Consider the following 101,300-nt stretch of genomic DNA (forward strand, 5'->3'; position numbering starts at 1 on the left):
GATAGATCTACGAGGAGCAAACAACCTCATACGCATCAAGGACGTTGATGAATGGAAGACCGCATTCAATACCCATTCAGGCCACTATGAGTACCTGGTCATGCCCTTTGGTCTATGCAATGCACCTGCTGTTTTCCAGGATCTAATTAACAATGTTCTATGAGAGTTTTTGGGGCGCTTTGTCGTAGTGTACCTGGATGATATACTGATATATTCTTCATCCATGGACCAGCATCGTCTTCATGTGAAACAGGTCCTTTCTAAACTTCGGCAACATTAGCTCTTTGCCAAGCTAGAAAAATGTGAATTCGAGGTCTAAAAAGTGTCATTTTTAGGATATATTATCTCCCCGGAGGGTTTCTTCATGGACCCCAGCAAGGTTCATGCAGTCTTGAATTGGGTACACCCAACCAATCTGAAGGCCCTACAAAGATTCTTGGGCTTTGCAAATTATTACCGCAGATTTATTCATTCCTTCTCTGATATTGTGGCTCCTCTTACAGCCCTAACTCAGAAAGGGGCTGATGCAACCAATTGGTCCCCGAATGCTATTGCCTCTTTTGAAGCCCTGAAGTCTGCCTTTGCCTCCGCTCCAGTCCTAAGACATCCCAATCCTGAATTGCCGTTTGTCGTCGAAGTTGATGCCTTTGATAGAGGTGCTGGTGCTGTCTTGTCCCAGAAGGATCCCAGGCATCATAAACTGCACCCGTGTGCTTATTTCTTACGAAAATTTCGGCTGCTGAAAGAAATTATAATATAGGTAACAGAGAACTTTTGGCTATTAAATGGGCATTTGAGGAATGGCGACAGTGGCTGGAGGGTGCTGTTCATGTTATCTCTATGCTCACAGACCACAAAAATTTGTTGTTTATTGAATCGGCCAAACGTCTTAACTCCAGACAGGCACGTTGGGCTTTGTTCTTTACATGTTCTTTAAATTTTACTATTTCGTACTGACCAGGTTCAAAAAATGTTAAAGCAGATGCACTCTCCCGCAGCTTTGTGTCCTCTCATGTCCTTCCATTATGCCACTTCCTATTGTGCCCTCATCATCTATTCATTCGGGATTGACCCAGAATTTGGGTGCTGTTCTTCAAAATTTCAAAAAAATCGCTCCTCCTGAGACTCCGTCAGGTAAATTGTTTGTACCAGTCCATCTCAGGAAGGCTGTCCTGTCTGAGGCTCATGACAACAAGATTGCGGGACATCCTGGAACATTCAAGACTACTGAAAGCCTGCTACACACAGTTTGGTGGCCCTCCTTAACCACTGATGTTAAAGAATTTGTTCTCTCATGTGAAGATTGTGCTAGTACCAAGACTACCAGAAATTCTCCGTTGGGTAAACTCATGCCGTTACCTATTCCAAGTAAACCTTGGTCGCATCTATCAATGGTTTTTATTGTAGCTTTACCCTGGTCATCCGGTCACAATACAATCTGGGTGGTGGTTGATCGTTTTAGCAAAATGGCTCACTTTATCGCTTTGGTAGGGGTACCCAACACCAAAACTCTCGCATCAATATTTATCCACCATATCTTCCGTCTCCACGGTTTGCCCGAAGATATTGTTTCTGATCGTGGCTCTCAATTCATCGCTCAGTTCTGGAGATCTTTCTGCACTCACCTTGGCATCAATGTCAGTCTATCCTCTGCTTACCACCCGCAGTCAAATGGACAAACAGAAAGAGTCAACCAGTCATTGGAACAATTTCTACGATTCTACATTTCCAAATTCCAAAACAATTGGTCGTCTTTACTCCCCTGGGCCGAATTCGCCTACAATAACTCCATTTTTCCACCCGCACATCTCCTTTCTTTTGCAACTACGGCCTTCATCCCAGGTCTAACTCTCTTGCTGCAATCAACCCTTCTGGTTCTCCTGGGGTACGCCAAACAGCTTCCCGTCTCAGAATCATCTGGAAAAAAGCCCATGCCGTCTTGCTTCAGGCCTCTGCTCGGTCAAAATTTTTTGCAGATCGTCATAGCAGGAACTGTTCTCTTAAAGTGGGAGACAAAGTCTGGCTGTCCACCCGGAATATAAGGCTTAAACAACCCTGCAAAAAATTAGGACCGAGGTTCATTGGACCCTTTTCTATTATTAAGAAAGTCAATCCTGTTACCTTCAGGCTGAAAATTCCATCTTCTTTGAGAATGCCTAATACGTTCCACTGTTCTCTCCTGAAACCCGTGGTCTTGTCCGCTAAGTTTGAGACTCCGGAAAAACCCAAACCTCGACCAGTTAAATTGCATGGTTCCAAGGAATTTATTGTAGAGAAAATTCTCAACTCCAAGCAGTCCATTTTCTAGTACATTGGCAGGGCTACGGCCCAGAAGAACGTTCTTGGGTCCCCCGAAAAACGCCTACATGCCAACAAATTTCTCAAGGAGTTCTTTAAACGGTTCCCTGGAAAACCTGGATGTCGGGGTTCCTTGACCCCTCCTCAAGGGGGGGTACTGTTACGAGCCGCGGCGGTGCCAAGCCGCCGCAACGCTCTCTTCCGCGTCCCGGCCGTCGCTATGATGACCGGGACGTCACTTCCGGGTCACATCCCAGCCATTGCCTAGGCAACGGTCGGGACGCTGTAGGACATAGCGCCGCGTCCTGGCATTAGGTGCAGCCGGTCCTGCGCGCTAATTAGCAGGAGGGGGGCCAATAGGACAGTCTCTAGGGCTGATCACTCCCCTTACCCCATTGGCCAGTGTTCGTTTATAAGGCGGGGAGGGCTTAGCCTCCCTGCCGGTTATAGTTCTGTCTTTCATGGTATAGCCTGCTCCTGAGCCATTGTTCCTGAATACCTTTTGATTGTATTTCCTGTGTATGACCTATTGCCTGTCGCTGGATACTGAACCTTTGCCTGTGACCTTGACCTATCGCCTGTCCTTGGATACTGAACCTTTGCCTATGACCCCGACCCTGCTGGTACCTGACATCCGTTCTAGTGCTCCGTCCAGTCTGCAAGATCGCTGGCCTGCCTCTGTTCCGTGTACCGGTGCGCAGCTGTGTGAGTATAAACTTATACTACTTAGAGTTTAAGATATGGGGGCATCTGAGTACCTGTGAGCATAACCAGTCTCTACAGGAAAGGCGGCTATTAAAGGTGAAGACCTCGTCACCTGTTCTATAAGTTTATGCCACACTGCTTGCTCTAACACAGGCTGGAGTGAATAAAATCCATTAACCACACCATTTTCAAATACAAGATGATGGGTATCCATCATCCGGTACCCTTAAAATTCCCTCCCAGCTCTTGCATATCAATTGCAGGGTCCCCGTACCCTCCAGCCATACAACTGAAATGGGGATAAATCAGTAGATTCCTGCATGACCTCGCAGTAGACAAACAGCAGCTGCTACAGGGACTTCTCCTGGTCTCCCTTCAATAGTTTGAGGGTACCATTGAACTTCTCACAGAGCCCGTTGATCTATGGATGGTATGGGGTGGTGCACAGACATCTGGCTCATATTTTTTCCCACAGAGTCTGCGGCAGCTCACTTGGGAATTTGGACCCTTTGTCACTGATCACCTCCTGCAGGAATCCTATTTGGCTAAAATGTCCATCAGCGTCTCTGCTACATGCTCAGTAACTATGGATGACAGAGCTACGGCATCGGGGTATTCAGTGACATAGTATACTAGGGGCAGGATATATCTCTTACTCGTCCAACTGGGCATGAGTAAGGGACACACAATATCAATGGTCACTCATTGGAATGGCTCACCTATAATCGGCATGGGCTAGATGTGAACTTAGCAGGTGGGTCTTCCAAGACATTGGCAAATACTGCAAGAGGCTTACTAAATTTTCACATCTTCAGTGACCCCTGACCAGAAGAAGCTATACTGCAGCCTGACATTGCTTTACAGAACCCTAAATGGCCAGCTACTCCATGATATCATGGACTGAAACTAATAACTGCGCACTGTATTTACTAAGGACGACTGACTGGTTGGTGTCCATCCATGGCTCATACAGAGCCTTCATGTCAGCCACCCTGTATAGTAGTTCATTCCCCAATGTGATCCAGTCCCCAATGGTGGTACCATCTAGTTGGTCGGCGACACAGCAGAGACTAGAATGTATTGATCCCTTCTAAACTATGTTCTGTCTACCTCCCTAAAGTCAACCCTGTGGTCAGTCATGTGAGATGGGCTTGATAACTGTTTCCCTAAATCATTTCCAAGGATGACTTCAATGGGTGGTCCCTCCAATACCCCTACTTCTATCTGTAGTCACAATCATGTTGTCTGGCTCGAAGGGCCGCTGGACTCAGGAAGCTCAGAACCGCCAACTGGTATTAGCGCCACTGAACTAGTAGGTGCAGAGTCTAACGTAGAATAGAAAGGAGAATAGTCTGCAAGCCGGGGTCACAATGGAGGCAGGGACACAAACCAGGAGAGTAGTCAGAGGAAGCAGGGTCAAAACCAATATAAATGAAGAAACAGGAACAATGCTGGAGATGGGAGACCTGATACTCTGGCACCCTAATGGTGTCAGAGCAGAATTTAAATAGAGGCTGTTGCCGAGGGATTGGAGGCAAGCAGGGGTGGTTTTAAATCGGACGAGAAAGATTGCAGTGGCTCGACGGCAGGAGACGGACGGAGACGCTGCGTGGCTGTTGATCTCGTTGACGAATTCTTCAGGAAGCTCAGAACCACCAACTGGTATTAGCGACATTGAACTAGGAGGTGCGAAGTCTAACGTACCCCTTGTGTTCACCAGGGACCCTCACAAGGAGGTTTGGGCAAGACTGCAAGAGGTACGCAAGTCACAAGAAATCCAGGAGAATAGTCAGCAAGCCGGGGACACAACGGAGGCAGGGACACAAACAAGGAGAGTAGTCCGGGTCAAAACCAATATAAATGAAGAAACAGGAACAATGCTGGAGACGGGAGACCTGATACGCTGGCACCCTAATGGTGTCAGAACAGGATTTAAATAGAGGCTGCTGCTGGGGGATTTTAGGAAAGCAGGGACGGTCAGACACGCTGACCACCCGCACAGAAGAGCGCATGCACCCGACAGCGCAGAGACAGCAGGGGACGCTGCATGCCTGTTGCCTAGCAACAGGACGCCCCCGGCCGGATCCTTCAGGTGACTGTCCACGCTTCGTGGAGGAACAGCGGGGACGGCGCCTGGCACATGTCCTCACTAGAGGTGGGTTTTTTCCATGGGTATGTTCATTAGCTGTAGCCCAACCGTAGCATTTCAAACCATCAATTACTGTAATACTTGTGACCTCACTACCAAGTCATGCTGCACAAGAGTGATGGAGGCACCAGCCCCCACAAGTAGCAAATGGCCCCGTACTTGGCTGAGGTAGCTCTTCATATCCTGGCTTCAAGCTTAGTTTGATAGACCACCTCTGCCTCTGGTACATCTTTTCCTGGAATAGATTAAGGGTCCTTGGGCAGTAAGCCACTGTACCCAGGAAATACTCTCTGCTTTGGAGACAGGTTTGCTGCATGTGTCCAGGATGGTTGTAGCATTGAAGGGTCTTGCAAAGCATCGTATTCATCTCTTTAGTAGTGCATTTTGTGCCACTGGGTTATGCTGGGTGTAGACATTGGAGGCATTTCCCAAGGGTGGCATCTCAGGATCTCAGATGAATTGTTGGGTTGATCCAATGTCATGCCTGGTGAATCGTCACCACCTAGATCAGCTTGCTATATTCTCATCAGCCAACTGCTTTAGCAACAGCTGCTCCAACATTATCAGGTCCTGTACACCCTCCCAGGTGATTGCTTGCTTCCATTTCAGCCACTGGAAACAAGCCGGGCCTGATTCATTAAAGCACACATCTCTGTTTTTTGTGCGTATTGAACGCAAATCCCATCTGTGCATGCTCACAACAGGGACATCCGACCTTAGCAAATGCAAGTCCTTAATGTATGTACATGCAACGGGTAATTAACATGGGCTACGATTTTGGGGTGTGAACAGGGAGATTAAGAGAAGTGGTGCCATAGTCAATGCACAGTTAGGGTGCTTCCGTGCAATAACGTTCAAGTCAGGGTCGGGCAATTGTAGGTAACAGTGAGGTTTACAACGTAAAGTATGCACCTGCCAGGGATCTAGTTTAACTCCCTGTGGTCAACCGCCAACATGCACAACAGTACACCGGTTCGGCATGTGCATTGTTCAGAGTGACCTGGAGTCAAGGCCATATGAAACTGATGTAGTGGTGTGTTTTTTGACCCAATGATGGAATATGCGTGATCTTTGATATTTCACATTACTATTATCTGCATGTCTCTGTGTATGTCTCAGACAAAAAAATGATATAAAAAAAAATTACCAGGTCATATGAGGAGGAGGCCACATGACTAGTTGGTCCGGGAGGAGTAGGAGGTTGTTCAGGAGGAGGATGCAGCATAGGCCCTTGAAGAATGCCCCTCAGGAGCCAACCAGGACCCAGTGAGCAGCCATAGGTGCTGGTTGAAGAAAGCAAGTACCGGGTTATTGTTGTCAAAGTCGTATAATTGGATGAACGAAAGTATATTGGTTAATATTGTTTTATTGGTCGATTGCACTCAGTATGCCATGCTACACGTGGCATACGGCGATCACACTGTAAAATACGCACGTACACACTCGCATTACAACATTTAGTTATTTATATAATTCATATTCATATTGGTTCCGTTACACAGTAATTTATGAGCAGATAGTATTTAGTTTATTATTAGTTTATATATTATGATTATATGTACACTTCAGTGTTATTTAAGGTTCAGGTTATAGGAAATGTGTCATGTCTGATATCATTCTAATCTTCTATTCATCAGCAGCTGTCCGGTTCCATTGCTAAAGAGATCGCATATTGCATACTCTAGTTATTGATGTTAGGCAATATCTTGTCAGATTGATATCAGACTGTAAAATGCTACTGGACTAGTTGTAACTGGTTTCTGGGAGGGAGAATCCTCTGGAATGTTGACCTCAGCCTTTGAGGGGGTTGTTTGAACTAATCTATGACCTGTTTACCCTGGACCCACCCGAAGTCTGGACCTATAGAAGCAAGCCACGTCATCTGCATTGTTCACTCTGTAACACTGAATGTATATATATCATAGCGGCACTCCCACTAGTTTCAGTCTACTCTGACCACAGTGTTCAAGGATGAACTACTGTTCACTGGTGCCCGTGGTAGTGCAGCGGTATGTATGTATCTTTTGGTATTGGCTGTACTGTACTGTATTATATAATAATAATGTATTGAACTGTTAACTTTTTGCATCTGCTAAAATAAATCACTTTGTGCATTGGAAACACAATACAATCGCCTATGCAATGCTTATTTGAAAACGATAGAATTACTTTATTAATTTGGGGGCTCTGAGTTTGGAGGTTACGTTATCGGCAGGTATGCAACGCTTTTGGTTTTCGGTTCCTCAACAAAGGGTGGATTGACGGATGCGTCTCATATGGGAAAGGACGCAATGTGTTCAAGACCTGTGGTTCACTCTGTGTTGCGAAACCGAATGTGCGTTGTTGCATAGTCTGAAAGAATGCTAATTTGAATCTAGGGACAAGAAAGAAAAATGTTTCTTTTTATTGTCAGTTTACGTTTTAAAGGGTATTGCATTGCATAGGGTATGTGTACTTCCTGCATTGAGTATGTGTACTTCCGGTATTGTTGCCACGTGTGTAAACAGTCATGATCATAGTCTGTTATATATGCATAGTTTAATCACTTGGTAAAATCTCTGAAAAGATAGTGCCATTGTTTGGGAAATTTATTTTCTGTACAGAAAACAAAAGGTTATGTGTGGGTATGTGAATATAAGTACATAAAGACAAAAGTATACTGGAAACGGAATATAGGTTTTTGCACGTGCGCTCAATACTAATCACGACGTTTACTGATAAATAGTAAGTTTACATCCTGTCCGCACAACAGCAGTTCTCAATGGGTAGGCGGACAGAGATGGTATAGTTATCTTTGAGCGGTACGATTTGACAGCATGGTAAGGTCGTGATTTAGTATTGGGAGAGCAGCGTGTAAGTGTTGGAAAGAGAGAGCGCTATAGTTCAGGTGTGTCTGACGGGGCACGGTAAAAAGGTGACCTGACAACAAAGGTTCTGTTCTAAGGGTGAGCAGGATATAAAGAGACCTTTGTGTGAGTGGTGTTCTGTTCTAACAAAGAGCAGATGATAAAGAGACACCACAGAGTATGCATGGCAGGTATACTCGAAGCGAAAATAACAGGTTTCGGCGGCATTCCCAATAGTAATTGTAAAGCTTACTGATAGTTAGTATCTGTAAGCGGTGCGATCGGACCGCATGGTTGATTATGTGCAGCCGTGATTGTGACTTGGGAGATGTGGGAGGAAATACGCTGCAACCACTGATATTCTTGATTGATATCGGTTGCTAACAGTGGTAAAGTACTCAAATTAGGAAAAGCAGGGTATTGCAAAGTTGGTACTTGTCTGATCCTAGTTGTGTTAGAAGGTGGGTTGCGTAGCCTGATTAAATCGTCCACGGTTGATCTCTAGTAGGTTCTGTTTGAAAGGAGAACAGGTAAAAAGGCCCTGTTTGTGTAGCGTTGAAAAATAGGTTGTTTTCACAATGGAATGCGAAGCAAACGCTAGAGACAGTTGATGTTGTGGTGCCTAATGAATGGCCGGTTGGTTCAGCAAAGTATGTTATGCATAATAAATACGGTGCGTATGCAACGGCATACTGCGATAAATGGGTCAAGATGACCCGGGAGTGTATGAAACCTTTCCCAAACATAGGTAGTTTTGACTCAGAGGTGTTAAATAATGTTAGAGATAAAGTGCGGTTGATTAAATCAACAAAAACGAGAATTGAACATGATGACTGTTTAAAATTGTGGCAACAAGAAGGGTACACGAGGCAAGGGAGCGCGTGTTCAGCGGAAGTAGGCGTGGCACAAATTGCGCGCACAACGGAAGTGAGCGTTGCAAAGCATGGAGAACTGAGCGCAAGCACGCCCCGACAAATTCGGTCGTGGCGGAAAGTACAGCCAATACCAAAAATATAAAAACTGTAACTAGTAACTTGTATGTTGTTTTAAAGTAATGTTAAAAGTAATGTTTCAGGACAAAGAAAAGGAACGATCCCACCAGCAGGGGCAGCGGCTGAAAGTGGTGAGAATAATGTAAAGGTTAACACAGTAACACAGGGGGAGACTTCCATTGTACTGTAACAGCAATTCCAACAACTAGTTCAGAATGTAGTGATTTGGTAGGTTTACATCCTGTTCGCACAACAGCAGTTCCCAATGGGAAAGTGGACAAAGATGGTGAAGTTCCCTTAAAACATGATCCATGGACTAGGTCTAAAATGTTTTCAATTATGTCTGATTTCCCTGATCCTAGAAAAGATGTGGCCAAGAGTCAGAAATGTATTAGACATTTAGGTAACGTACATGAACCTACTAATAAAGATTGGCGAATGGTGCTTAGAGCCTGTCTGCCTCTCGATATTGATATACAAAAGTTCATTAAGGATTGTATGTTGAAGGAGGATAAATCCTTAACCGTGGATGATAATCAGGACAATACTAGACGTATAATCACACATTTGGCTATATATTTTCCAGTGATAGTGGACTGGAGTAAAATTTTTACTATCAAACAAAAGGACAGTGAAAATGCAGCAGACTATTTTTGCAGGGCTCTAATAGCGAAGGCCAAATATACTGGGGTATCAGACATAAAGGATAATGTACACTACAGGGAGGTTGCTGTTACAGTTCTAATGGATGGCCTAAGGAAAAATTTGAAAAGAAGGGTGCAAACTTCATTACCAAACTGGAAAGGAATCACTGTAAGTGCCCTCAGGGAGTCAGCTATAGGACATGATAGAAGTATAAATAAACAGAAAGAGACACTAAGTGATAGGGTAATGATGGTAAGTAGCCCCGCACTAGAGGGACTGCACACACGACCACCAGCATACAACCCACATAACAAGAAACATAAAATAATCAAGTGTTTCAACTGTCACGAAGAAGAACATTTCATGAGAGATTGTAAAAAGGAAAGACACAATACACATAGGGGTGGGTCACGTAGATATCCTCCAAGGAGGAATTCACATAGACTAGAAGACTCACACCTGCCCGCGCATGTTATAGCAGCAAATGCTGCACGGGAAAGCAATATTCAACGCTAGGAGTCAGGTCACACCTATAGTCCTACAACCAGACGTGGTAAATGTTAAACTGAGGTAAGTATTAGTGTGCAGGTTACTGATTTAAAAGGTATACTTTGTTGATATTGCTTGTTTGTTTTATGTTGTCACATGCCTGCTTTCCTAATCGCTGGCCGATGGTAAAGAATGAAAATATTTGTTTTGTTTGTTGTTAAGGATAACTATCTTGTTTTTTCTTCTCACAGATAAGGGTACACAGAAGAAATATAGACTTTGGGCTAGATTTACTAAGCTGCGGGTTTGAAAAAGTGGGGATGTTGCCTATAGCAACCAATCAGATTCTAGCTGTCATTTTGTAGAAGGTACTAAATAAATGAAAGCTAGAATCTGATTGGTTGCTATAGGCAACATCCCCACTTTTTCAAACCCGCAGCTTAGTAAATCTGGCCCTTAGTGTTTAAAGGGGTGGGATAGAGAAATAGAAAGATTACTCTTGAAAGACTAATTAACAATGGATCATTGGAACACTCTTTGTTTTAGGCTGCAGTGACTCATGATAATTTGTTTGGCTGAGAATCATTATCCAAAAATGAAGTATGTACATACTTTGCTCCAAAATATCGTTTTTTGTATCTCAGGTGAGTCATCAAGAGTTAATTTTTACATTTCTCTGTCATAAGTCAGAAAGTCTGTCGCAAAGGTATGTAGTATGTAGTATGTAGTCAATGTGATACCGAGTTCTTAATGAACAAATGACGGACGACACTGGATTGCACGGTTGATGTAAGACCCCCTAGTCAAGTATGGGGAGGGGTCATAGTTTAGCAAATAGCTAAGGGGATTAGTGAAATGAATACAGCCATTTTCCCATAGAATCCAATCCAGCTGTCATTTTTGCTGTAAAAATCTCCCTTTCTGCATGTATGTTTGTTTTCAAACCCTTGTATTCAAATCGTTGTATTCCTATTATTCATTGCTTTCTTATTTCTCATTCTTTACATCTATGCTAGTATCTCTCTATCTTTTTTCCTCTCTCTTCTCTTGTATAGAGATACGAAAAGACATAGACACAGTCTCATTAATGGGGCTAAAATATTTTTTTACATAAGACAAACTCAGGGATATACACACTAGATTGACATGAGTTACAGAAACAGTCAGGGGTTTGGTGTTATGTGTATAGAAGCTGCTAATGTTAAGCAGAATTTTTTGTGTGGAAATACGATTCATGTTTTAGAGATTGCATATCTGTTTTGTTTTTTTTGTGTTTCGTGCCTCCTGTACAAAAATGTGCCTTTATATGCATGCACAAAGGGTGGGGAGGACAGGAGATTGCTAGAAGTTAGGCATACAGATATGCATCTCTGTGTAGAACATTGGAGTAGGATTTTTGCCACAAGATACGACATAATGTGAAACCCTAGAAAATGTAGAATTTTCGTGTTTTATATTTTTTTACTGTTAGACAGACTGGGTACTGTTATATTTGAAGAAAGTGTTATAGAAATAGACCCCTTTGTCTTTCTCACTTAGTCAAGTAGCTGAATGTGTGGTACTGAGAATGGCATGTGAGTTGGCAGAGGGAAAATCGATTGATATACATTGGTCTTCAGCATTTTTCTACTCTAAGAGGCGACGTTGAGTTGACAAAAAAAATAAAAATCTTTTTATAGTAATACCAGCACATGAGTAGGACACTACATAGAGGACTTTATACAGTGACACAGTTACCAACTGAAGTAGCTGCTAGTAAAGACCACACTCACACACACGACCATACATGGCTATCACACCAGGGCGAAAATAGACAGCAGAGTTTTATGTGACAGATGACAAATCTATGTTTTGTTTTGTTTTTCGTTGTATTGTTTTTGTTTTAAAATGTGAACACACACACACATGCACGCATACACATATTGGTTAATATATGAGGATTTGTGTTACCTGAAGAGTTAGGTATCTGGAAGGTGAAGAGATGTGGTGGGGAGTCTGGTGGACTCTGGAGAGATGGACAAGGTAGACCAGTGGCTCCCGGAGTGTATCTTCCAGACCTAGCGGAGGCAGCACATGGTTTGGCTCAGGTGGGTACAGAAGGTATGCGCAAGCTGGCAAAAGCATATTGGGGTGCACTAGACATTTCTTCTCAAGCTAGTAGGACGGCAACATCTTATCTTGATTAAGAGAATGTCAGGAAAATTATACTAATAGAGCCATCCCATATCCCTCCTGCAGATGGGTTTTTTTCTCCAGATAAAACAAATCCACGTCATCCAATTACCACCATGCAGGATCCTCAAGTATACACTGGTGTACCAATGAAATATGTCTGGGTAAAGGTTTATTGAAATGTGTCTAATGTATTGCTGTATCATACTCAAAGCTTTCGTTATTCAATGTGATAGCCCTAGAATTATAATAGGTGATAGGGGTATTCATGTTATTGATAATAAATGTATAATGTATGAGTAGTGGTAACGAATTACATACTTTTTGATTAGCCACAAACCAGTGTGAACATAAAGTAACTGTACTAGGTAGATCGAATTGAATAGAATGAGGGTTGAAACTTGATTGAAGGGACTGATAGCTTTGGCGACTAGTCCTTCCCCACTATCAAGATCACTCCTGGGCTGCCTCTTAACCTGTTGACTTTTGAAATGTTCTTGACCCCTCTTGGGATGAGAGACTAGTTTAGACCTTGAGAGGGAGGTAAATGGTGAGACAGCAACCGAGAACGTCCAAAACACTGTTTCCTGAAAAGTCACACTAACTGTCAGGATGTTGGACCGGGAGAGTAAGTAGTGGAACAATAATTTCCTGGGCTCAGGTTATTTGACAGACAGGTACCAGGTGTAGGCTACCAGCATCACGACTTCAAAGGTAGCAGAGACACACTGGTGCCCATTTCACCCACTGCAGAGGGGCCAACACTCAGAGAAGGGTCCAAGGGCACTCATGAATCTGTTCTGGAAGGCCTCGAATGCAGTTAGTAGCACCTGAGCCAAAGGCTAAGACAGTTGTCCATCATGAAGTTGTAGTTCTTCCTGTTTTGTGTTTCTCATTTCATTCTCTTCTCAGGACGGTCAATTCTTTTAATTATTGGCAGGTGACAGAGGCTGGTTCAGGTAATGATATTGAGGAATTGGGGATGAAGGAGAAGTTAGTAACATAATCGGTCCAGCCAATTACTCTATTCAATTCAGGGGTAAAGGAAAATTTGGACACCTTGGAGCTTGGAGAAAGTGCGAGGGGCTATTGTCTGAATAGCATTACGTCCATAAGTACGTTGAGCACATAGTTAAAAAAAAAAAAAAAGAGGTACACCCAGTGATGCCAGTCCAATAATATTCGGACTTGAGCAGGCATCCTTGAGAATGATTATCATTTTTGGGTGGGTAAGGTTTTAGACCAAAAATAGTGCTGGGCGTGCTCTCACGTGCCTCAGTGATTATATCAAGTAGGATTAGTTCTCTTTCCACTAAATATTCTTGAGATACCTGCATTATGGGTGGGAGGTCACTAAGGGAAAAGTACAACACCTAGGTCCCTTAGTCTGGAGTCTCCCAATAGTTTGCAAGCCGATCACTAATTCATGTACAAAGAAATCTGAGTATTGGGAGACTGGGAAGAACGAACAGACAATAGCCCGCCCACAAGTGTTGATGAAAAGAACTGATGACATTATTAGAAGTGTGTATATTAACGCAAGCTGAAGGAGATTGTATATGGCATTATTGATAGACATAGGATGATGCTATTGATGAACATGAAGTGTTTAAATGTATTCTGAGCTTAAAGACATGTGTTGGACAGATGAACCTGTTAAACTTGAAGAACTGTAGTAGAGTATTCTGTATAATTGATACATGTTCTATTGTACTCTGTACCTTTCCAAATAATGTATTACGTGTTTTATTGCACCCTTGAAGGGCATACAAAAGGTTATTTCCAAGCTCCAGAAGTATAGGGTCTATAGTAAAAGAGGATTAAGACTCTCTCTTATGATAACTTGTTAAGATCTACAAACAGCATGGTCATACACCAAGGGGGACTTGCATTACATAATAATGAAATGTGGTAGTGAGATCCTGCATATAACATCTTTAAGGTGATAGTTTATTATACTATCAAAGGGTGGAACTGTTAAAGTCGTATAATTGGATGAACGAAAGTATATTGGTTCTGTAACACTGAATGTATATATATCATAGCGGCACTCCCACTAGATTCAGTCTACTCTGACCACAGTGTTCAAGGGTGAACTACTGTGCACTGGTGCCCGTGGTAGCGTAGCGCAGCGGTATGTATGTATCTTTTGGTATTGGCTGTACTGTATTATATAATAATAATAATGTATTGAACTGTTAACTTTTTGCATCTGCTAAAATAAATCACTTTGTGCGTTGGAAACACAATGCAATCGCCTATGCAATGCTTATTTGAAAACGATAGAATTACTTTAATATTGTAATGTAGTGGAGATTTGGCAATCTTTTTTTCAAGCAGAAAGATGTTGACACGAGAAACAGTTTACCCTTCCCCTGGTCACACTGTTCAATACCAGAGGGCATCCTAAGTACCCCCAAATGGGGAATCTGCTCCCTCCCACTTTTTGTCTTGTGTGCAGCTGACTGGTAACGTAGTGGCTACCTTGAAAATTGTCGCTTGGAAGATGAGACTCTGCTTAACTGCCTATTGGTAACATTTACAAAGATAAAAAGGGAAAAAAATGCTGCCAAACTAAATAATCACACACAATTATACTATATACTTCTGGTTACTACTGTGTTTAGCATAATACAAAACTTTGGCCTATTTTTTACTTAACATACCATTTGTGCACTACCGAGCTTGCAAAATGTATAAAAGTACACCCATAGCTTAGCATTTCACCATATCAATGTATTAATTGTTTTATTTCTTCTTTTGCAGCTGACAAGTTGATGTCACCTAGACGTCGGCCAACACAAATGATATTAAATCAAATTAAAAAAGAAGTAAACAAATAAAAAAATATTTTAAAAAAAGCAACAACAAAAATTATGTACTTAGAGATATTTCTGAAAATTTTTTACTATATTATGTTGTTTTGAAAATAAAGTTGTTTATTTAGTTTGAAAAGCTTGTGTGTGTGTTTAATTTATGTCTTAAAAATGGGTATTAAGATTTTTTAAATAAAGCAGTGTGTCCAGGAGTGATGGAGGAACAGACCGGGCGCAGTTTCTCAATCATAAGGGTGAACCTCCTATTAGTCCCAGGCCTAGTGGCAAAGTTTGCCAATTGTAGTAACAAAAAGCACCTATTTATGGCTGCCAGGGCAATGGGCATGCTGTCACTTTGGGATTCACAAGTGCCAACATGTTCTAAGACACAGAGACAACTGGTGCCTTATAGGTGAACAAAGTAGCATTACAAAAAGGGGGACACATATTTTAATGTACATTACAACCACCATTACACAACCAGCACTGTTATTTGGTCAATAACAAACAAGGGTATTCAGGAATACACAAAGGAACTCTTGAGAACTGCATGACAATGTTTCTATGCCACTCAAATGCATAGCGTTTGCTGCTGCACATAGAGCAGGAAAGTACCTAGTGGACTAATATTGTACTCATACAGGCGGACGTGCACCACACGGCAGTGTGCATGCAACGTAACATCTGTTACTCCTGAAGTCATTAAACAACGTATGTGAGGATCCGTGTCTTGTTGACTTTGGGAGTATGCAGCGAACAGGTCCGTGCGGTTTCACCAAAACGCACACTGCACTCAGTATGCGTGCCTTAATGACTTAGGCCCACTATCTTTAACTAGCCAGCAGATTCTAAATGGGAACTACTCTCGCTGTTTGTCAGCTTCCAGAATTTGGCCATGCTCAACGCATGATAGGCTTACAACACGCTACCCATTAGACTGAGACCCTCTTCGATTACATGTACACTATCTTCATTGCCTTGAACACCTGCAAGTGGGTAACAATATCGCCACTCTGTTAAAACTGGCGTCGAAGTCAGCAAATTGGATAAAGTCATTTCAATTAAAGTCTAGCGAACTTGGTTGTCTTTATCTGAATAGATGCGTACGGTACGCTACGACGTACCAGGGCATGCTGCGGCGTGAAAGGGAGTACGCATCCACTACACATGGCAGCAAAAATAAGTCTTTTACCATACATTCGCACAAACACGCATACTTATAAAATAGTACACATTAATGATAGTTGCAACACATAGTCAGTTATGTCGAAATATAGTAGTATTTATATGTTATATCAGAGTTACATGCATATTAGTGAAATACACGGAACGGGTTGAAGGAATAACATCATGAGTGGTATCATAATGAACCTTGTTACATATCCTACTGTTTGGTTCACTCTGTGAGGGAATCGTAGAGTGCATACGCAAGTTATGAATGATAGGGAATTATGAACTACTTAAGACTAAGGAATCTTGGCGGGAAGAGCAGAGCATACCCCCTGCAGAGATGACCCCCTCCTTTGGATTCCTTAGGATGAACCAGCCAATGATTGACAACCCCTTGGACATTCTAGAGACCTGGACCAATAGATGCAAGCTATACCATCTTCATTGTATTACTGTATTTGATTGTGTATATAAGCAGCAGCTTGTGATCCAGTGTGCAGACATCTTGTCCCCAGACTTCAGGATTGAATGACTGCACTGGATCCAGAGTGCCTGCGATAAGTAACGGCTGTATTTACTATTACTTCGCTTGAGCATATTATTCTACTTATTGCGAATAAATCTTTGTGCGTTGGAAACACAAATCGAGGTTCGACAATCGTTATTGGTTAGCGACAATACGCACATAACAATTTGGGGGCTCGTGAGCTTTGGAGGTTTCGTTGCCGATGATACGCAGACCAACGGATTTCCGTTCCGCAACAAAGGGTGGAGACGCGTCATAAACGGGTAAGAACGCATTGTGTTCAAAACCTGAATTTTACTCTGTGTTGTGAAACCGAATGTCCGTTTTGCATTATCTAGGGCACGCTAACTAGAACCTAGGGACAAAAGAGAAAACTGTTTCTTTTTACTGTCATTGTGCGTTTTAACTGTATTGCATTGCTTAGCGTATGTGTACTTCCTGCTTTGCGTATGTGAACTTCCGGTAGATTTGCCACGTGGTTAAACAATCGTTTTGATAGTTATTATACATGCATAGTATAATTACTTGTGAAAGCCTCTGAGATATTATTACTGTTGTTGGGAACTTTTGATTTTCTGCGCAGAAAAGGTGTATAGTGTGTGATGTTGTAACGTAGATACACTGTTCATTATTCATTGTGCTCAGTTGCTGTCTGACGAGACGGATTGCCCAACTGAAGGACGGTATACAGGGCAGGTATACTGAATGCGAAAACCGGGTTTTCGCAAAGCGCTACCAATAGATCGCAAAGTTTGCTAATAATTAGTATTGGTAGGCAGTGCGATCTAACCACACCGTTAGTGCGAATTGGTGAAGCAGCTAGGAGGAATTATATTGGAAAGGCTGGTTGATTGTATCGACTTTGTTCTCCCAGTTATAATAAACTCAACAGATTTTTGTGGTTGAGCCAGGGTATCGAGGAGCTGATAGCCCTTGGGGCCCACAGTGATATTTCTGTATTAGGGATCCTCGCCTGGTGCGAGAAAAGCGAGTGAACGCGGCTAAAGGAAATACGTTCACAAAGCATTAGAGATCTCTAGCTGTGATTATAGCAACAGAGTTGGAATTGTTAGCCGGAAGGAACAGAGCATTGCGGTGTGTCTGTGTTCCGGGTAGAAGGTATATTGTTCAACATGGGTGCTAAGCATACGTTAGAGATGGTCAGTGTACTGCCTAAGGAAGGCCCTATTGGTTCAGCTAGGTTTCTCATGTGTAAGAAATATGATGCATACGCAACTGTGTATTGTGACACGTGGGTCAAGATGACCAAAGATTGTGATAGGCCTTTCCCAACAATAGGAAGTTTTAATGCAGAGGTACCAAATACTGTAAAAGATAAAGTATGGTTGATCAAGTCAACGAAAAAGAGAAATAGACATAATGATTGTTAAAAATTGTGGCAAATGGAAGGTAACACGTGGCAGAGCAGCGAATGCAAACCGGAAGTAGGCGTGGCAAAAAGCGCGCGCAAGGCGGATGTAACCGTTGAGAAGCATGGCGAACTCAGCGCAAGCTCGCCCCCGCCACCTTGTGTGGCGGGAGGGGCAAGTACAGCCGTTGTTAAAACTGAAAATAGAAAAATTGCTAAGTTGTATCCTGTTTTAAGCCAGTTTAAATCAAGTGTATCTGAAGATGATGATGAACCCACTGTGATTTCGGCCATTGCCCATGCTGTTAGTGTACTAGAGGCTCAGCGCAAGTATGAGAAAATGGCTGAGATAGGTGAGAGTAGCGTGATCACTAGGAGTGAAAGCATTCTAAATCTAGAACCAGCAAATCCTGTAGTGTCCCCTGAAGTCAGTGTACCAGAGGGTGCGTTCCCAGTCCGCACAATATCAGTTCCCAATGGGAAACCGGATAAGGATGGTGTAGTTCCTTTAAGAAATGTTACAATGCATTGTCCCTGGACTAGATCAGAACGTTCCATTATGACTGAATTCCCAGATCCTAGAAAAGAGTTGGCTAAGTGTCAGAAATTTGTTAAAGACTTAGGAAATGCCCACGAACCAACCAATAAGGATTGGCGTGTAGTGTTGAGGGCATGTCTTCCTCCCAATACTAACATACAAAAATTCATTGAAGATTGTTTGTTGGAGGAAGATGACACCTTGACTGATGAGATTAACCAAAAGAATATAGAACAAATTGTCAAACACTTAGCCATCTATTTTCCAGTAGTAGTAAATTGGAGTAAGATTTTCACCATTAAACAAAAGCATAGTGAAACAGCAGCAGATTACTTCACCAGAGCTATAGCAGCGATAACACGGTTTACTGGGATATCCAACATAAGTGAGGACCCACATCACAGAGAGGTAGCTGTAAGAGTACTGATGGATGGCCTTAGAGAAAATTTAAAGACGAGAGTACAAACCACATTACCTAATTGGAGAGGCGTCACGGTAGACTCTCTTAGGGAGTCTGCTGTGGAGCATGACAAAAACCTTTTTAGAAAAAGGGAAGAGAAAAGTGATAGGTTAATGACGGTAAGTATACAGGCTCTTGAAGGGGTGCATACACGACCACCAGCATACAACCCATATAACAAGAAACCTAAAGTGATCAGGTGTTTCAACTGTAACGAGGAAGGACATTACATGAGAGATTGTAAAAAGGAAAGACTCAATACACAGAGGGGTGGGTCACATAGATATCCTCCAAGGAGGGATTCACATAGACTAGAAGACTCACATCTACCCGCGCATATTACAGCAGCAAATGCTGCGCGGGAAATCAATAGTCAGCGCTAGGGGTCAGGTCATACCTGTAGTCTACAGCCAGTGAGGTTAACTGAGAGTCAGAGTGAAGAACCAAAAATGATAGTTGACATAGCTGGTAGGAAACAAACCTTTCTTGTAGATACAGGGGCGGCCCGATCTGTGATAACCTCTCCTTTCAATCTACAGGTGACCAGTAAAACCATTCCAGCTATGGGGGTAACGGGAAAAGTGCTACATTATCCTCTAACTAAACCCGCTGAAGTTACTATCGGGCCTCTGCATACTAAGCATTCGTTTCTCTTGGCTGCAGCGGCTCCTACTAACTTGCTAGGGAGAGACTTGTTATGTAAAATGGGATGTGTCATATACTGTACTTCTGATGGTGTGTTCTTAGATATACCGGAGAAGGTCGCACATGAGGTACAGAATATATTGGACACCCCTCAAAGGTTAATGTTACACTCTCCTGTTATAGAACAAAGTCCATCTCAAGTAAAGGGGATGTTGCTGGAAATACTAGGTTCATTATGAACCAGAGATGGACTGGACACTGGGCTGATGGCAAACGTAGCCCCTGTCATGGTCAATCTAAAAAGTGGTAGGATAGCTCCAAAAATCCCACAGTATCCATTAAAACCGGAGGTGGAACTAGGGGTATATCCTGTTATTGAGAGGCTGTTACAACAAGGGATTTTAATTCGTACAGCCAGTACAGCAAATAGTCCCATTTTCCCTGTGAAGAAGAATGGGGGGAGGGGCTATAGATTAGTCCAGGACTTAAGGGGAATTAATAAAGTTGTTGAGAGCCAGTTCCCCGTAGTGCCGAATCCAGCCGTCATCCTCATGCAGATTCCACCGTCTGCCAGTCATTTTACTGTCATTGATCTATGTTCTGCTTTCTTCTCAGTCCCTCTTCACCCTGACTGCCAATACCTTTTTGCATTCTCCTACAGGGGAGTGCAATACACATGGACCAGACTAACCCAGGAGTTCATTGACAGCCCCAGTATTTTCTCCCAAGCCTTACATGACTGTTTGCAATCCTTTCAACCCCACAATGGGTCTGTTCTAATTCAATATGTGGACGATTTGTTGTTGTGCTCTGATTCTTTTATGTCATGTTTACATGATACTAAATTGTTGTTGCTTCATCTTTCACAAACAGGGCACAAGGTGGCAAAGGATAAATTACAGCCATGTCAGACTAAGGTCAAATACTTAGGACACTGCCTCACTAAAGGGCTAAGACACCTGACAACCGACAGAATTGAGGCCATACAACACATGACCCTGCCGCAGAGCCAGAAGCAGATTTGTACTTTCTTAGGGATGTGTGGATACTGTAGATCCTGGATCCCAGGTTTTTCTATTCTGGCATTACCATTGCAGGAGCTAGTCTCTTCCTCAAAACCAGAACGTGTTGTACACACAGAAGAGTCAGAGCAAGCGTTCTTTAATCTTAAAGATAGTCTGACTAAAGCACCTGCATTGGGAATACCTGATTATGAAAAGCCTTTTGAGCTATTTTGTACAGAAGCTAATGGTTGTGCAGCAGGGGTCCTCGCACAGAAACATGGTGACGCTAGCAGACCGGTAGCTTACTACAGCGCACAATTAGACAATGTGGCAAGATCACTCCCAACATGTCTCAGAAGTGTAGCAGCAACGGCTCTTCTGGTGAGTAAGAGCGAGGACGTAGTATTAGGACATAATTCAACTATCTATACAACCCATGCTGTATCAGCTCTGTTAAATTCAGCCCAAACCAGACATGTTTCTTCAGCTAGATTCACAAAGTGGGAACTAGCCCTGATGGCACCCTCAAACATCACCATCAAACGATGTAGCACCTTAAATCCAGCTACATACCTTCCGTATGTGTCTCTAGAGACACAAAGGGTGGGAGGTGAGGAGACCCTGGTTGATGATGAGTTTGGCAAGAATACTGACACGCATGACTGTATGGAACACCTGAATCAGACCTTTACTGCAAGGCCCGACATACGTGACACCCCCTTAGAAAATGTAAATTTTACGTTTTATACAGACAGAAGTTGCCATAGACAGACAGAGACAGGAGAGCTATGTACTGGTTACGCTGTTGTAGACGATCAGGATGTGATAGAAGCTGAACCCCCTGGCCCACCTCACTCAGCCCAGGTGGCGGAACTAGTAGCACTAAGGAGAGCGTGTGAATTGGCAGAGGGTAATTCAGCCAATATATATACTGACTCTAGGTACGCCTTCGGGGTAGTGCACGATTTTGGGGCCCTTTGGCGTCTTAGAAACTTCACGACAGCAGCAGGTACACCAGTGGCACACTCACAACACATAAAAGGACTTCTGACAGCGATACAGTTACCCAGAACGGTAGCCGTCATAAAGTGCAAAGCCCATACCTTTGAAGAAGACCCAGTGTCATTGGGCAACAACAGGGCAGACGAAGCTGCTAAATGGGCAGCAGGGCAACCTATGACTGTATCGACCGAGACTATGATGGTTTTTTAGACATTAGACATGCAGAAATTAATTGAAATGCAAGATTTGTGTTCCCTGCAGGAAAAGGCGGTCTGGAAGGTGAAGGGATGTGGTCAAGAGTCCTCAGGACTCTGGAGGGATGGACAAGGTAAGCCTGTAGCTCCCCGAACATACTATCCAAGCCTGGCTGAAGCAGCACACGGCCTGACTCACCTGGGTAAAGAAGGTATGTGCAAACTGGTGAGAGCATACTGGTATGCTCCCGGATTTTCCTCTCAGGCTGGTAAGAAAGCAATGTCATGTCTTACTTGTTTGAGGAAAAATGTTGGGAAAACTATTCCAACTGAGCCATCCCACATCCCTCCTACAGACGGACCTTTCCAGGTAATATAAATTGACTATATCCAATTACCACCGTGCAGGAATCCAAAGTATGTGTTAGTGTGTATTGATGTGTTTTCCGGTTGGGTAGAAGTATATCCAGCAGCCACTAATACTGCTGTGTTCACTGCAAAGAAAATTGTACAAGACTTTGTGTGTAGGTTCGGTATCCCTAGAATCATTGAAAGTGATAGGGGTACCCATTTTACTGGTGATATCTTCCAAAATATGTGTAAACTCATGGGAATCAGTAGCAGACTTCACACCCCTTACCGGCCACAAGCCAGTGGTAAGGTGGAGAGAGTAAACGGTACTATAAAGAACAAGCTGGGTAAGATAATGGCTGAAACTGGGTTGGCATGGCCTGAGGCTTTGCCATTGGTCCTCCATAGCATTCGAACCACTCCTAGACCTCCTCTTAATCTGTCCCCCTTTGAGATACTGTTCAGACGACAACCTCATTTGATCGTGAGTCCACAAGACGACTTGAAGTGTAATAATGAAGTGACTGTACAATATCTTATAAGAATGAGTAGACAGCTAAAACAACAACAACAAAAACTAAAAATGCTGTCACCTGGTATGCCAGAAACGAACTGTCATGATGTTGAATCTGGAGACTATGTTATGATCCGCAATTTCTTACATTCAGGTTGTTTAACAGACCGTTGGGAAGGCCCGTACCAAGTGCTGCTGACCAGTACTACATCACTGAAGGTTGCAGAGAGAGACACTTGGGTCCATTCCACCCACTGCAGGAGAGTCCATAACCCGGAGAAAGTGCAAGATAAAACTAAGACCGAAGACACAGAGCTGTCACTTGTGAGCCTGTTCCGGGAGACCTAAAGCCTGCAGTCGAGACACCTGAACCAGAGACGTTGCCTCAGAACTATCTTTCCAGCGATGGAGTGGCGGTTTTTGTTTTTCTTTTGTTCCAGGATTTTCCTTGTTTTTACTCTTTCTAGGACATTCTATTTTTGTGAAGGAGGATGGAGGACGGAGGAGAGTTCTGGGAGTGATACGGATGAAATGGAGGCAGAAGAAAAGTTAATAGGATACTCTGAGCAGCCCATTATCAAACTTGGTCCAGGGGTTATGAAAAGGTCTGCTAGCTCAGGAACTCGGAGGCAGTGTGAGGGGCTATTGTCTGATGAGTATTGTATCTGCAAGTTCTGTGACTCCCTAGTTGAAGAGAGATGCATCCAACGATGCCAGTCCCCCAGTACTCTGAATATAGGCGGGCATCCTTTGGAGGATTATCACTCCCTGGTGGGTAAGGTGCTAAACCAAACCGAGTGTTGGGTGTGCTCTCACGTGCCTCAAGGGCAGCATAACATAGGACTAGTGCCATTCCCTCTAAACATATCCGAAGTACTCGAATTGAGGGGTGGGAGGCCCATAGAAGGGAGGTACAATAACACTAGGTGCCCTAGTCTGACGCTTCGACAATACTCCATAGGCAGATCTTTGCTGTGCCTTAAACATATCTCATGCAAAGCGCCTGGAGAATTGGGAGGCTGACCTATCAGATCAGACAATGGCTCGCCACACTCATTTTAGAGGGAGACTCACAAGGTCACTACTAGGCAGGAATGTTGATGGAAGTCACAGATTAGGGCGTATAACCAAACATAAGAAGGTATCCATTGGAAAAGTCTCTACAGATAAATGTAAAAATGTCATTAATGCCGACACGTGTCTAGAACAAATGGAGACACTGGGCATGGGTAGTTTTATCAAAACTCTGTGTGATATAATTCATGGGCATACTGCTCCTTATGTTCTCCCTGATGATGTGTATTTTGTTTGTGGGAGGAAAGCTTATTCCTGGGTGACTCCGAGTTCCAAAGACTTGTGTTTCTTAGCTAAACTGGTTCCTGAAATCATGACTATTACTCATGAAGAAATGGTTGGTATTCACAAGACTACATCACCACCATACATACACACACATTATGAACACCGTGGCAAGAGAAATATGATTCCTGGTGAGGAACCCATAGCTACAAAATTGATTAGTGAAACTGCTGGTTTCCAAGTTATGGTTGCTCTAGAACTCACCAGGACCGCTCGGGGAACATTACACTTTAAATATATCCAAGACCTAGCCAAATTAATAGATAATATCACCGAGATGTATGATGACACTTTCAGGTATACTGGAAGGGAGCTACAAGCGTACAAGAAGGAGTTGGTGCAACATAGACTGGTACTAAATTATCTCACCTCTATTACTGGTGGGTACTGTGTGACACTGGCCACCCAGTTCGGTGTCAAATGTTGCACGTACATTACTAATAATACAGATGACCCTAAAGAGGTTATAGACCAGAAGATGGATGAAATTTTACAGCTGAAATGGGAATTTCGAAAGAGCCATAATTCTTCGTTATATGAGGTCGGGGAAAAGGTGGCGGGTTGGTTCTCGTGGTTGAACCCTGTTAAATGGTTCTCCGGTCTGGGGGAGTGGGTACAGGAAATAGTTGCTAGTGTAGGTAAGCTCCTTCTCCTTATACTGGGTGTCATCTTAGCAATTGGTTTAGTTGTCAAATGTGTTCCTACTGTGTTGAAGTGTGGAAAATGGTCCCATAGGAGTAACACTGAGAAAGAGACTGAAAGGGTGGTACCAGATACCGAGATCATGGTCTGTGAAGAAGCATTGTATAAACCTGAACTTGAAACGGTGATTGGGTGATAGTTTAGTACACTATCAAAGGGTGGAACTGTCGAAGTCAGCAAATTGGATAAAGTCATTTCAATTAAAGTCTAGCGAACTTGGTTGTCTTTGTCTGAATAGATGCGTACGGTACGCTACGACGTACCAGGGCACGCTGCAGCGTGAAAGGGCGTACGCATCCACTACACGTGGCAGCAACAGTAATTGGTCTTTTACCATACATTCGCACAAACACGCATACTTATAAAATAGTACACATTAATGGTAGTTGCAACACATAGTCAGTTATGTCGAAATATAGTAGTATTTATATGTTATATCAGAGTTACATGCATATTAGTGAAATACACGGAACGGGATGAAGGAATAACATCATGAGTGGTATCATAATGAACCTTGTTACATATCCTACTGTTTGGTTCACTCTGCGAGGGAATCGTAGAGTGCATACACAAGTTATGAATGATAGGGAATTATGAACTACTTAAGACTAAGGAATCTTGGCGGGAAGAGCAGAGCATACCCCCTGCAGAGATGACCCCCTCCTTTGGATTCCTTAGGATGAACCAGCCAATGATTGACAACCCCTTGGACATTCCTGAGACCTGGACCAATAGATGCAAGCTATACCATCTTCATTGTATTACTGTATTTGATTGTGTATATAAGCAGCAGCTTGTGATCCAGTGTGCAGACATCTTGTCCCCAGACTTCATGACTGAATGACTGCATTGGATCCAGAGCGCCTGCGATAAGTTACGGCTGTATTTACTATTACTTCGCTTGAGCATATTATTCTACTTATTGCGAATAAATCTTTGTGCGTTGAAAACACAAATCGAGGTTCGACAATCGTTATTGGTTATCGACAATACGCACATAACACTGGGTACATCCTAGTATCCTAGATGGGGTCCAGTCTGGTCCCCAAAATCACTTTGGCTAGCAATGATAGCTGGGGAAGTGCCAAGTCCATAGCACAAGCACTTTGGCTCTCTGTAGTGTTTGGTCCCAGGACCGCCAGTAGCTATAATAGGAGGACTGTAGAGTCACTGGAGTTCCCACTACTGACTGATCCAAGCTTAAAAGTTCTTGGCTTCGATACTGGCAGTTCCTCCTCATTGGTGGAAAGTGCACCCATTTATTATGTAAAAAAAAAAACATAATGTACCTGTTAACCTTTTAGTGTCCTTTATGGGGAAAATGGTTTTAGAGATGACCGGCACTTCGGGTCCAACATGGTTAACCACTAATTGAGGTATTCCGGTATTTATCCAATGGTCGGTGTAACTTCTCGGGGTGCCCCCAGTTGACTAGGTGCATCTAGAACCCCAGGTGATAGTAGCTCTTAAAGGGGACATGTGGGGGAACATAGCAGAACCTCTAGAACATGTAAATTATCAAACTTAAAATACATATATACAGTTCCAAAATACATGACAATTAATACATTAATGGCAGAGGGCATGCCAAGCAGTATTAACCTTTATTTACAACATGCTCGGTACTCTGCTGTTGCCAAATTTGTGACCTGTATCATGTCTATGCAGGAGTCAACTTGATGAGGGACCAAGAACTGAATGAAAGATTTTGTTGTGGAGTTTTTTAGTCACCTGGGGGTATATTTACTAAACTGTGGGTTTCAAAAGTGGAGATGTTGTCTATCGCAGCCAATCAGATTCTAGCTGTCATTTTGTAGAATATACTAAATAAATGATAACTAGAATCTGATGGGTTGCTATAGGCAACATCTCTACTTTTTAAAACCCGCAGTTTAGTAAATATACCCCCAGGCAACTGAAAAAAACTCCACAACAAAAGCTTTCATTCAGTTTTTGGTATATAGGGTAAGCTATCTGAGAAAACCAACGAACATTTGCACATCTCTCCAGTAGGTAGTTTCCACTTTGGCAGAGGTGATAACTGTTTTATCTAATGCCAGATATAAGATCATATTAAAATCACCTCCAATGAGAAATTGGCCTTGCGCAACTTGCTCAATGCATTTGAAGACCCTGGAAAAGAAGGGCTCTCCCCTTGATCTGGTGCTTATATAGAGACTAGTGACTTTTTTGGAACAAGAGTGCTGACAACTATTAACACGTGCTTATCCAGGTCACGTTGTCACTTCATTTCACTGAAAGTCCATTCACATTGATGTATAGTAATTATAGTACCTTTGAGGAATTGGGAAGATACCATAGAAATGTTAGCTCTTTTACCTTGCCAGCTGGCTGGTCAATCCAGAAACAGCCTTGTTTGTCAGTCTGGCAAACCCAGTATGCATAGGAGATTCGGAATCACTTAGGCATAACAGTTGGATAAAAGTATACACTCAGCATTAAAAATAAGCAAATAACAGGACTTACACTCCACAACAAGCCTACTAAACAACTGTACCCTAAAGGCTCTTTTCAGAGCAACCCATATTTTCCTATAAGAGCCGATTACAATACAGTTATTTTTTTGTACTGTAGTTGGGTTATTTGTGCAGTTTCACAGCACTTAGTAGTTTCACAGCACTTTTACAGCCCTTGGAGTGATGATGTGCTGTGTAGCTACACCTTCACTCCTTGGTGAGACAAAATACGATGTCTTATCACTTTTGGCAGGTGCACAAAATGACAAAGATAAGATTTGCGGAGACCAGGCAGATCTGTTCCACCAATATGATCCCATAACTGCCCAAAAGGAGCCATAACCCCTACTCATTACTGTCCTAAACAGAATACTACTGTTAGCGGAGTGATACCTCCTTTTATTCCTTACCTGGTTTTCATGGTGCTGGTGCTTCAGGAGGGCAGTTTTAAGATAACCCACCTGCACTGGTTTGTCAGCTCATCAGAAGAGTTGTCACATAGCCTCTCCCAAGTCCTCAGGTAACAGCGGGGACCTGTGGTGAGGTGCTCCGGGCAGTCTAGATAAACATGAAGCTGGACAATTAGTACCCATTTAACAAGACAAATGGAGCATATTCACATTAGTCCATGGTCATCTCAAGACCAGCCTCTGTTTAATCCTAAGTAGTCTATAAGCTGCTTTTGTGTTCTGGAGCAACCAGCATGTCACTCACCGGGCTGTTAGTGCCTCTAGGTTGGGACATGGGTCTCTCTCGCTCCTGCCGGTGCCTCTCCTGAGCCGCGGCCATCCGCCATCTTGACTAAGATTGCGCATGTGCAGAAACCCTGAACTGTTAATACCTTGCCTCTAGTCTCATTGGGTAATTAATCACCTCTCAGTACTTAAGGCACCTGTTGCCCTATTACCTTTGCCTGTTCTTGGTTCTCATTCCTTGAGACTCTGAGGTGTTTCCTGTTTCTGCTCATGTTATCTGTTTGCTCTGGACAAGTCTCCTCTCCACATCGGTAGTAGAACTTACCCGCTGCAGACTACTCTCGCTACCTCCGTTACCTGCCTGCTTCTGGACAAGTCTTCCCTTCACATCAGTGGTACAACTTGCCTATTGCAGACCACTCACGTTACTCCATTCCACGCCTGCATCTGGACAAGTCTTCCCTTTACATCAGTGGTACAACTTGCCTATTGCAGACCACTCACGTTACTCCGTTCCACGCCTACACCTGGACAAGTCTTCTCTATATATCAGTGGTAAAACTTGCCTATTGCAGACCACTCACGTTACTCCGTTCCATGCCTGCACCTGGACAAGTCTTCCCTTCACATCAGTGGTACAACTTGCCTATTGCAGACCACTCACGTTACTCCGTTCCATGCCTGCACCTGGACAAGTCTTCCCTTCATATCAGTGGTACAACTTGCCTATTGCAGACCACTCACGTTACTCCATTCCACGCCTGCATCTGGACAAGTCTTCCCTTCACATCAGTGGTACAACTTGCCTATTGCAGACCACTCACGTTACTCCGTTCCATGCCTACACCTGGACAAGTCTTCTCTATATATCAGTGGTAAAACTTGCCTATTGCAGACCACTCACGTTACTCCGTTCCATGCCTGCGCCTGGACAAGTCTTCTCTTCACATCAGTGGTACAACTTGCCAATTGGAAACCACTCACGCTATTCTGTTACACACCTGCGCTGGACAAGTCTTCTCTACATATCCGTGGTGAAACTTACCAGCTGTAGACCATTCATGTTTCCTTGTGATATAGCTACTACTCTGTATGGTACCTATTAGCTGGACTAAGTCTACAAGTGCCTCTGTATTGTAGCTGCAAGTCGCTGACTCTTCTACTATATTGTTGATTGGTCTTTGCCTAACGTTATCCAGTTATCAAGTTCTGGCCTGCTATATGCTACCTGCGTGCTAAGGCACTTGGACTCTTTCCTCATTTTATCCTGTTTACTAAACTGCTGTACCATCACAGTTCCACGGTGCCAAGACTCAGCATTTATACTATTGACATTCCTTTCCTCTATTCTACTGTATGGTTCCACTGATTCACCACACTACCCAGAGGTCCACACTTCTGGTAAGTGTAGCTACACCTGGTGAATTCTGGGTAAAACTCCTAGTGCCCGTGACAATAAGAACAGGCCATGACAGACCCAGGATCGGAACCAACAGCTAAGGACATGCTGCAGTACCTGGTTACTCGGGTTGAACAACAAGATGCTCGTCAGCAACAATTATTTCAATGTTTGCAGTCTCTAGTCTCTCGGGGAGATCCTGTGCAAAATGAATCTTCTACTAATAATCCCCCGGAGTCTTCTTCTCTCCCAGTGCCATCCCAGGTGTCTGTTGCTTCTACTCTACACCTGCCTACTCCCTCAAAATTTAAAGGAGATCCAAAAGCTTGTAGGGGCTTTCTCAATCAGTGCTCTATTCATTTTGAGCTCCAACCTCATAATTTCCCTACTCATCGCTCTAAAGTGGCCTATTTAATCTCTCTGTTTTCTGGACAGGCTCTGGCATGGGCCTCTCCTTTGTGGGAAAGAAATGACCCCCTGCTGGAGGATAGTGCCATGTTCATTTCAACTTTCCGAAAAATTTTTGATGAACCTGGTCGTGTTATTTCTGCTGCCTCTAGTATTCTTCGATTACGCCAAGGATCCCATTCAGTAGCACAGTACGTAATTCAATTTCGCACACTTGCCTCTGAACTCCAATGGAATAGTGAGGCATTGATAGCTGCCTTCTGGCAAGGCCTTGCTGACAAGATTAAAGACGTGCTGGCTTCCCAAGAGTTACCATCTTCTTTGGATGCTTTGATATCTTTGTGCAACAGAGTGGACATGAGATTCTGAGAAAGAAATTCCGAAAAGGAGTCTTCACCAAAAGTATCGGGTCGCCTGCCTTCTCGATTTCGTCATCCCTCACCTTCAGTGGAACCCATGGAGGTAGGACGTTCTAGATTGACTTCAGAAGAGAGGGAACGACGGTTGAAGAATAAGCTCTGTATTTATTGTGCTGATCCTAATCACTTGCTGAACTCATGCCCTAGAAAGTCCGGAAACGCGAGGCAGTAACCTGTTCTGGAGAGGTAGGGTTGGGGTCCCTGGAATCCTCTCCACACCTTTTGAATTCTAAAGTTTGCTCTTTTGCTGTTACTGTTTCCACTTCTACTAAGTCTTTTACATCGCAAGCACTTCTGGACTCTGGAGCTGCTGGGAGTTTTATTTCAAGTTCCTTAGTGTGTCAGTGGTCTTTACCTGTGACTCCTTTAAAAACAGCTATTGCTGTTACGGCCATAGATGGTTCACAAATTATCAATGGAACTATTACTCAACGTACCATTCCTGTAAACCTTCAAATCGGGGCTTTACATCAAGAGCAAATTTCGTTTTTAGTTCTTCCGGTTACTACTAGTCCTATTGTACTTGGCTTTCCGTGGCTTCAACTCCATTCTCCACAGATTGACTGGAATGTTCCGCAAGTTATTTCCTGGGGTTCGGATTGTCATCACAGATGTTTGACTCAAGTGGTTCCAGTGAAAATAAATAAATCATCTATAACACCTTGTCCACCTGGTCTTCCTCCACAGTACAACTCCTTTGCTGATGTTTTTGATAAAGCCCAGTCAGAACGTCTTCCGCCCCATCGGGCTTGGGAATGTCCAATAGATTTACAACCTGGCAAAAATCCTCCCATGGGTCGTGTTTACCCCCTTGCGTTACCAGAGACCCAGGCGATGTCTGACTATGTCAAGGAAAATCTCCATAGTGGGTTTATTCGACCGTCCATTTCTCCCGCTGGAGCGGGTTTCTTTTTTGTTAAGAAGAAGGACGGGTCTTTGAAACCGTGTATAGATTATCGAGGTCTTAATGCCATAACCATCAAAAATCGTTACCCCATTCCGTTAATTACTGAACTTTTTGATCGCATTAAGGGAGCTCGGATATTCACTAAACTGGATCTTCGTGGTGCTTATAATTTAATTCGGATCAAGGCCGGAGACGAATGGAAGACAGCTTTTAACACCAGGGATGGACATTATGAATATCTGGTCATGCCTTTTGGGTTGTGTAACGCCCCAGCTGTCTTCCAGGGGTTTGTGAATGAGATTTTTTGGGACTTGTTGTATGTTTGTGTCGTTGTCTATCTAGACGACATATTGATATTTTCTCAAGATCTTTCATCCCATCGATTACATGTGGCAGAGGACCTTTCTAGACTCCTGGGAAATTTGTTATTCTGTAAACTGGAGAAATGTTCCTTTGAATTATCTCAGATTCCCTTCCTGGGATATATTGTGTCTGGAGTAGGTCTGGAGATGGATCCGGAGAAAGTGAATGCAGTGTTACATTGGCCCCAGCCAACTACTCTCAGAGCTATTCAACGCTTTTTAGGATTTGCTAACTATTATCGACGTTTTATTCAAGGTTTCTCCTCCATTGTCTCTTCTATTGTGGCGCTTATCCGTAAGGGTGCTAATACCAAGCAATGGTCTCCTGAGGCTCTTCAAGCATTTCAGTTCCTCAAGAGGGCGTTTTCAACTGCTCCTATTCTTCAACAACCTGATGTTACCCTTTCTTTTTTCCTTGAGGTAGATGCCTCTAATGTTGGACTAGGAGCCATTCTATCTCAGAAATCTGAACAAAAGAAATTCCATCCTTGTGCTTTCTACTCACGAAGTTTATTACCTGCTGAGAAGAATTATACTATCGAAGATAAGGAGCTATTAGCCATAAACGTGGCTTTGAAGGAGTGGAGATACCTACTAGAGGGTGCTCTTCACCCCGTGACTATTTTTACTGACCATAAAAATCTTCTCTATCTACAGTCAGCTCAATGTTTGAACCCCCGACAAGCAAGATGGTCACTTTTTTTTCTCTCGCTTTGACTTAATTATAACCTTCAAACCGGCTTCTAAGAATAAAAAAGCGGATGCATTGTCTCGGGCGGTGGCCTCTTCCTCTGATATTGAAGATTGTTTTGATCGTCCCATACTGGATCCTAAATGTGTCAGTTTAGCTGCTTCTTCCACCAATGTTCTACCGTTTGGGAAAACCTTTGTTCCACCACTATTTCGTAAAAAGATTTTGTCATGGTATCATTCCTCTAGTTTTGCTGGGCATTCTGGAGAACGAAAAACATTAGAGATTATCTCTTGAAGTTACTGGTGACCCTCTATTAGGAAAGATGTCAAGGAGTTTGTGGCTGCTTGTGATGTTTGTTCCCAATTTAAAGTTTCCCGTAGAACACTGGCGGGTCTACTTCAACCACTACCCATTCCTTCTAAACCATGGACCCATATAAGTATGGATTTTGTGACTGATCTTCCTCTCAGCAAGAAATGCAATACCATTTGGGTAGTGGTAGATAGATTCTCTAAGGTGGCTCATTTCGTCCCTTTGATAGGATTACCTTCTTCTTCTACATTGGCTGATCATTTCATCAAGGAAATATTTCGAATTCATGGATGTCCATCTGAAATCTTTTTCGGACAAAGGAGTGCAGTTTGTCTCTAGATTTTGGCGAGCCCTTTGCAAAACCTTGGGTATCCAACTGTCACTATCATCGTCATACCATCCTCAATCAAATGGACAGACCGAGAGAGTCAATCAAGACCTAGAGACTTTCATAAGAATTTTTTCTTCAGCCAACCAGGACAATTGGGTAGATTTGCTTTCATGGGCCGAATTCGCCCATAATATGCATCATGAGTCATCTTCTAAAACACCATTTTTTGTTGTATACGGTCACCATCCGTCTCTCCCAGAATTTCCTGGCCTCCCTCCCACCTAAGTTCCTGCTGTGAAGGGTTTATGTCAAAAGTTTAAATCCATTTGGGCTCAGGTTAAATTCTCTTTGAAAAAGGCATCTTCAAGATATACATTTTTTGCTGATAAAAAGAGGTGAGCAATTCCAGCACTTAAAATTGGAGATCGTGTATGGCTTTCTACCAAGAATATTCGCCTTAAGGTTCCTTCCATGAAGTTTGCTCCACGTTTTATTGGTCCTTATAAAATCGTTCAAGTGATAAATCCTGTTTGTTTTAAGCTGTCTTTACCGAAGAACCTTCGTATCTCCAATTCCTTCCACGTTTCATTACTCAAACCTCTCATCATCAACCGATTTTCTGTTCCTTTTTCAGTATCTCGCCCAGTTCAAGCTCAACAAGAGGAGGAGTTTGAGATTACTCATACACTTGATGCTAAAATCTCTAGGGGAGTCCTTCGCTTCCTAGTGCATTGACAAGGTTTTGGTCCAGAGGAGCACTCTTGGATCCGTGCAGATGATCTTAATGCTCCAGCTCTTCTGAAAAAGTTTTATTCCAAGTATCCGGGCAAACCTGTGTTCTGTGCCCACCTTTAAAAGGGGGAGTACTGTCACTCACCGGACTGTTAGTGCCTCTAGGTTGGGACATGGGTCTCTCTCGCTCCTGCCGGCGCCTCTCCTGAGCCGCAGCCGTCCGCCATCTTGACTAAGATTGCGCATGTGCAGAAACCCTGAACTGTTAATACTTCGCCTCTAGTGTCATTGGGTAATTAATCACCTCTCAGTACTTAAGGCACCTGTTGCCCTATTACCTTTGCCTGTTCTTGGTTCTCATTCCTTGAGACTCTGAGGTATTTCCTGTTTCTGCTCGTGTTATCTGTTTGCTCTGGACAAGTCTCCTCTCCACATCGGTAGTAGAACTTACCCGCTGCAGACTACTCTCGCTACCTCCGTTACCTGCCTGCTTCTGGACAAGTCTCCTCTCCACATCGGTAGTAGAACCTACCCGCTGCAGACTACTCTCTCTACCTCCGTTACCTGCCTGCTTCTGGACAAGTCTCCTCTCCACATCGGCAGTAGAACCTACCCGCTGCAGACTACTCTCACTACCTCCGTGACCTGCCTGCTCCTGGACAAGTCTCCCCTATATATCAGTGGTACAACTTGCCTATTGCAGACCACTCACATTACTCCTTTCCACGCCTGCACCTGGACAAGTCTTCTCTACACATCAGTGGTAAAACTTGCCTATTGCAGACCACTCATGTTACTCCGTTCCATGCCTGCGCCTGGACAAGTCTTCCCTTCACATCAGTGGTACAACTTGCCTATTGCAGACCACTCAAGTTACTCCGTTCCATGCCTGCGCCTGGACAATTCTTCCCTTCACATCAGTGGTACAACTTGCCTATTGCAGACCACTCACGTTACTCCGTTCCATGCCTACGCCTGGACAATTCTTCCCTTCACATCAGTGGTACAACTTGCCTATTGCAGACCACTCATGCTATTCTGTTACACACCTGTGCTGGACAAGTCTTCTCTACATATCCGTGGTGAAACTTACCAGCTGTAGACCATTCATGTTTCCTTGTGATATAGCTACTACTCTGTATGGTACCTATTAGCTGGACTAAGTCTACAAGTGCCTCTGTATTGTAGCTGCAAGTCGCTGACTCTTCTACTATATTGTTGATTGGTCTTTGCCTAACGTTATCCAGTTATCAAGTTCTGGCCTGCTATATGCTACCTGCGTGCTAAGGCACTTGGACTCTTTCCTCATTTTATCCTGTTTACTAAACTGCTGTACCATCACAGTTCCACGGTGCCAAGACTCAGCATTTATACTATTGACATTCCTTTCCTCTATTCTACTGTATGGTTCCACTGATTCACCACACTACCCAGAGGTCCGCACTTCTGGTAAGTGTAGCTACACCTGGTGAATTCTGGGTAAAACTCCTAGTGCCGGTGACACAGCACAACATGGCTGACCACTAGTACAGCTATGTCAACGGTCACCACAACTACTTGGGTGCAGTAGCTGGGTGCTTCTATGACCTCCAGTGATGGTAACTTCTTCGGTGGACATGTTAGGGAATGTAGTGGCACCTAAAGAATCCACCTGGTGACATTTATGAACTGTAAATTACAATATTTAAAACACACATAAAACAGCCAATGTCAGGCGCCGCCTCCGCACTGTCTCTATGTGCGAGAGGCAGCCGCCTGTCTCTGCCGGTCCTCGTGTCCCGTTGACTAGCAACGGGACGCTGCCCTACACTTCCGGGTTGCCGGAAGTGGAGGTACCGTCCGTACTTCCACCTGGCAGTCAACGTTGCTGACGGGCAATAATCTGCCCACCAATGATAGTCGCCCCAAGGGAATAAAAGGGAGACTTTGGCATCATTAGGGTCCCAGAGTATTGGTTTCATCCTGCTCCAACGTCTATCCTGTTTGTAGCTCCTGTTACAATTATTGACCCGACTTCCTCTGACCTTCCCTTCGTATTCTCCTTGGTACCTTGCCGCCTGTCCTGGTTTCCTGAATTTGGCCTGGTTCTGATGATTATTTTGGATTCTCGCTCTGTACATCGCAGCCCGCTGGTTTTGACCAGGTTTTGATAGATATATTTGGACGCTCAGAGCCGCATCCTTTCAGTGATGCAAGCCAGGTATGATGGGTCTAGATGTGGTGGTTTGTGCCTATGGAGGGAGAGATAAGTGGGGGTTTAGGGAGGAGGAAGAACTACAGCTGGGGCGGAAGAAGGATAAAGGGCCTAATTTATTAAGGAAAGTAAAGCAAAGAAATTAGTAACTTTTCGCCTTGGCAAAACCATGTTGCATTGAAGGGGAAGGTAAATTTAAAATGTAGGGACAGATTTATAGTTGGATAGGGCATGTCCTAGATCAACCTTCAATTTCAGTGTAAAAGAAGCTTTTAAGTATTTGTGTGCTACATGAAAAAACAACCAGTATTTAACTTATGTGCAAAATAATAACTTATTTGCACCCCTTGCATAGTAACATGGTTTTGTCCAGGAGAAAACCTCAATTTTTTGCCTTACTTTCCTTAATGAATCAGGCCCAAGGTGTGGAAAGGGGAGAGCATGGGCCTCCTCCCAATAATAAATGAGGCAAGTAGACTGACAGTTAGAATTTTAATGACATTTGAAAGGTTCACTCCCTCTTGAGAACCGAGGTAGTAACCAATGTCTGGTTAGTGACCAAGATGAGTTACATGAAAATGTTAGCGCAGGTTTACTATCCCTTTAAACCAATATTCAAGGAATTTATAAGTTGATGTATATTTTGAGCCAGGTTTCTGGCTTTGCATCATCAAGATGGAGTAGTTTCTCGGGCAGAGTGCTGGCCTGCTTTTGACCACTCAGGTAATGGCAGCTTAGACCTCTGTGGTTTAGAGGAGCTAAATTGATTGTTCTGCAGGTAGGGTCCTTGTAAAATGCATAGCTTGGAGAACAGCTCCCGGCCCTACTCCACTGTCTTGGCAATTTATATAGTGCTATCTGCAAATACTTAGAGCTGGAAGGAGCTTATACTTGAAGCTTATAGTTATGTTGTGTGATGATTACAGGAGGGGAAATATCATAGGGGGAAGGAGAGAGAGGCAAGGTGTGAAGATATAAACCCTGTCTGTGTGTTGTATCAACATATCCTGAGTGAAGAATTATGCTCAAACATCAAACCCTGCCACCCATATTCCATGTTTTTATTAGAAAGTTTGGTTTTATGAATACAGTGTTATTTGTATATCAAAGTTCTTCACTCTTTCCTTTAATTATAAAACTCAATGTTCTATTAAGCAGGTATTCTCCTCCTTGGCCACTAGATGGTGCTGTATAACAGAAGTGGTTGGTTATGAATGAAGGGACTGACCTTGAACACTGAGGCTGAGTTTGAAGGAGGAGTCATTGGCTGCCACTGAATTCTGCAATCAGCTTGACAGTAGGTCCCGTCCAGAAGTAGTCAGGGAAACTGCTCTTTGTAGTAGTGCTGTCCATGCTTTTTTTGAGCTGCACTTTCCCTCTGCATTAGATTCAGTGTTGAAACAACTCCTTGGCGGTATCGCAGTACTCGTGACTCCCAGTAGAGAACCATTTGACTGGGGTAGCCACTAGAGACACACGATGTCCAGCCAAGATGCTTAGTTCTGAGAGGATGGGTGATGAGGAACAAAGCAAAAATAAATGCCTTTGAGAATGTACAATCATGAGGGACAAAGCCAGTCCATAAATAGGCAAATAAAAGAAGACTCTGAAACATTTGAAGAGAACTGAAATTCCAACTTTGCTCATGCAAAGAAGTCTTTATACAGATGAGGTATCTTAGTCCTAATTGGATTGACCTTTAGCAAAGTGCTGACTGCTGTAAGTTAAAAATAATGTGCAGTTGTCAATGTTGACAGTGCACTGCCACTGATCTTCTGGAGGTGGTATTGTGGCAGATGCCCACAAGTTCCCCCACATTAGGAGAAGACTCTGGATGACACTCTATTTGCTTGTCCAGATGCTGCCTGAAGAATTTGGTGAGCAGAAAAAGTGCATGATCAGTTGACTTAATACAAAAGTGTTCCTCAGGACAGAAGTCCTTCCAGTGCACCTGGCAGTGCATGCTTCTTCCGGATCTACAGCAGTCAATGATCATCTAGATGAAGTATTCCTGGTGGCCCTCCACCTTTACTATGGGAGAAGGAACCATCTTTTGTCTTGGAAACAGGTCATTCACCAGCAGTTTCAGAGGGGAGACATGAAATACCAGTTGGAAGGAAGGCAGTAGCTGTCGCCTATATGCTACAGGATTTATCTTTCCGCTGATTTTGTATGGACTAATGAACTTAGGCCCTAGTTTTAAGAAAGGCATGCTCAAGCTAACTTCACATTTTCAACTTATTTCTTTATTGTTCTTGATGCTACCCTAGCCCCACAGAACTACAATGAAGCAGAATGTGAGAGGGATCTTGGCCCCCCCACCAAAGAGGCCTGGAAGGACACAAGACTGGGAATCAATAAAAGCTCCACTAAAATCAAGGAAACTTTTTATAACAAGTATACTATTGGTGGTGTAGCAATATTAACAAGATGTTTCCATCGCTCTACTTTATTGTTGTAGAAATTGTCACCAAACGGGCATCATGATTTATATTTGGTGGACATGTCCTGTAATAACTTCCTTTTGGGATAAAGTACATAGACTTATGAACAACCTTTATGAGGCCCCGGTCGCAAAGGACCCTTGCATTGCTTTGCTATGTTACCCTCCCCAAGATCTCAACACGTTTTCACAACAGCTAAATGTCTAATAGCCAGAAATTGGGAGAACTTGCTCCCATTGTCCTTTTCAGAGCTTAAGAAACAAATCGGGCATATTTGAAACATGGAGAAAATAACGTACTACCTGCAGGATAAAGGTCATGTCTAATCAGGTATGAGCTCCCTCTCTCCTGCTCCTTAGACTCCCCCTACTCTGACTCATTGCTCTGTAAAAAATCCAACCATTATTAATCCCCCTAACTACGTAGTCCTTATTTTGCTACATGCCCAACACTTATTGACTACCATCTAGTTACATTGAGGTGAGCTGACAAGGTCACTGCCCTCATCCTTCCATTCATCCATCCTGTACCGCTACCCACCCTCCTCCACTACCCATTCAATCGTTACCTGTCCATGTTTTTCTAATCCTTAAAAATATTGTAATATTTTATTATAGTTTAGTTCATAGCAGACCCTTTGTATAAACATTTTAAGACATTTCATGTTAGACTTTGGTACTCTTTGTCTTACTTATCTAATTATTTATTTACAATTCAGATACAAACGTTTAGATAAAAAGGTCTAATCGATCAGGAGAAAACCAACAAATTGTTAAACAAGCAGCTGTATTCAGGTTTTAATAAAACATTTTTAAAATCATGTCACCATTCTAAATACCTTTAAAAAAACAAACATTTTCCGAACAAATTTTCAAATATAAATCAAAATACTTCTTTAAATATCCATAGTTTCTGCAAAGTTTTAAGGTAGAATATTAAAGGTAAAATGATTTAAATATATTTATACATAGACTTTACATTTTAGAAGATTCAATATTCACAGCATTAAGTATTTTAGTATAATATTACATTTCATGTTTTCATATGGTGGTGTTTCATATCTTTGCAGCTGAAAAGCAATATCCACAAGAATATATTATCCTGAAACACAAAGCCTAAAATGGTGTTTGGATATCAAAAGCATTCATCAACAAATGTGTGACTATTTCATCTCATTGTCCAGGCTAGTGTGAGTCGACACATTCCAGTGTGGTGAAAGAAAGCAAGAGGATATAGATAAAAATTATGCATATATTAGTAAACATACATAAAGAAAATAACAGATGTATGTGGACACAGAATATACAGTGTATGTATTAGGATAATAGTGATGATTCTATTACACCCAGCGCTCCATAGCAACAAGTCTTAAACTACTTTTTCTGGTTAAACTAGATGGAACATTACAATGTTTGTAGCAAACATTACACCAGTACACTAGCAAAGCATAAAGGTAAACCCCTTAGTACTAAAAGTATCAATGTCTGACAGTTTTTAGCTCGATGAGCAAAACAAGTTAGCTGACAGTAATAGAACATCTATTGCTGGACACACCATATCAATAGCAGCAAAACGGACATGGTAATATAGAGTGTGTATCCTCAAAACAAGCATAATGCAGAGTGAAAACAATCAGGTAATTTTTGGGTGTGGATAGAAGTTATTTTAGCTCTTATTGGCTGAACCTGTCCAATTTGGCTATCCATCGCGGTGGCCAATTTAAAACCAGGCCTGGTATACAGGCTGTGCGCTTTTGTAAACGAATGTCATGGCTTTATTTAGTTAACCACATTCTAATGAAAAATGATTGTGTGTTTAGTAAATTTATAATTGAAAAGAGGATTTTCGTACTTGCGTTAATCCATTTCTCTGATTCAATATGGGGGACACTACAATCGTGGGGATGTCAAGGGCAACGCTGAAGCTGGGCACTTAGGAGTAAACAAATTAAAAGGAAAAGCTCCTCCCCTCTATATTCCCCCACCAAAGGATACACTTGTTTATAACTAACAAAGCCCAAAGAACAGGGTGAATATGGAACAATTCACTTTCCACAAACAACACAACTAAACCAATGAATGTAAAGGGAGGGATGTCTCCCAGATGGAATCAGAAAAGTAGGGGATACTGCAACTATGAGGATGTTACATGGCTGCCTCTAATGGATGCAAAAATGTTAAACGGTAGAATTTTGTAATTGGACGGAAGACCAGGCAGCTGTCCACAAAAGCTGTTCATCCGAGGCTCCACGTTGCATCTACCAAGAAAAACGTACTGTTCTAGTCAAGAGAGCAGATATATTTCCTGCCACCGGTTTACCTGACTGATGTAAGCCTGATGGATAACTGCTTTGATCCACCTGCCAATTGTTTTCTTAGTTGCTGGCCAAATCCTGATCGCAAAGGAATAGAAGACAATCCATCTTCCATAAAGACCAAGTAGATCCTTCGCGATCTGACCACATCAGGCAAAAAAAAGGAGATATTGGCTATCTGTAGGTCCTGCCTGTCGTGGATGACAATTTCCTGGGTAAGATGGAATCCCGACACCACGTTCAGCTTCAGCCATATCATTATTAAAAAAATCAGGAAAGGCGACTAACAAGAAAGATCAGACAACTCCGAGACCTTCTTGGCTGAAGCAATTGCAAGGATAAAGACCATCTTCCAAGAAAGAAATCTGAGCTCATCCTACTCCAGTGGCTCAAACAGTGGAAGCTATAAAGCCAATAGAACAAATATAAGTCATCGGAAATCTGAGTACTGTCTATACATTAGGAATAACTAGTTTCCTCTGTAAAAACAAACAGAGCTAAGATCTAGACTTTTAAATGAACTCAGACCACTGTTCAGACCATCCTGAAGGAAGGAGAGAAGGTGAGAAATCCAGAGCGAAGAAAGATGGCATCCAATTCATTCACAACACAGTACATAGATCTTCCAAAGTTTGTGATAATTTTTTGCAGAGGTCTGGTGTTCATTGGAACACCTAGTGGTGGGGACAGACTTGGCCGTAGACTAACAGAGGGTCGTGAAATGCGTACCGGCTGGGGAGAACCCAGAAAAGCGGAGTGAAGTCCAGGCAAGGGTCGAGGGCCGGCAGCAGACATCGAATCCAGTAAACAAGCCGAGGTCAAGGGTCACGAGCAAACAGCAAAGTCGGTAAACACGCCAGGGGTCGGGGGTCACAAGAAACAACAGGCAGGGTCCAAATCCAGGCAAGGGGTCATACACAGACAATCCAACAGATTGCCAGGATCTGGAAATGACGTCCCGGTCATCAAGGTGACGGCCGGGACGCCAGAGGGCACTTTAAGCGAGCCGCAGCGGCTGTGAGTACCGCCGCGGCTTGTGACAATTTTATTTTATTCAGTGGTCACAATTTTCTTAAAATTTCAACAAACACTGGAAAAATGGGCTAGTTTTAAAACATTTTTCTGGTAGTGTAGATGGCGCATGATGTACTACCCATGCCAAGATCTTTGTCTACTCTTTGAGTGCTAGGGAGCTTCTGAAGCCCCCGATGAGATATAGATAGATAGATAGATAGATAGATAGATAGATAGATAGATATATATATATACACACACACACACACACACCACTGCTCTGGTGTTGTCTAAATGAATGCAAATGATCAATGTTTATCACAGTTGTGAGCTCTACAAACATTAATGGGGAGATCCAACTCATAGCTAGACCAGAGCCCCTGTAGCTGCATATGTAATGTCACAGCCCCTTAACTATGAAAGCTGAAATCTGTTGCAACAAACATCCAGTCACAGATGCAAAAGGGTCACCCCCTTTGCAGATTGTCTGTCCTAAGCCACCTTAGAAGGGGCTGAAATGTCTGAGGAGACAGTCTGATGAATTGAGTGGCTAGGCATATGTTAGATGTGGACCACTTCCTCAAAGATCATTCTGAAAAGACCTGGAAGGGAAGTGTACTGTACATTATTGATCAGCTTCAAAAAGGGCGAAACCATCTTTCCCAGCAATTTCATGCACAGGAGTACCAATGTTCTCCTGCAAGCTAGGACCAACCAACCTCACCAGTGTCTGAATAGATAAAATCTCCAGAAGAGTGTCAAAATAAAGGCCCAGAACACCATGCAATGGGTTGGGATCAAGTTGAATATTTAGAATATATAAATCGAACCGTGAAATTTTAACAGTTGAGCCGTTATCTGAAGATGGTTGAGAAAAAGCAAAGATGGCTCACACTTCACTAGTAAGTCATCTAAAGAAGGTTTCAACATGGCTCCTTTGGATCTGAGAAGAGCAGCCGTGACCTTTGTAAATACCCAGGGATCTGTAGCCAATACAAAGGGTAGGGCTCTGAACTGGAAGTGAACTTCTTTTATGAAGACTGAGAAGGCTCTAGTATCCTTCCCAGATTGGGATGTGAAAATAGGCATCCTTTATGTCGAAAGAATCAATTAATTCGTCCTGCTCCATAGGGCTGACTGACCAGAATGACTCCATTTGAAGCTGAACCCCCCACACTAAGTTGGTGTTTAGGGGCTTCAGATTAAAGATGGGTTGGATGTCTTGTCTGATTTCTGAACCAGGAATAGATGGGAGTAAAGTCCCTGTCTCTTTAGAGGTTCCAGTTCCCGAAACACATAAGTCAGTAGAGATTGAATGGCCCCTCTTTGAGCCACTCTCTTCGACCTGTCTTCCGGAGACCTGTACAAAAGAACAGACTGGATGGGGGGCCTAAGAGGTCTATGAAATTGCCTCTTTCTAAGAATCTGAGGAGGAGTCTCTCAATAGGTCTCAAAAACGAAGGAGACTGCTTCTACTACAGGCAAGACTCAGTAGGAAGGGACTCAGTCACTGTTGTATAGTCAGTGGACATTGTGACTAGGCACTTGGAGAGTCTAACCATCAAATGGTAAAGGATCCCAGAGTCCTCTTGGACTTCACATCATGTACCAATATATGTGGCAATTTTCAATGCAAAAAATGGGATTTTTATACTGATGCGTCTGCGGAGACAGGCGAAAAACCTGACTCGCCAGATTCCGATGGGATTTGTTCCATTGCGACAGGAGTTCCAATTGAAACGGTCGTACATGAAATTGAGCAAATTGGATCGCTTCGAATGACGATACTATCTTGCCCAGAAGTCTCATTGCAAAATGAAGGTCTCATTGCCACCAACAGGGATTTCACCATCCTCTGCAAGGCTAGGATCTCTTCCTGAGGAAATAACACCCGTCTCAGATGGGTATCGAATAAGAAACCCAGAAACACCATCCGCTGGGATGGGATCAACTTTGATTTTTTGAAGTTGATAATCCAACCGTGCGACTCCAGGGTCTGGATTACTACCTGAATATGCAACAGAAGCTTCTGTGAAGAATCTGCCTTTAAAATCAGATCGTCCAGGTAAGGGATGATTGTAATTTCATTGGCCCTTAGCAGAGCAGCCATAACCGCCATGATCTTGGTGAAGATACGTGGAGCTGTGGCAAGAACGAACGGGAGAGCCTGAAATTGGAAGTGCTCTGACCGAACTGCAAACTTCAACAGGGACCGATGACCCTTCCAAATAGGCACATGGAGATATGCATCCTTGATGTCTAGAGCCACCATAAATTCTCCCTATTCCATGCAGAGAATGACCAAGCGTAAAGACTCCATCTTGAAGCTGGGCACTCTGACCTGTGTATTCAAATACTTTAGATTGAGAATCGGTCTGAAGGAGCCGTCTGGTTTTGTCACAAGAAAAAGATTGGAATAAAACCCCAAACCTCTTTGAGAATGAGGAACCGGAATAAATCACTCCGGAAGACAGAAGGGATTGAATCGCTTCCTTTAAAGATAATCGTTTCCTCGGACAAGACGGAAGCCCTGTGGCGAAGAACCGTCTGGGAGGAAGACTGAGCAGATCGATCTTGTAACCCTGGTTCACCACTCCTTGAATCCAGACATCGTTAGTAGACTGACACCACCGATCCCTGAACCGCAGAAGACTGGCTCCTACCACCGACGACAGCGGATTAGCAAAAAACCCGTCATGCAGACTGTTTGTCTGCAGGCTTTGCAGCTGGATGTCGCCCAGACCAGGCCTGACGTCCCCACTGCAAACCACCTCTAGGGGCGGATGACTGGCATGTAGAAGGTTGGCCTGAGGAATATTAGCCCCAAAACCTTCCTGAGGACTGAAAGGACTGGAATTTGGATAATCTTTGTTTGGGAGCATTAACTGGGAGAAAAATGCCCTTTCCACCTGTAGCTTGACTTATAATGGAGTCAAGCTGAGGTCCAAAACAAAAGACCCCCAAAAAACGGTATGGTCTCAAGAACCTTTTCAGACTCCCCATCAGCCTTCCAGGACATAATGGCAGAGAATACGACAAGCTGAAACTGCAGAGGCAGAAATACGTGCACCAATCAGTCCCGCGTATGTAGCTGCCTCTCGTAAATAATCTATCACCCTCTGAATTTGCTCCACTAATGGAAGCAGTTCAGAGGAAGGCCTGCCTGCCAACAAACCCTGAAAATGGTGTTTTTACCAGCATTCTACTGCTTTGTTAACCCACACAGATGCCAAAGCAAGCCTGAAAGGCACATGCTGCCACGAAAATGAATTTAAGGAATAGTAGTTTACTTGGCTAACATTGTAACTGCAGCATCCACACGTGGAAGCATCTACCATTTAGCAAAAACTTCAGTAGGAAAAGGATAAACAGACTGCAGTCACCGAAATACTTGGAACTTGCTATCTGGGGAAGTCCAAGGCTCTGACAACAAATCTTCCAATAGGGAAGAAGCCAGGAAAAAGAAAAAAAAAATCTTTTTTTTTTTTCTTCCCCAAGCAAAAAGAGGAGCTTGTGCAACATGAGGAACCTCATACTTAGCAAAGTGAAGTACCTGACACACAGCTTGTATTAATTCCTCCACACTCTGGCGAACCGAATGAATCTCCTTCAAAACCGAAGGAGCATCCATGTCAGAATTCACCGTTAAATTACCTTCATTCTGGGAACTACAGTCAAAATCTGGCTTATTTTCCTGAAGTTGTGGCGCCATCCTCCTACACTTATGTGAGGAAGACGGTGCAGCAGATTGTAACATCCTCTCTAAGAGGAAGAAACCTAAACCATACCCTGTAGAGAGGATGCAATTCCCTGTACCCAAGCAGGCTGTACAGACTCCACCAGGGAGAAACAGTCAAACCTTGACTTAGCAAACTAGAACCCATGTCAGTTGCTACAGTGCAAGCAGAATCAGAAGATGGAGCGACCACAGCCTGTGACAACACCAACTGAGCAAGTTCAGCCACTGTATTGGAGACCAAACCCAGGCATGTGTTGCCGTATGTAAAGCAGCAGCTGCTGTATTACACAGTATGCTCTTTGAAAGCCGGCAGACTGCGCACAGAGCCTGCGCTCCTGACTGACCTGATGGTAGCTTTACGTGACAGACAGCCCAGGTGAATCTCAACATTGATGTAACACCAGCTTTACCATGCATGGTTTTTCCCCTTCTGACATGTTAACAAATGGGACAAAACACAAACAAAACAGTGTAATAAACAGTGTAAAACACAATTTAAATAACAAGCAGCTCAAAAACTGAACAGAAAGTGAGCCTGCAATACAGCCAATAAAAGTCCCAGAGTAAAAATAAACTTTTGAAAATAACAATCCCCAAATGTTTCTATCAGGACTCAGGACAGAAAAGGGGAGCTATAAAATGGGTGTTTATTCTGGTGTCTGCATACATAATAGTGAGAGACTACCATGGAGGAAGAGTAATAGATTCCCCCAGGGCCCAGCACTGAATTGGTAATATTCAACAACCCAGTGCCTAGCAGGGCTTCACTATCTTAGTGACCCTTGCCTGACCCTGTCTCCTGAGCTAAAAATAGAATCTTTTTTTTTTTTTTTTTTATAGAATGACTGCTCCTAGTAAGAAGCAGCCTACTCAGGGACAAACTGCGATTTTCTATCCCTCTCATCCAGCATTGTGCTGGGAGAGGGTTCACTTACCTTCTGCCACCCCTCCTCACGCAGTGTCTGCAGTCTGTCAGATCAGAAGGACGGATACAGCCTGTGGCGACTGTGCCCGGCTCCTAGGAGGGTATGAAAATGTAGGGAGAGGGAGGCTGACAACAGAGGCACCTCTCACAGCACCTCCGATCCCTACCCTCCATACAGCTCTTGCCGCACACTGCATACTGCATATTCCTGCCATAAAATAATAAAAGTAACAGAAGAGGGCTGCAGAGCAGCCCAGACACAGCCTTTTCACCGAGCACTTAAACTAGACTGGCCTCTAGCAGGAGGTGGCGTATAGAGGGGGTGGAGCCAGAGCTTTGTTTAACTAAAGTTAAAGTGCCAGTGTTAGCCTGTCCCTACTATATACCCTAAACTAGCATAGGCAGCCCCAAAGAGAAACGGCAAAACTCCAGGGCACTTAGTTAAAAAACTGGTGTATACTTCAGTGGGGGGGGATATAGAGTTGGACGAGTTTTTCCTTTTGAATAGTGAACTGCTAAGTGCCCAGCTCCAGCATTGCCCTTTATGTTTGCACTATCCCCCACATGTTGAAAGAAAAATAATTTTAAAACTAATCCACTACTATAGTGAGGTGCCCCAAGGTAAAGTTTATATTCCAAAAATCTGCAAAATATACACACATTTTCTGCACGACTTCAGAATTTTCGCTCATATAGCCTACACTTTTCTAAAAATTTTCAAATTTCATAGGAGCCTAAATATTGACTTTGCATTCAGGTACGTATTAAATAATCAATTGCCAATTTCCCTCATAACCTGGCACAAATTATGGATTATTGCTAAAGTCAAGTTTTTTTTCCACCCGGAGTCTGGCTGCTTCTCTTTATTGCTGTCCTTCTGTAATGGAATATATAGGTATAACTGAGTGGAGCAGTGCATTTTGTTAGCTATACAATTTAAATATAAAATGATATTACTCATTTAAAAAGTTATTTTGTTGGATTGTCTTTAATGCTTCAATCTGAAAGCGGCATAAACAAACAAAAATGTAACAATAGCAGGTCTATACAGCCCAGCAGTAAAATGCATCAATAATCATTCAAACAATTAGAGATGGTGAAAACAAAAATTTAAAGGATTCTCTTTAATCATATTCACACTGGAGACAGAGGGATTGCTTATTAAATAACCATACAAAAATATAAAAGGAGTAGCTGAATGACAAACCACAAAAATAGTCCATATAGATTTATTAGAAAAATAATACAACCCAAAACTATTTACATGTATATCAGTTTTTTTTATATTATTATGTTCATAGAAGAGTTATTGTAACACAACTCAGACTTCACTTTTTGCCAATTGGTTCTTATCAACAACAGTGAACATGACACAAACCCCGGCTGAGATGAACAGATGTATCACTTCATAGAGAAGCTTAGGAGAAAAGACACTCCAAATGAACAAGTGGTAACGAAGAGCGGTGACCAAAAGAATGTAAACGGTGACTGGGAGGGAGCGAATGATTGCGTAGCAGTAACAACCGTGTGCGACAGAAGTTGAAGCCCTGAAAGAGAATAAGATTTGTCAAAGTACATTAGTGTAAGCACTCTACGCAGTCTCTGTACCTTATAGAGAGGTTGTTATTTCTAAAGTTTCATGGAAGAACAAGTACATAATAAACTGAAAATACATTTGTTTGCCGTTTAAAAACACAGTTTGGTTATACATTTTTTTGCACGATTAGCATTTTAAGGAGCCCACAGTCTGCTACAATTGTTACTGTAATCTTCTTTCACAGATTGAAGTAGATAAAAATACAGCTCAAAAAGTCTGAAGTAGCCATGTAAGTGCTCATATTACATTAAATTACGTTTAAGATACGGATGATTTGTCTTACAGTAGTTTATTAAGAACAATGTCCTTAAAAATACAGAAAGTATGTGTTACAAGGCAGGAGCAAAAGGGAGATGAACGGTATATCTTTAGCTCAATGCAGTATAATGTTATTCACTCTAAAAAAAAAAATCAAATACATTTTTTTTATATTATTGCAAATACAAGTGCATCAGACAATGGTCTGTATTAAAGCTTTTTCTTCTTGAAGAAAGTTCCAAACAAGTTTCTTGCAACTAACTCCTTGGGCGGAAATCAATTAGTCGTGAGGTGCCACGGACATTAGTTATTAGAAGCTAATTATTTTGCTATACAAATACTCCTCAAATATTAATTTAAAAAGACCAAAAGAATAAGAGTAGATTGTAAGAATTGCAGCTGATATACAGAAGAAGAGGAATTGCAATGTGCAGTTGATCAATTGTGGAAAGAAGGGACAAATCTTTAAAATCTGGGACTGTACCTGAAAATTAAGAACAGCTGACAACTGTGCATTTCTCTATACTGATCTGTGCAGTATACACTAAAATCAAAGCACACGTCAGCATTAGTAACATGTGTAACAGGCTCATGCAGCTTAACTTGTAAGCAAATCAAATACAACAAAGGGAAATAATGAGCAAGGATAACAAGACAAACTTGTAAAAACACTGATAAAAAAAGACAGCTGTAAAAAAGAGGATTTTTATACTTCTGATAAATCCCTTTCTCTGATTCCACCTGGGGGACACTGCTACCATGTGGTTGTATGACGGAACATGGAGTAGGCACTCCCAGTAGTTAACTTATTTAACTTCCTGCCGACAGGCTATATCCCCAATGCAACCCCCTGCAAACCTCAGTGTGTAATACAAAAGCCGTAAGGAACAGAATTCAAAACACCCGAAGAATAACAATCGCAGAAGAGCAGAATGGAGGGAACACAGTGTCCCCCAGATGGAATCAGAGAAAGGAATTTATCGTAAGTATAAAAATCTTCTTTTCTCCTTCATGCTATCTGAGAGACACTGCTACCATGGGGACGTACCAAAGCAACCCCCTAAGGGAGGGACCTCTCTGACAGTCTGGTCCGCAACACCGTGCGGCTGAAACCGGCGTCCAGGGACGCAAACACATTAAATAAAACCTAGTGAAGGCAAGGACAGAGGACCAGGTGGCCGCCCGGCCGAGCTGCTCTGCTGAGACCCCATTATGCGCAATAATCCCCCACTAAGCGGGTGGAATGGGCGGCAATACAACTAGGCGCAGGCCTTCAGAAGTGACGCAGGCCTGCTTGATTAATGACGTAATCCACCTAACGATGGTCTGCCTAGAAGTCGGCCAACCCTGCTCCGTTGAATCCATTGGTTCAAAGAGGGAACTCTGCAGCATGGTCAGAACCAAGTTTAGGACCCAGGGAGCCGTAGGTGTAACATAAGGGGCTGTATATGCAGGACCCCTTGATGGAAGGTTCGTTCGCACCACTTTACGTAGGTATGCCTCACTCTGTTATAAATGTGGCTGAGGACAGTTTTCTGATTCGCAGCATGGTGTCTACCACTCTGGAGGAGAGCCCTCTGGACCGCCAGAGTTTGGCCTCAAAGACCATGCCATCAAAACCCACAGATGTAGGTGCTGGTAAAGAACCGGGCCCTGCCATAACAGGTCGCCTCAACGGAGCAGAAACCTTCTTGGAACTGCTACCCTGCATTGAAATGTCTGTGGACCCGATGTGTCGGGGCCGATCGTGAACCCTCAGGCTCACCAGGAGCTGCCAAAGGAAGGGGCCCTACAGAAAGTAGCAAGACTAGGGCGCCCCCCCCCCCCCCAGGTTTTCTGAAGAGTTCAAACTTTCATGCCCAGCCATCTTTTGAGGAGAGAGGGGCTAAGGGAGTTAAAGGAACCTTCTCCCGGTCATATTCCAGCAGATGACTTCTGCTAAAGGAAGCAAAGCGACAGCCTGGCTTCAATTTAGTGCCATTATATGAAAACAACAAGAGAGGTCGACCCTAGAACAGCAGCTATGCTGACCCCCTGAATGATCACCCCTCTCCAAGTTCTGGGAGAATGACGCTCCAAGAATTCTGACCCACAGCAGGCATCCCTCTACCCCTGCATTCATAGAGGGGAAGGGCCCAGTTAGGTTGTCGGTTTGTCTGGGAGCCTGGGGTCTGGATGTTTTGTAGAGAATAGGGCTCTACCTCTCTGGAAATGACCTCTGGCCACAGAGGACCTGCCCCAATGGCCTGCCCTCTCACCAATGGACGCCCCCCGAAGGGATTGGTGAAATGACCCAAACTTCGGAACCCTAGGTTTAGGGCTACTCACCGGAAGGAAGGTACTTTAACCTCCCGTGGCCTGAGAGATATTATCTGATTCTGGGCAAAAAAGGGCTGAGCCCAAGTAGGGAAGAGCCTCCAGAGATTTCTTTGACTCTGCATCCCAGGACCTGAGTCAGAGACTCCTACAGGCCACTATTGCCGATGCCGAGATAGATGAGGAAACCGAGGCTGCGTTTTGAGCAGCCTCATACAGGTAACCCGAGGCCTCCTTTAAATGTAGAGCCAGGGGAAGAAGATCTGAATCTTGTAACCCTGCTACCAGCTGGCCCAGGTCACCATTGCCTGGCAACCCACGCTGAAGACAGCATAGGTCTTAGTGAGTCGCCTGCCGTCAGGAAGCTGGATTAAATAAAACTCTTCACCCTGCGTTCAGTGGCGTTAGTGAGTGCCGCAGAACCCAGCACTAGAAGAGTAGTATGGTGGGTCAGCCTGGCTATTGGCATATCCACATTTTAAACCTGTTCCCAGCAGGCCGTTTCTAACACCTGCAGGGGATAAAGGACTGGAAATCTGTGTGGTATAACACCGAACTGACTGCTTCCAAACTGACTCAGCTATCTCTGTAAGTTCCACTGATGCCAGAAAACAGACATGACGTTTCCTGTGCTTAAAGAGACCTAGATCTGACCGAGGTTCCTCTAGATCTAATAGATTCAATGTCTGGCGAACTGCCAGTACAGATCCTTAATGCCCTGACTCCATGAGCGTTCAGCCATATCATTCGAGGGGATCCGAATACTCAAGAAGTTCACCTTCCTCCACCGAAGACTCTTCTGAATCAGAAAGAGCGAGGAGAGGATGAGTAGACCTATGACGTTTGCAGCATCATGCTTGGGTTCTGGGAGTGTCCAGAAACGAATTTAACCAATCCAGGCCTTTAACTAAGGACGTGTACCATGCAGGCTCTCCCTGAGAGGGACCTCTGAAAGAGGAGGTAGTTGACCGACCAAGAAGGCTCAGGTTCACATCCTGCCCTGCTGCTGGTGCCAATGGTGCAGCAGACATGGCTAAAGGGGCGGGAGTCGGGGCTGGGATCTCTGATAGACGGACAAGCATCTGAGTTAGTGCCAACACAGACTGCGCCAGTGAGACCACCCATGCCGATTCCTTCAACTACTGTGGAGTAGAACCCTGGGACTGTTCACCCCCAGCCCCCGCATCACAGTCCGCAGAAACCACCCCCGTGTGACGTCCACTCGGAAGCTTGACTTTACATTTGGAGCAGGTGTAATATTTAGTTCAGGGTGTCTTACCCTTGTCTGACATTGTTATATATCAAGGTAATACTTTCCCCCTATTACCAGCATCCTATCTAGTATAGAAGCAGAAGGTAACATCATCATCATTTATTTATATAGCGCCACTAATTCTGCATCGCTGTACAGAGAACTCATTCACATCAGTCCCTGCCCCATTGGAGCTTACAGTCTAAATTCCCTAATATAGACACACACTCAGACAGACAGACAGAGAGGGAGACAGACAGGGAGAGACTAGGGTCAATTTTGATAGCAGTCAATTAACCTACCAGTATGTTTTTGGCGTGCAGGAGGAAACCAGAGCACCCGGAGGAAACCCACGCAAACACAGAGAGAACATACAAACTCCACACAGCTCAAATAGAAAAAAAAACACCTTTTTTTTTTTATTTTGTTAAGAAAAGAAAAATACCTTTCTAGAGGATACTGTTTTATCTGTGAATTACCCCACAGTACCTCCCAAAAATAATTATCATATATATATTTTAGTGGCAAGAGTCCACTACTGCTGAAGCACGCTGGAACAACTTCTATTTATGCAGCTTTATTGTCAGGATAGAAAAATGTATTTGACACCATACGAATTTCACAGCAATTCTGGAGACCCTATACGCTAGCTAGACTTATACCAGCTCTCTAAGGACCAGCCAGCTTGCCCAGCATTGGTCTTTCTGAACAAATGATACAAGCAAGCTTTTATACATGATAATCCTCCCCCAGCCTTAGCTTGACGGGCAGGTGACACACCCACCTTCCTTTAAAGAGGAAACTCCCATCAGTGGCTCTGTTTGCACTAACAGACAGATATATATATATATATATATATATATATATATATATATATATATATATATATATATATATACGCGCCACACACAAAAATGCGGGGAGTGTCTGGTTGGTGAGAGAAAGGATGCCACACAGAAAAATGTTCTGTCTGAATTACAGCCTTGGCTGCCTCAATTGTATTTCCCTCTTGGGATCATACCAACTGCTGCAGAAAATCGGGGAGAGAATTCTCTCCCCCGGACTGCTCCTTTCCTCTTTGTCAGTCAGAAAATGCTGACCAAAGGCAGGCTTCTCTCTAATAAGCCCGTCGGTCTGCATTTTTTTAAATTATTTTTTTAATATAAATACACAAAAAAAAAAAAGAAAGAAAGAAATGTAGTGAGTAAATCTCAATGTATCAACTTCACTATATTATCTATAGTACACAATATACTTCCCCTTTGCATACAATGCAGCAAGTGTCAGATAGAAAAGCAAAGGAAAAGATACTTAGCTTGCTGCTAACACTAGCAGGCAGGAGAGAGTCTGACTGCAGCCAACGTGTGTTTGGTTTGACTGCAAAGGTTCCTCCGTGCTCAGCAACGGATTGGTGCCTCCAGAAGAAACCAACATGCTGATTGTCACGACTGTGCTGCGTACCTGCTAGCGTTGGCACTACTCGGAGGAAGGTGCGAAATCGAACGTGTCTCTGGTATTCACCAGGGACCCTCGCAAGGAGGTATGGATTCCGCCGCAGGAGACACGCAGGTCGCAGTCTTTCCCCAAGTCAGATAGCTGGCAATAGAAGTACACAAGGAGTATTCGGAGGGATGGTGAGACAAGCCGGGTCGGTAACGTCCAGGAAGCGCAGTACAACAGGGAGATCCAAAAGGGGTAGTCAAAACGGTCCGGGTCAAAGGGTCACAGGCAGGCAGAGGAGTCAATACAAGCAAGGGTACAGGATGCTGGAGGCAGTTAAGTGGACCTGATACTCTGGCACTGAAGGTAGCCAGGAAGTGTCTTATAAAGTGGGAGCAATCAATGGGGAACTGGAGGGCGGCGGCGCTGTCCTCAGCCGCCACCGAGAACCAAGAGTAGCGTAGTCGTGTGGACAGTGGGGTCAGGCGGCCGGAAGTGACGCGTCTGGTTGCCAAGAGACAGCACAGGCGGCCGTCCCGGAGTGATCGCGGGACTGCCACTGATACTGATGAAGGCAGGTGGAGTGCAGTTAACTCCTCCCTGTCCGTCTACCTCTTAAAAAACCCCTGTTCTGCGGGGGCTTCCAGAGTTAAGCCCGCAGTATACTTTCTCTCTCCCCCTAATCGTGTCTTGTGTTCTAAATCCGATCCTCCCCCCTCCCCCACTTGAGGAGGGTACTTGGAACATTCCCAAGATGACACCTGCAAACATGTTGAGTGCCGGCGCTCTATGTCCTACAGAGCAGCCCCGGACCTCAAAATTGATGTGACCGTGGGCCTTTAAGCCACCCATCAGCACAAGCACCAGAACATGCTAGATTCCGGCGCCCTATGACCGACAGAGCAGCATCGATCCTCAGAACAATATGACTGTGGGTTTTACCCGACAGCATCTGTAGGGGATAGAAAAATGCAGTCAGTGAGAGCCTCTGCTGTTCTCACTGTGACTGTTACTACTCAGCTGAAAACTGAGTAGTGTGCTTGTTCCAGCACCACTATTAAAATAAATAATAACTATCAGCTAAACAAAAGCCTATCTTAGCAAGAAGAGTACACCAGAGGTTCCACTCCTCTGGCACTCAAAACACACTGAGGTTTGCAAGAAGTTGCATTGGGGATATAGCCTGTCAGCAGGAAGTTAAATAAGTTAACTATTTGAGTGCCTATTCCATGTTCCCTCATACAAACCCATGATAGCAGTGTCCCACAAATAGGATGAAGGAGAAAGTGGGATTTTTTTGTACTTCTCATCAAATTAATGTTTCCAAGGCTGACGGGGCACACAGACTGTGGGTTATGTTTCATCCCTATGAGGCAGGGGACTGGAAAATACTAAACAAGAAACACAAAACTCCACAGATAAACTAACTTGAACGGCCACTGACACTGAAGAGACAGGCTCCAGATTCCGGGACCTGCCACCGTAGATGGACAGTTGTGATTTAATTACGAAACCCAATGATCTACTCCTGGGGGAAAAAACAAACAAACAAACTTTGCTCAGGAAGCCTACATCCCAGTTGCCCAACCCCAAAATTTAGGCTGCAACAAAACCTTCTGATCACTGAAGGTTTCAAGATGCCTTTCTCATGGACTAAGGGTTCCAAATACCCCTCTGATGATTCAGATAAGCCAGTGCTCATTGTCTATATGGATGGATCCTGAGCTCCAGGACATTTATCGGTAAGATAGACTTCTGATTAGACCAAATAAACTAGGAGGAAAAAAAAGTTTCCATCCCAGCAGGCTGATGTCCGTAGTGACTACCTGACACATTTGAACTGAAAAGGGTTTCTGCACTGTCAGATGTCAATCCACCACCTCAGAAAGGCAACCACCCTGTAATATAGCTGTATGGGACTCAAGATACCCAAGAGACCTGTTCTATGTATGGAGAAGGACTGGAGGAAAAACATGTAGGTTAAAGGGGCTTATTAATACTACAGTAACCAGAATCTGTTGAATACTTGGGGACTAGTCAGAAAGACTTAAATCTGTTACCAGCTTTGGAGTCCATTTGTTAATCTGCAAATTCCACTTTGGAGGTGGTAGTTCAAGCAGCAGTCCATAAAATCAGAGGTACCAAGAACAAATGCCAAGAGTGGGTATATTTTTCCATGTGGTTTGCAATTTCATGATAAACATTTAACACTGAATCACAAGGACTGGATACCTAGCTCCCCTCCTCATAGACATGAATTCCTGGAAATCGGACATGCCCATACTACTAAAGAAAAAGGCAGTCACAAGACTTCTCTGTCGTCTCAACTTGAGACTACAAAATAGAGACTCAATTTTTAGCCGCCAGGCTAGCTAGAGAGCAGAGAAAAATACAAGACACTAGAAAGAGAAGGTAGTGTACAGTTTTAGGACTTATATGTGTCCATCACGAATTAGGGTGGGAGTACAAGAGTGTGTATGTAAAAGATGTGGGACTAGACACCTTCTAAATAGAAGAATTTCTCTTTCAACTTTGCTGCAGTCATGAATTGCAAGAAAGACAGATAAAATGCAGTGCATTCCATTGCAAAATCACTCATCTGGCAAACAAGAACTTCTTGGAGTCCTCCTGGTTGTCAAAGAAGTACAGCCATCCTTTAGTCCACATTGATTGAGACCCTGTGATAACAGACAATGTTTCAGGGGTAAACAGTAGAGTATAACTCCTCCTCAACCTGGGTGGCCAAGAGTCCCCTTGACCTGCTAATGAGACTGGGGCAGAGGTTGGGATGAAAGATCTGTTATGGTGGAAGCAGGCAGGCAGATGGAGTGAATAACATCCTGTTGTGCTCCTTAACACTGTTGAGGCCATTCTTCAATTTGTGTAAAATTAGATAAAAAAAGGAAGAATAAATAAGGGCAAGAGCCATGTACCCACACTCCTATACAGGGCACGAATCCAATTTTGTTTGAAACATAATCCACCTCCTCTGACGTCCTATTGTCAAAGGAGAAAAATGTTTTATGGTTTTAGATTACATAAAAGAATTTTCTATAACATTTAGTAACCTTTCCAACATTCAATGTCTGAAGTACAAAGTTTGCACCTACTAGACAATGTGATCTGTGTTTTTAGATCTCGTGCTATTTTCTGAGCCAAATTCAAATTGCTAGAATTATTTAATTGCACCTGGCCTAACATATTGTACCTACTATGACCTTAGAATATCGTATTAGCTGGAGCCAGCTACCAGATAAAACACTTGAAGCATACAAAGCATAAATCACAGCACAAACCACACCTGTGTGGATGAATCCAAGTTAAAACACACAGCCTGTTAAACTGTGCCGTTTTGTCTCGAAAGTATCATCTGCATCATGCCTATGTGACTTTTGCAATGCCATGCTTGTTTACTGTTAAACTTAATAAATAAATATTAAAAAAAAAAAAAAAAGTTCAAACACAAAATTAACATCTCATCTTGCTTAGAGTCAATGTCCAGTTAACTAATATGTTGGCTACAATGATTAAATCTCAGTGCCTGAGGGGTAATTGTTGGAGCTCTTCAGGGAAGATGTCCGCTCAACTTGCTTATATTTCACAAGCAATAGTGGCTCAGATAATGCCTGTTTAGAAGTTTGTAGAAAATATTTTATCAACACGAGTCAACCTGGACAATAAAAAGATTCTGGAAAGGTATTGAAGACTTTTTCCCCACCACCATCAACATAACACTAAACTATTCAAAGCACACTGGTGTGCAGGCTGCTTTTCATGGACCAATTACATATTAAAACTCTTGTTTTGATAGTGTAGCAATTGCTGTCATATGAATCATTATTAATGTATTAATAGATTTCCAGAATTTTATAAAATTGTATCATTACCTGCTGTTTTTTTCATTCAAGTAACACAACAAGTGCATAGACCAAAGCAGAGGCCCACTGTATGTCACAAACGCAGTGAGGAAAATAGCTGGAATCTCAACATAGTTATCCAGACCAACAAAACCAGCCGATATATCCACAGTACTTATGGTATTTGAATTGCCCTGAAAAAGAAACAAAGCTTCAGTAAATAACACACACAAAACAACTGGGATAAAGTACCAAAAGTTCATAAAAAAAAAAAGTCATAAATCTCTATGGTGAGGTCAGTGCAGAGCAATGGGTGCAATGAGATTTCCAAAGCAGAGGACTTAAAAAGGATGGTGAGAAATAGAGCAAGCTTTACTTTCCACTGTCCAGCCCTGCGACTTGTTAAAATAGTTATACACACTGCACCTGTATCTCTCCATAGAGATCTGCTCAGTTCTTCTGTTAATAACAGAACAGAGGGGATTCAGAATGTTGATATATATAAGCATTTATGCTGGTAGCACCATTTTATCTTTTTGAGGCAGTTTATTTAACATGTATTTTAATTAGTTCTTTGTGCCATGTTGTACTGATGGGTCTGTATACCTTACTGCAATATACATACAAAATGAAGGGGTTATTTACTATTAACCGTTTTCAGCTTTATTTTGCCCTAGTCTTTATTTGCATCTCTTTAGGAACATTTTTTATTATTTATCAAAGATCAATACATTACATTCAAATCATAAAATGTGCAATAAGTCTAAGCAAATCTAGAGATAATACATTAGCGTATAAAGATCTTAAAAGCAACTGTGAACAGTCTGATAAAATACGACTTTACGATAACCTTCACGACTGACCAAATTTAATTGTAAGGAGGGAAAAAGTGGGTCTCAGGGGAAGGAGAGGGTATACCAGATGGAAAGTTCCATGAGGAAGCTATACGGTCATACAAATAAGGAAACAAAATTACGAAAAACAACAAAAACAAACCAAAAAAAAAAAAAGATGTGCGCAGATGCCATATCTTATCAAAGGCAATGGCAAAGTTTTTAAGTATACTTGTAATGTATTCCATGCAATGGATATCCTGTTAATAATAGATTGGATTAAGGGGTGATTTGGTTGTTTCCAGTCTACAGCTAGCTAGTTGCTGTGGGATTGCAGATGGTACTACCAATGGGAGGAGGAAGGACTTGGGATCCATGGAGAAATTTAGTAGCCAGTGTTAAATGTTTAATGTCCAGCCAAAGGTCAGAAAATTTTGAGCCACCCCACCAAATGTGACAAAATGAACCTTGAATCTTCTGAGAGGCAGCCCCTCCAATATCTATCGGAGGTATCTGAGTGTTAGACTGGTAGTACCATCTATATAGCAATTTAGATACCTTTTCTTGAATCCGTACAAAGATTGACCTTAGTAACATAAGGTTTCTTTTTAAATATGTATCGTTAGACAAGATGTAAGGATAAAAATGCATTGAAACTAAAATCTCTACCATTCGGGTTTGTGTTTAATTACACAGAGAATAGCTTTACCTTATTTTCTCAATAACTGTGATTATTGTAAGTTACACAATCAATTCAGGATCTTGTATTCATATGTAGATATATCTACCTTAATAAGATTGATCTATTAGGGCAATAAGGATAATATGTACAATATATCTCCCTTATCTACAGGAGATGTGTCTAATTTTCCGGGCAGGATGAGCGTTATGTTATTGAATAACTGAAGTGGACATCCACTTAGTATCCCTCATTTTATTGCATATATACTAAGCAATCTTCTTGAGGAGTAGTAATTCACATACATTTCAAATCATACTGCTGGGAGCGGCATTTCCTGTTCCATTTTCTGCCGAGGAACTGTTCTCATCATTCTTCCTTATAACCACCACCACAACTTTTCCTGTGCTAATCAAACGAAAAGCATTCTTAGTTTAAGTGTGCCCTATTATTACACCTATTCTAGAAGGTTTCCAAATTTGCCTTGGTTTTAGTTTCAAGTTATTATTCATACCCTGTCTTCAAGACATTTTTTATGTCTTAGTCTTCAACATTTCTCTTACATCCTACTGGTATTGTGCAGTTTGGAACATTCTTTCATACTAATTTTCCTCTACACTAATATGATTTGGCTGCACTGGGATGGTCAAATTAAAAACTTAATTGATTACAAAGTTTGCCATTATTTTTCATTTTGCTCAATGTATGCAGCATAACATACCTGGAAGAAGAAAAAGGCTTGTCCAAACCAATAGTGCATTATAGTTATTTGAGCTGCATCAAATTCCAGTAACTTCCAGATGAACATAGTCAAAATAACCTGGATCAGCAGGCAGAATACCAAGACAACAAGGTTGTGTGGTCTAAATAAAAGTGCTGTTAGCAGAATCAATCCACTGTATACTTCCCATAATCCAACAGCCTTTGCTTTACAATCCATGTAAATAACATGAGATTTCAACAGGTCCTTTATTCCAGTTATAAGAATGCCAAGAACAAATATGTAGACAAAACGAGCTTCAGTGATTCCTCTGTAAAAATCAATAAAATGTAAATGAAAAATAAATATTTAGTGTTAATAATAATTAGCTTCGCACTATACAATATATTACTAGTCTTCTATAAAAATAAGATTTATGCTTATTAGGGCGTTCCTTTAACTTAATAATTTTGTTGAATTTGTGCACTGGCCTTACTGCCTAAGTTGCAAAAGTACTCATGTACAATACATAGAAGTCATTTTGCAAATATTTTACCACGCATTTTCTGTTAGAAACAGTCTTTTAGAATCACTCCTCTTTTAGCTTGGCTTATATAATTTCCAAAACTATTTGAACTGTAGGTGAATGGGTGCACAAGACCTGCTACTAGCCATATATCCTACGTCACTACGGTTTCAGATACCCAGCTCCAACAGCATTCCTTATTGGAATCACCAATTATGTTGGGTAAATGATTTGGCTGCGGGCATGACCTGCATACCAGTTTCCCTGCAGTCCAAGAAAAACTACTGCAAACAGAAATGGAGATGAGAAAATGAAATAGCATTAAACTAGTAAGAATGCTTCTACAAAACATGTTTTTCAATGTGTGATTAGTCAGTGTAATATTCCATTTAAAGAAAAAAGTTTTAAAAGTCATCATTGGCATATACTTACTTTGTGATTTCTTTAGTATTTTGTTGCCATGGATACAATACATGTCCTATGGCGGCTCTGTAACAGTACACACCCAGCAGTCCAAACATCAATGCTACTTTAGACACTAAAGAGCATTTTCCTTGAATTAAAATAAATATCATGACTAAAGAAACAGCTACCAAAAATGATAGTTCAGCCTTATGTTCAGTGCTGTAAAAAAAAAAAAGTTTACATAGATTAATGGTAAAAATGTCAGTATAACAGTATTTAAACACAGTTTATTAGAATAAGAATATGTATGATGCTACTTATACTCAATAAGACATCAACTAGGAAAAACAGTGTTCATACAAATACGGTTCTTAAGTGTTCATATGGTAGAAATAGATATGGCTCTTACAAAAACATGATATTTTGGGACTGTGTACCAGTATAACTGTGGCTATATACATTTGGTGATAAATGTCTGTTATTTCCACATTCGGCTGTATGATCATATAAAAGTCTGCAAAAGGCTACTCTACTACATAGGCCCATATCAGATACTAACAAACACACAATGGCACTGGTGAGCCATATACTTACACTGCCAAATGCGCATTAGCAGCAAACTGGAAGCAACCAGAACCCCCTGCACTACCTGAAGTTATTAACAGAGTATGGCATACTTACTGTTGTGAACACATTAATGACCGCCCCAACAAATTTCGAGCAATCTGGAACGGACCAACCAAGATCCGATTAGTGCAAAAACTGACGTTTACAATATCAGTTACGCGCCACATGTGGAGTACCTACTGTACGTCTAGATGCCAGGCCAGACATCCATCTTCCTTCCCCCTATCACCATACCATTATGCTTTTTTTTCCTCCTCTTTCCTTCCCCCTTCGCTGGAGACTTCCCCCTCCCCTCCTTCCCTGCTTTCCAGTACCATGTCCTTACTTTTACTGTCACTGTTCATACTGATTTTTTGTAATCGTGCTAAATTTGTTGTTTGCTCAATGTAATTTATTCTACATACTGTTTAAAGATTGAAAACTTCCCTAATAAAATATGTTAAAAAAAAAAGTCTGCAAAAGGCATAGTTATTCCTTATAAAAACATGAGTGATAATTCTGACAGAGGAAACATGTTTGCATTTTTTTTTTATATCACGAAGATATGTTTTTTTTTTAAAATGAAAAAATATGTTGAGCTGTATGATGTGTAGGATATTGGTGACTCTGAACAGCTGGTTTATGTGAGGGGGGCACAGCAAGTGCAGCAGTGGTGAATATACAGGTGAAGACTACTGCTGTGTGTGGTGGATGATGTAAATGAGAGAGTGAGGAATAAAGCAGAGGAAATGAGGTATAAACTGTGTATGGATATTTGTGAAATTAAGTCACATAAGTTCATACCTTTGGCACTTAGTGATATCAATTCTTTATTTCCATTATTTATAGAAACACTGCTTTACTGCAATACGTATAATTCTGCTCAATTAATTAAAAATGTGGTGGACTGAAGTGAATAACTAGGTATGTAATGAAGGAGATATGTATCCAAATGTATCCCTGCAATGTGTAGACAACGCCACTTCCCAACATGGCACTTGTTTCAAAATATCTCCCAACTCAACCCCTCCACTCTGCCCAAGATTTTGCTTCTCATCCAACTCATTACGGGACGTTTTTGAGGGTTGCTGAACCCACTCTCTGGGACTCCCTCATGCAACTTTCCCTTGCCTCCAAACCTTGAAGTGCTCCCTGAAAACACATCTCTTTAGACAAATTTACCAAATTCCTGAACCACGTTATAAACCTTCCTAGTCTCTTCATCCAAATTAACACTAGCTTACATTTATTTATTATTTATTATTCTATAGTCAAACAACCCTTTGACCCCTGACTGGTTCACATAACCCCACTAAGCACTTTTTCCCCCAATGTAATCTGGTCGCACAGATATGCATTATTCAGCACTTGACCTCATGTATCAAACTTTTATTTCCTTATAGACTGTAAGCTTTCAAACATGGCCCTCTGACCTCTGTTAATACCCAGTTTTGTTTCATTAATCAGTTGTAAAGTGCTATAGAATATGCTGGCGTTATATAAATAAATAAATAACAACAACACTAATGTACTCATACCTCTGGTGCTACACCAGATTAAAAGTATAGCAGTGTGAAGTTATATGCGTATCTCAACTATCTAGCCCACTACAGTTAGAGCTGTTTTAACATCCCTCTTAGGTCTAGGCTTAATACCCATGTTCTGCAGGGATAAAACTTGTCACAGGACGTGCCAGTGCTACACTTATATTCATGATCTTGGATCAGCAATACAATTGGGTTGAGCCTTGTATTGCCTTTTAACTCATTTTCAAAAAAGATAAAATTACACAATTATGAGACAAAAGAACAATGTATATTCCTATCCAGAAATTCTCCACCGTACCAAAAGTTATAGCAGCAGCAGGGACACAATCTACTGCAGAACCATGATTCACATTCTGCCACACTGCAACCAAGTTATGAACAGAATGTCCGTTTGTGTGGCCTAAGTGCGTATCTGCATGGACATATATTGGCTAATTCTACCATCCCCGCAATGAAGAATTGGTGGTGGTTTTACACTCTAAAGCGGCGGTTCCCAAAGTGTGCGCCACGGCTCACAGGGGTGCCGCGGGCCAGCCAGGGAAAAAACAAAACAAAAACTTACAAATTCCCCGGGACACAGCATCCTCCTCCAGTGAGAGAGGAGGATGCTGGGTCCCGGCGTCCGGCGGATTTGTACATTGACAAGCTGCATGAGAGAGGAGGATGCTGGTCCCGGCGCCCGGCAGATTTGTAAGTTTTTGTTTTGTTGTTTTTTCCCTGGCTGGCCCGCGGCATCCCTGTGGTAGAGGTCAGAGGAGGGGGCAGCGTGTCTGGATGCAGAGGGGGCAGCGTGTCTGGATGCAGAGGGGGCATTTTTGCATACAACTAAATAAGTATTTCTGTCCTGACCTAAATACTTATTACATTTTTTTGACCCAACTACTTCTAAAACAGGACTGCTCGGTAATTATTTTGGAGGGGTGCCTTGAAAAAATGATGGAGACTCTAAGGGTGCCGCGAACTGCAAAAGTTTGGGAACCACTGCTCTAAAGACATATGTGTTACTGTCAGGAGACATTTATTTCTGTGAGCTAATCAAGTACAAATAGTATAAACTTGCTATTTATCATATAGGAAAAATGGAAGAGGGTAAGTGAACTGGAAGGAAAAAGAAAAAATCCTTACCTTGTCAACCAGTGTCCAAAATCTGGTCGGTGTATCCACTGAATTCCTGTCTGATTTAGGGGTCGCAATAATCGACAACATATAAGGATAAGGCCAGGACTTGATAATGCAATCCATTTTTCATTGTCTCTAATAAAACGAGTTATAATTGGCAACTTTTCCTCTCTTAACTCCTTTTTATGTGTATCATAAATCTCATTTATGTATACATCTTCCTGTTTTTCATGGTCGAAAACTGTAGTATTTGCTTGATTTCCTTTTTTCACAAGAAAGTATTTCCTACACATTTCTTGGGATAGAGCCAGACACAAAGTGCTGACAAGAAAATACCAGGTTTGATGTTCTTCCTCAATGAAGCTACTTGCTCCCATGCTTAAAACATGACCCAGAGTCCCCACCAATAGGAGAAGGTCTAGCTCTGACCATGTTGAATTGCTGGAGTTTGGTTTCTGAAAAACATACTAACAGTGAGCATGCCATAATATCAGGATTACAGAATATTATTAAAACGACAAAACAATTTTAATGATGTGTTCTCATTGTTGGTTGTGTGTAAAGCAGCAAGTGGGAAACACATATAATCTGTACCAACTTGTCACCAATATATGGATACACAATCATTCTGTTTCAAATTTAGGATGCCAGTTCTTGTGTAGGTCCTTACACGCAGCTTAAATTATCAAAAAGCTAAATTCACATAGACATGTAGACTGTAAACAGAAATAAAACACACAAAGCCTCCACTTTCGTACATACTTGGACAAAGCAAACAATCTATTTTAGGCACACAGAAGCTCATCATCCAGTACTATCAGGGCCTACAGCAAAGTTACTACACTCAGATATTGAAGTCAGAGCACCGATAGTCTGGAAACTCATTGGAATTATACAATTTATGTTGATCTTTAGGTTATATGTACTGTGATTGTGGGTTTTCTATATTATAAACAGCGTTGGTACAGAGAGTTTAGTATGGTTACTTGTAGGCTATTTAAATGTTAAAACGACTGGAGTAGGTGTGGTCTAAATAGCGGAATAGAAAGTGCAGATGAAAATTACAATAACATATGTAATATGCCTTAATTCCTACAACGGCAAGTCTCCACAAAATAACAAACAATGCAGAGCCGTAACTTAGAATTCTAGCGCCTGGGGCGAGAAAGACAAATGCCGCCCCCCTAGCCCTCAATTTTAACCAAATGAACCTAAAATATTCCTAAATTGCGCCCCCCTTCAGCGTTGCGCCCTGGGCGGTCGCCCCTGTCGTACAGCCCTAGTTACGGCCCTGAAACAATGTTCTAATAACATTAATGATGCCAAGAAACAACACTGTGATTTTGAGTTCGGAAACCCATAATTATGCATGCAACCCTGCATCCCCCCACAAGTGACACATTAAAATATTGCGCTTATTTGAATGGGCAGCAAAAAAGTGTTAAAGACATCTCATTCCAAAACATTAGCAGAGGCAGTATATTAAGGATGACATTGCCAGTTGCAAATCAGTGGGCAGATTCATATACCCAAAATAGAAGTTTATCTGGAAATATACATACAGTTGTCAAATTTCAGTAATAGTGCACAAAAATTAGAGAAGAAAAACATAGTATTTGAATCATAACCTATAATATGCATTCCTTCATCTGTGCCAATGACAATCTTCAGTATAAAATGATATGAGATTTTATACTTATGTTAAAACCTTTACTGTTAGGGCGTGGGGGACACTGGACCATGGGGAATAGAGCCTCCTTCAGGACATGGGCACTTTAAATAATTCTAACAATTAAATGCTCCTCCCTCTTATACCTCCCCATCATGCAGGGAAGTCAGTCATTTTACTAACAAAGTCCCACAGGACAGAACCAGAAGCAATCAATGAGAGAAACAACTTCATCCCTGAAAAAGAAACATTTAACTTTGGTAAACTTCCTTTCCAGGATAACTAGAGCGTAATTGGGTGGCGCTCAGTGTCCCTTATGGACTAAGAGAAAACGATTTAACGCAAGTATAAAATCTCATTTTCTCTGCCATCCACTGGGGGACACTGGACCATGGAGACATACCAAAGCTACTCCCTTCTGGTGGGTGCTTTCACAAAGTTGTAGTGCACAGCACCCTATACTCAAACCTAACGTCCTTAGACTTATAAAGGTATGTATGAAGCCCCACGTGGCTGCCCAACCAAACTGTTTGGCCGATGCCCCATGCTGCGCCAACTACAAGGCGCTCATGGATTACACCATTAAAGCCAGCTTTGCTAATCTCTGCCATGACCGGATTCGCCAGTCTGGGACCACAACTGCACCTGGACTCCTTCCTGTTTTACCCTTTTAGAGTACGAGAAGCATTGTCCTTTAGAGGGAAGGAGTAATAACTCTATTGCAATAGGCTTCAATAATTATTTGTATTTCCCTGATGATAATGTATGCCACTGCAGTGTCTTTGTCTAATTGAATCTGTATGGGATTTCCCCGTGACAGAAGGTAACCCGTTTAGCATTGGTCTTAATTCTAGAACACTTATTGGAAGCTCTGCATGAACAGACAGTGAAAGGAGACAGCCTCTCAGCACTAGGGGCAAGCATCGGTTGTCCCAACTGTCAAGGGCCTGTCCCCTGGCTCATAGGAGCAGCGTCCATCTGTGTATTGAGGATCTGACACGGCCATGAGCTATGCACCCACACCCCCCCCCCCCCCCAACTGATTTTTTTTGCAGAGAATTAGCAAGGAAAGAAACATTTATTTCTTTTCAGACAGCGTCCTGCAGACTCTGCTGACTACCCACTGTCCTAGATGTATCGTACCATGCCGTCTTGTTGAGTCCTTGTCAAAAACAAGGAATTCTCTTTGTTGGATTGCTCTGCAACCTCACACTCTTTGTGGGAAGAGCACTCAGAAAACAACACTCTCCAGGACCGGACTAGGATGGGACTGTTTTTTCCGCAGCAAAGAACACAATATTGAAAAGTGAACCAGGTATCAATAGACAATAAACCTCAGCAGAATCTGAGTAGAAATATACCACACAATCCCAATGCAATTCCACTCTAGTCAGCAGTAATTATCTGCTGCCGTAGAGACAGAGGATAGTAAATCAGTCGGGGGAGGGGGTTCATAGCTCATGGCAGTGTCCGATCTTCAATACACACCTGAAATTAATCAGGGAGGGGAGGGGTGTGCATGATGCTGCTTGGGCCTGCACCTCCCCCTCCTCCAGGACTCAGTCATGTACCTCTCTTAATCCCCATGGTAAGGAAAAGAGAAGATAGTGACTGGTTTAGATTGATCTTTAGAACACAGCTGAAATCAATCATGGTGGAGGTAAATGATATGGTGTAGGGGTCTTTTTTACACCTCCCCCCAAGGGACCAGCACATCAGCAGCCAGCGTCCTAGAAGACAGCCCCCTGTACTGCGACTGTGCCCAGTGCGAGCCTACCATTGATGAGGTGGCCCCACCTGACCCTTCTTCCCAAGTGGAACCATGGCTCTGCAGCGGCCTTGTTTAGCAGGCTCCAGGCCCCACCAGACAGTAGCTGACCGTCTTTTTAACATCCCCTTCCCGGTGTTGGGGAGGAGGATTTACCTTGCTGCTCTCCCGATGCAATCTGGTGCTGCTCTACCTACCCGATGGTGCGGTGACAGCACCGGGCCCCCAGCTACAACCTGTGGCGGAAGAGGAGAGACATCCCACGTCGGGGAGTGGGGTTGCGGCAGACTATGCCTACATGACACTTCTTCAACGCTCCCATTTGCAGACAGCCCTACAAGACTGCCTGCCCTTAAAAACTCAAATAAAAACAGGCTGCCGTGGCAGCCCAGCAAAAAAACACCCTGTGCCGAGGGCACTCTAACAAAAAAAAAAAAAACTGACTGAGGGAGGAGCATTTAATTGTTAGAATTATTTAAGGTGTCAAGCCCTGAAGGAGGCTCTATACCCCATTGTCCAGTGTCCCCCAGTGGATAACAGGGAAAACTAATTCAGCAATAAAACAAAATGTATGATATGAAAAGTGGACAGTTATTTACTTGTGTTCTACGCACCTCATTGAATGGTTTATTTTTCAAAATCAGTTTTCCAAGAATTGATAAAAGAATGCAGAGAAGTGCAGAAATGAGTACCATAATCCCAATTGCCGTCACCCATGATATGCTACAGAAAAAGCACACGTTTTCAGTTGATGTGCATACAATGACATGGACTGCAGCAAGCATGAGACATGTCAAGTAAAAGAACAGTGAGAAGAGCGGTGCGGCAAGAGGCAAATTGAACTCAGCTTTGCTACTTAGAGTGTTCGGAACACTGAGCACAAGCAGGAAGAAGATCTGCAGGAAAAAAAGAATACAACAACAAAGAACTTTATAAATTTATGCAACTTATACAATACAGAATACAAATGTGACCACACTAGCATATAAACTGTTTAAAATAGGGATAGCTGGAGCTACAGTCACAAGCAAAACCTGACTTTTAAAAGAAACGGGAGGTACCATATCTTACCAAACCTGGTCCATTTCATGGATGGCGATACTTATCTCATTATAAAAGTGTCACTTCTCACTAGTAAAATGATACTTGAATGTCCACTTAGTTAGCAGCAATGCATAGTGGAGAACACTTCTTCGAGATTCCCCAGCCTGTTGCAGCAGAGGAATGAAAACCTGTACAATCCTCAGATACCCCACAGCTTCTGCATAAGACTGCATCTGTTGCAAAGTATAAATGTGCTTCCTTGATCAAGTCTACAAATTTAAAATAACCACCTCTTACAGTTGAGTTTTGATTAATCTCTAAACTAGAGAGACATATCACCCTCAACCCCTAAATAAACATCTATGTGAATTTTTTTTTTAACTTATTAAACGGGGTATAAGGGGTGCGAGAAAAAAAAAAAAAAAGAAAGGGACAGGAGAACATAAGGCATTCCAACATTCACTCTGTCACAAGAACAGATAACTAACAATAGGCAAGTAAACAATCTTGATCAACTACAAGATGAAAGATGATCAGGGAGAAACATAAACATATAAGAAAATATATGAAACTACAGCTACCAACAGCAATTATGGCAGAGGCCTTGTTGATACAAGGGGAAAGCATAAATGATCTAAAAGTCATTTGTTTAATGATGGTCTAACACTTCTGTGCTAAAACATCTCTAACTTCTAATGACCATCACTCGTGAGAAATTAAAAGGGTTCATCAAAGCTGGTACAGTTTGCAGTAGGAAAGCTATTTTCTGTCTGGATGCTAATTACTGTTGAGGAAATTCAAAATCACTTAATACTGTATTAGAACATTATTGTGGTTATTTATTTTTTTTCAAGATTTTAAACATGAGATATGATCAACCAATTCACCAACCTCCCTTATATGCTATTTGTTAGATCAGCCCTCAATTGACCCCTATTTATTTACAATGTCCACTTTTAATTTTTAGCCACTAGACATGAAAAAAAGTACAGGAGACTCTAATATGTATGCCCGATTACTAGCACCAATAGATTGTAAGCTAGATCGAACAAAACAAAATCCAACTATATCCTATGTATATGGATCAGTTAGAGATGCCTAACAGAATATGATCTCTCCTGCTTCTCCCTGGGCTATACTTCACAAAGGAGTTTTTCTGTAATGGGACCATTTCATGGCAAATGACTGCCGTTTAACAATGCAGAATGATCCGGTGGTCAGTGTGGGTGCAGCAACCACAAGCTAAGTTAATCACACTGATGCAAGTTCTCTGTACAGCTCTGCGGAATTAGTGGCGCTATATAAATAAAGGATAATGATGAAATGGTGTGGCTCTATAACCAAACAATGGACCTCAGGCTGTCATGACAGCAAGCCTCAAGTGATAACACTGTGTGCCCTAGCTTGCTTTACAACTGATTGTTTCAATCACCCCAAGTCCTACACTTAGTTTTAGTCTCACCATTGTATTGTACACTATAGTACAGAGCTCTTTCTCCAAAACTGTAACAATTTACATTTAGCAGCATTAAATTTCATCATTTGTCCTTTCCTCAAGCAAAAAGTATCCTGCATGAAGTAATCCATCAATTTCAGGCCCCAAAATTGTTCCCTGCAGTATCCTTCAATAGTCAACATGAATTCTAGTAAGAAAAGGAAGACCTTCTGCCCCTTATCTCCCATAATGGAAACCTTACTTCAAACATCCTCAGATCTAATAATCTTCTGAATTGGTTTCCATATATTATTGAGATTGTTAGCAACAGTCACATAATCATACATTTCAGGGTGTACAATTATATAAATGTACTAATTGGTAACAAAGATTTTTTTCTGGCTGTAGCTTATGTTTTAAACTATCCTCTCATCCTACAGATTACACACAAGATCTGTAGTTTTTCTGATCCAAAGTGCTCAATTCTACCAATACCACCAAATTCCCTTTCAGTAGAGAAAACACTAATAACATTTAAATGACAGAGCTCACAGTGTTGGGAGCATATCAGTGACATAAAACTTACCTCTAGGGTTATGATGGCTCCAACAGTCATTGAGTAGATATCATACTCTGCCACTTGTTTGCTTAAGGAAGAGCTTAACTTCTTCAATGCTTCTAAATACTGCTTGAGAAGTTTTCTGCCAAGGTTAGTGAGGACTTCTGAAGTGTTTCCTTCCAGGTACAACTTAACCCAATTTGCATGAGATTTTTCAGCATTCTTAAATTGCTCTACACCATCATCTTAAAAAAAAAAAAGAAATAAAAAGAATTGCTAGAAATAAATGTAAAAAATTCTATCATAGTAGCGAAATTCAACTTGTCTGCTATCAGCTTTTTCAGCACACAGACACCCCCGCCTCCCCTTAAGTCAGGTTAAAACAAAGCACTCTGGATAATTGCAATAATATGTGCCAATAGTGAAGATTAGATGAAGAAGAAGCTACTTGGGTCTTTGGTCCATCACTGATGGATAGTTATGGACAGGCCAGTGAGGGGGAGGATTGGTCAATGCTACCCTCATTCACCTATCCATCCTATTGTTTACACTTCCTAGCATTTCCTTAGCCTATTAACCCCATTCCTCCCTTTCTTCTTCTGCTTGCTAAGGTAATCTAACCACTAACCCTGCAGTAATGTTATGAGTATCATTCATTTTCATCTGCATCTTACTACTACCCTGTTCTAATGTCAGGGGCAGCTTACTCCTTCCCAGACAGGTTCTCTTCTTTAACTAATGGTCAGAGATCCCTGCTTTTCAACTTAAAACAGTAAATGTGGCAGCACCAGGATGCAGATTTACAGCATTCACTAGAGTCTCACCACGTTTACTATTGGAGAGAAGAATTTCGTGCAAGCAAGTACACAGTTCTCTCCATACCAGTGGGAATGAAATTGCCAGTGTAACTGGACAGTGAAGTGGCAGCAAGGAAGGCAGCTCAGTTGTAAAACTGAACTACGGAAAAGTGAACAGACAGTTCCAGCTCTTGCAGGCTTATACCAGGTTCAGCAGAAGAAGTCATGTCAAGCATCAGGTGTAAAATTACTTTGTTAACAAAGTGTCTGTGCTGCTGCCTTCACTATTGAATCTTGCATTCCATGAAGTGGCTGAATGTAGGTCTCCGTTTCAAAAGCAAGGACCTCTGATACTTCCAATTAATGAAGTAGCCTGTTTGGAATACTCCTATCCTGGAATATAAGCAACTGAAATAAAAATCAAGCATGGTGGAAGGGATTTAATAAAGGTGTGACTTGGCAAACACATTGTGGCAATTATATATTGAACTTAATCATTTTTTGTTACTTTTCCCCTGAATATTCATGTATGCCTGTGTGTATTTTGATTGTAATCGTGTAAATAAAATGTCACTGTGCTTTGCTGTATGATCTGAGTTTGACCTGTGCAAAGTGTCAAATGTCTTTTGAAAGTAACCAGGCCAGACATTACAGAAAGTCTGTAAAGCCTCAGAGATGTTAATATTCTGGCCAGCCATGCAAAGCGGTGAGAAATCCTGTCCTTTGAGACGCTAGACCTACATCTAAGGAAATAGAAAACCAAATTCGAAAGCCCTGTGTCATTCTGGGAACCAGTCTGCCCTGATATTGGAAGAGCTATATATATATATATATATATATATATATATATATATATATATATATATATATATATTATATATATATACACACACACACACACACACACACACACACACACACAGGAAAGGCACTCATGTTTGTAGACATTTCTCCAGCCTGGGTGCAGAAACTCCAAAAACAGATATATCAAATAGTATAATTAGGAGGCACTCACGTGACTTGTCCAAATTATAAATTCTTTAATCCACAAAAGAAGACGTCAAAGTTTTGGCCTTCACACAGACCTTTATCAAGACTAACACCACAGTGAACCGAAAACCCTTAAATACTCTATACAGTGGGAGTGAACCAAACAACTAAACATCAGCTGTGCAGATTGGCTAGACAAGGTGCAAGGCACACCCAGATGAAAGTAAACATTTCTATATAAAAAGGCAGCACAGGCAACCTTAATCAAAAGATGTTATCCATAGTAAATCAGCAGAGTATTACTTGCTAGGTGGGATTGAGACTTATCTGTGAAAATAAGTCACTCACCATTGCAAGAAAAGAAAAGTTGCTCAGGTTGCTAAACAGCCCCTCTATGGTGGAGAATGTCACAATGTTACTTTACACAAGAATCACATGTGATTGATTATACAGCCTGTGATGTTGTTTGCAAGCACAGACTGTCAGAGCAGAGCTTCAGAATGTTAATAGGATATGTGAAGTTGCTGTTTTGAAAATAGCCATAGAAGTAAAACATGTGTTGATAAAGGCAAGAGTATGTGATCCAAATGGACAATACAAGAGACTGTCAATATATAAGAAAACATATGTACAATAAAGAGTTGATTCTGCAGACTTGCTGTGGAGAACAACACGGGACTATAATGTGTTGCTAAGAAACTATGCAAAAAAACAAATATCAATAGTCCATAATACAAATTAAATGCACAATCTAAGTAAACTGACAGAATACCAAATAAACCTATGAAAGCAAGAATAATACAATGTATATAGGCAGCAATATGCACATAATAATAGGTACACATATAATCCTATACTAATAATTGCAGCAAACTACACAAGTAAAAGCTACCTTGTAGCATTAAAGTCACAAAACACTACACATTATAGGATACGCAATTATAAATCAGTCAAAGGGAGCAGAATACTGAAGAATCAAATAAGTAAAATAAAGTAAGCTGTTCATGTAAAGTATGATGCGGTCTATTATAACAACCATTATAAATGATTAAATCCTGAAAAATAACAGCCATGCAATAATCTGGTGTAAACAAAACGGAAAATCAGAAAGTTACCAACATGAGTAAGTGAAGAGAAGAAAAGATGAGACCACAGTGTAGAAGAATATTACCTCCAGATAAGATAGATTATAGGAACATAAGGTCAAACAGCTAAAGCCTTATAAATAATTATGATGTGAATATTTTTATAAAAAACAACCAAGATAATTGTCATTGTTTAGCCCACAAGGGCTAATGTACCCAGTTGAGCAATCCAGGGGACTTTGCGTTGTAAAAGTAGTTTTGGTCTATTACCACCTCTGGCCAGTGGTGGTACATGATCAATTAGAATGCACCGCAAGTTTGAGACCTGAAGTGATCTGTCTAGATAAGGTCTTGCAACCGGTTTGTCCGATGTTTGATCCCTGTAGGTTGCTCTGATAGATGATCTATGATTAGCAAACCGCCTGGGAAACTGCGTACCGGTTTTCCTACATATGCAAGGCCGCAAGGACAATAAAGGATATAAATCACGAACTCAGAAGTGCAAGTAACACGGTATTTAATAATATATCTCCTGTTTGTGTGCGGGTCCTGAAAGTGAGTCCCAGTCACTAAGCTATTGCAGGTAGTACATCCACTACATTTAAAGCACCACATTGTCTTAGCAGGCAACCATGATTGTATTGTTGAAGTGTATGCTGTTTTGCAATCAGCAAGTACCAAACGTTCGTGTAAATTTTTACCTCTTCTATAGGCAAACATTGGTTTTGAGAAATGTGGTTTTGCTAAGCAGACGCCATCTTGTTGCCTTATAGCCATTTTGTTCTGATATAGCTTAAATACAAATTAGATGCACCTGTTTTGTAGGAGTAATTCATTATTTGCAAGGCTATGCTTATAACCTTGGACATAGCAAACAGGAGATAAGCCACCCCCCCTGTGGAGTTTTCCTGTGCGATAATGAGAGACTGTATTAACATCTGTGTAAAGGGAGCATGAGTGGTTAAAACCTTTTGGGGCGTAGTTTTCTGTAATACGTGATTTTTGCTATATAGATAGCGACTTGTAACTAATAAAGCAGAGTTTATTGTACACTCAAACCATGCAGTGTACTTAATTCTCTCCAGCTGATGAGCTCATAACAGATAAACTGACACTTACAGGTGAACAATCTGATATAGATTCGACAGTTTCTTAGTCAGTGATTGAGGTAAACTTTTGTCCATGGCTATAAGTGGCCAATGACTTTGAATAGCTTTCCTAATTATATTGGATGCCACGGTGTACACAGTGTTAATCAGGAAGCGATCCCCTTTGTTTTTTTCTGTTATTAAAGTCAGTAATCCCAGATTGAAAGGTAGCAAGCGCTCTACTTGAACACTTGGAAACATCCATCTGTTTATACCCTCTCTGTTCATATTGAATTGTTAGATACAGGGGTGATAAAAACCTCCTGTACCAGGTACTCTTTTTGCCTCGGAAAAGCAGTTGTGTAGCTGCTTGCGTGTTTCTGAAAGTGTTTCTTTTGATGTTAGCCTGAACTTTATATTTGCAACTCTTGACTAGCAGAAATGTAAGACTTTTTTTGCTGAGTCGATCACATCACCTATTATTCTCTGTAGGCTCTCTGGCAACCAGATGGTTAATTGTTCCACCAATGCCATGACAAGGAGATTTACTGTGACTGCTTTCAAAGCGAAGTTTTGATCATGACCACATAAGTTGAGAAAATTTTTGAAATTCTTTTACTGCTCAGAATACCCAGCACTGAAGTAACACACATTTTTGATAGCAGGAATGTTTTATCTTGATGTAATGAATAATTAATTTCTGTGTTTTGTACACAAATGCTACATCATGCTCCAATTCATCATCGATGAACATATCATCAGACTGGGGAACATGAACGCAGATTACAACTGGGTGCAGTGTACAACCATTGTTTGTCCAATGATACCCTTGAACTTGATCCTGAATCACATAAGTATAGTTTTCACTAAAGTCCAGGCCTTTATTTATTTTTATTTTTTTTTAGAAACTTTGATTGTGCCTTAGCAATAAATGAATGAGGGCCAAATTTTTCTATTTTATCGTTTAAAGTTTCTAAATATTCATCAAATGTTGCAGTGCATCTCACCATCTCTGTTCTGACAGTAGATACCCACCGACTCTAAGAAACTTCATCTTCAGGGTCAAAGTCTCAGGTAGAATGCTTTTTAATTTTTCACTTGATGGACAATGAGAGCAGTGTCGTAGCATGCAGTTTCTGGTATCTTTAGACCAGACTAAATAGGTAGTGAGGTCCCGGTAGGTCTCTTCTATATGACAGACAAAGTAGAAGACTTACATTCTGATGAACTGTACAAACACATACAGAATGTGATCCAGAGGACCCTGCCACACGCACCATTTTGGACGCCACATACAGATTTTAGGGAAGCCTATTTTAATACTACAATATTTTAAGAGCGGAAGTGGGCCTTATAGGGGTAATTTTTATGAGGAATTTAAAGGTGGTGTTTAAAATTCCAAAAGTGAAACACATGGTGTGCAAAATTATAACTAATTACTTTTCATTTATAAAGAGAAAATTTTAATTAAACATTAAAAACTCGTACAGGCAATCAAAATCCCATTATTTTTTTTTTATAACCTTTTAAAAGGATCAATTTAAAAAAGGGACATGTTGACTCCTCTGCCTCAGGTTCACAATGCTTATTGAACACAAGAATATTTTCGTCCCAAAAGATTCCTGATTGAGAGTCAATAAAAAATAATTTAGTTCAACAATCAGGCAAGATTGATAAAACTTTTTTTCTGAAACCCCCATATTGTGATTGATAAAGGATAAACATTTTAAAGTGAGATGTGGCTTAGGCAATGCATTGTGAATTTTTTTATGAGACATATCACACTAAAAACGGAGAACCAGGAGTGTCATTTCTGAGCTATTTTACATAGCTTTCAACCCCTATATTTCAGAAACTATGAAGCCTAGAGAAGAGAATAATATATAAATAAATATATATATATATATATATATATATATATATATATATATATATATATATATATATATATATATATATATATATATTTCTACAGGGCTACAAATACAGAAAACACAGGCGCTCTTACCACTTTAGGGGAAATAGAACAGATAAAGAAGATGAGAACCCATAGCCTGTCAAAAATGTCTCAATGTTTGAAATGCTCAAGAAGGTTAATTCACAACAGTTAAAAACAAAACATAATGATCCTTCTAAAAATACACAGTTGAAAGTTCAATTGCAAATAACCTCATATTCTCAATGGCACTGCTCACATGAGCTGGGAAACTTGGATACTGAGCCGTCTTCCTAATCCAAAATTAACTTAATACACAAGAATTATCCTAATCGAACCACTGCTATTTTTAATTGAAAAGAGATTTTGTTAAAACAGAAATTATATGTCAGGTACATATATAGGGTATATGTATAAACCTCAAATACAGGGGAAGAATAAACGATGGTGGGGGTTAATATGATATTTGGGGCAGGTGCAATGTGGTGTGGAGTCTTACGCAGATAAGTAAAACAGAATGCATATCTTAGAGTAATTATGCTTTGAGGCACTCTCCCTCATTGGGTGAGACAAGAAAGCCTAGCAGTCTAGCCAAAGCTGTCAAATCTTGTAGAACTAGTCTGGGCAGTCTTTCTATGAGAATTAACTTTTTATATTGAAGTACAATAAAAGAAAAAAGCTTGGAGAAGTTGCAGACGCAACATGATGCAGACCTATTTCTTTCAATGCAGGAATACATCAAACCTGTTGTTAAGATGCCTCAACGAAAGGGAATGGTGGCAAAGTAAGCGCAGCTGGTTCACAGCAACAACAGACAGCGTGGCATAGGTGGTCCATCCTGTCACAATCGGCATACTGGTCTTTAACCCATACCTTTATATTTCCATGTTTTTTGTGATATAAAAATATCAAAGTGTGATTTTCAGATAAGGAGGAAATATAAAAAAAGTTATACATATTATGATTAATACCCATTTTTTTCTCTGATGGATTTTAATGTGTGAATGTAAGCACCCAAATTATTTATATTGATGTTCTATATTAGAAATGCCAATTTGACATGCAGCGAATAGAATACTTTTATGTAAAATAGTATCTTGATTTGAACTTTTATATATGTATGTTTTAAATGCTTTGGATTGTATACATAATTATATTATAGTCTTCACCTGAGCCATGTAAGCTATGACTGGTGGAGAGAAGTTTAAATACTCTCCGCTTTCCCCTTCCTCTATCACCTTGAAAAACACTCAGACGGAGGTGGAAATGCATTGGTACGCGAAGGGGAAGGTGTCCATTTGGTTAGTGGCAAAAGAGACAGTTCCATGGTGCATGCACGAGTGTCAGCCTGAGTCCGGAGGACAGCTGTTGTGTTTCTGAAAGCTCCTTACTTTTGACCATCTGATACAGATATCGATTACACTAATAAGGATACCGCTCATGTGAGGATATGTTTATATTTTATATTTATTTGTGAATGCAATAACAATTTACATAATTAAATTTTATTTTAAATCTACGGGACTGCACTATGTTTCTTTTTTCTTTTTCTCCTATGTGCACCACATGTGGAGGGATTTTGACCATGTATTCTATCTTTGAAGGAGATTAAAAGCAGGTCTCAGAATATATCAGGATTATCGAACTGCTCATTAAAGAAATTACGGTCATATAGAAATCAAGTTAAGACTTTTTGGTTACAAAAGAAGATTATCTTTAGTATTGTGAGTACCATATGTGAAGGAAGAGACTGTTTTATTGACATTTCTATACGTTATTTTATTTTTATATTTTTGTATCCACCTGTGATTATTATGGTTTAAGTTTCTGGGGTGCGCCTATAATTCCTCTCTCTCTTTTTGTATTGAAGTGTTGCACTTGTGTGTCTGTTCCATTGAGCTACAGTAGAGGCACAATCACTGCTCTTGTATCAGATGTGCCCTCTTCCAGATAGAATGTAAGCTCTCTCATAAGGAGGGCACTTCACATGTTTTGTTTAATTGTCTACATTTATTTTGATTACCATGTAACTGTACGACACTGCCGAGCACTGTGGTGCCTTACAAATCTACAATAATAATAATAAACTAGGACATTCTATATGATATCATCCTAAGGAATACAAGGCTACAATCTGGCTCTTGCCATGATTAGGATGTTTTTAATATGCCTTTTTAGTATTTTAAGGTCCCACTATTTGGATTTGGATTATGGATATTTTTAGCTAGGAGAAAATATAAGCCAGAGTAAGTTTCCTGGTTTGGTTAAGGATATATTTGGTTAATTTGTCTAGCAGAAACTTTTGCAAGTTGTCCCAACTTGCTTAAGGTATTGGGAGAAATGGGGAAACTCTGTCCACAAAAGCCTCTAAGAAAAGGTGAGAACAGAGTTTTTTGCAGGAAATCTCCCTGTAAAGCCCATCAGTACCTGTGCATCCACAAGACATATACAAGAAAAAAAAATATATACAATAAAACAAGGACTTACCTTTATCATAAGCCTCTAGATTTTCCTTCAGAAGCATGCAGAGCTGATGTCCATTTAAATGAAAAAAGCGCAACTGCTCTCTCATGGTCTTTTGTTCTACTATTGCTGGTATAAGCATTCCCAAACTGCTCCTGGGAATAGGTAACCCAAGGCCCAGTGCTAATGTGGAAGCCAGATCTGTCTGCTGGACAATCTCTGGGACTTTAAACGATCCTAAATAGGAAGCAAAGCAAAACCCAAATCTCCATAAACATCCATACATGCAATAAATCAACCCAGTAGAGTTACAAATAAAAAGAGGATTTTTATACTTATGATAAATCCCTTTCTCCTTCATCTTATCTGGGGGGACACTGCTACCATGGGGTTGTAGCCGGGGAGTGTGGAGTTGGTGCCTAACTAGTTAATCTGTGGCTGCTGACATACCCCTCCCCTCTGCAACTCCCTCTAGCTAGTCAGTGTAGTTCTAAAGCCCTCAAGGAAAGGGAGTCAAACAAACAAGAAGCAAACAGCAGAAGAAATGAAGGGAGGGAACACAGTGTCCCCCAGATGGAATCAGAGAAATGGATTTATCGTAAGTATAAAAAAACCTCTTTTCTCCTTCATCCTATCTGGGGGAATCAATATCCCCCGTTTATTGATATATGCCACTGCCGTGGCATTGTCCGATTGTAATTGTACTGGGAATAACTGAATTAGGGACTGGCATCCTTTGTTAAGATGATCCAGGAGCACGGGGCAAAGGATCTGTCCATGCTTAGGTGTTCTTAACTCTTCCACCACCTAAGATATAGAAGAGCCTCTGGGGACAACAGTATTCTCTGGTGCTCCAAGTGGAGAGATGAACCTGACCACTTCTTTAGGAGATCCCCCTGGAAGCATCTAGAGTTAAACCTTCCATAGGGGATTGTCTCGAAAATCTAGATCATCTTGCCCAGTAACCTCATGCAAAGAAGCATGGAAGGCTTGTGACAACTGGTATTAACTGAGACTTCTGGACATTTATTAACCAACCGTGAAGCTGCAGGGTCTCTATAGAGAGATGTAAATGCTGACAAAGAAGCTGATCTGAGGGGGATTTGATCAGCAAGTCATCAAGAAAGGGCACCATACTCACCCCCATAGAGTGGAGACGGGCAGCCATTACTGCCATGATTTTTGTAAATAGTCTGGACGCTGTGGCCAGGCCAAAAGGAAGCTCCCTGAATTGGTAATGGTCCGCTCCTACTGTGAAGCGGAGCAATGGCTGGTGCCCTTCCCAGATAGGTACATTAAGATATGCGACCCGAATATCTATGGATGCCAGGAATTCTCCCCCTTCCAATCCATTTATCACTGAACGAAGAGATCCCATTCGAAACCTGTGTATTCTTAGGTGTAGATTTAGAGACTTTAAGTTCAAAATGGGACGGAAGGAACCGTCCGGCTTGGAGACTATAAAAAGATTTGAATAGAATCCTTGGCATCTCTGATTCTCTGGAAAAGGGCAGATTACTCCCGCTAAAAGATGAGACTCTACACAGTGCAACATCGCTTGCCTTCTGTTCCGGTCGAGGGTCAAGGAAGTTGCAAAAAAACCGATAAGGGGCATGACTTAAAAGATCTATTATATATCCCCTTGCCATAAACGGATTTTAAAAATCCTTCCACCTCACGATCAGTGACATCCAGAAGACTGGCGGTGCCCGCTACTAGAAGTGTAGTGTGGCGCACCAGTCGTGCCACCAGTGTATACACTCTAGCAACCTGTTCCCAGCGTGCTAGGTCATCTGGCTGCAATGGGTACGGGGACATAAACCTACGTGACACTACCATTTTGCAATCTGGCTGTGACCAGGCCGATTCAGCAATCTCCCTTAATTCCGAAGAAGGGGGAAAATAAATCATGTTTTTGTTTTTTTTTAACCTTTTTGAATAACCCCTTGTTAACTGGTCTAGGCTTGTCAATGCCTATAAGGTCTAAAGCCCGCCGTACTGCCAGAACTAGATCCTCAATACCCTGGTTTCTGTTTGAGTCATCGAGGTCTAAGACGTGTGTCTGGAAATCTGAGTCATGCAGAAGTTCCCTGTCCTCCTTTGATGACACCTCAGAGTCGGAGAACGAGAAGAGAGGATAACTCACTCTCTGTCTTTTGTTCCTAGGCCCCGAATGGTCCTGGGTAGTCTAAAAACCGGTTTAACTTATCTATACCGCTAACCAAGGAATTGGACCAGGCCAGTTCCCCCTGGGAAAGGCCTAAAGAAGTTAATGAGGATCGAAGGCCAATTGGACTTACTCCTACTAATGAGGTAGAGTGGTGTTCTGCCACTTAGGTCCTTTTTGGGCAGCTCAAAAGCTGTACCAGAGAATCTGACTATTTTAAAGACATTGCCCACCTTTATTCCTCCATGGCTATAAGAGCCAAAACCTGAGACTGCGCAGCCTGGGACACCACCTCACAGCCCACGCAGAGGGCCCCCGAGACCTGTTGTCCCAGAGGTAATTTTACTTTACATTTTCAACAATTATAAAATTTAGCTTTGGTAGATTTTCCGTTACATAATTACTGAATAAGAACAATACCAGATAGAAAGTATAGTATACAATCATAGAGTGACCCCTAAGTATACCACTGATCCCTGGCAAAGTCAGCAGTAGTATATCAGATTCTTTGGGTTTTTTTATAATCAAATTATATATGTATAAATTTTAGGGAGTAGAAAACAATATATTAAATTATGTAACTACAACACTATATCTCTTGTAAAACACAATTTACCTCCTGTTTTATAACAAGCACAGTGTAATATAAATAAAGAATACTTAGCCTACCCAGGCTAATGTAGAGCAGGCAGGAAGGAGTCCAGCAGCAGCCAAGTCTGAGTTTGACTACAAAAGTATTCTTCTCCAGCCGATGCTTTGGCCCTGTGGAAGAAATCAACCTGCCGATTAAGACAGGGGGAGCTCTATAATAACTCCTCCCTGTCTGCAGCGTCCAGCGGGCCTCCCAACTGCTTGTAAGAGTCATTCTGCGGCGCTTCTCTTATTATGCCCACGGCCATCGCTTTTGGATTCCGGCGCTCTATGCTCCGCAGAGCAGCGCCGGTCCCCAGGAAATTATGTGGCTGTGTCTTCTCCCTACGCGCACCAGCATCAGACAAAGAAGAGAGGCGGTATCTGTGAGTCGCCGCTCTCAATACCCGACAGTGTTGCAGCTCCTGTAAGTAATGCAGCCTTGCTGTCCCAGCCTTCCTATCTTCTTTCTACCTACCTAATAAAAAAACTGCCTATAAAAATAAATAAATAGCAGCAAATAAAAGTCAGCCCAACTCCTTGGGCACTTAAACTACACTGATTAGCTACAGGGATGTTGCAGAGGGGAGGGGTCTGTCAGCAGACACAGATTAACTAGTTAGGTGCCAAGTCCACAATCCCCAACTACAACCCCATGGTAGCAATGTTCCACAGGTAGGATGAAGGAGAAAAGTGATTTTCTTACTGTGCATAAATGCAGATGCTAAAGCACAAAAACATGGAGACCAAATTAAGATATTGTATATTCAGGCATATATGTGTTACAACTGAATACATTTTTGCAACATAGAACTTATTTTATATCCACAGGAAAGTATATCCAGACTCTCTCTCATTCACAATTATTTATGTCTTTATTCAGTGATTGAAGTGAAAATTTAGAAGTGGTGGTATGGAAATTGTAAGTGAATGGCATTTGAAAGTAGAAGTGGCGGTATGACATGCAACAGTATACTAGCCCACTTCCACCATTGTCTTTATTGTTAAAATCTCAGTGGCAATAACAAAATTTACTTACCGGTAAATGTCTTTCTCCGATTCCATAGGGGACACTAAGTCTTGACAATGGGTCAAGACTTCGCTTGGAGTTGGCACAATAAAGTTTTGTTTGAAGTGCTGACTATATCCTCTTTATGCCCCTCCTACAAGCCAGTTTAGTACTGTGCCCGAGGAGAGACCCTTAACCGATCTTTAGAAAAGAGATTAATAAACCTAATCCCAGATACCATAACTGAAAGATATAGACAGAATTAGTCACACAAGTGAAATATGGCAGGAAAGGGGTCCAGCGCAGCGAGGGCGTTCAGTGTCCCATTTAGAATCAGAGAAAGACATTTACCGGTAAGTAAATTTTGTTTTCTCTTTCATCCATAGGGGACACTGGAAGTCTTGACAATGGGGACGTCCAAGAGCAACCCTACCGGGAGGGAGAGCCCTGGGACCCCCGCAATACTGAACGGTCAAATTGAGAGCCAGAAGCCGATAGAGTATCAAATTTATAAAAACGCAAGAAGGTATGTCGACTCGACCAAGTGGCTGCTCTACATAATTTCTCAATAGAAACCCCTCTAGCAGCTGCCCAAGAAGGGCCCGTAGATTGAGTGGATTGAGCAGCAATAGATGGAGGAGGAGTTCTACATGAAGCCACATAAGCCTGATGGATAGTAAGACGTATCCACCATGCTAAGGTCTGCTTAGAGGCAGGCCACCCTGGCCACGCTGTGTCATATAATACAAACAGCGCATCCGTCTTGCGAACTGTTGCCGTTCTTTTCACATATATCCTTAGTGCCCTAACCACATCCAGAGAACGGACTGATGGAGAATTATCCTCCAAGATGGGAACCACTATCAGCTGGTTAATGTGGAAGGAACCCCAACTTTGTTCTCAATTCAGCCCCTGTTATTAAAAAAAACACTAGATACGGAGATCTACATGACAGGGCACTGAGATCTGATACACTCCTAGCCGAAGCCAAGGCTAATAACATGACCACCTTCCATGAAAGATATTTCATTTCTGTTAATACCAGATGCTCGAACAGGGAGCACTGAAGAAAAGATAACACCAACTCCAATGCCCATGGCATAGTTGGTGCAACAAACGGAGGTTGCAATCTCAAAACCCCCTGTAAAAAGGTTTGTAACTCCAGGAGAATAGCCAGTGTTCATTGAAAAAAATATAGATAAGGCTGATACTTGCACCTGCAAGGATCCTAATCTTAAACCTGTCTCAAAACATGCCTGCAAACACAAGAGAAATCTGGATGTTTTGAATGCTGAGTTAGAAACCTTACGACTCTCGCATCATTTTATATACGATTTCCAGATTCGATGGTAGTGCTTCGATGTGACCTCTTCCCTTGCAGCAACCATAGTTGTAATGACTGTAGATGGAAAACCTCTGCGCCTTAGGATTGCCCTTTCAGTAGCCATGCCGTCAAACGCAATCACTGTATATCTGGATGAACTAGCGGTCCCTGCAGAAGGAGGTCTCTTCTTAGCGACAGGGGCCATGGATCGTCCAGAAGAAGGTACTGAATGACAAAATACCATGCTCTGCGGGCCCAATCTGGCTCTATCAGGAGAATCCTTACCCCTGACCTCCTGAGAAGTCGAGGAAGCATGGGGAAAGGAGGGAATACATACCCGTATTGGAAGTTCCATGGGGCTGTCAACGCGTCTACTGCCACTGCCCCTGGATCCCTTGTCCATGCGCAATACAGAGGAAGTTCGTGATTGTTTCTTGACGCCATTAGGTCTATTTGTAGCAAACCCCATCGGCTTACTAGGAAACAAAACACTTCTGAGTTCAATTCCCATTCCCCTTGCAGAATGTCTTGGCGACTTAAAATGTCTGCCTCCCAGTTTTCTATCCCTGGCATGAACACGGCTGATATCACCTGAACATGATTCTCTGCCCAGTGCAGAATGTGACTTATCTCGTTCATTGCTCTTCTGCTGCGAGTTCTGCCCTGGCGATTTATATATGCGACGGCAGTCGCATTGTCTGACTGCACTTAAATAGCCTTTCCCTGAAGAAGGGCCTGTGCTTTTTGAAGAGCATAAAATATTGCTCTGAGTTCCAGAGAATTTATTGGTAGAATTTTTTCCTGCCGCAACCAGCGACCCTGGAAGGTGTGACCCAGAGTCACTGCTCTCCAACCTCTCTGACTCGTATATGTAGTCAAGAGGGTCCAGTCTGATACATCAAAGATCCTGCCACTCCGAAGATGGATGACTTTAGCCACCACGTCAGGGACAACCTTGTCTTTGGAGCCAAGGTCACTAACTGTTGGAGAAACAGATGAGATTCTGTCCACTGACCTAATAAGTCCAGCTGCAGGGTCCGGAAATGAAACCTTCCATAAGGTATGGCCTCGAACGTGGCCACCATCCTCCCTAGCAGGCAAGTACATGTATGAACAGACACCCTGCGGTGTTTTAATATCTCCCCCATCATACTCCGGAAGGCCACAGCCTTCTCCTGGGGATGGAAAATCTTTTTCAGGACAGTATCCAAAATCATTCCCAGAAATGTTAGTCTCTGGGAAGGTATCAATCTTGTTTTTTCAAAATTGACCTCCCATCCGTGTTTTATTAACAGCTGATGAGTTAGGGAGATGTTTCTGAGCAGGATCTGCCGACTGGGAGTTTTTATAAGGAGATCGTCTAGGTATGGGGTAATCATAACCCCCTGAATATGAAGTAATGCTATAATTTCTGCCATTATTTTGGTAAAAACTCTGGGAGCAGAGGACAGGCCGAAGGGAAGAGCTTGGAACCGATAATGTATGTGCTGTATCGCAAACCTGAGGTAGCTTTGGTGAGGCGGCCAAATAGGGACATGGAGATATGCATCTTTTATATCTAGAGATACCATAACCTCCCCCTCCTCCAAGCCTACAATTACAGATTGGGGACTCCATTCTGAATCTGATTACCTTTACAAAAGTATTCAAATTCCTAGTATTTAAATTCCTTATATTTGGGATCAGCCTGACCGACCCATTTGGTTTGGGTACTAGGAAAAGGCTGGAATAATATCCCGTGCCCCTTGAGTAATCCGGTACTGGCATTATCACACCTGAGTCCAGGAAATGCCGAATAGCCCCCTAAAGGACTAGGCACCTTTCTGTGGAAACTGGCAGCCTGGTTGAGAAAAACTGATACTAAGGAATCTCTCAGAACTCTATCTTGTATCCATGAGTGACCGGACTTGTCACCCATACATCTGAACAGGTTTCTCTCCAAACCTGAGCGAAATCCCTAAGACTGGATCCTACTCTGGGATCCCCCAGATAGGACTGGAGACCATCATGCAGAGGGCTTAGTACTAGATCTACTCTCCTGTGAAGAGGATGCGGCAGCAGAACAACCTCTGCCCCTGAATCCTCTAGAAGACATGGCGGCTCCTCTGGATCTTCCCCTGTATTTGGAAGAAGTCCGAAAGGACCGAAAGGATTGTGCAGTATAGCTTCTACGTGGATTAGGAGTAGCTGAAGACAGAAAAGAGGATTCACCCTCCCCCCCGTAGCCTGGGAAATACATCTAACTCCTCCCCAAAACAACATCTTTCCGTTGTAAGGTAGAGCTTCTACTCCCTTTTTAGAACCCCCATCAGCCTGCCACTGTCTAAGCCAGAGATTCCTGTGGCCCGCCACTGCCATAGCAAATACGCGGGATCAGACCATACACACGTCTCTAGCTGCTTCACCTAGATAGGAGACAGCCTCACTAATATGGTCTGCTAACCTTACTAAATCCTCCCATAAGGATGAAGCTCCAGGAACCGGTAAGGTAATTTTCTTAGACAACCTAGACACTGAAGTGTCTACTAAAGGGGGCAACTCCCAGTTCTTCCTATTATCTTTAGGGAAGGGATAGGATGTCAGAAAACTTTTATCTGGCTTTTCCCAGGTTTCTGCAAAATGGTCATCTAGCTCAGCAGATACTGGAAACGCTATAGCAGGCTTATACCTTTTGGTAAAGATCATCGGCCGAGATGAACGTGGGTCAGGCTCACTAATCTTAACTGCCATAATCAAGGCTTCTAACCCTTGTGACATTAACTCCGACCCTTCCTGGATCATGTCCGTGTCTGAATCTTGAAGAGACTCACCCTCCTTCAAAGGAGGTAGCGTCTGACCATCAGATTCATCTGACTGTAACATGACAGGCAATACTCTCTTTTTAGTCACTGAAGTGATGTGGGCCCCCGAGGCTGCCGGGGCCACAGACTGTGCTAAGAGCTCAACCCTGTGAGCCAGAGACTGAGCTCATTCAGGCTCAAGTTGCGACCTAGGCGCTTCCCTTTCATGTCTAGAAGTGGCTAGCTCGGCTGTTAATGACGACATTGCCCCCGCCATCTGTGTTACCCACACCGGGGTCACCTTCATCTGGGGAGGGGCCGACTGTGGTCGGGGAGTAACAAAATTCTCACAGTATTGTACAAGATCACTCTGCCCTGGAATGAACTTAACAAGTTGTGCATACTAAAGATTTTTCAGAAATCTTAGCTACCCCTTCCCTGCCATGTCCTATGACATACAAATACAGGAAAAAACAATGGAAAGGAAAAAAGCAGGAGAAGCAGATAGAGAGGATATGAGCGATGCATATACCTGGTATACACTGCGTGTACCAACAAGCAGCGTCTAGACCTGTGACACCATACTCACAGTTTTTGCAACTCAATGCTCTATCCCCATTGTTCAAGGGCTTTGAGTGATTCGGCTGATGTGGCGAGGAGAGACTACAGCGAGCTGGAGAGGAACTTTTGAACTTCACAGCCATGACTTTAAGCTCCACCCCTTCCGCTTAGCACGTCACAGCCTGGCCCGTCTTGCTCCCACAAATGGGAGGAATCGGCTATTCTATACCTGCTGCCTGGCTTCACAGGGTTGCGTGGTTATAGCAGTGGTAACCAGACAAGCTCCAGCAGCTGCGGTGCGATACCTAGAGACAGGGTGGTTGCTTTTGCTGAGATCCCAAGCCTCAATCCGTTTGTGAAATGGGCTGGGTCCCCCTGGCAGATCCCTCGGTGCATATGAAGGTAAGAGGCAGAACAAATCTATCTGTCCTCAGGCTTGAGCTTCTCTAAAAACTAACAAAAGTTGTGAAAATAAAATTAAAATCTATTGAAGAAGCCCAAAGTGTGTCCAACTCCTCGGGCACAAAATCTAAACTGGTTTGTAGGAGGGGCATAGAGAGGATATAGTCAGAACTTCAAACAAAACTTTATTGTGCCAACTCCAAGTAAAAACCCACTCTATACCCAAGACTTCCAGTGTCGCCTATGGATGAAAGAGAAAAGGCATTTAATTATATACAAGGAGATAGTATTCTCATACATGTACATTTTGACCAAATGCTAAATGATTTAAACTGTAAAAGAAAACAAAAAAAAAAACCTGTAAGATTTTTACTACTGATATTTACCCATTTGTCACATTGCATCACTGAGCACTACTGCTGCTGTCTATGCACAAGATTTAGTAGGGTCCAGCTCCACTACACACATTAAAATTAGCTACAGATGGCAGGGGAACATAGTTTGATCCAGTGTTATAAAAAACATCTTACAGCCAAGACCTGGGATTAGAGTTGAGCCTGAACTAGTAGCAATCAGAGTTGAAATGTGCCAATTTTTTTTAATTTTCACTAGCAAAAACTACTACTCTTTCCTATGGAGTTTCTTTTCAATTAACAAAACGATAGAAAATATAGAATTTAAATAAAAAATATATACAAAAAGGTGGAAAACCTTTTTACTGTAACCACAGAAAAAAGTCAGAAGTTGTATGAACTAGAATTTACCATTTAAAACAATTAACCTTCAAATTAAAGTCAAAGACTTTAAAATACTATAAAGTGGTACCTGCTTTATTTTGAAAAGCTGAGCTGATTAACACAAGTGGGGTCTGCACTTCCTCATCAGATGATCCCCCATGACTCCCTGTGTCAGACATGCCATGGTCACCACAGACAACAATTAAACTGGGAAAAGAGTGGTCTTCATTCTGTAGGTAGAAAACACTTAACATTGATCTATCACCTTCACACAACTGCACATTAAATTGATGTCTGAATAGACAACTTATGAACATACAGTAAATTAAGCATTAAGTGTATATTTTGCTCTAGATGTATCTTTTTGCACCAGCATGAAATGAGTCAATATGCTGGTAGTTATAAATATTAAAGAGCATTAATAAGAAAGTGTAAACATCTCATGTAAATGTCAGGAACATGCTCAATGTCACAGAAGGTTTCTTAGTAGCACAGTATCATACTACCAGCTTTCAGTATGTTGGCTCTTATAGATCACAGGCGATAAATAACACAGGAACTTCTGCCCACAATAGCTTATTTAAACAACAACTTAGGCATATTTGACATTAAAGGTTTTACTTTATGGGGTGAGGGTTCTATTAGTGTTAGATTTTTCGAAACTGCACAAGAGGTACACTTTAAGAAATTACAAGTGGTTATGCAAGATCTGGACCAAAAGACATAAGACTAATTAGGGTCTAAAAAAAGTGTTTTATGTGTTCTCAGTGCCACAACTAAAACGCACAAAAATACATCGAACTGGAATTAGCACTAGTCAAATTATCACAATATCGTAAGTGTCCTTCTCCTCCAGTTCGATAGCTATTCCCTGCTCATTGTTATAGTAGTTATAGTAGGTGGCCAGGCCCGGCTCTCAGATTGGGCAACCTTAGGCAGTTGCCTAGGGAGCAGGGACCTGCAGGGCGCCGCTGACTAGATTTTCTAATCTAGTCAGCGGCTTGGGTGAGAAGTGCAGCGGCGGCGGGGTGCTTTTCAGTGTCCGCCGCCATCCTCTTCATTCCGATCAGATGCGCCCGGGCCGCCCGGCACATCTCACACATGATCACGGATGTCATTCAGTGATCATGTGATGTGACAGTCTCACTGTCCGGCGGCGCCTCAAAATGACAAACAGAGTAAATAAAGTTCTTTCCCGAAACCCCCCCCCCCCTTCAAGTATGCACCGCTTCGCTCCACCCCCCTCCTCCTGTGTGAAGAAGCCGAGGAGCAGCCATTGAAAAGAGAGGAGGTTTGAAGAGCCCCCCTGCATCTGCTGACCAGACTTCAGGAGAAAAAAAAAAAGAGAGAGTGAGTAAATACAATCTAATTATTTATTTTTAAAAAAGAGGGTGCCCAAAGTCCAATCTAGCAAGTAGAGAGGTGTAAAAAAAAAAAAAAATAAAATAAAAAAAAAAAATATGGTGGGATAATATGACTTTTTTTGGCACCTCATGCTCCATATTTGACTTGCAAACTATGGGGTACTATAGGGTAGGAATTCTACCCCATAGTTTACAAGTTATATATAGAGCATGAGGTGCCAAAAAAAAAATTGTCATTTTTTTTCCGCCATAATTTGAAAATAAAATATAGAGCATGAGGTGGCAAATAATAGTCATTTTTCTAGTATGTAAGGGTCTGTGAGGCGGGTATTTGGTGTATTCGCCGGGGGGGATTTTGAAATTTTGCCTAGGGCGCCGAGAACCCTAGCACCGGCCCTGTAGTTGGCAATACCACCACTGACCATCTATCATTATGAGATAATAGCTGCTAGACTTTCTGCATACCAGGTCAGGCAAATCTCAAGACAGCATAGAGAACTGGAGTTTTTGAAAACATCTAAACAGCTAGTTACAGGAGGTGTGTGAAAAGGGCACCATCTGATTGGACAGGGGCTGCAACCATCCAATCAGAAGCCACTATCACTACAGAACACATGTACTCAGCTGATTGAGTTGTTCCCAGACTCCCCAGTTCAACAAGCATTAAGGGTTATATTTACTATACCTTCAAAAAAGTAAATGTGGTGGTGTTGCCCATGGCAACCAATCATTTATATAGTACATTTCAGAAAATGATAGCTAGATGAGAACTTCTCCTAATAAAATATTTCACCAATACAGTGAGGACAAGCAGTCATTATAAAATAATGGTTTGGGGCGAAGGAAAGAAACTTCTACTTAACTGCTACATGAGCCAGTCACAGATTATATTGGTTAATGATTTACATTAAGTTCTCTTTGTGTAGTTTAAATAATCAAATACGTTAAAACAATAATTGCAAATTTCTTACTTTTGACATCAGAGCAGAGTGAATTTTTTTCACGACAAGGTCCATTTCATAAAGTTTTGGTCCAATTAAATGACTGTGTGGGCCTGTTAAATGTCCAATGTGATCTAATCCAAGATAGTGAAGCACTAGCATATCCCAATCATCCCTCTTTAGAACACCATCCAAGTGCCTTGTGACATTGTTATCAACCTGAAACAAAAACTCCAAAAATCAAAGAAGTACAGCCTACAAGTACAAACAAAAGCTTAAAAGGCTACTAAATTTATTAAAACAAATTATAATTCCAAGTGAGAGATAAATGTAAAAATTTGAAAACACATTTTAAAACTCTGTAACTAGTATCTGAATAAATGTTGGAAGCGCTGTAGCCCTCACTGTCAATGGAAGTGTTGGATTTCTGCTATTTTCTCTAAGCTCCCCACTAGTCCCTGGAGTGTGTAACTGGTTCACATTGCCCCTAGCTATCACAGTGACCAGCAAGGAGTTAGAAGAAAATGGTGGAGACCCGGAACATGAACTCTGGACGATTGATAGCAAAGGCTACCATTCCGATCTGGGGGCCAAAACGCTTGTGGCTAGATGTTTTGTGTTTGTGGTATAAGGGATTGGGGAGAAGGGCAAGGGGTATAAATATAAAAAACTAAAATGTTGTTTAAAAATGTGTGCTTTGGCAGTGGATATATGTGACAATGTATGTCTTTTACAGTATGTGCTGTTTCAGTCTATGGCTGTGGTCTATATGTTTTTGTGTCACTGTGGCGAGAGGGAAGCCGAAATTATAGGCTCTCGATTTCATAAATTTAGCCAGGAAAAAAAACAAAAAAAACTAAATTAATTAAGGATAGCTTAGGTCATCCCACATTTACCAACTGTTGACATGGACACTTGAATTTATAGAAATATGCAAAATTTATGTATTAAAAGTAACAAAAGGAATATTTCAGAGGGCTACAAACATTTGATTCAGTTACAAAATACAATTCTTGGGCAGCAAAAGTACATTATGGTTGCCAGATGACATCAAACATTTAAAACCGAACACATATGCAATACACATGCTATATGGCATATTTGAGATCTGTTTTAATTTAAACTTCATTCTTGCAAAGCTAATGTACATATATATGAAACTGCTTGCATCGGTATACCTCAGTAAAGTCTGAGACAAAAAATGATGTTGTCCCATCAAACTCCACAAAATGCTTTGGGAAAAGTTTTATCCATGTATCATCACCATAAAATACTATTCTTTTTCCCGACTGCTTTGTCTGCCATATCAAGTTGTCTTCAAGCAGTTCTGGCGAGTTGAGGTTCATAATAACATCAATAAACCCAGGTATGCTGCCGGTCATCAAAGCCTGTAGAGATACAATCGGAAATTATTAGTAGAAATCGACTGGACTGAAGTAGGATATTTATTGCACCTCTAGGGGATTTATCTATCCCCTTGTACAGCAAATAGAAGTCTTACCCCTCTGGGATTGCTAAAACTCATGCTCATTTTTACTGCTGCCACACTGAAGGCTAAATGAACACTCTGCCATACACAGGTCTCAGTAAAGAACTATGAAACAGCTTCCATACCACTCTATTGTAGAGCATATTATCCTCCAACACTGAGAGCTGCAACACGAGCCAAGAATTGGCTCCCATAGATTGTAAGCTTACGAGCAGGGTTCTCTTACCTCTCTGTCTGTATGTATTACCCAGTATTGTTTTATTAATATTTGTTCCCAATTGTAAAGCGCTACGGAATTTGCTGGAGCTATATAAATAAATGATGATGAAGTAATGGGAGAGTCGTGGGGAGCCCTTTCCTGTTTGCTGTATGTGATGGGCATATAAAATTAGGGACAGTTCCACCAATATAGAAATTTCATACCAATCATAAAAACTATTTTTCTGAGGACACTGCTTAACCATGGGGTACAGAGGCTGCCATACTGGAGGAACGCACAATTTCTAAGTAATACTTGTTGGAACTTTGCATTTTTAAATCTATAATAACATTATTATAAATTCTTGTTGTTCACATCCTGGGGCTCAGGTAATACCATGCCCACAACAAGAGCACAAGGGACAGGGCTTACATTTTTTTCATGCTGAACTTTCAACTATCAGCTGTCAAAGAGAGTAAGTGGAGGTGGCAGTGGAGAGCACTTCTATCATTGTGTCAGTCTATCAATGCGGGTGTGTTCTCTTTAAACCTACATACTTGTTCTTTTATATTTTGCAGAACTCTTTGGTGACTTCTAATAACCTTAATGTCATAATAGCACACTATTCTCTTGATATAAGCCTAGGTGTAGCAGAACTTGAGCGGTAGATAACAAGGAGCAAAGCCATAAAAAGAGATAGAACCCTCCAAGGCATTCTTTCTAGACTAAGATGAAGGACTAAGCAAAAAGTAGGGCAAGTAACAAATATGGTTCCACATGATCAGGTTATTCTGAGATTTTAGAAAAGCGGTCTATTTTGTAATTACAAGAAAAGTCCTCTTGTATGGAGCACCACAAATTTACATAGGAAAAATACTACAACTTTTCGTTGGGGGGGGGATGAACACTATTAAAAATAATAATTTCACCCAACAAAATCTATGAAGCTTTCAAGAACATAAGATACAGAAAAAGCTTTGGAGGACTGCCAGTTGAAAAGCCCTGCTGTAAACTATAACTTTTACCATTAAAGTGTAAATTAGTACAAACCTTAATACGAGGCATTGTAACAGTTGGTGCTGTTGCTTTTGCTATAAAGCTGTGTGTTGTTCCCTTTTCTATAAGCTGTGTAATATAAGGCATGTGCTGTTTGCCTTTATCTCCAAACACAAAGTCCTGTCTAAAGGCATCTATGAGGAGAATGACAACTCTCTTAAAAAGTGGATGTGGAAGTTGAGTCCAGTTAGATGTTGTACCTGTAGAGATGAAAAATAATTTGTTTTAATAATTTTTTTTTTTTTTTTTACTAGCACCAGGAATTATTACAGCGTTATCTGTACGCTTATTGCAATAGTGCAAAATCATTGTCTGCTAATAAAAGCAAACTTCCCATCTAAGTTTACAGATGCCTCACAACACCACAGTGTACTGTTGTTAATATTTAGAGATTTGAATTGGTTACGTGCATATGTAGACAGTCTTACTTCTAACTTGCCTACACATGATTTCAGAAGTTCATAAGGTAAAATACTTTGTGCTGCTGTTAACATTCTAACGCTCTGAATGGCCACCAGTTGTTCTAGTCCCAAACCATGTGAGAAACATTTATGAACATTGGTGAAAAGGTGGTGTGGTCCATGACATCCAATCAATTGTTAGCTTTCATTATCAAAACAACACTAGAAGAGTGACAGAATCTGATTGGTCACTATAAGTTACACAATTTTTTCTTAGAATCAAAAAGGTCTCCCTTTGTAATCTGCACATCCATGTGAAACCAGTTTTGTAGAATAATTACAATAGTTGCACTGATCCTAGTGAAAGCCACCTAATACCCTAAGGAATGGGAAATAGAAGAAGCAAAGAATGAGTGGGTGATAAAATTCTACAAAGCAAAAGCATAATATAGACATATTTTCATTCAACCTTTGAAGCTTAGCAACCTTCTACTTGGATAGTGAAGTACATTCAACCTGTGTATAGAGGATAGTACACACAGATTGTCCAACTGTCATTTGTATTATAAAGTAATCTCATAGCAACAACTTTCTGTAGAAACACCATGTCAACTTCTGTCATCACATAGATGCATCCAGAAAATGAACAACTGCATTGTTGCAAACACACTAGCAGGTAACTATCACAAATGAGAACTGAAGTTGCAGTCCAAGGGGCACATTTATCATTTATCGGGAAAAATGAGAAATACTTATCAATCCTTATCGCATGGATAAGGATTAAACTATTTCTCAAATTTATTAAAAACGGATCACAGAAACAGCAGTTCCAAAAAACTGCTGTTTCTGTGATAAAAAAAAAAATCATACTTACCCCCCTCTTCCGGACGTGCTGTCTCAGGATCTCCTACTGGTCATCTTCGTTCCTCTTCATTCTTCAATTGCGCATGTGCAGTTTGAAGAACTGCACATGCGCACAAAGATCCCTGCTCTGTCTCTGCAACTGATTATGTGATCCCTCCACACATGCGCTGTCCAGCTCTGCTCTTCGGAGCAGAGCTGACAGCATTGGATTTTTTCAGTTTCGATAATGTACGCCAGCTTCAGCTGGCGTACATTAACATGACAAGTTCCCAAAAAAAAATGTTTTTCGGGACTTGTTAGATTGCGGCCAGAGCAGTCACCATACTGTTGAATGGTGACTGCTCGCAAAAACTATCAGGAGTGCAAAGCAGCGATGCACCTTTAATAGATTTGCGGAGGGCACATCGGGACCTGATTTCCACGGTAAGTGCATGATAGTGCACTACCGTGATTTCTTAAATATGCCCCCAAATGACAACTTACATTTAAATACCATATCATCATGGGTCGTTTGATAATCATTAGTTTTAGAGAATTAAATTACTCCCAACACAAAAGACTAATTGATAGCATATTCACTTTCCATACAATCCATGGTTTCAAGTAATTGAACATTAAAAACTAATTACCAATTTGGTTAAAACTACATTACCTGGTGATCAAACATATTAATCAGACTCATTGGCAATTCTCATTCAATCCAATTCCAAATACATTCCAAATACATTGGCGGAAATGGTTAATTGATTTTTTTTTTAATTCACAAAAAAAACAACGAATGACAGTTAATTCATTGGAACCTTGCTACTGCAATAGGAAAAGACTAATACCATGCAGTGGGACGAATTTAGGTTGGTGAGTATATATTTCTGTAAAACATTCGTGAGCTATAGTAGTATTTTAATCCACTGTATTTGAACCTCTTGTTTGAACAGCACTAGATACACGTAAAGCTTATGTTTTGGGTAGAGTTACCTGCTGAGGGTTCTGCTGGGATCTCGGAGGTGCTACTTTTCCTGGATTGAGATCGAACAGCTACTGGGAAAAAACCTCGCAGGAAGAGAGCCAGACCGAGCACCTGGACAAGCAGACAGCAGCAAGCCAAAGCCGACGAGCCGACCCTCATCTTTCTGCTGTCAATGTCAATGCCTCCAGCTGGGCAGTAATCCCCAGGAAACAGCTGGAGAGAAATCAGCTGCAACAGCAGCGACACTTCCCAGTTACACTTCCGGAGTACGGAATAATGGAAGGGACAAAGTTCTTGCAGTTTTACATGCTCGTTTAACAATACAATACAGTATTTTTAAACAGGAAAAGGTCATATGACCGAATGTAGCTACACGCCACTAATGGGCAACAACCCCACTATTCGCTTAGGTTCAGGAATTACACCACCACTAAGGGAAAAGTAGACTATTATCACTTGTTTTATGGTCTCGGGCTGCGGTATCTCCCACTGAGGAAGTTGCAGGATTCTGCAAATTTGCTGGGTATGTATGAGCAGCAAGAAGCGGGAAACCCAACAACAATACAACGTGTCCTTCTTGCATTACATACGTTCTGTTGATCTGTTAGGTTCTTAAGATTTATTTGCCTTTTTATATATTATTCTATATAGTGGTTCCAACACTATAAATATAAGTTATTGCTTTATATATTGTTTTTCTTTATTTTGTTTCATTGGAGCACTATTTGATTCCTTATCCATGTTGGAGATCGTTTTAGGAGGATTATAAACTTGAAGAACATTTGTCGACTTTTTGGGGATTTTCATTGAACAATTTATTGGACACCGGTGATTTAATTCATTTGATTTTATTTAGGTTTAATTTCTTTGCACTTATATTTACATAGGGTAACCGTTAATGATATAACCCAATTTTTGCATGTAACAATATATTTAACCCCTTTGCTGGCTTTTCTCACCCCTGTGCCTATTTTGTCACTTTTTGGATTGGTAGCATTACAACATCAATAATTTGTTTATGCCTGTTGCCCACAAAGGAGGGGAAACACACTGCACTTTCTCCTCTGTTACACAGCATGACCTCCCTATGTTGTGCAGAGGAGATCACGTGACACGTAAATCGGTAGCCTTTGGTTTGTATTATTCTCTGCTTTAAAGCTGGGTACACACTACAGAATTTCCCACCAACTTTTTATGCTGACCGATTTTACATGCGATCGATGGTCCGATCGCTTGGTCCATGGACTGCTTACACACAAGCCTTGTTTTAGAAGATAAAGGGAAGAGCGGACGTCCCTTTAGCGACTTTTTACAGCTATGTTGTCGTGAGCAATGATTGCAATTTCGTCCACATCGGTCGGAAGTTTATACACACTGCAAAACGGAAACGAGATTGGAACGAAAATATTTAACGGTACGACCAACCAAATGAGGCGACAATCGTCCATTTGGGCAGACTTTCGACCATCGTGTCACTACACACACTGACCCGACTTTTGAACGAGCGGTCGTATGTCAGCTGGTTAAGCCAATTATTGGACAAAAACCCTGTAGTGTGTACCTAGCTTAACAAAGTAAAGAATAAGATTGTGAGCAGCTGGCTGGGGGACAGCAAGTTAAAGCTCAGCAGGCTGTCTGCTGCATAAACCACTGGTTTTTATGCAGTACCTGCACAAACTATACCTTATTTTTTCAAAAGACTTTGAATTTTCAGAAAATACTATTAGTCTGCTTATACATCCTGACACAGCAAAGAAAATCTACCCAAAATGGGCAAAAAAAAAAATGTTGTCTTTTTTTATTGAATTTGCAAGAATTTTTTTAAACACTACCAAAAAGTACTTTGTGGTTCTTGCTTTGGCATCAGTGAATACTAAGAGGTACATTATTTGAAAGAGGGAACTATTCTCTTTCAAATGAAGAGTGCTCATATGAATCCGGGGGTGATGGGGGCTATACAAAACCCCACACCCATCTTGGACTTCCCCAAGCAATAACTAAAAAAGAGCCTCATCATTTGCAAGATGCCACTCTACTCTTTTAAATGGCTTCTTAATGTTTTCTGTAGGGTTAATTTTCTGGTGATCACAAATGATCACCAGACAATAACTTCTAATGAGACACATTGTTTAAAAGAGGGGACTCCCGCCTTCCAAACAAGAGTGCCAGGATGGGAGAGATATGACTGTTTTAGTACCCTCTCCATATTCCCTGTACTACAGATTTGTTTCTGTAATGCAGATATTGTTTTAAGAACTTTCGTCATTAGCACTTTGGATGTATATGTGGAGGCTGAGTACCATTTGTCCTTAGCACTGAAGGGGTTAATTCTATGTCTATCTCAGTTTATAGTTAATATTTGTTAAAAAGAATTATATAAAATTACCATAAGCAGTATCAGTGAATATTTCATGATGGGGATGCAGGAGCAACTGCAGGATATTGACATGGTGGATTTCAATGAGTTGCAAAGCTAAAGGCCTGTAGGCCTCCATGCAAAGTGTTATTAATGGCCCCTCAGACATGGAAGCACCATTGTGGTTTGTTTACTGGACATAATAATTTTTGCATGGAAATGTATATACATTCTAAAGCCCTGATAAAAGGAATGCTACAAATAGCAATATTAGAAGGAGAACATAAGGAAAGATGGCCCTGCTCCTGAGAGCTCACATCCTAAAGGAAAGGGGAAGACACAAATAGGGTGGAACCGACTGAGGGAGTGGGGCTAAAAGCCGGGAAAATGGAGTTAGGAGTAAGGCTGATAGGCTTGAATAAGGAAATGAGAAGTTAAGGGCACGCTGGAAGCCTTTAAGAGTAGAGGCGAACCTGATGAAGTGTAAAGATCATTCAACAACTAGGGAACAGCCCGGGCATAGTCCTGGAGGTGGGAGTGGAAAGAGGTGGTCAGTGAAGTAGTGAGGCGGAGGTTATTGGCACAGCGGAGGGTGCGGCGAGGAGTGTAGGTAGAGATGTAGGAGGAGGATTGATCATTGAAGGTGAGGAGTTTAAATTTAATTCTGTAGACCAAGGTTAGCCAATGGTGGAGGGGTCAGCAGAAATAGAGCAGTGGGAGAATAAAATGAGGTGGGCAGCAGCTTTGAGGATAGACTTAAGGGTCAGGTAGGCCAGAGAGAAGAAGGTTACAGTAATCAAGGCAAGAGATTACAAGAGAGTGAATAAGAGTTTTTGTGGCTTCCATGGTGAGAAAGGGCCATATCTTGGATACAGTCTGCAGGTGGAAGTAGCAGGATTATGAGAGGGACATAAATAGAGAGGGAGGTGGTGGAAGGGGGGAAGACAATTAGTTCAGTCTTGTAAATATTTTTAAGAAAGCACTGGGACATCCAAGGTGAGATGGCCGAGAGACAGCAAGAGAGACATGAGACATAAGGGAAGAGGAGATGTCAGGGGATGAAAGATAGTTTTGGGTATCATCAGCATAGAGGTGGTACTGGAGGGCAAAAGAGCGGATAAGGACACCAAAGGTGTAGCGAGAGAAGGGCAGGGGGTCAGGAACGGAATCTTAGGGAACTCCGACAGATAAGGGAAGTGGAGATGTGGAGACTGAAAAGGTGCGGTTGGTGATGTAAGAGGAAAGACAGGACAGCAATACAGATACCTATAGATTTGAGAGTTTGCAAAAGAAGGGAGTGGTCAACTTTACAGAAGGCAGCAGAGAGGTCGATAAGATAAGAAGGTAGAAGCATCCTTTAGATTTACAGAAAAGTAACAGTTTCGGTGGAGTGGAGGGGGCGAAAACCTGATTGGAGTGGGTCAAGGAGAGAGTAAGCAGAGAGAAAGGGAGGAGATGTCATGACGTATTGACTCAATTTTGGAGGCGAAGTGGATAGCAAAGTCGATAGCAGAGAGTGAGGAATAGGGGAGGGGAGAGGAGAGAGTTGAACATGACAAAAAGGCGATAAAGGTTGTAAGATTGGGAGAAAATGAGAGCCTTAAAAAAAGGATTGTTTAATAAGTGATAGTGCCGAACTGTTAGAGGCAAACATGAACTTGAATTGGAGGAAGTCAGCAGGAGTACGTGACTTTCTCCAGAGCCGCTCTACACTGCGAGAGCATTTTTGAAGATAGTGGGTAAGTTTTGAGTGCCACGGTTGAGACGAGGTTCGACGAAGCTTGATGGTGATGGCAGGGGCGACAGAGTCAATTGTGGCGGTAAGGGTCTGATTATAGAAGGAGACATCCCCTTCGGGGGAAGAAAGGGTGGTGATGGGGGAGAGGAGTGAGACCAGGTAGGAGTAGAATGTGGTAGGATCAGTGATGTGAAGATTATGCCTGGTGAGAGTAACCTTAGGGGATGGGGAAGGCGAGAGGGATGAAGAAATGCTAAAAGAGAGGTTATGGTGGTTAGAGAGAGGAAAGGGTGAATTGATGAGGTTAGAGACAGTACCGAGGTGTAAAAAGACCAGATCAAGGGAGTGGCCACTGCAGGGAGAGGAGGTCCATTGAGAGAGACCAGGGGAGGAGGAGAGGAAGAGAAGTTTGGAAGCAGCAGGGTCTGAGGGATTGTCTATGGGGATATTAAAGTCTCCCAAAACGAGGAAGGGAAAGTCAGGAGAGAAAGTGAGGGAGCCAGGTGGTGAAGTGATCAAGAAATTGACAGACAGGACCAGGAGAATGGTAGATAACAGCAACACGGAGGTGTGCTGGGTGGAATAGGTGGATGGAGTGTTCCTCAAAAGAGGAGAGGGAAAGTTTAGGGGGAAGAACAGTAGGGGGAGAGAAGTATGCCAACTCCACCACCTTGCTGGTTCCCAGGGTCTGGGTGTTTCGGAGAAGGACAAGCCCCCAAAAAAGAAAGCAGCAGGAGAGATAGTGTGGATAGCCAGGTTTCAGTGATGGCAAGCCGGTTAAAATATTTACAGATAAAGAGATCCTGGATAGAGGTCAATTTGATGCAGACTGACCTGGCATTCCAGAGACCACAGGATAGAGGAAGAGAGGGAAGAGGAGAGATAAGCTTGTTGTGGTTGTTGGATTGCAAGGGTGAGTGTGATAATGAGCGAGGAGCATGACAGGGAGAAAGGGCTGAAATTGGACAAGAAACAACAAGGAGGAGACCCGTCATCGGGCACGGGACGGGAGGCTGGGGAGAAAGAGGTGGAGATGGGGCGGTATGAATAGGAAAGGGAGAGGCAGGAGAAGGAAGGAGTAATGCGAGTAAATAGATTTTGGGGGGAGGGGGTAGGTAGGAAGAGAATGACACTAAGAGAAGAGTAACAAGACAGGGGACAAGAGGGAAAGGTTGTGGGGGTGATAGGAGAGAGGAGAATATGGGGGAGGGGCAGTGAGTCAGATCAGGGGCACAGAATGAGGAAGGGGACAGGAAGGGAGAGTGGGAGAATATAGTAATGGGCAAGGGAAATAGGAGATGTCAGAAGTGAGAGAGGAGCAAAACATACTAATGCTAGAGATAAGCGTGAAATAAACAATTGAAAGTATGACAGAACGAAAGGACGGTGAGAGGTTAGAAGTGAGGTGAGGAAATGTTGAGAACAGGAAAGATGAGTAACATGAGAGACTGCACAGTGACATTAGGCAGGAGTGGAGAGTGTTGGATCTAATCAGTCAGTTCACCTTTAAGTGTCAGTTTACCAGTTTATGAGCTCATCGACGGGAGAGAATAAAAGACACTGCAAGTTCTGTGTGTGCAATTAGCTCTATTTTATTGTTTACAAATTCACATACTTATAGCACTCTGGTTACACAAAATCACGTACTTCAGCAAACTACGCCCTTAACTGTCTTATCTTCGTCTTAACTACTCATTGTGCATGATTTCGTTACACAGACCTTGGTACATTCACAAAGGAATTCTCCCAAGGGGGCTGATGGTTTATCTCCTGACTGCCATATCCAAGGTCATAGGCACAGCTTCTTGCAAACAGCAAAATAATAATGAATAACTTCTACAAACTAGCTGCATTTACGCTGTTTTTAAGCTGTACAAGGACAAAATGGCTGACGAGTAACAAGATGACTTCAGCTCAGCAAAATCACATTTCTCATTTCCCATCTTTTTATTCATTATTTACCCTATACTACCTACTGGAGATCACATTCTTGCTGTCGCTTACAATGGGTACTTATACACATACACCCTTCTA

General features: G+C 41.9%; 1 protein-coding gene across 2 annotated transcripts; it reads right to left on the minus strand.

Moving 5' to 3' along the window:
* Positions 1–47,421: 47,421 nt before the first annotated feature.
* PIGG (phosphatidylinositol glycan anchor biosynthesis class G (EMM blood group)) lies at positions 47,422–95,417 on the minus strand. 2 transcript variants are annotated; one of them, XM_075205356.1, is made up of 13 exons: positions 95,181–95,417; positions 92,935–93,140; positions 91,375–91,584; positions 90,227–90,415; positions 87,980–88,121; positions 78,306–78,518; positions 69,950–70,167; positions 67,499–67,780; positions 63,454–63,902; positions 60,203–60,394; positions 59,266–59,575; positions 57,063–57,226; positions 47,422–47,859 (listed from the first exon to the last, which is right to left on the minus strand). In XM_075205356.1, the coding sequence occupies exons 1-13, from the start codon at positions 95,329–95,331 to the stop codon at positions 47,634–47,636; spliced, it is 2,952 nt and encodes a 983-aa protein (XP_075061457.1). In that variant the 5' UTR covers positions 95,332–95,417; the 3' UTR covers positions 47,422–47,633. The 2 variants fall into 2 exon arrangements, with proteins under 2 accessions (XP_075061457.1, XP_075061459.1); XM_075205358.1 differs by lacking the exon at positions 67,499–67,780 and having other exon boundaries at positions 95,181–95,416.
* Positions 95,418–101,300: the final 5,883 nt, after the last annotated feature.

This window comes from Mixophyes fleayi, chromosome 1 (assembly GCF_038048845.1).
Source record: "Mixophyes fleayi isolate aMixFle1 chromosome 1, aMixFle1.hap1, whole genome shotgun sequence".
Lineage (NCBI taxonomy): Eukaryota > Metazoa > Chordata > Amphibia > Anura > Limnodynastidae > Mixophyes > Mixophyes fleayi.

Excerpts from the sequence above, each read along its gene's own strand:
- PIGG (XM_075205356.1), bottom strand. The coding sequence starts at position 95,331 with ATGAGGGTCGGCTCGTCGGCTTTGGCTTGCTGCTGTCTGCTTGTCCAG. Across the intron at positions 90,416-91,374 it reads TTGTCTCAGACTTTACTGAG|GTTGATAACAATGTCACAAG; the intron begins GTATACCGATGC and ends TTTTTGTTTCAG. Across the intron at positions 59,576-60,202 it reads AATACTAAAGAAATCACAAA|AGGAATCACTGAAGCTCGTT; the intron begins GTAAGTATATGC and ends TGATTTTTACAG.